This window comes from Rhinatrema bivittatum, chromosome 7, assembly GCF_901001135.1.
Source record: "Rhinatrema bivittatum chromosome 7, aRhiBiv1.1, whole genome shotgun sequence".
NCBI lineage: Eukaryota > Metazoa > Chordata > Amphibia > Gymnophiona > Rhinatrematidae > Rhinatrema > Rhinatrema bivittatum.
In genome coordinates this window covers 104,928,965-105,050,860 of record NC_042621.1, presented here as the reverse complement: position 1 = coordinate 105,050,860, position 121,896 = coordinate 104,928,965, and the positions used below count along the sequence as shown (strand labels likewise).

At 44.5% G+C, this 121,896-nt stretch overlaps 1 protein-coding gene across 2 annotated transcripts; it reads left to right on the top strand.

Moving 5' to 3' along the window:
- Positions 1 to 15,816: 15,816 nt before the first annotated feature.
- On the top strand, positions 15,817 to 101,055 carry LCAT (lecithin-cholesterol acyltransferase). Of its 2 annotated transcripts, none has more exons than XM_029608864.1 (6): positions 15,817 to 16,114; positions 55,463 to 55,619; positions 73,557 to 73,672; positions 79,880 to 79,975; positions 93,745 to 93,969; positions 98,858 to 101,055. In XM_029608864.1, exons 1-6 carry the CDS (start codon positions 15,970 to 15,972, stop codon positions 99,400 to 99,402), a joined length of 1,284 nt encoding a protein of 427 aa, XP_029464724.1. In that variant the 5' UTR covers positions 15,817 to 15,969; the 3' UTR covers positions 99,403 to 101,055. The 2 variants fall into 2 exon arrangements, with proteins under 2 accessions (XP_029464724.1, XP_029464725.1); XM_029608865.1 differs by lacking the exon at positions 15,817 to 16,114 and adding an exon at positions 16,382 to 16,483.
- Positions 101,056 to 121,896: the final 20,841 nt, after the last annotated feature.

Below are 121,896 nucleotides of genomic sequence, written 5' to 3'. Positions count from 1 at the left end.
CTGAGCCTTCTGTCCTGTTGGGCCCTGGAGTGGCCAACAGGAGGGATTCGTCCCACGGGCTCTTGAGCTTTTGCCAGCCGAGGGGGCTTCGGATGTGAGTATCCCAGCATCGGAGTTCCTGCTCGCCTGGACCTTTCCTGTGTCTCGCTTCAGCCCTTGTCCTGATGTCTCCGTCTTGCTTCAGCCTGCTTCTGCCCCGTCTGATGTCTTCAGTTTAAGGACTCTGTCTGCCCTTGCCTCTGTCCGGCCTGCTGCCCATTGCCGTTCCCTGCGGCGGGTCCGAAAGGGCCGGGAACAGTCGGAGGACCGTTCACTAGTCAACTTCCCCGTGTTGGCTACCATGGGCATGCAGGTCCGGCTGAGGGCCGGACTCCCTGTTTCTGTTCCTGCCTGCCTGGCTCACCATGCCTGCTCAGCTCACCTCCCACGGTGTGGCCTTGGGCTCCTCCTGGGGCCCTGCCGTGGCCCATGGGCTCACCACCCGCCCGAGACGCCCGCGCGCGCTCATAACAGCAGGGTACACATGCAACCACCCATTATTCCAAACGATAGTGGAACTTTGGGTTAAACAGATGAACCAGGGCAGAAATATCCACAAGCACTTTGTGATGTATAATGTTGCACAGTGGAACCCGCTGGTATGCTCAGGAGGAAAAAATCCTACCAGATGGGTCTGTTATCCACAAGACTCATCTATAATATTATTTAGCCTGCTGAGTGTCCTGTTCTATAAGGACTAAATGTTGTGGCTAGAGTTTGACATTGTTTTGTATTATTTGTTTTGCTATGATTCTTTGTGTTTTCTTGCAGGTCCTACTAATGAGGGGACCTGGAAATCTTGCAGTTATCCTATTCTAAGGGACATACTTGAACCTTCTTTCAGTTCATGACTGGACCTGAAAGGACTCATTTGCCATTGAACTGGGACACAGTTTGACTGTGGTTACTGGATGATACATATTTCCATATACCTGACACCAATTCTCTTCCATAACAGTAATCTTGAATTATTTTGTGATTATACTATTCTGATTTGAGTTATTTTTATGGTGAATCAATTTTTTAAATTGATTATGCTATGTATCATAATGTATGTATTATGTTTTGTTTATTGAAACAAATTATAGAAAAACCCTTTTATGAAAATTAATAAAAAAAACTTACAAAAAGGGTTTCCAACTTTTTATGGTTGTATGTCACTTTTTGGCACACACTAATATTTCTTTTATTTCAGGTGTATGGATTCCTAGGATGTGACTATATTAACCATGAATTCATGTTTATTTACAGATGGGATTGACTGTATGTTTTTGCTGATATGGACCATTTTGAATTTATATAGGAGTTGGATTTGGGAACTGGCATGATAAGAAATAGCTTACATATAATATGATAATGTTCTCAAGGATACATCCTTGCAAATGTGGGACAGAGGGAATATTGGTCATTTGAAAGAATATTTATGTATTTATTTATTTATAACTTTTCTATACCGAAGTTCAAATAACAGAGTTAATTATCACTCCGGTTTACATTGCAACCATAAAACAGTGACAAAGTTGTCTTACATAGAACAGGGGGAGAGAAAAACTTGAATATAAGGGTATCCTATTGGAAATGCCAACTAATATCTCTTTGGTGGGAAAAATACAGGAATATAGTGAATGATTGTGAGTAGTATGTTTAACTTCTAATACAGAACTTGTCCTGCTCTCCAATTTGGAAAGGTAAGGCAACTTCCCCTTCCTCTTCTCAGAGAACAGGCCAGAAAACAAGCTGCTTCTCCCTTTTAAAATAACCCCTCCTTTTCCTCCCAATGAATCCTCTTAATGACTCTGGTTGAGCATGTATATATTTTTAGGAATATCCCCCAGTGTTGGTTGCATCGGACTACACACTACTTAAGGGGCCCATGGTGGGAAAAGGCCCTGATGATGTCATGGCCTCAGCCCTATATAGGGCTTCACTGGACATACTCCCTTTGCCTCAGCAATAGGTCACCTATATTCCTGTATTGTGAGTTGCTACATTGTCCTGCCTCCAAGCCCAGCCTTCCTTGTTTCTCCACCTTAGCCTTATCCAGCCCTGGCATTCCTTCCTGCCCTACAGTGTCAGTCCTCCTCCTCGCTTCCTATGCCTGCCTTTGGTATGACTTCTGGATTCAAACCTAGCCTGGATCTTGATGCTTCTTTCCTGCCGCCTGCCACTGACCCTAGACTGGACACTGACCATTCTTGCCTGCCACTGACCTTAGCCTGACTCTGAACCTACATGCCCATTGCTTCCTAAGAGACTCTCACCTAAGACCTGCCGGCCCCCGGAACCTGAGGGCTCAACCCAAAGAGAAAGCGGTTGATATAGGTGAAGCTCCAGATTCATCCCCTCCTTAGCTCCGCAGGCTGTCGGTAAGGACCTACGGAGTCCTCCCCTTAGGTTGAGCCAACTTTCTCACGGCAACAAGGGTCCATGCATCTTACAATTATAAGCATTAATTACAGTTGTAACCCCCTTTTGGGTTGGTGTCCTAAATACAAGGGTACACAGTTGTCCCGGAGTCACAAAGTCCCTCCTCCTTCTCTCTTTCTCCTTTCTCTCAGTCCACAGATGCCAGGTTTCTTTCCAGCAGGGAGGATAATTAGGCTTCTGGGGCCCAAGGGACACAGGGGTGGCACAACTTATAGTTTTGCAGTTTTACTCACTATTGTGATGTCCTTTCTTTAGGGCACCTTAATGAAGATGTTGGATACTCTGGAGTGTTCTAAAACAAAATTTACTGTATCCCTAAATACCTCGAGTCTAATTAACAACAAAAGTCTCCAGTCGATCTATTCACAAAAATAAACAGCCCAGTTGTGTTTCTTCTTTCAATCCCACTCAGTTATGTTAGTGTCAAGCACAAGGCAAAAACCCAATACCCTTTACTGGTAGGAAATGTGTTCTCAGTGGGAACTTGGATCTCCTTATCTCTCTCTATGTCTCTTAGATGTTAGCTCTGGACCTCTGGTGATAGAAGTCCCAAAAGATGTCCATAATTCCAAAACCTCTTCTGCTTCTTAGTGGGCAGGGGACTGGTGGTAGAAAATCCCTCCCAAAATAACAGGAATCAAAATTCTCAACACTCAAAACTGCTTCTCTTTTCTTCTTAGTCTGGTCACTAATGTTCCTCCTTAGCTGACTGCCAGGGACTTACTAGCACCTTATTTTAACCTCCCACAGGCAGGGGTAATAATTCTCCTGGGCAGGACCAGCATACCTGGGAACTCTCTGGATTTGACCTGGAGACTCCAGCATTCTAATAGAATTGCTGGGTCTCAGGACCAACACCTATACATAGAAACATAGAAATAACGGCAGAAGAAGACCAAACGGCCCATCCAGTCTGCCCAGCAAGCTTCGCACTTTTTTTTTTTCCTCATACTTATCTGTTACTCTTGGCTCTTAGTAACCCTTTGGTTCTATTTCCCTTCCACCCCCACCATTAATGCAAAGAGCAGTGTTGGAGCTGCATCTAAGTGAAATATCTAGCTTAATTAGTTAGGGGTAGTAACAGCCGCAATAAGCAAGCTACACCCATGCTTATTTGTTTACCCAGACTATGTGATTCAGTCCTTGTTGGTTGTTGTCTGTATATAGATCCACTATTCTTCATTCCCCCTGCCGTTGAAGCAGAGAGCTATGCTGGTTATGCATTGAAAGTGAAGTATCAGGCTTATTTGGTTTGGGGTAGTAACCGCCGTAATAAGCAAGCTATTCCCAGCTTTTTGTGAATGCAAATCTTTTTCCACATTTCCTCTTGCCGTTGAAGCTTAGAGCAATGTTGGAGTCGCATTAACAGTGTGTATGTTTATTGAATAAGGGTATTATCTCCAGGTAGTAGCCGTCATTCCCGCGAGCCATCTCCGGATGCCCTGCTGCTGCTGCGCTAGTGGTACAGCTAGACTAGAAGGCGTCTGATTGGCCAACCAAGGTCAATTGAATGCCTCCTTCCTTTTCCCTGCCCTGTGACCAATTGAAGGCCACCTTTCTTCTTCCTATGCCTACAGACCAATGATCTACCTCCTCCCTTTTTCCTGACTGTGCTGGCAGGAAGAAGGGAGGAGGCCTCCAATTGGCCTGTGGGAAGAAGGAATCCTCCCATCAGTCCCAGGAGGAGGTTGATGCTACTGGCGAGTTTGGGGTGGGAAAAGGTAGTGAGTGTGGGTGGGGGTATGTGTGCATATGTTAAGGGGCATGTATGTGTGTATGTGAGGGAGGGCATGTGTGTATATGTGTATACATATATATATGTGAGGGTGTGTGTGTGTGTGTGTGTGTGTATGTATATAAAAATGGGGAGGAAGTATATCAGGGGGAGGGGAAAGAGCATGTCTGCAAGAGAAAGAAGTGAAAATGTGAATGAGCATGGGTGTAAGGGTGAGTGGGCATATGTGTGTGTGGAAGAGGAAGAAAAGTGAATGAGTGAGCATGTGTGTGAGAGTGTATGTGGGAAAATGAGAGAAGTAAAAGTGTGAGCAAGCATGTGAGAATGTGTCAGAGAATGAGGAATGAGAGTTAGCATTCAAGAATGAGCGTGTGTGTGTGTGTGAGTGTGTGAAAGTGATCGTGAACATGTGTGTTAATGTGTGTGTGCATGAGAGTAAGTTTGTGCATAACCAGTCCCTCATCCCTCGCCCCCTCTCCCCTGCATTTATGGTAATCTCAGGGTGACTAGAAATCAAAAGTTCCCAGATATGAGGACCAGGGCTCCGAAAAGAAAACAACTGCCTCCCCCCCCCCCCCCCCAAAAAAAACCCAGCTCTTTCAAAAATCTCTTCTTCCATTCTCACAAGACCTTCTCTTCTGGACCTGGGAAGTACAGGCAAGGAATACCACTCTTCCCCTGGATCAGGCTGTTGGGCCTAAATTGGAAAACCACTTCACACTCCACTACTTCCCAAACTCTAACTAAAAAAACAAATACCACACTGCTCCTCGTGCATGGCCTGCTTTTATACAGGCATCCTCACAGGGATAGTCTAACAACGCCTACCCCCTACCTAAATCCTAACCCACTGCCTGAATTAGGGACCAACCGGCGATCCGGGGAGTCTCTCTCTATACAGTAACCCTAATTCAGGGCACACAAACATACACAAATAATAGCTGGAAAAAGACATTAAGTTGGATATTTCATGGTGAGTCCACACCAAGGTGCACTTCTCAATGTCACTGCGTTCAGCACAGATAAATTACTACATACCAAATATATATATATATATATATATATATATATATATATATATATTATATTACTTCCTCCTGGGTGAAGGGAAGTACACAATTTCTTCAAAATGCAACAAAGAAAGTTCTGATCACTATCAGGTTGGCCTCGCAATGCCTCACTGCAAAATACACATTTCTATAAATACAATAAAGTATGATCAGCTGCCTCCTCTGCGTGGATAGGAGATGTGCTGAAACATCCTGCTAATTACAGAGGTGCGTCAGTTCACTTTGACCCACACCCAAACTGCACACATCGCATCAATTTCACTTGCACCATTCCTAAGATAAGGGCATCTGCAACAAATTCCTCCTCCGGTAAAACTCCTATGCAAGTCCCTGGGTGGTCGCCACGTTACGCTGCTTCCATTAATTTGGAACAAATGTCTGGTTGACACTTTTCATTCCCACAAGGCTCCCACAAGGCTCCCACAAGGCCTTTCTGAATTAGAAAGTATTTAGCTCTCAGTAGCTTCCTTGGGTAGGAAACTGCTTTTTCTCTCTGGTCATTCGCCTGGGTGATGAAACCTCTCTGAAACTCTATCCTGTAAAATCAGATAAATATTAGTTGCTGGATTCCATTGATGTGTGGGAATCAGTAACCTGTACTGAATAATTAACTTGAAATGGTAGGGCTCCATTTATGGAGCAGGGCTCTTAACCTGCAAAGAAATGATGCAATATACCATCAAGGTGTCATTCTTCTAACAGTAGCTTAATGAAATGAAAGGTTAGTATAATATGAAAGAAAATGAATGTAAAGTTAATTTGGAACATTTTGGAGTCCCTATTCAGCAAGGAACTTATTTTCTAAAGCATTTGCATGCTGGGTTTTACATATGTAAATGCACTTTACCTGTTTAAGTGGGCTTTTGAAAATTGCTACAATATATGCCATTGCATTGTCCATAGGATTTACCTGTGTTAAATGCACTTAACACAGATAAAGGGCTTTTGAAAACTGCTACAATAGTATTTTATGTTTACATGCATAACTACTCTGAAAATACACCTGTTAACAAGCGGACAAGTTATCTGAATAAAATTAACCCAATAATTTGTCACAGATATTCAGTAATCAGAAAGAAATTTTGCACCTAATTGCACACACACAAAAATGTTTTATATATTTTTATTTTATTTTAAGGAGGAAAAGACTTCAGATGTCAAATATTGGTGAAAAATCACTTAGGGGGTCATTTTGTAACGCTTATCGTGTGCAATAAGCCGCTATCATACGCGAAAAGTCCCTTTTCCATGCGATAGCTTGCTAGGGGCAGAGTCGGGGCAGTGAGGGGAGGAGTCAGGTGGCGAGGATGCAGATTCCATGATGTCTTCGCTGGTGGCGATAAGGTAAGCCATGTTATCATCGCCAGTAGCAAGCCCAATAGCGCCACCTTTCACAGTGGCGCTATTGGGTGCGAAAGCCGGCAGCGAAAACACCGCGATGGTGCAATGGCTGCCGGCCTTCACAGACTCGTCCTCTGTTTTCGCTGGATTCACCAATTCTGCGATAGAATGGTGAATCCATGCCTTAATTTGGCAAAGAATATTTAACAACTGGATATAAACTGTAGTAGTAATATGACAATCTTATTTATAATGAACCACTTTTGTTTGAAATGCCAAAAAACGTACACTTATTGCAACAACAACCCTCATACGGGAGCCCAGTCTTCACACATGAGACGGGGGTGTTTTTTCATTCACTTGAATAAATATGGGATTTGTAACCCATTATAAAGTGAATGGCTCACCATATATATCATATAATCATCGGGTTTGTTGCGATAGCTTACAGCAGATGTTGTTCAAAAACAAATGTGAACCTTGGCGGTTTTTTTCTTTTTTTTTGTCCAAAAATTAATGCTTTTTTTATGTCCACACAATCTGTTCACTGTAAAGTATATCCACAGATAAAGAAAGACAAAAAACACTTATCGTGATGTTGAGTCACAAAGGCACTTCAACTTCATGTGCCCTTTCCAAAACGCCCAAATGTGTACCGCAGTTTCAGCCTTGAACTGCTTTCTCCAAAGCAATAAGTGTTTTTTTGTCTTTCTTTATCTGTGGATATACTTTACAGTGAACAGATTGTGTGGACATAAAAAAAGCATTAATTTTTGGACAAAAAAAAGAAAAAACCGCCAAGGTTCACATTTGTTTTTGAACAACTTCTGCTGTAAGCTATCGCAACAAACCCGATGATTATATGATATATATGATGAGCCATTCACTTTATAATGGGTTACAAATCCCATATTTATTCAAGTGAATGAAAAAACACCCCCGTCTCATGTGTGAAGACTGGGCTCCCGTATGAGGGTTGTTGTTGCAATAAGTGTACGTTTTTTGGCATTTCAAACAAACGTGGTTCATTATAAATAATATTAATTTGGCAAAGGGCAAAATCATTGGTCAAAAACCTCCTCTTTTTTTTGTGATGCTGTGCCTATCCTACTTAGTTCAATAAATGGCTTCTTTTATTATCCATATGATTGTTTTTAAATTTTAAACATTATTGATGAAATGTGGAAGCAGTGCAATACAAATTTTCAAACGGAGCCTTCAACTCAACTTTTAAAGCAAAATTACTTAGCTTATTCACAGTTGATTAGCTCCCACTATAAAAAATAAATTCTGAAAACCATTGAATTTTTCAATGTTTAAAAAATTCTCCAATCTGGCCAGTGTTTCACCATTAACGGCTGCTTCAGGGAGTATAGTTTATAACCCACAGCTTCCAAAGACTTCCTAAAAAGAGAACATTCTCAAATGTACAAAGAGAAACCAAATTTAAAACCAATTGAATTCTTTCAAATTCACCATAGTTGCAATGCTTAAGCTTTCAGCAAAACAAAACTCATCCGTGGCAATCTCCTACCAACTTAAGACAAAAAATGGCCTGCAGTTACTTTTGAATCAAAAATGATCCAATCGTACTCTAACTTTTCTGTACCCAGTTGGTTAACTTCTCTGTCCATCATTGCAACTAGCAATAAAATACAAAGTCTCTCTATTGGATCATCTACATGTCATTCAAGGAAATGACCTATCAGAATCCACATTTTGAATCCTTTCAGTTCTCATCAAATGAAATGTCTCCACTCAATGTTCCTATAAGGAACTGAGTTATCATCAAATGAAATGTCCCCACTCAATGTTCGTATTAAGACCCGATGGTTCTGTACTGTCTAACTCAAAAATCCAGCGTTGCTCTTGTTGGATGAGACGTTTGTTTCTATCTCCTTCGTGTGGATGGCTCTCAATCATTTCAATAGCAAAAAATCTTAATTCATCAAATGTATGACTCTCATTGACACATTGAGTGACCATCGGTGCCTCCATTCTCTGTCTCTTGAAACAGCTATGATGCTCCAAAATTCTCGTTCTAAAACTTCTAGCTGTTTTCCCCACATAGATCTTCATGCACGGACAAAATACCACATAAGCCACATCAGAAGCACAAATCATAAACTGCTTGAGCACTTAGGGGTAGATTTTAAAAGGAGGGCGCACACATGTACGCTGGATTTTATAACTTGCACACGCAAGTTATAAAATCAGGAGTTGGCACGCGCAAGGGGGTGCACAATTGTGCATCTTGCTTGTGCCGAGCCGCGTTGTCTTCCCCCGTTCCCTCCGAGGCCGCTCCGAAATCGGAGCGGCCTCAGAGGGAACTTTCCTACTCCCCCACTCCACCTTCCCTTCCCTTCCCTCCCCCGCTCTTCCCCCCCCTACCTTTTCCTTTGCTTTTTTTTTATTTCACAATTTACTTCAGCCATGGGGCTGAAGTAAGTTGCGGCACCAGTCAACTGCCGGCGCGCGATCCCTGGCACAGCGGCAAATATGGCCGCTGTGCCAGGAGCCCGACCACGCCCCCGCCCTGCCTCCGGACTGCCCCGCCCTTTTTTGCAAGCCCCAGGACTTACACGCGTCCCGGGGCTTTACGCGCGTCATCGGGCCTTTTGAAAATAGGCCCGGCATGCGAAACCTTTTTAAAATCTGGCCCAGAGCTTCTATTTGTCGTTGGATGAAAAAATTGTATAATATTCATGGCTACAGGGCATGCTTGACAGTGAGCACATTTATGATGCCGTTTTACGCCAACATGTTTCTTTTGGAGTTCTGGCCAATAACATGCTGGACAAATCAATTCCTTTAAATTCTTACCTCTCGTATAAGCAAACCTAATTCCCATGTTTGCAGCTTGTGTAGACTAAGCAGATTTCAATGTTTCTTTAATATTTCCCATACTGCTCCTGATCCAGAATACTATCTCAAAACACATTAATACATTTTCTTTTTAACATTTTGTTTCTTGGCTGATCCATCTAACAAGCATTCTCTTGGGTAATACAATGCCCGTTTGTATGCTCGCTGAACAATATTTAATGGATATCTTTGTTCTAAAAAGTTGGTACTCAATTTTTGATTGCTTTTTGAAATCCTTTATAGATGTACATATACGCTTTACCTGAAGAAATTGCGAGAATGGCAGATTCTCTCTTAATACTTGAGGGTGAAAGCTCTGATATTGTAAATATGTATTATGGTCCATGGTTTTTAAACATTTTTTTTAACAGGTGGTACTCAGCTCTCCATCAACTTCCACGCAGACTAATACGCCACGATATGAAATCTCTGTTGCACTAAAATTCATGGTAAATTGAATATTATCATCACAGCTATTGAGCAAGTTTCTGTTTATCCTTTCCAGATCATAAACATGTCATTAATATATCTCACCCAAAGCTGAATCCTTTTCACAAATGGAGATGCATCAATCCAAGTTTTGTCAAAAACAGACATGTATAGATTTGCTATAGAAGCTGCCATTGAACAATCCATTGCAGAACCTTTTTTTGTAAATATATTTGTCTCTGAAACATTAAAAAAATTCTCTTTAGTTTCAAAATAAATGAAGTTGGTACTGCATGCAGTCGACAGCGCTGTTGCAAAAAAGACCCTATCACTGTCATTCTGTGGAATGCTCGTGTATAATGCACAAACATCTAATGTAACCAAGATGATATCAAATGGATTAATCTTAATGTTGCGCCCGTCGGTCGCAGACGGCTGCAACCTTTGCTGCTCACCTCTCTTTACCCTGCTACAGTGATTCTCAAGGCCATGGCGGCCTTATCCTGCAAACGCCGCCTTCCTCGGTATCCCCGGGACGGAGTGGGCGATCCCGTCCGCCATCTTGAGTTGGGGATTAATTAGGGCACGAGCGCCAGGCCCTCTCATCTACATCATGGCGGGAACCTTGGGGGCGTCCCCTCCGCATGACGTCACCCACCAGAAGTATTTAACCCAGCCAGCCTATGCTTCCTAACAGTTAGCAAGGACTTCCATTCAGAGACGCTTTGCTTCACTACTTGAACTGCTTCCTGAACTTAGAACGCCTTAGGTACCCGCTCCTCGGGGGCCTTGTTACATTCTGGCTATCCGCTCCTCGGAGGGCCTTCCTGCCTGGAGATTCCTGTCATCCTTATTCAGGACACCGCTAGTTCAACCTTGTGAGTACTACTATTGCTTCAACCATCTAGCTGACGGAACCGCCGGTGTACCCCATGCCTTGGGCCACTACCGTGCTCATCCCAGCTACCCTTCTACACTCCGGAGTAAGTACCATCATCTACTTCGCTCTGCTGACCTTCTGCACCTCTCTGAACTATTTCACGCTGATCATTGGCATATCCCGCACTGCGGGCCACTACCGGATCCATCCTGAGGGGTACCATCTAGAGAGGAGTTCCCTGGCATACCCCACTCTGCGGGCCACTACCAGGGATATCTACATTGAGCTGCCTTACTACTCTGGACTATGTCTTCTCTCCATGCTGTGGATATTTCCCATGATTCCAGTACAATAAAGTCTCTCTCATCTGTGTCCGTCTCTGCTGAGGCCACGCCCATCATAGTGAGTCCCCACAGGGCTCCTCCCTGTGGGTGGAGTCAGCTCTCACTACGATCCAGGGTCCACAACCACACCAGATTATAACACTTAATAGTACTTAATAAATTAAAAAATTGTGTGGTATCCTTAATATAAGTAAGCATTTGTTGTACAAAAGGTTTGAAAAAGTATCAACATTAGCGGAAACTATCGGTCTTCCTGGCAGGATACACAAAGTTTTATGGATTTTGGGTAATAAATGTATGGTTGCCACTCAAGGATATTGCACATTCAAAAAAATGTATATTCCTTTATAGTCAAAAAAACAACTTCCATGGCTGATTTAGTTGTTCTTTTAATAAGAGACTGTAATCTTTTAGTTGGATCCAATTTCAATGGTTGATAATAATATGAATCGGACAATTGCCTCAAAACTTCATTTACATAATCTTGGCTATTTATGATGACAACTCCTCCCCCCTTATCCGCTGCTTTGATCACGATCGTAGACTCAGACTGTAATTTCTTGATTGCTGCATATTCCTCTTTAGATAAATTGTGTAATTGATAACTTCTTTTACTTTCCATGGTTACAATATCTCTCATAGCTGATTCCTTGAAAGTGTATAAAATTGGATCAAGAGGACCTGGTGGAATCCATGTGGACTTACGCTTAACAACAGAAAGATCAACATCCACTGTATTAGAATTCTTATCAAATGAATTTTTAAATCTTTATTTAGTATTTTACAAACCAAAATAGTTTATAACAGAAATCTCAGATCTATCACATAGTATTACTACATAAGAGAAATAACTATGTAACACAAAGATATCTTATGCGATAATTCTTAATAAAAGACAGTCAATGATTCGAATTCAGGCTTTGAAAAAAGGGAGTAATAATTATACACCAATACTATTTAAGACTTTAAGATGACGGCATGGAGAAACACCTGTATATTTTATTATGTTACTGGGGTTGACATGGATTGTTTTTTTAATTCTATAAACCCTGCCAGTTGTTCTGGAGTAAAAAATATATTGCATTCATCCCTTTTTTTAATCATGCATTTACAAGGAAAATGCAGTTGAAAATTATAACCTAATGCAATTGCTTCTTGACGGAGATTCAAGAAAGCTTTCTTAACATTTGAATCCTGGTATCTAACAGGATATTTCCTAAAGTAAATCTTCATAACTTTATTTACTTCAAAATTTGTAAGCAGAGAAACTAATAATGTACCCTTGTCAATTACCACTAATTCGGAATTTTCTAAAAAATTAGTCAAATCCCCTTGAAAAGCAACATTAGATTCTCTGTTTCTGGAAAGTTGTAAAAAATAACATGAGTTTACTGCAGGCATATCAGAATCAGAAAAACCCAATATTTCCACATGAACTTTTTAAGTGTAGTATATGGAGATTCCCCTACTGTACGAGGAAAATTTAATAATCGTAGATTCAAACTCTTTGAATTATTTTCGAGAGTCTTCATACGCTTTTCCAACCTCAAACGGTCTTTGGCTACTACAGCTTTAAAGTCTTTTCTTCCTTTTTTTCCAGTAGGGTAATCCTGCTATTTGTCTCAGTTAGTTTCCCTTCTAAGACATTTAAATCACAATGATGTTTTAAACTGGCCTGGTTTAATTCATGGCAGGCAATTTTCATTTCAAATCTGAATCCCACAACCAAGTCCCAGAGTCCATCTAGGGTCACCTCCGGGTCTGCCGCTTTCACTGCTCTCTCCCAAACCTGCTCCAACAGCTGCTGGGAGATCCACAGTGTTGCCTTCGTTTAGATGTTCCAGCCGCTGTAGCTCTCCCGGGTCCCACACTGCTCTCACCGCGGGCTCCATCTCGGGGCTCGATGGCATTGACATCTTTGGCGTCTCCGAGCCGGTACCCCCTTCGGGACCGTGGGTGACCCCAGAAACCAGATCATTTCCTGGGTCAACTTTCATGTCTCCTCCCTCACCTCTCTGCTCCGGTTGCCACCTCAGGTCAGGACTCAGCAATACCTCCTCCAAGGGCACCAGAGACTCTCCCTTGCCTCTCCACCCAACGGGATCCTCGGTTCCTGGAGAAACTGGTGTTGTCAAGTAGCGGAATATTTCTTGTTGTATAGGTGAGGGTATTGGCTCCAGCAGATATACGCTCACCTTTCCTTTGCATTTAGGTGGCATATTAAAAGTTTTCCAAGAAATACAAGAAGATTCTCACCGCGATCTTCTCAGCGTCTACCTCATGTTGCCATCTTTACCGGAAGCCCGTCCTGCCCCCCAAATGAATTTTTAATTGCAAATTCCTAATAACCTTTCTATATCAATTCTAATCTGAAAAGAATCATATGGACATGATTTAACAAAGGAAAGACCCCTCTCAAGGACCGATAATTCTATTGTTGTTAAGGATCTACTGGATAAACTGAAGACCAAAGATTGTTTACATGAATCTACAGTTGTTTTCTTTATAAATTCATGACTACTGGTTCCGGAATTGCTGTGAACATGTATTTGGTCTTGGCCAATTCCCTTTTCTATTGTATCCTGAATCTTTGTCTTTCTCCCTGAATCATCGCTTCCAGTGGAGTCATCTGAAAAACAACTATTCATTTACAATTACATGGTTCGACTCTAATTGAATATTGCAAGTGTGAGCACATTTCCAGAGGCTTGAAGATTTAAAAAAGCCAAAATTATTTTCTGAAGATAAATTGTTTGTAGAATGGTGGAACCGATTATTAAATAAATGTTCTTTACAGCTCATGGTATTAATTATTGAAAAAACAAAGAGGTGGGCAATGCTGTTAAACAAGAATTGGATACTAAATTACAAGAAATACAGACGTCAGTTTCCATGGAAGTATTTGATACACATTTTTCAGATCTTAAAGAGAGCATTGAAAATTTTAGAAATGATTTAAAGAAATATAAAACTAACATTTATGAAGGACACTGGAGATTATCAACAAGGGTATGTATACCCATGGATGTCATCTAATAAGAAAGAGAAGGAAATGACATTTGCTTTTCCAGATGACTCCTCTGGAAGTGATGATTCGGATGGACCTTCATATTCTAATTCTTTTTTGAGTTCAGATCAACAACAGCAGGGGAAGAAAGACAAAGATTCAGGATACAATAGAAAAGGGAGTTGGCCAAGACCAACTACATGTTCTCTGCGATTCCGAAACCAATAGTCATGAATTTATAAAGAAAACAACTGTACAATTTTTGCATCCAACGACAAATAAAAGCTATGTGCTCAGTTTACGAGAATAAGCTAAGTAATTTTGCTTTAAAAGTTGAGTTGAAGGCTCCGTTTGAATAATTGTTTTGCACTGCTTCCCATATTTCATCAAAAGTATTTAAAATTTAAAAATGTAAAAACTCATATGGATAATAAAGTTGGACCATAGCACCTCATTCACCCAACCCCTCCCAAAAGAATCTGTATATGTTGTGGGTACCCTCCCCCCGCCATCTCCTGATTTCAAAAACCAAGGCAGACTCTGAGCCTCCTCCTAATCTCAACCACAATCTCAGTGCCCACCTGCAACCCTAACCCCACCCTCCCACGTCACCCAAAACATTGAAGGCTGCCAGGAGCATTGCTTTAAGTCAAACCACTTAAAAAAAAACCCCAAAACATATAACCTAACACACTAAAATAAAGCTATGGTGAAAAGCTTTTCTTGGTGTGGCTTTTTATCTATGTACACAAAAGATATGAAGACAATGTGATTAAAAATGCTGATGGCTCTATGAGTTTGTGTGGCTGTCAGGACCTGTTGTGTTGCTGTCATTGCAGTTGCTCTTTGCCGCCCCTCAGAAGCTTGCACCCTATGCATTCACCTATTCTGCCTAATGGTTAAGCCAGCCCTGTAGACATCTAATTGTATATTAGGTGCCTTCAGGGCTGGCTATGCTTTACCAAATGCATGCTAAAATATTTTTAGCCTGAGTCTTAGTCCATGGATCCCCTAATGACTTTTCAGGGTTTTTTGATGGCGACTTTCTACTTTGTGGATTTGGCAACACTTCACTATCTGTGTCAGTGACTTATCTGTAGGCTTTTAGCCTCTAAATATACTTTTTTCCCCCTGAACTTTCTGCCCCTGCTTTCTCATTCTGGCTGATGACGCCACACTTCAGGGAGATGCAAAACAGTTCAGTCTGAACTTGAATCAGGTGAGCTCCAGTTTATGAAAAAAACAAGGATTTTTTCTGAGATGTGAGGAAAAGAATTCATTTTATTTTATGTCATGGATCTCAGAGAAATCCGTAGAAATCTATAATGGGTCTGTGGAAATCTGGCAGCCTATCCACTTGCAAATTTCTGCACAATCTGCTGCAAATTTTGCCAAAAACAGATCCATTTTTTAAAAGGATTTGCTATTGCTACCAAATTTGTCCATCTCACTGGTTCAGTGACTTATTTCCCAAAGATCTTGTAAGAATTCTGCACATCCTTAGTCTCCATCTCTAACTCCCTGTCCTCCTCCTCTCTCTCTCTCAGTCTCCAGCCTGTCTCCCCCACTCTTTTATCTTTCTTTCTGCATGCCAATTGCTCCCTCTCTCTCTCTCTCTCTCCACATCTCTCCCTCTCTCTCCCTCTCTCCCTTTCTTTGCCTCTGTCCTTGTCCCCTTCTCCCTCCTTCAGTCTTTCTGCAGCTCTCTCTCCCTCCCTCTCTCCCTCTTATCTCAGCCCTGGCCCCTTTGTGCTCAGATAAAAACCTGTTTGCTCAGAGGAGCCTGCCAGTCAGTGAGAGAGACAGCCCCGAAAAGCCTGGATGCTGACAGCATGGCTCGGCTCCTCTCCCTGCAGCTGGTTTTGGTGCTGCTCCTCATCCATCCTGCCCTGCAGTTCTGGCTCCTGAATGTGCTCTTCCCTCCGAATGCGACCCCCGAAGCAGCCCTGTCCAACAACACCCCTCCTGTGGTGCTCGGTAAGATCTGACTGACCCTGTAACATCTCTGCCTTTGCACTGCTCGGGGCTCTCTTACAGAAGAGAGAATGCGCAAAAGTTATAATTCTTACAGGTTGCTCTGTGCAGAGCCTGCCCCTCAGCTGACTTCATTACGCCCAGGTGACATCATGGCTCTGTCAGCGCAGCACAGTGATTTCATTCTCTCGTGTGTAATAACTCTGTGTGCCCCTGTGAAAGCCTGTGAGATCACATGTGCTGGCTCACATCCCATGTAACTCCATGGTATTTTGTACGATGGCATCAGTGACTTGGTTACATGTCCTGGGTAATCTCGTGGTGCTCTGCGTACTGGCATTAGTGATTCGATTGTATTCCGTGTCGCTACATGTGAGTTCTGACATCTGTTTGTTGTTTAGCTTTTATCTGGCTTGTGACTTCCCAGCAATCCTACTTCAACCTGCTCCCTGTCTAATCCTGTGGTGCTCTGCGCACTGGCATTATTTATTTATTTGATTTATTTATTTGATTTATTTATTTGTGGCTTTTTTATACCAATAACCGTTTACCCATTGCATCAGATTACATGGAACAGTAGGAAAAGAACAATTACCTCGAACAGAGAGTAACATGGTATAAGATATCTAAAAAATGATTAACAAGGGGGAATAACTATGGGAGGTAGTAATACGAATATTAATATTAAGTATAACAATAGTGTAATCCTGTGGTGCGCTGCGTACTAACGTTAGTGATTGGATTGTATTCCGTGTCGTTACATGTGAATTCCGACATCTGTTCGTTGTTTAGCTTTTATCCGGCTTGTGACTTCCCAGCAATCCTAGTTCAGCCTGCCCCCCTCCCTCTCTGGACTGGTTGCTGCCTGTGTCTTGTTATCTCCTTCCTGATGCAGTGCTGTGTATTTAAGTGGTGGAAGGGGGGGGGGGGAGCATTCGTGGAAAATTGGGGGTGGGGGAAGGGGGATGTTTGTGGGGACTTATTTATTGGTGAGTAGATACACACATTTCATAATGCTACCCTTGCTTCCTGTGACCTTGACTCTGGCTCTCTTGCCCTTGCACAACATTTTTGCTCTGCCTTTGCTGTTTCTGAAGATGTGGTCAGGCTTACAGTACCAACCCCATGTCATGTAAAGAGCCCTAAGGGCATGCTGCAAGGTATCGGATGATACTCCACGGGGGTGCACAGTGACCCCTATGTTGTTATCCTCCGAGGGAACTATTTCTTCCCCATGCGCCCATAGTAACATAATAAATGACGGCAGAGAAAGACCAGTTTGATCCATCCGGTCTGCCCAGGCTAGATTCCCTTTCTTTGGTTCCCTATCATTTTACGTAGATAAGCAATGTTTAAACCAACACCGCCTCCCCTCCCTGTCTTTTACTTAGAAAAAAAATGTATTGAAAGTGTCAGAAACCCTCTCTCTCTCTCTCTCTCCAGGGCAATTGCTGGATAAAATGGTGCCCCGGGTGAGGACTGCTTCTGGAAACCCCCCCTTCCCTTCCCTCTGGTGTTTGTGTGCTTGCAGGGTCACAGAGGGACTCAGAAGGGCGTTCTGACGCTCCCTTTGATTTGCTGCCCAGGGCCGTTGCCCTTCTTTCCCACCCCTCGCAATGGCCCTTGTATTTGTCCCAAGCATTTCCAAATTCTGTTTAGAGTGCGGGTCTTCGCCTTCTCTGTCAGTAGCCTCTCTCCGGCACCGTCGTCACTATTTCTGAGTTTTTGCACGACCCAGTATTTAATCCAAACAGCCAGGCCCTCAGCCTTACTGCCCAGTCTTGTAACAATCTACCTAAGCCACCAAAATGTGTGAGGCTGCTGTCCAGAAAGCATCCATCTTCTCCATGCTCAGGTACTGGGACCTGGGACATTTTACATATCCATAAGTGATCTGGAAAAGGGAATGTTGGCTGAAGAGACCAAATTTGCAGACGATGCAAAACGACTCATGGTTGATAAAACAGCAGTGGATTGTGAGGAACTGCAGAAGGATCTTGTGAGACCAAGGAGGCTGGGCATCTGAATAGAAGATTAAAACTCACGTTGAAAAGTGCCCAACAATTACAGGTACACAATGCTGGGTTCTGTACTGGGAGTCACCACCCAGGCAAAGGACCATGCAGTTCTTGTGGGGGAATACATTGAAATCCTCCGCTCAGCATGTGACAACAGTCATAGAAGCAACCAGAATGTTAGGAATGATCCGAAAAGGAATGGAGAATGAAACAGAAAATATCTAATTGCCTCTGCATCGAGCCATGGTGTACCCTGCACCTTGAGTATTGCGTGCCATTCCTGTCATCCTATTTCAAGAAAGACATAGCAGAACTAGAAAAGGTGCAGCGATGGGCAATAAAAATAATAAGAGGAATGGAGCATCTCTCCTAGGATGGGAGGCTACGCAGGTTAGGGCTCTTCAAGTTGGAAAAGGGATGGCTGAGAGGGGACACGATAAAGTTTATAAAATCATGAAGTACGTGGAACAGATAAAGGACGGTTATTTACCCTTTCAAATAATAGTAAAACAAGGCGATACTCCATGAAACTTAAACAACCAGCAGATTTAAAGCACATTGTAGAAAGCACTCTTTCACTCAGCGCATGATTAAACTGTGGAACCTGTTGCCAGAGGACGTGGTCAAGGCAACTAGCAGAGCAGGGTTTAAAAGAGGTTTGAGCAAATTCCTGGAAGAAAAATCCATAAAGCATTATTAGCCAGGCTGACTAAAGAAAGCTATTGCTATTCCAGGGAGCAAGTAACAGGAAGTAGTCTACTTCATGGGATCTGCTGGGTCCTTGCCACCCAGACTAGCCACTATCAGAGACAAAATGCTGGGCTTCAATGAACCTTGGTCTGATCCAGCCTGGCATTTCTTATGATCTTATTGATTTTTGGTTTTAAATTCACCAAATACCCGACTGAGTTCTGTCAATCGGGTCATGAAGGCAACCAAGTCAGCCTTGATAAACCCCTCACCTAACATCATTAATGCCTCGGTTAGAGAAGGAGGAGGTTTTTCCTTCCTCACTTCAGAAACTAGTGGTGTACCCAGTTCTAAAATGCCAAGCTCGGAGATTTTGTTCCCAGTAAATGACTTGCCTTTTCTCAGGAAACTCATTCAGCAGCAACTCAGCTGCTGGAGACAGGGGGCACATTCCCTTGACAACTTCATTCTTGGTCATAAATGGGGAGTGGCTGCAGGGCCCTGGCCAGTAGTCTCTGTCTCCAACAAGCTGGGGACAAGTGCAAACGGATTTCCTCCCAGAGTCAGGGCGTGGGCCCCAGTCCGGTAGAGTGCTTGAGCTCCAGGGCAACGGTTCTTAGGAGCTGCCTTTCCCATGTGGCGCTGTCTTCCAGTTACTGATCTGGCAGAGGGCTCTAGGTGCACATCCCTGTTTCCCTAGGGACTGAGGATCTCCCTGGAAAAACTCCCACTCCCTATGGAGTAGAGGATCCAAGAAGACCCGGCCCTCTTAAAGGGGGATCTCAGCTCGCAAATGTTTTGGCGACAACACCAGGGAGTCCATGGGAGACCTCAGGCAGGCTGCAGGCAGGCCCCCAGAAAGCCCTGGTCGCATAGCAGAGGTTTTCTCCCCAGCGTTTCATTTTTCAAAACAAAACAAAAAAAAAGAAAACCACTGAAATTTTGTTGGTTTTTCTTTCATTCCGTTTTAAAACATAATGGAACAAAATAGGAAATGTCATTGATATTTTCCATTTTGTTTTAGACGCATGCACATCCCTATTGCCCTCCCTATCTCATAGAAACAGATTATATGAAGCCAGGACAATTCCACAAGACCTCTCTCATCTCCCCAATTTCCTTCCCTGTTGCAATACTCCAGATCCTACTTGATCTCCAGCTTTACCCTCACTTGGATCCTCTGTGCTTATCACAAGCTTTATTCAATTCTGGAACTGTTTTTGTCTCCATCATGTTTGTTCCATACATCTATCACTCTTTCTAGGAAGGTATATTTCCTTATGCTACTTCTGAGTCTGTTTTCAGTCCCATAACCATGGTCCCCCTTGTTCTAGAACCTCCTGTTCACTAAAAAAAACAAAAAACAAAAAAAAAATATCCAAAAACAAAAACTTAGCTTTTAAGCATTAGTGAAATATTTAAATGTCTCTATTAAATTTCTCTTCTCAACCACTTTTAAAAAAATCCTCCACCTTGTTAGGGGTGCCTCCCCCTGAATAGAGGGTTACGTAGGAGAAGCGCTGGGGCCATTCATGAGGAGAGCATGTTGTCTGTGAGCGTGGCGTAGGGCCTATGAAAAAAAAAAACCCTTTCATTTTTTATGATTTTTTTTTTTTATTTCTGTCTTGTTATGTTTTGTGAGCCAATGTTTTATGTTTTATGTCGTAAAATTAAAATTATGTACTATGTAGCCATGTAAACCGCTTAGGAATTATGATAAGTGGTCTATACATTTTTAAATAAATAAATACCACACCGAGCCATCCTCCGGTGTCAAGACTGCTCCGCAGCCTAGCTTGGGATCCTCTAAGCATACGATCTGAGCCATGTCAGTGAACTGGAACTGTGCACTTCGGTGTCCTAGGGATGAAAGGGGGATGGGAGGAGCAGAGAGTGACAGCTAAAGAGCCCATGAGTTGTCAAATGTTGAAGAACAGACTGTCCTTCATTTCTAACCTTTTTGAGCGGCCATGGGAGGACATGCCAAGATATATCAAACCTTGAAGCTTAAAGGATTTTAAAAAATGTTTTCATTGCATTTTTCTCCCCATACAGATAAAGAGTCCAAGGCAGAGGAATAAAAAAAATTCCAGTGCGCTAGGATAGTGTCCTCTAGGAAGGAATGGCGTGGGCTGAACTTAGTGTTGGGAACTGTGTAGCGTACGTATGTGGGTATTAGACTGCGGGGGGGAGGGCGTTCTCCTTCTCCCATTTGCAAGGTCTTTGGTTATGGACTTTGTCTAAAAGTTGTGCAAATTCTGCCTTTCTTTGATTTGCAGTTTAGCTGTTAAAGAAGGAAAATCAATAAACCCCACAGTGAAAAAGCTAGAAAGAGAGGAGTTTCCCCTTTAATGTTTGAAATGCTAGATTATGGACAGCTTATATTGGTCAAGCAAGAGGGTAAAGTGATGGTCTCTTGAGAAATTGATAATAAGATAAACCTGTAAGATTCAGGATATTGCAAAAATAGTTTGAAACAAATCAACTTGATTCTGAAACTATAGATCCGCTCCTCCCCAACAGGCACGTGGTGGTGGTGGTGGTGGTGGAGTAGCGGCAGTGGAGGAGGAAGAGAGGCTCCAAGGGAAGAGTGTAATTATGAATGGGTGCATGTGTGTGAGAGAGAATGAATGGGTGCCTGCTTGGGGGTCCGTGTATGTGTCTCTGTGTGTGTGAGAGAGAATGAAGGGGGCCCTTCCTGGGGTCTGTGTGTGAAAGATAATGAATGGGTGCCTGCTTAGGGGTCCGTGTATGTGTGGGGGGGTGTGAGGGAGAATGAATGGGGCCCTTCCTGGGGTCTGTGTGTGAAAGATAATGAATGAGTGCCTGCTTGGGGGTCCGTGTGAGAGAAAGAATGGGTGCCTGGCTGGGGTCTGTGTGTGAAAGATAATGAATGAGTGCCTGCTTGGGGGTCCGTGTGAGAGAAAGAATGGGGCCCTTCCTGGGGTCTGTGTGTGAAAGATAATGAATGAGTGCCTGCTTGGGGGTCCATGTGAGAGAATGAATGGGGCCCTTCCTGGGGTCTGTGTGTGAAAGATAATGAATGGGTGCCTGCTTGGGGGTCCGTGAATGTGTCTCTGTGTATGTGAGAGAGAATGAATGGGTGCCTGGCTGGGGTCTGTGCGTGAGAATGAATGGGGCCCTTGCTGGGGTCTGTGTGTGGGTGTGAGAATGAATGGGAGCATGACTGGGGAGGGGGATTGAGGGAACCAGTGAAGGGCGTGTATATGGATGTGTATGTGAGAGAGTGAGTCGGAATCAGTGTATGTGTATGTGTCAGGGAGCCAGTGAAAATGACTGCATATGTGTGTGGGTGGGGGTGGGTGAGAGAGCATTGTGTGTATGGGAGAGAGCATGTGTGTGTGTGTGTGTGTGTGTGTGTGTGTGTGTGTGGATGAGAGAGAACATGCGTGTGTCTGTGTGAGCGTATGAATATGGGTGGGTGAGAGACAGCATGTGTATGTATGTGTGGGTGAGAGAAAGAGAGCACATGTGTGTGCAGCAACCCAATCTTCCTCTTTCTCTGCTAATCCGTGACAATCTCAGGGCTTCTGGAAATCAAAAATTCCCAGGTATGGAAAGTGGGGAATTTTAAAAAATATTTACCAGTTTTAATTATTGGGTATCATTTGATGTGTCTGTTTTGAGAGATTTTATGGGTGTTTGGAACATTTTTATTTGTTTTTAATTATTTGATGTTATTCTGTTTGTTAATTGTATTGAATTACTCTTTTTATTGGTATTGTTGCTGGTTTGGTCCTCTTATTATGGGGTACACGTGCCACAGTAACTGCCCCCCCCCCCCCCGCTCCGTCAAGGAATTCTAAGGGGGACCCGCTCCCGGCTATGATAAAGCCATTTAAAAACAGTTTGCCCACCCCTGCCATACAGTACCAGAGCCGAGGGGGGCAGCACAAGAACCTCTGGAGAAGATTTAGCTGTCCTGGGAAAAGACTTCTCTTGCTCTATCATCTACTTTCTATGCTACCTTTAGAAGTTGTTCAGTTTAGTACCTGGCCATCTGCAATAGGCATACAGAGTTTTTCTATCAGAGGGCCTGATTTACTAAGGCTTTTCTCCCATTCTGGGTCTATGGGAAAACTACTTGGTAAATGAGGCCCAGACTTACGATAACTTCCCACTGTTGCTAAACCTTTTTCCAGCTTGTAGGATAACTTTTGGCATTTTGGGGATACTTTACCCCCCCCCACCCCCAGCTTTTGGGGAGTGCTCAGGGGGTATAGATATGCTGTTTGAGCATGCTCGGGGGGGATCCCCTCTGGAGAGGAGGGAGTTTTCGGCGGACCTCACGGTTTACCAGTGGAAGATGCTTGAGGCTTTTGAGAGATTCTGAGATTTGGGGGCATTTTTGACCAGGGTCTAACAGAAGGTCCATTTCAGCCCTTTCTGAAAGAGGTGGCTTTCTCTACGGTTTCGACCTGTGATCAGTTAATAGTGGGGCAGAGATTTCTGGACAGAAGAGTTTTGTATCCGGTGGTTTTTGACCAGTTGCCAACAGTGAGGTCATTAACCCCTTGCTGGAGGGAATTTTTTTTTCCAGTCAGTTTGCCCCTGCAACCAGTAAATCTGTGGGGACAGAGGAGAGCTGGGTTTTGAGGAGCTGACCTTGCACTTTTTGAAGGACGGAAATGTTTTTCCCATCTGGTTTATGGTAGTGAAAGAGGAGAAGGAGTAATGGATACGGATTCAGCAAGAGAACAAGGAGCTAGATGAGCTTGCACACTGGATAAAGAGACTGTGGCTTATGTAATCAGGATTTTTATTTTACTGTTCTTGATTTTTGCAATATTAGCATGGATTTTCTGGTTTTGTTTTTTTTAAGTTAAAGTACATTCTCTTTCTGTTGAACACTGCTACTGGCTCCCTGCTGTGGTTTCTGGGGTCTTTCCAACACACTGAACTCTTCTACCATGAGCACCCACTGGTCGGTGATCGAGACGTGAGTGAGACTGAGTGACCGTATTGTTGATTCCCATCACCTCACTGAGGGCCCCGAAGGTTTACACCTCCTTTCTGCAGGTGAACCCCGGCGTCCCAGAAGTTTACGTGCGAGGAAGAGAGATCCAGAACGTTGATAGATTCCAGGAAACTGTGTGGCACCCTCCCTTATTCAGGCTACCCAGCGAAGGGAGGGTCACACATGAATGTGTGTGTTGTGGGAGAGGAGGAGACAACAGCATTAATATGTGCGAGGAGGAGAGAAAGGCAGGAATGTGTTGGGGGGAAGGAGTGTATGTGTGGGGGGGGGGGCATAGTGGGGAGAGAGAAAGGCACGAGTTTTTGAGAAGAGGGATCCCGCACAATCTGATGTGCCCTGGTACAATTCCTCCCGGTGCATCATGGTCCCGACTCTCGATCTGTGAGTTCAAGGATGGACCTTGCTGGTGTTATCTCTGCTTCCTGTAGTTTTTATTTTACTGCCATCTTCATGGCTGTGCTTTGTTTTGTTTTCTGGCTTTTCTTTTTCTTTTAACCATTTTGGAGGAAGTCCTGAGGAAGAGTGGGAGTGGGGGGAAGGCACGGGAGAGAAAGGATTGGGGATTAGGAGCACGCACCCTCGTGCACTGTAAACATAAGGAATACCTTTGGAAACCGTGTGCCCTGCATGGAGTGCTGCGTGCACCTGTGAAACCTTCAGAGAGAAGGGGCTTGCACTGCACTCTCGAGGGCTCTCATCTGTGATGGCCCTTCTTCTAGCCTTTGTAGAAATGTCTCTGGGCATTCTTCTGCCTGTGTATACGACACGTGTCTCTGCAGCTGAATGACTCTGCATATTGTGCGGTCTCTGCATTTATTCAGTTTGGACGTCGTCTTCCCCGGTTTAAAATTTATAACAGTGTGGTATCCCTCTAGATGCAGCTTTGTCATATGTAAAGTGAGACTTTGTTTTGTTGCTGGTTTTAGACCTTTGTTTGCAGAAATCAGTACCAAAGCCAGGCATTCACAAGCAGTGTGTTACAATGTCTTAGGTTTCCCGAGGTGCATAGCCTGAGACTCTGAACTGGAGCTTCTTAACAATCAGAGCCCGAGACACAGCTTCCTGAGATCCTCAGCTTCAACCTGACAGAGGCATTGCTGGGTACCTATAAGACTCAAAGCTCGGGCCCCCTTCCTAATATTTTGATAATCAAACTCAACAATCACAATTATCCCCCACACCCCAGAAAAATCCAGTAAAACCTCAGGAGACTAGTGTAATCGAGATCCTGCTGGCCTTATGGAAGCAATTTTATAACAACACGCATAAGTCACCTGATACTTTTGTGCACAAATTGCACCAATTTTCAAAGCGGAGTTACGCACGTAAGTCCACTTTGAAAGTTTTCTGGGTAAAGTTACCCACACACCCCTGCTATTTGGTGTGCACAGTTTTGCTGAGAGAATTCACGTGCATATATTTTTTGCATCACAAAGTGTGTGCGGAACTTGACGCCGGCCCCTAGAACACCTGTCACCTATGCACATAATTTTGCATGCATATTGATCACACTGTTTTCTAAAAGGATCATTTCTGTGGATAAAAGCACTACTTTGAGAACTACCCTTCTGATATGCACCAAGCACACAGATAAACACACTGCAAGAAGCCAAAAGAAATGCACCATACTGGTTAATTCTTACACAATCAGTCGTGTGCTGTCATTTTCTTATCAGGGTCTCTCATCAGCTCTGTTCTACTTGGTGAAGATACTCCTTGTTTCCACAAAGCTATTTAACCTTCTGCCACATTGCTGACAGGAACATCAAGTGTTGGACCGGCTCCATTTTGGCTTTTGAAAAAACAAAGGACAGAGATTGCATTACATGCTAATATTGACATTTTTCAGAGGAGTTTCAATTGTGGTCAGGGCTTTGTACTGGTCCTACTCGATATCTCCACAGCTTTTGATACAGTAAACCATCAGAAACTATTGTATAGGCTGCAGGACTGTGGGAAACCTCTACTCAAATGGTTTGACTAATGGTAACTCTATGAGTTCTATCGGGTCTGATAATTCTTTTGTGTAAGTATCCCCCAACGCTTGGCCCTATCAACTGCGCTATTCAACATCTACATGGCTCCTCTTTGCAAATTTTTGGGTGGACTCTGTGTGGGGTTATCACAGGCTGGGCCTGGGGGGGGGGGGAGGTGAGGGGGTAGCTTTTTTGATCGCCTCAGCACACCGGGCCAATGATTTCAATGTGTCATAGTGGATAATACATTGAAATTGTCGGCCCAGTGTGCTGTGGCAATCAAAGAAAAGCAAACAGAATGTTAGGAATTATTAGGAAGAGAATGGAAAATAAAACGGAGGATGTCATAATGCCTCTATATCGCTCCATGGTGAGACTGGACCTTGAATACTGTGTACAATTCTGGTCACCGCATCTCAAAAAAGATATAGTTGCACTGGAGAAGGTACAGAGAAGGGCAACCAAAATGATAAAGGGGATGGAACAGCTCCCCTATAAGGAAAGGCTAAAGAGGTTAAGGCTGTTCAGCTTGGAGAAGAGACGGCTGAGGGGGGATATGATAGAGGTCTTTAAGATCATGAGAGGATTAAAAGGGTAGAGGTGAATCAGTTATTTACTCTTTCAGATAATAGAAGGACTAGGGGGTACTCCATGAAGTTAGATTATTCTTTTGCACTCAACACATAATTAAGCTCTGGAATTTGTTGCCAGAGGATGTGGTTAGTGCAGTTAGTGTAGCTGGGTTTAAAAAAGGTTTGGATAAGTTTTTAGAGGAGAAGTCCATTAACTGCTATTAATCAAGTTTACTTAGGGAATAGCCACTGCTATTAATTGCATCAGTAGCATGGGATCTACTTAGTGTTTGGTTACTTGCCAGGTATTTGTAGCCTGGTTTGGCCTTTGTTGGAAACAGGATGCTGGGCTTGATGGACCCAGCATGGCAATTTTTTTCTTTTCTTTTATTATCTATTTATGCATTTTTACAAACATAATTATCAAGTAACATTACTTGAGCGGAAATACAGGTGATACAGTTATACATTTCACAATACTTAAGCACAATCAAGAAAAGAAACATTTTTATGTGACACACCTGTTTTACAAGCCCCCAAAATTGAGAATCCAAGATTACACAATTTAAGGAAATCACAAATCCAAAGAAATGTAGCTATAGGACAGCTTAGTTATTGGAGATCTATTCCATTTTATGAGCGCTTCATTCAGGGCCTGGTGAAGAGCTGAACTGCGGTCTATCCCTGCTAACCAAAACCTCTGTTAGCTAAGATGGCTGAAAAAAAACATATGATTATGTTTTATTAGGCATTTACACGGAAATTTTAATATGAAAAACATTCCCAATTGGACCACTTTGGGTTTAAGCAATAGAAATTGTCTCCTGCGTTTTTTGGACTGCCTAGACAAGTCCGGAAACATTTGAATTTTACAATTCAAAAACAACTCTGAACGATTTGAGAAATACTTTTTGAACACCCAGTCTTTATCAGACTCTAATAGGAAAATCTCGATCAATGTTGATGGTCTCGCCAGATTACTATCAGATCCTTCCAACACTGCAGAAATATCAGTGTTTGGTGTTTCTACTGGCTGTAGTTCCTGCATGGCATCGTTATTATCTGCCCTCGTGACTTTCTTCATTGATGGAAGATAGTAAATCTTAGAAACTACTGCCAATGTTGACTCGGGAATTTTCAAAACTTCCAAAAGATTTCGCCGCCACAACTCACTCGGTGAGGTCATTGGGAGCTCTGGGAAATTAATACATCAAAGGTTTTTTACCCTTGAAAGATTTTCCATGTTCTCAATTTTAAACTGTAATGACTGATTTTCTTTAATGAGCACTTGTAAATCTGTGACTTTCCCCATTTCCAGTTTTACAGCTTCCAAGTCTCTCTTCACATGACCAGCTTCTTCTTCTATATTATCCACTCTGACTTTCATTTCTTTTACAGATTTCAAAAAGCGAACCAACTTGCATTTCCATATTTTCATTTACATCATTTATTGCTTCCCATATGGTTTCCAAAGGAAAAGTTTGCGGTCTTTACCAGAGTTTTAAATTGGAGAGGAAACGTTACAGTCAAGCTCTCTCCTGGTCCTGAAGCCGCCGCTCTCATGGCTGTCTCGCCTGCGTTCAGTATGTTGGCTTGTACCGAGGGGTTTTACTGCAGGCCAGCGTGCCTCGGTAGGGTTTCCACCTGACTGCCTTCTCCCAGCAGTCCCTGTCCCCCTCGCTCCCGCTGCAGCCTCTCAGCTGGATTCACTGGCGGTGATCCCTCTCCGGGGGATAAGGATGTCATTAGTTCTAGAGCAGAGGTAGGCCCTTCTTCCCTCCACCTTCCGCTCAGCGAGCTCTCGCCCCCATTATCCGTCCTACGACGGACATGGGCATCCATCGGGCCCACTATCGGAGGAACCGGTATGAACTCCGAGGCCAGGCGCTCCTTGGCCCTCCTTTTGCGGGCAGAATGCGGCATTAAAGTCGTTAGATATTACCGAGGAAAGAGGAGCGCTTGTGTCCGTCACGCCGCCGGCGCCATCTTGGAATCCTCGGGATGGCAATTTCTTATGTTCTTATCTATATGGCTCCTCTCTGCAAAACTTTGGGTGGGCTCTGTGTGGGATATCACAGGCTGCGACTGGGGGGGGGGGGGAGGTGAGGGGGTGACTGCCTTGGGTGTCAATCCCAAGGGGGTGTCTTCAGCAAGGCTGCTTTTTCCTATGGGCATAAGCACACAAGGCTCTGTCCCAATGACTCTATTGGCCAGTGCCCAAAGTCTCAGGCAGTACAGAGCAGCCCTCTGCTTCCTACTCCAGCCCCTTCCTTCTCAGGCAGCATGCAAGGAACTGGATGGGGTAGATGTGGCCTAGAGTAGACAGAGCACAGTGCAAAGCAAAAAGAATCCTCCTTAATCCAGCCCCTTCTTCTCTCTTGACACCCCCCCCCCCCATATGCAGGAAACTGAAAGGGGAGGGGGAACTGGAGAGGACAGGAGAAAAAAAATAATTCAGTTTTTATCTGCATGATTCCATTTCTACTTTGTGATCCCTTATTCAGTATTTGGTGAGGGTCTGTCTGTGTGACGGAGGTGAAGTATTCTGCTAGCATGTAGGTTCTGTGTAGGGATTTGCTGTAATCCAGCTTGTTCTGTTTTCCCATTAGAAGGTGCATTGGTGTTTTAGGCCCAGGTGGAATATTTGCAGTGTTGCCTTTTCATGCAGGGTGTTGCTGTTTGAGTTCTGGGATTTAATGCTGTGTGGTATAGCAGGTTTACCGTATAGGTTCTGAGTGAATTTTTTCAGGGTTTGTGTGTTACTTCACAAAGTGCCCGGTAATTCGAGGGACTTTGTGTCACCATAACTGAAGTGACAACATAATTTGAATGTTCTTCCTATGCTGAGTTGTAAAGGGAAAAAATTCCAGTTCTGTCCAGCCAGCCATTTCAGCAATTATCTTCAATGTAGTATGACTGCGTGTCCATGTCCCACATAGAAATTTGAGATTGGCTAACAAAGCCCTCCTAACCATCCCTTCTGTTAGGACAGCTAGACTAACCCAAGTTAGAGAACGGGCATTGTCCTTAGCAGGACCTATTCTATGGAACACCATGCCCGTAGAGATTAGACTATAGAGAGATTTCAAACTTTTTAAAAAGGGTTTAAAGACTTGGCTTTTTAAACAAGCATTTTACAAAGAGAACGGAGAATAGAACAGAAAGGTTAAAACAGGCAGTAGAACATCAGCACAAAGCACTTAGCTCAAATGAGCAGAGTTTATTATGTTACTCTAACGCTAACATAAGAGAAACTATACAGTTCCAAGAGAGCTATACATGCAAATAAAACTGATAAGAACATAAGAAAATGCCATACTGGGTCAGACCAAGGGTTCATCAAGCCCAGCATCCTGTTTCCAACAGTGGCCAATCCAGGTCATAAGAACCTGGCAAGAACCCAGAAACTAAGTCTATTCCATGTAACCATTGCTAATGGCAGTGGCTATTCTCTAGGTGAACTTAAAAGCAGGTAATGGACTTCTCCTCCAAGAACTTATCCAATCCTTTTTTAAACACAGCTATACTAACTGCATTAACCACATTCTCTGGCAACAAATTCCAGAGTTTAATTGTGCGTTGAGTAAAAAAGAACTTTCTCCGATTAGTTTTAAATGTGCCCCATGCTAACTTCATACATGTATAAAAGGTCAAGATTTGTTACATTCATCAAATAGCCTTATTATGAAACTATGTAACCGAACCTTAATGGCACGCTTATAAAACGTATTAACATATTCAAGTCCCGACATTACTATTTCTGCATTTTTGTAAACCGTTGTGATGGTATATAAACGAACGACGGTATAGAAAAGATTTTAAATAAAAACAAATAAATAAATAAATAGATGGTAAATTTAGGTATTTCTTGGGATCTTTTTTTTTTTTTTTCCAGTTTATCTCCAAAAATCACAGAACACATACTCATACACTATAAAATTATTTCTGAAACATATATTTTACAAAACGCAGTTTAATATTTAAAAGTATGATGATTTTACAGGATTGTTCTAGGAAGGGTTGTGGTGGGGACATAATGATAGTTGAGTTTAATTAGAAAACTCGGGGGGAGCCTATGAGCCTGAAAATTTATTGAGGAGGGTGTGCAAGGTTGAAGGGCCGAGGGAAGTGGTTCTGGGGGACCCCCAGCCACTCGGGTTTTCAGGATAACTGCAATAAATAAGCTTGTGTAGGAGAAAGCTAGGGCTGCCTCATGGCTCACTGGCCCTGTGCTGCTTCCAAATTTCTTCAGCTATTGCCGCTGCCACTGCGGAAAGATCTACGGCACTGCATCCCGAGGAGCACAGGAGAGAGGAGAGACGGAAAGAGGGAGAGGAAGGGGGGTGGGGGTGGGGGGAAGGGAGCCAATGAAAGGACTGCTGCTCTGCAGTAGATTAGGGAGCAGCTGCTGGGAAGAGTGGTGGAGAAGGGTCAGCAGGGAGTGGAGAAAGAGGAAGATCTAGGGCAAGTGGTAGGGGGGGTGCAGGGCAAGGTGTTTGGGAGGAAGAGTGGGACTCAGGGCAAGTGGTAGGGGGGATGAAATAGGAAGATTCAGGGTACAGAGTGCAATGGGGAGATAGGGGGATACAGGAGAAGGAGGCAGAGGCAGATTGGCCTATCACAGCTTTGGGCATGCCCCGGTGGGCCGATATGGCCAATCACCTGGGTTGGGGGTTGGTCACAGAGGCCCATGCTCGTGGGGCCACGGCGACCAACACCAGCCCTGTAGTAGCAGTTTCGGAGAGCTAGAACCTCCCCCGAGGCTCTCCGTGGTCTGCTTCCTAATTTTCAGGGTGGAGGCGGAAGCAGCATGGGACCTATTTTTTTACTCTCCTCCCCAACTGGCGGTGTAGCAGCATGCTCCCTGCTCGCCTCAGGCACCCCTCCCCCTGTAGCACCTCGGTGGTAGGAAGCTCTCTCGTGGCTTCTCCACACATCTCTGCTGTTATCTCTTCCTCTACCGGCAGAAGGCAGCCAGCAGATGTCCCGTGCCACTGCCTCACTGCTGTCTGCAAGCCTCCCACTGCTGTCTGCCACAGGCACCTCCCTTGCGCTCAGCCACAGCAAAATATAACCCTAACACATACACACACACACACACACACCAGTATTGCGGCCTTTCAGTCCTCCTTTTCCTACACCATGGGGCACTTCCAGGATTATCAAACAGACAGCCCAGCCTGGAACCCTCCCCTAACCAGGATAAGTAAAAGCATTTTCTTTTTAATTCAAAGGCTGGGGGGTGAAAAATGAGTGAGTGTGTGTGAGCAAGCATGCACATGTGTGAGTGAGCAAGCATGAGTGTGAGCATCCGAGTTCATATGAGCAAAGAGTGCCTGTGTGGGAGAGTGCGACCAAGGTGCATATGCGGGAGCATGAAAGAGCCATGTGTGAGAGCGTGAATGTGTGGGAGCTTGTGAGTGTGCACGTGAGAGAACATGCATGTGCGCATGAGTGTGTGAGAGAGCGTATCAGAGAGCGTGCATGTCTGGGAGCATGTCAGAGAGTGCATTATGGAAGCATGGGAATGAGCAAGCAGGAGAACATGTGTCTGGGACCATGCATGTGAGAAAGTGTGTATGTCAGAGATAGTATGTGTGCGAGATCATGTGAGCAAGCATGCATGAATGTGACTCTGAAAGACCATGTGTGCATATGTGAGTGTATGTGTCAGTGAGTGTGAGTGAGCACATGAGAGAGAGACGTGAAAGTTTATGCATCTTCTCCCTCTTTCAGCCCCTTACTGATCCACAACAATCTCTCGGTGACTAGAATAAAAAACTCCCAGGTATTGAGAGCTGGGGATTTTGTTGTATCTTTATTAGTTTTAATTATTGTTTGATGTTGTAAAATATGGTGATGTTTCTGTTTTTTTCCATTGCATTGCATACAGAATCTGGCTTGTGGTTTCCAGTTCAGTTTTTCTCTGCACATTTCTTTTTATACTTTATGGTCACTTTAGTCAGTATTTAGTGAGGGTCTGTCTGTATTTTGCATGTGTGACTGAGGTGAGGTATTCTGCTAGCATGTGGCTTCCATGTAGGATCTATAGCAGCCTGACTTGTTCTGTTTTCCTAGTAGAAGGTGTATTGGTGTTTTAGGGTTTGGTATAATATTTTCAGTGTTGCATTTTCAAAGGTAGGGTTGTCACTGTTTAAGTGCTGACAGTTGGTGCTGTTTTGATGAGGGATTTTTATTATATTGTAATTGTAATTCAGTTTACTCTTGGCTTTCTGAGGGTCAAGCCCATTACCAACACGCAATATAATATGCCTAATGCCGTATGGATTCCAAGTATCTTTTTTGTTTTTTTTTTTGCAGGGTTTTCTGGTTGGCAACACAGCAGTGCATGTAAATATAATATATATGTTGTGATATTTTTACCTTGAAGAACTGTACTTTGACTGTCCTTTTCCATATAAAATCTGATATTATAAATTCATGATTTTTAATTGTGTGTGTTAGGAGCAAGGCAGGGGAGGGAGGGGACAAGGTTGTAAGGTTCGACTAGGTCACCTAATATCCTTGTACCAGCGCTGACTGCACTGGCTCCATGTGGGACCGCGGGATTCCATCTGGAGCTGTGCCACTTTGGGTCAGTGGCTCTCCCCATTCTTGGCCAGGGCTCAATTTTTCTTTTTCTTACAGCCCTGGAGGAACAGTGTGGATTAGTTCTAGCTCCCCTGGAGTAGGTAAGCAGAAGAGAGCGTGGGGAGCGATAAAAGCACAGACTCTATGAGGCACACAGCCAACGGGATAGTGCCCTGGAGTGATGGTGGTGGTAGGGCATGGAGACGTGGGCTACAGCCAAAGAAAGGGAGGGGGTGAGCCAGGAGAATATGCCTGTGCAGGGTTGGGGAGCTTCTGTCGGAGGTGGCTGGGCTGCGCTCTGGTTGTGGAACCTGCGAGCCTCCTGGAGAGTGGTGGGGTCAAGAAGGGCGGAAATGGAAAAGGGAGGGGACAGCTGCAGACTGGGGAAGGGCTTGCAGCAAGGAAAAAAACCTTTACATACTGGCATGGCAGTGCTCACTAATGAGCAGCAGCATAACAGGGGAATGTGCCTGTCAGAGACAGCCCCCCTGCACACACACACACTTTGTGACTGTGAGAGTGTGTGTGTGTGTGTGTGTCTCTCTCTGACACAGAGAAACACTCTCTCTCTCTTCCTCTCGCTCTGTAACACAAAGTCACACCCACACACTAAGAGCAAAAATGTGTGTGCGTGTTTGTGTGTCTTTGGGTCACAGAGAGAGAGATAGACTCATACACACACTCTCAGATACAGACAAAGTGGGTGTTTGTGTCTGAGAGAGACTGTGTGTGTGTTTGTGTGTGTGTGTGTGTGTGTGTGACTGACACTGGCTGGCAGTGTGGTTATCTCAGTTGCCAAATGGATCAAAAGCTGATTGATTGGCAAGAGACTTTAACACCAGACCAGGAATCCAGGATCTCTCTCTCTCTCTCTCTCTATAGAGATATTTATGTACATGAGAGATGTAACCCAAACTTGCGGGGGGGGCCCAGTTAATGGAATGGGTGGAAGAGGGACTGCAGCTCGGTTTGCTTATCCCTGGTCTAAGCTGTGTTCTAATACTTAGTTATTTAGGAAATTGATGTTGGAGACTTTTTTAACTCAAGTCATCCAAGCTCCAGGTCACATGATGTACCCCTCAAAGGTTAGAATAGTTGGGCCTGGTTTTGGGAGCTGTTGAAGCATGCACTGCAGGAAAAGTGCACAAGAGACTCAGACGGATACCCCAATGGACTGGTCTTGAAAAAAATCCCCCCCCCCCCCCCCCGGCTGATATTTTCTTAAAATCTGCCCCTGGAAGGTGGGGAGAGGAGGAGTAAGGGACTGCTGGGCATAGGTTGTGGGATGCTGGGTAGGAGGGGAGAGAGAGAGATAGAGAGGAGCGCTTTGCTGAAGTTGCCCCCTCTATAAGGACAGCTGTGTCTTTGCTGCTAAGGGAGAAAGCGCTGTCAGAGCAGACACTGGTAGGTGAACGGTGGGGGGGGGGGGGGATGGGGCGTAATTCTAAATATGTGCCCCCAGGGGCAGAAAAAGCCGGTCCCAGTTCTGGGATGTCATGGGTGTAACCCGGGCACTTCTCGGGTTACCAGGGAGCCCTGGGTGTTTGGTAGTGACAGCGTCAGCCAGTCGGAGGAGGATGGAGGATTTGGGGGGGGGGTCCGTGCAGACGCAGCCCCTCCTTCTGCGGGGGTTGCCATGGCCATGTAACCGGGCTGCCCTTGCCTCAGCTCGGGAGGCAGGCCTTCGGGTTTGCTACTGAGTACAGAATTTTGTTATTTTACAGGCCCAGCCGGTGTCAGCCAGGCAAGCCCTGCTTGGTGGTCCAGGCCAGGGTCAGGAGGGGCTCCTTTCCAGTACACGACCAGTCTGGTTGGGTTATTCCCCCCCCCCCCCACCCGGGTCACTTTTTGGAACTTTTACTCTTTAAGTACTGGGGCCTCTCTGGAGCCTGTTCAGAGCCTGGCGCAGGGGATGGGGAACCCTGGGTTTGGGCCTGGGCAGGGTTTGAGCCTCGGTGAGGGAGGGGGGCGTAAGTGACCTGCTGGGAACCACCCCAGAGGCTTTCTGAGTTTTGTAAACCTAAATTTCAAGATCCAGGTTGGACGTTCTGACTGCCCTTCCGTCCTGCTCCCGGGGTTCCTCCCTATCGGAGATCCAAAAGAAAGACAAGAACAAGGACTGCAACAGTAACCGAGATTAATCCAACAAACTGTGAGTAAAGGCAAAGCCTGCCATGCAAGAAGTCACCCAACCGGGGCTTCCAAACCCTGGGGAGAGAGAGAGGAGTTTATCTCTCTGGGCAGAGACTGCAACAAAATATCCTTTGCCAGTTGGAGGGGGTGGTCCTGTCCATGAAAAGGACCTCCTGCCCACCTGGGGATCCTATTTTTCCAAGCCCTGGAGGGTAGGAATTCCCCTGGCTGGCGTTTGACCTTCCTGCATAGATTGAATAGGACATTGTGATAAGAGGACTCATTGTGCCGCTGTGAATTAAGATTGTGCCAGTTTTCATTCATTTGGACACTAACCCAGGGACTCCAGTCTTTCTTTGGCACACCCAGCCCGCTGTGGGACAGACAGACATTGGTTGCTCCAGGGAAAAAATAAAAGGAGACACGGAAGCCACCCTTAGCACTTGGGGCCTTGGTCGTCACCTCCCCCACAACTCAACCAAGGATCCAGGCCCTGGAAGGAAGAGTCAGTGTTCAAGCGAGCCTGGGAGGGTTCCTGTCCCCACGAGAACAGCAAATATTTTTATGGCCTCATCGGGGAGCAGTCCGCACCCGGAGTTGGGGGTTACATCTGTATGCAGCCGATATACAGATTTTGTTCCTGTCTCATCGTCTTGGGCCACTACTTTTTAGCTGGTTTCCTTATGTTTGTCAGCAGTAAAAAGGTGGCTAGGACACACAGTGGTCTAACTTTGAATCTGAGTAAAACTGAGGTAATGATTCTGCAGAGGTCAAGTAGAACCAGTAATCCTGTGTCTAAGACCCCTTTCTCTTGTAAGTTTGAAGACTCTGCTATTTCAGTTGTTGCACAGGTCAAAAGTCTAGGAGTTTGCATGAATAATGAGTTAATATCCAGGCTTAACAAAAAGGGCACCTATTACGCCAGTGCTACAGGAACTACGTTGGCTCCAAGTGAGTACTAGGGCTGCTTGCCTGGTTCATAAGATGGGTAGCGCCTCAGAGGCCCTTCCAAGGATGAATTCCATGTTGCACATTCCTAATCCTTCAGGGGCTCTGAGGTCCTCCCAGAGAGGACTCCTGGAGGCTCCATCACTGCACGTTTATGTGAGACTCGGGGAAGGTGCTTTTCAGTGGCCGCCCTTGACCTGTGGAACTCTTTACCGGAAGCTGTGTGTTTAACAAAATGCACAGAGTCTTTTAGGAAGATGCGAAAGACTTTCCTTTTCCTACTGGCATTTACTGAGGCTGTCTGAGTGACTGGGAGTTTATGGAGCTTAGTGTGAATTCTGATTGCTTATCTTTGTTTTGTTTTGTTTTTTTTTATTTTACTTTACAACTGTCTGTCTGATTTTACTATGAACATTTTTCTTTGTAAGCCGTTCAGAGCCATGGTTATTGGGTGGCACAGAAATATTATAAATGCATAAATAAAATTTAAAAAATCTCTCCAGAGGACAACTAATAAATGATAGGACTTCTGGTTATGGGCTGCTAAAGGCAGGTCACACGCTTGTGGATCTCCCTCCCTTTGACTCATTTATCTTGTCAAGGTGACTATTTCATCAATATTGTGCACCGATTCCTGATATCCAAAGACATGAGAAAGATCCCTTCCCATATTTTGGGCAGATCAGCCTTCCTGTTCCAAGTGTTCTCCCCGCTGACGGAGACCAGAGAAAGTAGGTCTGTCAGAGGAACACCTGACTAATAAAGAGCAGTTAGTTGGACAAGATCCCTTTTCTATGGATGGGGGCTGAAATGATCTAGAACATAGTAAATTGCACGGCTGCTAAAATTACTTCTAGCCTTGATAATGAAGCTCGAATCAGTGTTCGGTGGGGGTAGGGGTGGATTTTGGGGGATGGGAGGGGACCAGCTTGGCTTGCTACAACGTATACTTAGGGATGTTTGTTTTCAGTTTTTACTTTATTTTTCCTGAAAATTTCAATGTTTAACAAAAAAAAACCAAAAGAAAAATCAGTGATAAAATGACTATTCTACTGATTTTTTACCTGTGTTATTCTAAAATCATTTTTTCATTGAATATCAGGCTCCATGAGACTAATTCAGAATCAATGTGTGTGTGAAAAGAAAGTGAACCTCTAATTTTGAAGCACAATTACGATTAAATTTTAAAATGCCGGGGTGTGTAAAAACCTGGAGATATGAGCGTGGCCGGGCCACGCACGAGCCGCGGGAATTTTTTTTTAAAGGCCATGTGCGTATCTCGTGCTATGCGCTGAAGAACGGCTCGATTCAAAAGGTGCGGGGCGAGGGTGGGCCATGAGTGGGCTGGGACAGCATCAGCTGAAGCGCGCACCGGCAGCCGGCCGGCCTGTGCAACTTACTGCCACTTGGGAGAGCAGGTAAGTATAAAACCAACAACAACAAAAAAGCTAGCTAGAGGGCTTTTAGGGGTCAGGGCGGAGAGTGGAAAAGGGAGGCAGGGTAAGTTGGGGGTTAAGGAAGTTCCCTCCCAGTCCGTTTCTTTATTGGAGCGGACTGGGAGGGAACCGGGGAAGGCCCTATCGCAATGCCGTGCACTTCTAAGAAAATATGCACGGGCATGTTATAAAATCGGCGAGTCCGTGTGCGCGAGCAGGGAACCACACGCACGTGGCCACCTGCGCGCTGGTTTAAAAATCTACCTTATAGTTGGCTAATTAGAATTGGGTACTTAAATAATTGAGTAACAAGTAAATCACCCTGCAGTATAAATCTGCATGGCTGAGTTTGGTCATCCTGTGCTATATAAATGTCCAATAGGTTTTCAGTTTGGTCTTTGCCATAAAAGTTAGTGGGAATTCTTCATATCATAGTCAAAAGAAATTTCAGAGGACTTACAAAGAGTAGTTGATGCCCATCTGTCTGGAGAGGGTTACAAGACCATTTCTAAACATTTGTGATTCCATCCAGCCATTGTCAGATAGTCTACAAAAAAAAAAAAAAACTACAGTGACTCTACCCAGGAGCAGTTTTCCCACCAAGATCACTCTAAAAGCAAATTAGAAAATCATCCATGAAGCCACAAAGAACCCCACACCAACATCTAAAGGCCTGCAGGCTTCTCACAGCTGATATGAGGCATCATGCACCAAACATCAGGAAAGAAATGAACGGGAATGGTGCTCATGAGAGGATAGCTAGGAAGAAACCATTGCTCTCGAAAAGGGACATTGCTGCCTGCCTCCGGTCCGCCAACGAGCATCTGGATGACCCATAAGACTTCTGCAGTAGTGTTCACTGGACACACGAGTCAAAAACTGAACTTTTCAGTCACAATAACAAACATTTTGTTTGGCAAGAAGGAAACACTGCTTTTCGGAATAAGAACCTTGTCCTGACTGTAAAAGCACGGCTGTGGAGGTATCATGGTGTGAAGCTGATCTGCTGTATCAGAACCTGGATGTCTTGCCTTCACTGTCAGAACCAGGAATTCTGCTTTGTATCGGAACATTTTACAGGCGAATGCTAGGCCATCCGTGAGCGAGCTGAAGCTGAGCTGAAAGTGGGTCATGCAGAAAGACAAATATATCTACTGCAGAATGGCTGAAAAAGAAGAGATTTCGTGTTTTGGATTGGCCAAGTCAAAATCCCAGTCTGAACCCCATTGAAATATTGTGACAAGGCCTGAAACGAGGTGTGGATGCAAGGAAATCCTCAAATATCAGCGCTGAAACAGTTCTTGCTATAAATTATAAGCAAATGCTATGCCTAGGGGATGCTGGAAGAAAGGAAGCAAGGCCTTGCTGGGGAAAAAGTGGGCGGAGCCAAGTCGGGCTGCTGCTGCTGGTTTACTAAATCTTCTCTTTTGTGAGTGAATGGCTGATGCCAATGGTGATGCCAGAGGTGGGCTGAGGTGAAGATTTCTGAAATGGGCCAAACCTTTTCAAGGGCGATGTGAGACATTGATAACAGTGACTGGAAACATTTAGCTGAAGTTTTTGCTGCTCAAGTTAGTGCCATCAGTTTCTAAATGAAGGGTTCATGTGCTTTTTTTTATATAAAGATACTTGCTGTTGAATTCTTTTGAGGAATATATAATCAAAATATATTCTTTTGGTCTCAGTTATTTATTCAGTGAGGTTATTTTTCTCTGTGATCAGGGTTTAGATTCAGATCTAATCATGTTTTCAGTATAAATTGTGCAACGTTACGGACCACCCTAGGAGATTCACATACTTTCTCTCAGCCCTGTGGGAACATTTGCCAAAATCCACCTGCAGCTTCTAGCAGGGAGAACACTTTGACTCCTGACAGTCGTCATACGGTATCTTTTAATATAGGAAGGGCATACTTTTCTCTTTCTATGCCTTCACTGAGTATTTTTCAAATCTACACAGAGTCAGATTTGGCTGCTCTTCTTCAGAACCGGTACCACTGGAGCACACTAGGCAGTAGGTTCTGTCATTTTCTCAATATTTCTATTTTGTTCCATTCCTTCAATCCCTCCTGCATCTTTGGGAGCACCAGAATTCGGACTCCTTATGTTGTAACTAAGTCAAGGAACATACCTGGACTTTCTGAAACTCAGCATTCAGTTTTGTTAAAGCTATGAAGCAGACCAATCTACAGACCATTGCGGCTTGCATTTCAGAAATCTTCACCTCAGCCCACTTCTGGCATCGTCATTGGCATCAGCCGTTCACTCACAAAAGAGAAGATTTAGTAAACCAGCAGCAGCAGCAGCATCACGACTTGACTCCGCCCGCTTTTTCCCCAGCAAGGCCTTGCTTCCTTTCTTCCAGCATCCCCTAGGCATAGCATTTGCTTATAATTTATAGCAAGAGGAGGAAATGGAGAGCAGCCTTTGGCCATGGGAAGAGGAGATGGAGAGGAAAGTCGGGTGAGGAGGAAGAGATGGAAAGAAACTTGAGGGGGAGATGAGAGATGGAGGGGAGGGGGGGCACGGAGAAGAAGCTAGGAGGGAGGAGATGTGGAGAAAAGGAGAAAAGGAGGGGGTGGGGGTGGGGGGAGATGGAGAGGAGCCTGGAAGAAGCAGAAAGGAGGAGAGTCAGTGTGAAGGGAGGGGGAAGAAAGAGCAGAAGGGAAGATGAGAATGAGAATAATCATGCACCGCACCATGTGCACACCTCTTTTATAAGTGCTGTAGCCACACATGGATATCAAATGTCTTTTTATGTGCTCGGCTAGATTCCAAAATAGGACAATTGTGCACCCCGTTCTTGCCGAAGCAGGATAAAAAGACAATTTCATTAAAAATATTTTGAATAAAGCAGGAAACCCGGTGGGTCCATATTCAGCAGCATTTAGCCGGATACCTTATGAGTTATGATTATTATTTAATATTTCCACCATTTATTTGGCTGAAGTTTAGCCGGATAACATAGGGGTGTTCTGAAACGGAGTTAAATTAGTTGGATAGTTTATCCGGCTAATTCTGGTTTTGCCGCAGAGTAGTCCTAAAGTTAAAGTTAGCTAGCTAAGTTTATCTGCAAGCCAGCCAATGGCTGAATATTAACCTCTTGGTCACTCCAGGTCACAATAAGCTCTGTTCTTGGTTTGAATCACTTGGATCCAAGGTTGTCTGGCTTAGACCTCACTAACACATTTTCTAGAACTGATAAAAAACTCACTTTCACTGTTTGAAAGTTCTGACCTTTTTCTATCTTTGGAAATGCTGGTTATGCCCTAAACCCTCGCTGAAAAGCGCAGTTACCGTTGCTATGTGATTGGTCAGAGCGCTAAATGGCGAGATGCAGGAGAGGTCATAGGCAGCTAGCATGCAAATATTATTCTTACTCTGTGACAAATGGAGCACATGCTGGGAACAGGGACTGATAACGATCTTCCATAAGGTTTCCTCCTCGCCTCACGCCAACCAGTGCAGAACAGGGGAGGTGGCTGAAAGCCCATCCGGCCTTCAGCTCAGTGATAACCTTTTGGGCTTGCTTTGGAAATGTGCCTACACGTACGTAGATAATTATTAATGGCCAGTTTGGTGCACTTGTTCAAGGCACAAAAACAGCTGAATTTGTTGGACAGAACGACCCATTCTCTAGGCTGCTTTCTGTCTTTTGAAGAGTGGAGGTAAGGGAAGTGAATATAGGAGGGAGAGGGTAACAGAATATTTCTAAATTCAGGAGAAACCATAAATTACTGCATATGTGACCTCCGATTCAGAAATCGAGAGTTCTCAATCCTTACAATATCTACTCGATCAAGATCTGCGTAAAACTGAGGGCCAGAGGTGCTAAGCCTTTTTCTGTAGACACGGGGAGGGCAATAATAAGTCTCTCCGTAGAGCTTGCAGTTGTGCCCGTGAGACTGCAAGCTCATTTTCAAAGGGAAACTCCTTGTGGTGTTTCTCTTTGAGAATCCGTCTGACGTGCACAATGCAGGTACAAAGATATGGACTGGAGTTTTAAAAAAAGGCAATCTTCATGCATTATTTCTCTCCCCCAACTTGTCCCTTTATTTGTGCAGGTAAAAGTTTGTGCACTGTGAGGCGGGGTGGAGCAGGGGGAAACCTCAGTATAAAAGGAAAAAAAAAAAAAAAGGAGTTGAGTCTTCTACTGCATGTCCACTGCTCTCCATAGTGAGAGGATTTACAGTTAGAAAATTACCATGGGAGAGGAAAGCTATTTGCTTTCCAGTTGCCTCAGCGTACAGGGATATGGGGATAGTCCGGAGGAAAGCTAGACAGAATAAGAGGGAGTGGAACTGTGTGTCATTATGCACCAAGATACAAATGGTCTTGCAATAAGGGGATTAGCGCCTCCGCAACACGCGTCCAACGTGGAGAGAAACTAATAGCGCTCATCACGTGCAAATGCATGTGAATGAGGCTATTAGCTGTTCGCTCCCAATGCAAACAAAAAAAATGTGCATCTAAGACGCACATGTTTGTGCTCAGAAAGGTTTATTCATTATTTATTCATTTTCTGTACATCCTGCTACTTAATATCATTGTGATATTAAGTAGGAGGAACACAACTTAAAAAAACTAAAAAAAAAAAAAAGCGCCAGTAGTCGGGTGCAGGAAACAGACGCTCAGTTGACACGCATCCGTTTCTTGAACCCCTGGCTGTGCGCCGTTTAGGAAAATGGTCATCAATAAATTCGGCCGACGCTCACGGGTTCCCTTTCTCAAGGAGGCATTCGCTAGGGGCTCCCAAGCGACGCCAGCGCCTCCTTGATAATGCGACCCCTAATTTAAATATTGCATGGCGCCCCCAGGAGGGGTGCCTGGGGGGGGGGGGCGCATTAGGAAAACGGGCGCTGAGTGTTCAGCACCCGCTTTCAACGCATATTTAGTGCATCGGCCCCTAAAAGCAGTTGAAGAAGGAATTTTAGACGGTGAAACCTCTGACCTTCTCAGAAGTACATCCTTGCAGGGGAATAGAAGGAATTGTCCTCACACAGGACTTCAGTTCATGGGTGAAAGACTGGTGCAGGGTAGAAGGTTTTGAGCATATTGGTGAATGAGAGTTTACTTGACAGATTAAGAATCTAGACAGAACAACGTAAGAGGTGCTCCGTTAGATCAGACACATGGCCCATTGAGCCCAGAATCCTGTCCCTGACTGCAGGGATGGATTTACGTTTTTGTCACCCCTAAGGCACTGTTGGTAGTGTCACCCCACCCCCACCCAGGGAGGACATTACCAATGAAATTAACACTGACCAACTCAAAACAGAAATAAAGAATTGCTGTCTCTCAACCTTTTTTTTTTAATTATTTCATGGCACACTTTCAAGTTTGCTCAAACCTTGTGGTACACCAAATCAAATTTTGCACGTCCTATTAGGAAAATAAAATAAGCCAAGCTGCTCTAGACCCCTATACAAAAACTATTAGCTAACAGAATACCTCACTGTGGTCATACATGCAGAACACAGACAGACCCTATCAAATACAGAATAAAGACACCATAAAGTATAAATAGAAGTGTGCAGACAAAAACTGAATCAGAAAATGCAAGAAACCTGACTCTGTATATAGTGCACATACAATGGAAAAACAGAGACAATATTAATATAAAAAAATACAAAACATCAAACAACATAGTAAAACTATACTAATACAAATATTTCAAAACAGCTGACAATTGAACCAATAATTAAAAACTCATAAAAATGTTTAACAATTTCACAAACACCAATAACATATTTCAAAATAGCAAACATATCAAGTAATGCCCAATAATTAAAATTAATAAAGATTAAAAATTCTCCACTCTTCATACCTGGAACTTTAGATTACAGCCTGAATGTAAATTCTCCTTCACTCTCTCATACAGACGCTCACTCAGGGCATGTTAAGCTTCAGGGTGCCTGCCTACCTGTAGGGATAGTCAAACCTCACCATTTCCTACAGTCTGCATGAGGCACCTCCCTTCACCCCGTCTGCAACTGGGGTGCGTGCAAGCTGAATGCGAGTTCCCACAAGAAGAGGATGATTCACTGACACACCCCTCCCACACACACACACACTCACACACACACACACTGAATTTCACACAAACACATGATGACTCACACACAAGCCCACTCTCACACAAACATGTAAGAGAGTCCCTTTCACATACTCTGAACTCCCATCTCACCTTCACGTCCCCCTTTCCTCTCGCTCACTCCCCTTCCTTCCCCTCATTCATACTGCCTTTCCTTCCCTTATATATCCATCCCTCTGACACTCACCCTTTCCCTCACTTCTACTCCCTTCCCTCTCATACCCCTCTTCCCACTTACTCAATTTCCTTCCCCCTCACATTTGACTTACCCTAATCCAGTGGCATAGCCAGAACAGATTTTTTGGGTGGGCACAAGGTTAACATGGGTAGGCTGTAGGCATGCAGGTCTGAGACCTACTAGTTGTATTCTTATAGATAAATAATGCCATATACTGCACCCTACAATGGCTTTCTAAGTAGTTTGTAACAGCCATTATGCATCATGCATGAAAATTTAAAACGTTACCTCAATTATTTCAAGCACTTACCAGCATTAAAAATCCCTTATTAATCTGTATTAATTTATTTTATATTTATTGCACTAGTATATCATACAAAAAGCAAAGATTACAATCAGTTCCAATAATCATGTAATAAAACAAAAATCAATGTATTCTATCATGAACCCTCTTTGCAGAAAGCCAGAAATCATCATAACTACAATAAAATAGAATTAATCATCAGAACAGGTGCAGAGCAGAGCTAGGACAATTCACATTATAACCAACATGAAAAAAAAATTCAAATTCTGGTGTCATCTCAGCAAAAAATATCCCTCCACTGCTAAACATTTTGTGAAGAAACAAAGTCCTGCAAAAAGAGAAACATCTAGAATCTTCCCATTCATACAGACCCAGCACTGACTCTCAGGAATCAAATAACAGTAACCTTATAAAAAAACAACAATGCAAATACTACACCAGTCCCTAGAATATTAATACATCACCTTCTGGAGTAACAGAACAAAGTGGACTACTATAGAGAAACAAAATGCTAGCAGAAATACTGCACTTCAGTCACATACCGGCAAAACCTAATATAGAAATAAGAGACTACAAATTAGAAAGAGAAACATGCAGACAAAATCAAAATAACCTGAGAAACTAGACTCTGAACAGTGGAATACTGAAGAAAGTACAAAATACAAAAATATAAGAAATGCACATTCCCAAAGATGGCATATTCCAATTGCTAAAATCTAAAAAAAAAATGTTTTTTTACTTTTGTTGTCTGATCTTTATATATTTCTAATCAGTTGGTCCCAGTCTCTTATCCTACTTTCCCCCTTGTTGGTCATTTCCTAATTCCTTTTTAGGGACTCTCTTCTTGTTCTGTTTCTTCTGCTACTGTTTCTTCTTCCCTTCCTCCCTCACACACACATACACACAAACACATAGGCTCAGGCTTTCTTTCACAGACTCCCTCACACACACAAGGCTCTCACACTCATATGCTCTTCCACCAAGCTCTCACTCTCACATTCTCTTTACACACACACAAAATCTCTCACTCTAATAGGCTCTACCATACACACTCACACACAAGCTCTCACTTTCACGTGCTCTGTACCACAGACACAAGCTCTCACTAACATATACTCTCCGCCACACACAAGTTCGTCTCACTCTCACATTCTCATACACACACACACACATAAGTTCTCACTAACATGCTCTATCATACACACACACATACACACACACATACACACACACTTTCACTGTCACATACTCTACAACAAACAAGCTCTTACTCTCTCAACTCCCCCCCCCCCCCCCGGGCTCCTATTCTCACACACACAGATGCACACCCAGGTTCCCATTCTTATACACACACACACACACACACACACACACACACCGGCTGCCATTCTTACCCACAGACGGATGCACACTCAGGCTCCCATTCTCACCCACACACATTAGGGCTCCCATTCTCACCCACATACACACACCCAGGCTCCCATTCTCACCCACCCACATATGCACACAAACATACATAGGCTCCCATCCTCACCCACATACACACATTCAGGCTCCCATTCTTACCCACACACACACACAGGGCCTTTTCACTAGGCAGAACAAAATTCCTACTTCCACTAACGCAGGGATGGGATCCCATGATGGCCTTGCTGCTCTGGCCCTCTTCTTCAATGTTGCAGGGATGGGATCCCACGATAGCCTTGCTGCTCCAGCTCTCTTCTTTGCTGTTGCAGGGATGGGATTCCATTAAAGCACTACAGCTCTGGCTCTCTTCTTTGCTGTTGCGGGGATGGGATCCTGTGATGGCCTTGCTGCTCCAGCCCTCCTCTTCGTCATCGTGGGGATGGGATTGCATGAAAGCATTGCAGCTCCGGCCCTCTTCTTTGCTATCACGGGGTTGGGATATCACAATGGTCATGCAGCTCCTTCCCTCTTCTTCGCCATCACGGGGATGGGATCCTGTGATGGCCTTGCTGCTCCGGCCCTCTTCTTCTCCATCACGGGGATGGGATCCTGTGATGGCCTTGCTGCTCCGGCCCTCTTCTTCTCCATCGCGGGGATGGGATCCTGATGGCCTTGCTGCTCAGGCCCTCTTCTTCGCCATCGCAGGGATGGGATCCCTCGAGGGTACTGCAGCTCTGGTCCTCTTCTTTGTTGTCGTGGGGATGGGACACTGTGATGGCCTTGCTGCTCCGGCCCTCTTGTTCTCCATCACGGGGATGGGATCCTGTGATGGCCTTGCTGCTCCAGCCCTCTTCTTCGCCATCACAGGGATGGGATCCTGATGGCCTTGCTGCTCCGGCCCTCTTCTTCTCCTTCGCAGGGATGGGATGCTGTGATGGCCTTGCTGCTCCGGCTCTCTTCTTCTCCATCGCGGGGATGGGATCCTGTGATGGCCCTGCTGCTCCAGGCCTCTCCTTCACCATCACGGGGATGGGATCCTGTGATGGCCTTGCAGCTCCAGCCCTCTTCTTCGCCATCACGGGGATGGGATCCTGTGATGGCCTTGCTGCTCCGGCCATCTTCTTCTCCATCACAGGGATGGGATCCTGTGATGGCCTTGCTGCTCCGGCCCTCTTCTTCGCCATCGCAGGGATGGGATCCTGTGACGGTACTGCAGCTCTGTTCCTCTTCTTTGCTGTCGCGGGGATGGGATCCTGTGATGGCCTTGCTGCTCCGGCCCTCTTCTTCGCCATCGCGGGGATGGGATCCTGTGATGGCCTTGCTGCTCTGACCCTCTTCTTCTCCATCGCAGGGATGGGATCCTGTGATGGCCTTGCTGCTCCGGCCCTCTTCTTCGCCATCGCAGGGATGGGATCCTGTGTCAGCCTTGCTGCTCCGGCCATCTTCTTCTCCATCACAGGGATGGGATCCTGTGATGGCCTTGCTGCTCTGGTCCTCTTCTTCGCTGTCTTGGGGTTGGGATCCCACAACTGCATTGCTGCTTCTGCCTTCTTCCGTTGTCAGACAGCCCTGGTTGGGTGGGCCTGAGTCCAAAGTGGGTGGGCCATGGCCCACCAGTGACAATGCCATTGATACAGCAGCTGCTGCTGAAATGGGCCTGGGAGAAGACCACCCCAGTAGAGAGACTAAATAGTTCTGATGAACAGTTTCAGTTGTGGAAAGTATACAGGACTATGATTGATGTTTTGGAATTAATCAGTAAATTTAATTTGAACACCCAGTCTGTGTCCAGGCTGTCTGTGGCTGTAGAAAATACAATAGCAATACTATTGACTGGGTGAATATCACATCAGCACATGCTAGAGAGGTAAAGATCCTAAATTAAATAAATGACTGCTTGGAGCACCTGTTACAAAAATCAAAAAGAGGGAAAACTACTTTAGACCTAATCTTAAGTGGAAAACAGTTTTCGGTGCAAAAAGTAAAAGTGTTGGAGCCATGTGGCATTATGATCACAACAGGAGGGAGGGCACCAAAGAAATCTACTGCGACAGCATTTTATTTTCAAAAGGATGACTATGATAAAATGAGGAAAATGGTTAGGGAAAAACTGAAAGGAGTAGCTGCAGACATTAAGAGTTTACATCAGGCATGGACATTGTTTAAAAATACCATCTTGGAAGACCAGACCAGATGTATTCCACAAATTAGAAAAGGTGGAAGGAAGGCTAAACAACTACTGGCATGGTTAAAAGGTGAGGTGAGAGAGGCTATAACAACTAAAAGAACATCTTTGAAGAAATAGAAAAGGGATCCAAAGAAGAAAAACAAGAAACAGCATAAGCACTGGCGAGTTAAATGTAAGGAAGGCAAAAAGATAATTTGAAAAGAAAAGAAGTTTGCTGTGGAAACAAAACTCATAATAAAATCTTTTTCGGATACATTTGAAGTAAAAAAACTTGCAAGTTAGTTGGACCATTAGATGATCAAGAGATAAAAGAGACACTTAGAGATGACAAGGCCATAGCAGAGAGACTAAGAGCCAGATTTTCTAACCTACGTGCGGGCGTAGATTTGTGCGTGCAACCCGGCACACAAAAATCTATGCCCGATTTTATAACATAAGCGCGCATGTTATAAAATCCGGGGTCGACGCGCGCAAGTGGGTGCACACTTATGCACCTTGTGTGTGCCGAGCCCTAGGGGAGCCCCTATGTCAGGGGAGCCCTAGGGGAGCCCCGATGGCTTTCCCCGTTCCCTCCGAGGCTGCTCCGCTCTGTTTGGAGCGGCCTTGGAAGGAGCTTCCCTTTCACTCTCCCGCACCTTCCCCTATCTAACCCACCCCCCAACCCTATCTAAATCCCCCCTCTACCTTTATTATTTAAGTTGCGCCTGCCTCTGGCCAGGCTTAGGTTGTGCACGCTGGCCGAGTGCCGGCGAGTGATTCCCTGACCTATCAGGCCTTTGGAGGCCTTTGGCCACACCCCTGCCCCACCTCGGACTGCCCACGCCGCACCCCTTTTTTCAAGCCCAGGACATACGTGTGTCCCGGGGCTTGCGCTCGTCGCTGAGCCTATGCAAAATAGGCTCATCACGCGCAGGAGCGGGTTTTCAGGGCTACGTGTAATATACACGCATAACCCTTCAAAAATCCGCCCCAAATGAATTATTTGCTTAAGTGTTCAGTGAGGAAGATTTAAGGCAGTACCAATGCCAAAAGTGATATTTAAAGGTGATGATTCAGAGGAACTAAAACATCTCAGTGCACCTGGAAAATGTACTAGGGCAAATTGACAAACTAAAGAGTAGCAAATCACCTGGACCAGATGGTATATATTTCAGAGTGCTGAAAGAACTGAAAAATGAAATTGCAGAACTGCTTTTGTAATTTCTAAACTATCATTAAAATTGTCTTTCTACCTGAAGTATGGAGAGTTAACAATGTGATGCCAATTTTTAAAAAGGGAACCAGGGGTGAGTCAGGAAACTACAGACTAGTAAGTCTGATGTCTGTGCCAGGCAAAATTGTAGAAAGTATTGTAAAGAACAAAATACTGAACATATAGATAGGTATAGTTTAATGGAACAAAGCCAAGGAAAGTCTAGCCTTACCAATATGCTACAATTTTGTGAAGGTGTAAATAAATATGTAGATAAAGGTGATCCAGTTGAAACAGTGTATCTGAATTTCCAGAAACCATTTGACAAAGTCCCTCACGAGTGATTTCTTAGGAAATTAAAAAGTCATGGGAGAGGGGGACAGTGTCCTATTATGGATTGGATACTGGTTAAAAGATAGAAAACAGAGTACGTCTAAAAGGTAAATTTTCTCAGTGGAGAAAGTGAATAGTGGAATGCTCCAGGGATCTGTTCAGGGACCACTACTTTTTAATATATTTATAAATGATTTGGAAATGAGTTGATCAAATTTGTCAATGATACAAAATTGTTCAAAGTTAAATCACAAGAGGATTGTGAGAAATTAAAAAGGACCTTGTGACTGGGCATGTAAGTGGAAAATGAAATTTAATGTGGACAAGTGCAAAAGTGATGAACTTAGGAAAGAGTAACCCAAATTATAGCCACACAGGGCAAGGCTCCACACTTGGAGTTATCATTCAGGAAAAGGTCTATAAAATAATGAATGGGGTAGAACGAGAAAATGAGAATCGGTTGTTTACTCTTTCAAAAAGTATAAAGACTAGGGGACACACAATGAAATTACTAATTTGTAATTGTAAAACTAATAAGAGAAAATATATACATATAATTTTTTTTACTGAGTACATAATTAAGCTCTGGAATTTGTTACCAGAGGATGTGGTGAAAGCTGTTGGTGTAGCTGCATTTAAAAAAGGTTTAAACAAGTTCCTGGAGGAAAGGTCCATAAACCATTATTAAGGAGGAGTTGCAGAAATCTAACTATCCTTTGGGATCCTGCAAGGTACTTGTACCTGGATTGGCCACTATTGGAAACAGGACACTGGGCTTGATGGACCTTTGGTCTGACCCACTTTGGAAATCTTATGTTCTAATTCCCCCATACTAGCTTACCCGAAGAGCAGGAGCCGGTAAAATAATGGCTGCTGATCCTGGACTCACAGACTGACTCCAAGTCTTCGCTGCAGAAAACTGCCAGGCTGGGATGGGGGAGGGGGAGGAGAGGTCAACAGAGGATTTCTTCAGCGGGGTCTGAAATGCAATACCCCAAAATCACTGCTAGGCCTTTTTTTTTTTTTAGAATCCCCTCTAAATGTTCTTACTAAATCCCCTCTGAATCTGGGAGGCTTTATTTGGTAGGCTCATTCTCTTGCACTAGTAACCAGGTGGCCCGGTCCTTGCCGCCTCGGCTCCACTGAAATCCTACTGCACCAGCAGTGAGACCTCCCTTCTGCAGGAGGCAGAGGATAGGATACTGGTTTCTGCCTGTACTACACAAGTGACGATGACATCACAGGAGAAAGCTGTGTACTCTGCCTCCATTTGCTGGGTAGGGGGACGTAACCCACCTGATTGGATTCATCTGAGCTGGTGTAGCAGGATGAAATGGAAACGTGAAATAATTAGAAACAAAATTATAGGAGGAGGAAGCGCTTGAAGTAGGTAACTCAAACAAGAGTGAATAAAACCACGGGGACCAGCGGGTGTTCACCCCTGGAGATTTAAGGAGCTCAAGAATGTGTTGCTTGGGCCCCTCCCAGCTCTCTTCAAATTGTCCTTGTAGATGGGGAGGCTCTGATGGCTTGGAAGACAGTGGATAGATATAGATAATAGGGATGTGAATCGTGTCCTCGATCGTCTTACCGATCGATTTCGGCTGGGAGGGGGAGGGAATCGTATTGTTGCCGTTTGGGGGGGTAAAATATCGTGAAAAATCGTGAAAAATCTAAAAATCTAAAAATCGCAAAACCGGCACATTAAAACCCCCTAAAACCCACCCCGACCCTTTAAATTAAATCCCCCACCCTACCGAAACCCCCCCAAATGAGTTAAATAACCTGCGGGTCCAGCGGCGGTCCGGAACGGCAGCGGTCCGGAACGGGCTCCTGCTCCTGAATCTTGTTGTCTTCAGCCGGTGCCATTTTCCAAAATGGCGCCGAAAAATGGCGGCGGCCATAGACGAACACGATTGGACGGCAGGAGGTCCTTCCGGACCCCTGCTGGACTTTTGGCAAGTCTCGTGGGGGTCAGGAGGCCCCCCACAAGCTGGCCAAAAGTTCCTGGAGGTCCAGCGGGGGTCAGGGAGCGATTTCCCGCCGCGAATCGTTTTCGTACGGAAAATGGCGCCGGCAGGAGATCGACTGCAGGAGGTCGTTCAGCGAGGCGCCGGAACCCTCGCTGAACGACCTCCTGCAGTCGATCTCCTGCCGGCGCCATTTTCCGTACGAAAACGATTCGCGGCGGGAAATCGCTCCCTGACCCCCGCTGGACCTCCAGGAACTTTTGGCCAGCTTGTGGGGGGCCTCCTGACCCCCACGAGACTTGCCAAAAGTCCAGTGGGGGTCCGGAAGGACCTCCTGCCGTCCAATCGTGTTCGTCTATGGCCGCCGCCATTTTTCGGCGCCATTTTGGAAAATGGCGCCGGCTGAAGACAACAAGATTCAGGAGCAGGAGCCCGTTCCGGACCGCTGCCGTTCCGGACCGCCGCTGGACCCGCAGGTTATTTAACTCATTTGGGGGGGGTTCGGGAGGGTGGGGGATTTAATTTAAAGGGTCGGGGGTGGGTTTTAGGGGGTTTTAGTGTGCCGGCTCACGATTCTAACGATTTATAACGATAAATCGTTAGAATCTCTATTGTATTGTGTTCCATAACAGTTTAAGACGATATTAAAATTATCGGACGATAATTTTAATCGTCCTAAAACGATTCACATCCCTAATAGATAACATAGTCCTGCTGCACAAAAGTGGGGACAAGGAGGAAGCAGACAACTGTAGGGAAGGAGGGGGAAAAATCATCAGGACTGCAGCACTGGTTGCGGTTGAGCTGGAAGAAAAAGGAAAAAGAAGGAACTATCAGGCCAGAAAAAGAAAAGAACTGGAAACTTCCAAAGAGATCTAGGAATAATTGTGTCAAATGACCTCAAGGGACTCAGTGTAACATGATTCATTTTGCAGGGCTGCTAGCTAAAGATTTTTTTTTTTTTTGAGGACTGTTGTTCCATTTTTTAATTGCAATTATAAAACAAATTTCCTAAAAAACTTTATTCAAGAAAAGCACCACAAAACGTTCGCATATGATTGAATAGTCTGAGTGGCCCGTGCAATGCAGGGCACACTGACAGGCTTGCTGATGTGGAAGTAGTTGTACTAAACAGTACACATGCAAGGCAGTTTAAGTAAAACTTTGATATAATGTTTCCCTGTGTGTTGGAAATCTCTGGAAAAGCCATGACAGACTTCGAGCATGCTTGGTACAGATACAGAGGACATTGAGCAAGGTTAGGAGGTTGTAGTATTGCACATTACCCACTCTTCATTTTCTAAACAGCAGCTGGAAGGGGAGAGATAATAAGAAAATGCGGCATGGATAAAGAAAGCACAAGCTAACGGCACTGCAGGCCACAGGGTAGCCAGCGGGAGCCAGTAGGCCACAACTCCCCAAAAACCATTCAGATCAATGCCAGCAGATTAGTGGTGGCCAGGTACTGTCCAGCAAGGTCACATACATCAGCAGATGTTAGACTAACAGTTTTCCTAGATTTGCTATTTGTTTAGGTTATTACAAAGCTTGGTGATAGGACATGGAGAGCTGGAAGGCCTAGGAGTTGCTCATCTGCTCTGGATGGTAGAGGATAAAGAAGAACACAAAAACTGACTTAGATAAGGAATGATTTTCTACAGTTGGCAGCTATGATTTATTTAATTAATTAATTAATTTATTTATTTATTTATTTAAAAATCGCTATGCCACACTATCCTAAATGGTCCTAAATGGTTCCCATTTAAAAATGGCTATGCCACAGCGGAAGCCTTATTGTGGAGAGCTGTCCGGGAGGAGTGAGGGCAAAAAGACAGAGCTGGTGAGCTTGAAAATCTCCTTCCCGCCCCCTGACGTCATTCGAAATCGACAGGCTGTGCTATTTAAAGACCTGCACAGCGGCGTTACCTCGGAAGCCTTATTGTGGAGAGCTGTCTGGGAGGAGTGAGGGCAAAAAGACCGAGAGCTGGTGAGCTTGAAAATCTCCTTCCCGCCCCCTGACGTCATTCGAAATCAACGGGCTGTGCTATTTAAAGACCTGCACAGTGGTGTGTAGCTGCTGGCGTGTGGCCAAAGCCGCGCACCAAAGGGGCGCACCCCTGGGAAAGATTTTGAAGAGAGAAATTCTATCATTTTCCTATGGGGAAGAAACGGAAGATGAAAGTGGCGACATCTACACCAATAGGAAAGGAAATAAAGGGCCCGATGGACATACACTTGACACAAAGGGTGACTCAGACCTCGGGGGAGGTTATACAAGACATTTCATTTTCGTCAGGGGCTAGTGCTAGTCTTGCCCAGGGCCAAATATCCACCCAATCTCCTGTAAGTGTAGGGGTAAGTGATTTAAATACCCCTAATGCAAAGGAGAAGATAAAAGCTAAAGATTTCTTTTCCATTGTAAAATGTATTAGAAATTAATAAAGGATACATTGAAAAAAGGTTCCCAAAACACATTCATAAAATCATAAAATACGCAGATTGACATCAAATACAAACAGATTAAATCCCCAGCTCACACCACCAAAGAATTTGGATTACAAAATTCCATTGAATGCTTGCTCACTAAATGAATAATTTTAAAAGGAATGCGCGTGCGCCCATAAACTCGTGTATTGGCACGTAAGCGGAAATACACTGCAATTTATATCATGCACGCAAATATGAGTGTATCATTTAAAATCCCCGCTACGCGTGTGTGTGTGCGGAAGCTTAAGAGGCGACTCAAGTAAAATATCCCGTGTGTATTTCTGCTAGGGCTTTAGCGGCTTTCTTTTGCGTGTATGCATGCGGATTTTAAAACATGTTCGTGCGAGGGAAAAACCAATTTTTCAAAATAGTCCACCAGTTTGTCCAGTTGATATTGAGGTCTTCAAGACCCCTCTCTTCTTCATCCTGCATGCCCCCCACTTTACCCCCAAACCTTCACACTGTGCTGAAAGCCCTAAAACACAAGATCTCTAGACTTGCTCCTCATCAGGACCTGCAGTAAAGATGCGCGGATAACACGCAGACGTGCGCCATGGTCAGCTTTTTTAAAAATCGGAGTTATGCGCATAAGTCAGCCCCACCCCAGAACACCCATGCCATGCCCCTTTTCCACCCCTTATACTTGACAGTTGCATGGGTATGAACGCACGTACTTTGCAGCTTCTTATCATTCGCGTTGCTTGTGCGTGGCCCACATACCCGCGTATGTGACTATTTTTGCATGAGCAACACTTTTAAAATCTACCTCAAAGGTAGGTTTTTAAAGCTTTTAAATATTTGTTTTCATACAAGTTTCCCTTTGAGGTATATCAGGAAGCTTGCTCCACAATATCGGATCAGCCACTGCAAATGATCTCTCTCAGGATTCTGCTAGCAGCTATGCACATACAGATGGAAACTCAAGGGTATACATAAGAAATGTCCATAAACTTCTTGAATGTCTATATAAGTTAAGGATAGAACTAATGCATTCCAGTGCTTTGCTGTTTAGAGCCTTGTGGGCAAAGATCAGCAATTTAGATTTGATTCTCCATTCCATGCCTTAAGAATTGGAGTAATGTGATCATAACAGGTTGCTCATAACAGGAGGCCCAAATAAATTATGTTGTAGTAGTCTAGACTTGAAAGCACTAAAGTCTAAAGAATAGTCTGAAAATCACACTGCTCAAGAAAGGCGTTTGATCTTTTGAAGCATTTGGAATTTGAAATATGCACTACGCACCACTTATTTTACTTGGGGATGAAGCAAAAAGCTAGAATAACACATTTTGCACCTTTACAGGACTTTTTACTACCCAATTCTCAAAGGGAAACTTTGATAACTGATGTATAGTCTGTAGGTAAAAAGCATCTGTAGGCTTTACACTTCTGCATGTAGTTTGAGAGATGTCTTCTTGATTAATATAACCGACTCTATAATATTTTTTAGGCTTTCAGCTCCAGCAGTTAGTTGGAGCATTAATTGTTTTGGTTTCTGTCTATTTGTCAGGGCTAGATTTAAAATTTTGGCACCCATAAACAGAATGCCATGGTGGTGCTCTTTTGAAGCTTTGCCGACACATGGCCCTAAAGCAAACAGAAAGTTGCCTATTTTGCCCATGCCTAATGTCAGTGCCTTCTGATTATAGGACCTGAAGTTTTAAAGTCTAGGTGAATACCTGTCTGTAAATTCAGTGCACCACATTACTACAGATTGATTAGTTGGATGCAGAATGTTTGATGACAGCTCTTTAATTTCTCTCTCTCTCTTTCTCTATCCCCATTCCTGTTCTCCCTCTGTATCTCCTTCCTTTTCTCTCTCTTTACAACGTGCAGTGCCAGGATGTCTTGGAAACCAACTAGAGGCCAAACTGGACAAGGAGGATGTAGTGAATTGGATGTGCTATCGGAAGACGGATGACTTCTTCACCATATGGTTGAACCTTAACATGTTTCTACCACTAGGGGTTGACTGCTGGATTGATAATATCAGGTAAATCTATATCACCATTTGCTGAGAATCCCTCATCAGTTTAAAAATCCTATGTATATGAATAGGATGTAGTGAAGGACTGGGAATACAAGATGTGGAGATTTCCTCACAAAGATGCCTTGTTAAAGATCAGGATTGAGGTGCATGAGAAAAGTTAAGGGTGGGTCTTAGTACTAGAACAGCAAAAATGTTTCTAAGAGCTTGAGTGGGTGTAACCATGAGCTCAGACACAGATGGAAATGGGTGGTACATGAGCCAGGAGGAATATCTTGTCCTGTGATCTGCTACATCTGATGGCCCTGAGAGGTTGAATGTTGTCAAATGATTTTTGGAGAAAGAAGAGGCTAGTATATGAAAAGACCCTGAAAACCTCTTAATTCTCTTTATACTTTCTTGGTGAAATAAGTTGATATAAAGGTAGATCTATTATTTGTTTAGTTATTTATTTGTTTTTATATACCGACATTTGATCTGAAATTACCTGAAAACTCCCAATACCCAGAAAAAAATCACAGTCCCCGGACTGTGTTACATCATTCTGAAAAACTACTATTCTATTTAAACTTGGGGGGTGGGGGAAGGTTTTGATGAATGAAAGCAGATGAATTTGGGCTGATACTACAAACAAATAAATGAAGACTGTGAGGAAAATCAAACTGTGAGAAGCTCACTGATCTTGAATAAAAAGGAAGTTGAGAGGAGCAGGTATGAAGCTATACAGAGTATGGAAGGCAATGAGCACAAATGCTCATAGTCTAAGGCTCTAAGCAATGAAGTTCCTGATCTGCATTGTTGCCATCATATGACTCAATGAGTCCCATGAATGGGATGCAGCCATACCAGGCTATAAGCTGTTAGGAAGGATAGGGATGGCAGAAAAGGGGATAGAGTGGCTCTTTATGTCAAAAATAATATGAAAGTTACTGAAATGCAGGAAGCATGGAGAAAGGAGGAAGCATTGTGGTCAGGGCCGGCGGAACCACTAGGCGAGCTAGGCCTGTGCCTAGGGCGCCGAGACTTAGGGGGCGCCGCGGCAGGCAGCAGAATTTTGAAAGGGCAAAAAGTGCCCTTTCAAAATTCTGCCAGCCTTCGACTCGCCTAGATGGAGACCAAGTGTCAAGATTTAGGGGGCGCCGCGGCAGGCAGCCAGCTCCCGACTCGCCCTGCCGCCCCGCCAGTGTCACCCTCCCGACCCCCCCCCCCCCCCAGTGGTCCAGCGGAGGTCCCGGGAGCGGCTTCCACTAAGCAAAATGGCGCTGGTTACCTTCAGCCCCTATCATGTGACAGGGGTCAACCAATGGCACCGGTAGCCCCTGTCACATGGTAGGGACTGAAGGCCACCGGCGCCATTTTGCTTAGTGGCAGCCGAGGCCCCGGGAGTGGCAGATTGCTCCCGGGACCTCCGCTGGACCACTAGGGGGTTGCCGGGAGGGTGGCACTGGCGGGGAGGCATGGCGAGTCTGGAGCTGGCTGCCTGCCTGCCGCGGCACCCCCTAAGTCTCGGCGCCGATCTTCTTTCTGTGAGTGTGTGTGTATGTGAGAAAGGAATCTGCCAGTTTAAAAAAATGAACTATGATAATACATATAGCTGAACTTTTGAAAAGTTGGATGAAAGATAAAATTACTAAATTTTAAGCACCCCTCTTCTGGAAAATAAAATTTAACTTAAAGTGGGTAGAGACAAATACTAAAGCAAAAAAAATTAAAGTATTTAAAATCTTCATCTCAGCAAAATCACAAATTTAAGATACTGATGCCAGGTGGAGTTTGGGGTTTTTTTTTTTAAAGCATAATTTAAGCATGAAGACTAGAATAGAACCTGAAATGGTTTTGCTTTTTTTTATTTTTTTAAGCCTTTAGAAAATGTATATTTTTAAATGACTAAGACTGGAATCTTCCCATTTAAAAGGGAAGCCGACTAAGGATGTCTTTCTGTTCCATATCTCCCACATGAATAATCATACGACTGATAGTTTGAAGAAAGACACTTGCTTTATTGCCTGGAAGCGTAAAACAAGAGAAGCTGTACTGTGTGGGTGGCTGTCCCTTGGGAGGACAGAACCTGAAGGAAGGGTGTCATTTCGCCTTTTGATAGGAATGTGGTTTTCTTAATTAACGGTTGGGAGCATCACTTTCACTTTTAGTAAAAGTGAAAAATGCTGCAAGTCTGAAAGCAAGGTGCTTCTGTGAGAGTGTAATATGTATGTGAGACAGGGAGGGTGCTTCTGTATGTGTGTGGTGTATATGTGAGGCAGGGAGGATGCTTGTTGTGTCAATGTGTGTGCGCAAGAGAGATGGAGCATGTTTTTGGCTGGCTTGTGGCTATGAGAGAGGGCATGTGTGTGATTGAGCCTGTTTGTAAGTGAGATAGAGCATGTGTGTGATTGAAAGCCTGTGTGTAAGTAAGAGAGAGCGAGAGCATGTGTGATTGAGAGAGACTGGCCAGAGAGGTGATGTGTGTATGTGTGAGAACGGCTGATCAGGGAGATGACTGGTGTGTGTGTGTGTGTGTGTGTGTGAGAGAGAGACTAGTTGGGGAGAGATTGGTGTGTGAGAGACAGAAACTGGTCCTGAGGGTGCGACTGGTATGTGTGTGAGAGAGAGAAGAGACTGGTTGTGGTCCCTAAGGAAGAGATCTGTGAAGACAGCTTCAGCAGCTACTGCTGCTTCTGGTATGGCCTGCAAGGGAAAGGAGTAGGAGAACTGCTGGAGAGGGTAAGTAAAGGTGGCTTTTTAAATTCATTTTTCTTGATTGACTACCATTTTAATTATTGGGTAGTATGTGATGTGTCTGCTGTTTGAAATATTTTATTGGTGTTTGGTAAAGCTTTCAAAATTTGCATATTCTATTCATCAGCTGTTTTGAAATTATTTTATTTGTATGATTTTATAATTATGATTAATGATTTATATATCTTTATTTTATTGATTTGTTTCATGACATTTTTGTTTTTCCATTGTTACACTGTATAGAGTCTGGCGTGATGCGTTTTACAGTTCAGTTTTTGTCTGCACATTTCTATTTATACTTTATGTGGCTTTATTCTGTATTTGGTGAGGGTTTATGTTCTGCATGCAAAGACTGAGATGAAGCATTCTTTTAGCATGTGGTTTCTCTGTAGGGATCTGTAGTAGCTTGGCCTGTTCTGTTTTCCTGATAGGAGGTATATTGATATTTTAGATTCTGGTGTTAGATTTTTGGTATTCTTTTTCATAGGTAGGGTTGTTATTCTTTGAGTGTTGGCAGATAGTACTGTGTTGATACGGGAGGACCATGCCGAAATATATCATAATAGGTATGATGCCATATAAATTCCAAGATGCAAAGTTTTCTTGTTGGCATCACAACAGTGCATGAAATTATCACAACAAATTGTATATTAATTTTACCTCAGAATGTCATTTTTCATGTAAAATATGTTATAAATGCATAATTTAAAATTGTGTATGGGGAGGGGACGCCAGACTGTAAGGTTTGCCTAGGGTGCCAAATACCCTTGCACTGGCCCTGATTGTGGTCTGTATTGGAAAGGGGTGATGGCTCATCCATTTATACCAGGATGGTCTACAGACCTTAAACTCGGGTGGCGAAAAGGCTGAAGACATCCAAAAGGTGAGAAAGAAGGGGGAGCTAGTGTTGATAGGAGATTTTAACCTGATAGATGTGAATAGGAGTATCCCATTGGTTGACCCAGATTTAGGCATAGGTAACATAGCCCAGTGTATCCAGTGCCAAATATTCATAGAAGCCAATATTCAACAAGAGCTTGGCCAACTTGATAAAAGACTTTGAAAATTGACTGAGCTAACAGGATACATTTTCCCACCTTAATTTCATTAGGTAGCTAAATTTATCTGATCAAATTCAGAGTAGGCCTGGGAGCAGGGTTAGGTAAGGGGAAGAGATTTAGGTGGCTAGCACTAATTTTCAGTGCTAGTTGTCTAACTTGGCTGGCCAAATCTTGGTGATGCAATAGCAGGCGTAAATCTGGCTGGCAAGAATTTCCCTCTCCCACTAACGGTAAAAGTCAGAGCCAGGGAGGAGGCACAAAAGAGCTTCTGCTTGATCCCCCTCCCTCCCTATACTGATTAAAAATAGAAAACATTCTCCCAACATGAGACTAAATGCGCAATCGAATCTTTTTGGGTAGAAATCCCTTGTGTGTTGGGGAAGAGTATAGTGATAGGAGTATACTACCATCTACCTGGCCAAAATGGTGAGACGGACAGTGAAATGCCAAGAGAAACCAGGAAAGCTAGCCAAACTGGTAGTGCAGTAATAATGAGAGATTTCAATTACCCCAGTATTGTCTGGGAAAGTGAAATATCAGGGCATCCTAGAGAGATAAAGTTCCTGGATGGAATAAATGACAGTGTTATAGAGCAATTGGTTCAGGAACCAACGAAAGAGGGAGCAATTTTAGATGTAATCTCAGTGGAGTGCAGGATTTGGTGAGAGGTAATGGTGGTGGGGCTGCTTGGCAATAGTGATCATAATATGATCAAATTTGAATTAATGACTGGGTGGGGGACAGTAAGTAAATCCACGGCTCTAGCGCTAAACTTTCAAAAGGGAAACTTTGATAAAATGAGAAAAATAGAAAAAAACTGAAAGGTGCTGCTACAAAAGTAAAGTGTGTAACAGGCGTGGACATTGTTAAATACATCCTAGAAGCACAGTCCGGATGTGTTCCACACATTAAGAAAGGTGGAAGGAAGGCAAAATGATTACCAGCATGGCTAAAATGTGAAGTGAAAAAGGCTATTTTAGCCAAAAGATCTTCATTCAAAAATTGGAAGAAGGATCCATCAGAAGAAAATAGGATAAAGCATAAGTATTGGCAAGTTAAATGTAAGACATTGATAAGACAGGCTAAGAGAGAACTTGAAAAGAAGTTGGCCATAGAGGCAAAAACTCAAAATAAAAACTTTTAAAAATATAGCCAAAGCAGAAAGCCTGCGAGGAAGTCGGTTGGAGCATTGGATGATCAAGGGGCTAAAGGGGCACCTAGAAAAGATAAGGCCACCGTGGAAAGATTAAACGATTTCTTTGCTTTGGTGTTTACTGAAGAGGATGTTGGAAAGATACCCGTTCTGGAGAAGGTTTTCATGGTGAACCAGGAAGATTTGGTAGGCCTGATTGACAAACAAGAGTAGTAAATTACTTGGACCTGATGGTATATACTCCAGAGTTCTGAAAGAACTAAAAAATGAAATTTCAGACCTATCACAATTCATTTGTAACCTATCATTAAAATCATCCAATGTACCTGAAGATTGGAAGATGGCCATTGTAACCCCTATATTTAAAAAGGGATCCAGGGGTGATCCAGGAAACTATATACCGATGAAACTGACTTCAGTGCTGGGAAAAATTGTGGAAACTGTTATAAAGAATAAAATCACAAAACATTTAGATAGACATTGTTTGATGGGACACAGCCAACATGGATTTATCCAAGGGAAGCTTTGCCTTACAAATCTACATTATTTTTGAAAGGGTGAATAAACATGTGGACAAAGGTAAACCAGTAGATGTTGTGTATTTGGATTTTCAGAAGGCATTCAACAAAGTCTCGCATGAGAGGCTTCTAAGAAAACTAAAAAGTCATGGGATAGGAGGTGATGTCCTTTTGTGGATTGCAAGCTGGTTAAAAGACAGGAAACAGAGAGTAAGATTAAATGATCAGTTTTCACAGTGGAAAAAGGTAAACAGTGGAGTGCCTCAGGGATCTGTATTTGGACCGGTACTTTTTAATATATTTATAAATGATCTGTAAAGAGGTGATCAAATTTGTGGATGACACAAAATTATGTAGAATAGTTAAATCTCAAGCGGATTGTGATTAATTGAGTGACAACCACGGACTGTGACGTGCAAGCCCTTTAAACAGGGCTTTTTTCACTGGTACATCCCTCTTCTGCTCCTCCGGCTCACCTGCTAGGTTCACGCGGTCGGCACTGCCCTCTCAGGGCAAGAGCCCCTCTCATCGCAGCCAGCCTCCTCGTCCTGCCTGCCTGTCCAGGAAACCACGTGGTGGCCTTAACCGCACCATCCCGGATCGCTGCCGGCCTATCGGAGGCCAGAGCAGCAGTGACGACCATGGACTGCGACGTGCAAGCCCTTTAAACAGGGCCCCCTGCCTCTACGGCATCACACGCCAGGTGTCGCGCGCACTAAGGAGTGCGACCAAGGAGCCTGCCCCTTGGTGCACCCCTTAGTGCTCCCCCTTTGTGCTCCCCCCTCCCATCGATCGCACCATTTTGCTCTGTCTATGCTGCTTCCATTCCATCAAAAAAGCCCTCCTAGCCATTCAGCTCCCACACAGAGCTACGCTCTCTCCCCCCACGGGGGTTGGTATGCGTTCAACTTCTCTGTACTCAGCTCATAACGCCACCTGTTCAACATTAGATCCCAATTCTGCACCTAATCCTGCTAAGCCTTATTACTAATATTGCATAGTTTAATATTTATCAGCAGCTATACCTGGTACCTTCGCTTGGCAACATTGCTTTCAAATGCCTATTTACTGTTCTGCTATGTCTTATTGCTAGTATTGCCTAGATTAACTTTTATCAGCTGCTCTACCCGGTACTTTTGCTCTGTAATATAGCTGTTATACCTGGTACTTTCGAATGACAACATTGCCCTCATATGCCTATTTACTGTTCTGTTCCAAACCCACGAACCAACTTCATTGCCGCTGTTCACCCATCCCTCCTCTTCCCCCGCCACCCCCTTTCTCCCGATTCCCTTATGCTCCCTTCAGTTTTCTCCCCGGAGGTCTCTCCCACCATGCCCCCAAACTCCAACCCCACTCCCACTTCCTTCCCCATACCATGTATACACACCTTCATACCCAGACCACCACCTTTTCATCCTGTTATCCCACAGACACAGCGCAAATCCCTCCTCCCCATCCTTATCTCCCCTTTAACTCAACTCCTTGGCCTCACCAGTTTAACCCTCATACTATTCAATGCTCACTCCATTACCAAAAAAACCCACATTCTAGATGAACTCCTCCACGATCACAATCCTGAAATCTGTGCTGTTACGGAGACCTGGCTCAAGGACTCCGACACTGTCATCCTGAACCAGCTCCCTACAGCCTCCCATGATATTTTCTCCATCCCCAGACCAAAAAAGAAAGGAGGTGGCATCCTCCTTATCTCTAAAAAAAACCCTCAAAACTCAGGCCCATGAACATCAACCCCCCACCTAAATTGGAAGTCGGTCTATTTAAATCTACCAACCTCCAAATATGCCTCATCTATGCCCCCCCTCCCCCCCTGGTCTCCTGGAACAAAACCCCTCCCCTCTCATCGAACTCATTTCCAATAATATAAACAACGAAAAACCCGCCATATTACTGGGAGACTTCAACATTCATGTAGACTCCACCCCCCTCTCACCGTCCTGTGAAACCTTCCTCACGGCCCTGCAGGCCCTAGGCTTCACCCAAACCATTTCAGCCCCCACACACAAAGCGGGGCATACACTGGACCTCATATTCACCAACTCCTGTATCCAGTCCCCATCGCCCCCCACCTGTACCCCTGTACCATGGTCCGACCACGCACTTATTGAGACCCGTTTCACCCTTAGTGCCACTAACCCCTGCAACCACTCACAAAATAACTCCTTCTCCTACCGTAAAGCCTGCAACACTGAGGAACTCACCTCCGCTGTCTCTGAATCCATGAACAACCTTGACTGCTGCTTTCCAGACACAGCGCTCAGCTCTTGGGTCAGCATCACTCGAGACTAGCTGATAAGATATGCCCCATCATCACCCGTAAGCAACGCACCTCCCCCTCCAACAACAAACCATGGTACACAACGGAACTACACCAGATGAAGCACAGCCTCAGACACAAAGAATGAGCTTGGCGTAAAGATTCTACCCCACAGCATTCCACTTCCTACAAATCATACCTACATACCTACAGCCTTGCCATTCAGAATGCCAAACGAGACTACTACGCCTCCAAAATCCATCAGTACACCTTCAACCCTAAAGCCCTTTTCTCCTATGTCGCAGCCCTCACCAACCCCTCCACACCCATCATCGCTGAGTAAGAAACCAGCACGAAATGCGAAGAACTCGCTTCTTTCTTCCACAACAAAAAAGCTAACATACTCCTCAGGTTTCCCCTGCTGCTACCCACATGCCCCTCTCTCCCAAGCCCAACCACAACCCCCCTCCATGAAAAACTCTCTCGATATCATCGACCTCACATCAAAGGAAATTGAGGCAATTCTCAAAAAATCCAAGCCTGCATCCCACCCATCTGACACTTTACCCACGAAAACGCTCCTCTCTATCCCTACTACGATTGCTCAACCCCTGGCAGATATTATTAATTGCTCACTGTCCACTGGCGCAATCCCGGATCCCCTCAAACACGCTGTAGTCAAACCCCTCCTAAAGAAGCCCTCTCTTGACCCCAAAGACCCCTCCAACTATCGTCCTATCTCCAATCTCCCCCTTATAGCACAAATCATGGAGAAGGTAGTAAACACCCAGCTCATGGAGTATCTCGACGACAATAAAATACTTCATTCCTCTCAGTTTGGCTTTCGCAAAAATCTAAGCACTGAGACCCTCCTCCTATCCCTCACGGATTTCCTCCTCACTGGCCTTGACCAAGGTCAAAATTTCCTCATTGCTTTCCTTGACATTTCAGCGGCCTTCGATACGATAAGCCATGACCTCCTCACCTCCTGCCTTATCAACATCGGTGTCTCCGGTACTGCCCTCATGTGGTTCAGATCCTACTTCACTAACAGACGGTTCTCCGTAAAACTTGGCCCCTCTGAATCTTTCCTCTTCACCCTATCGCAAGGAGTACCCCAAGGCTCCTCCCTCTCCTCCACCCTTTTTAACATATACCTCCTCCCCCTCTGTCAACATCTATCTGATCTCGGACTTAGATTCTACATCTATGCAGATAATGTCCAAATCATCATCCCTATCCGTGAATCTCTATCTGCCACCCTTTCCTTCTGGGAGAAATGCCTTGCCTCTATTAACACTCTGCTCACCTCCCTCCAACTCGCCCTTAATTCTACTAAAACTGAGCTCCTCCTCATCCATAACCAACAGACCCTTACGCTGACCACTCAACGACCCCTCGCCCACCCCCCTCAGCCCACAACCCTCTGTATGAAACCTAGGCGTCCTTATTAACCCTCATCTGAACCTCAAGAGCCACATAAACTCTGTCATAAAAGGAGGTTTTTACAAGCTTATAGTCATAAAAAAGCTCAAGCCCCTACTCCACATGTATGATCTCAAAACTGTTATCCAAGCTACCCTAACATCTAAGTTAGATTACTGCAACTCATTGTACCTTGGCCTCCCCTTCTCCACCATCAGACCCCTCCAGATACTTCAAAATGCGACAGCAAGGATAATCAGTAACGCACGCAAATCAGACCATATAACCCCCATCCTCAAAGACCTACACTGGCTTCCCATCTCCTCCCGTATCCTGTTCAAGACTCTCACCATCATACATAAAGCTATCTACACTCATAACTCCCCATGGCTCAATGAACCACTTCTACGGCTCAATCTACCCGCCCCAACAGAACAAACCTCAAATGCACCCTACAAGTCCCTTCACTTAAGAAAGCCCACCTCTCAACAACAAGGACCCGTGCCCTATCCATTGCCGGCCCCACTCTTTGGAATTCTCTTCCTCCCGACCTCCGTCTGGAGTAATGCCCTTTTAAATTCCGTAAACTGATAAAAACCTGGCTTTTCCACCAGGCTTTTCCGGATTAACATCTTTGTCACCTCCTTCCCTGCCCTCCTCTAGCCTACATAATCTAATAATTTCTTTAACCCTGCTAAACCTTTTGTAATCATTGTAAAACAACCCTGTAGATAATGCAATCTTAACCAATGTACTGGTATATATTAAGCAGCACCTTATTCCCGGTAAATTTTTGTTAGACCTTCTATTCACGAGGAGGTATACATTAATCCATCTCGTTTCTCATAAGAGGTCTTATTACTTTAATTTTCAATCTCATCTCTTTTTGCTTTTTCGAATATATCTATAAAAACAGTCCCGACAAAAATTCATGGGGAAACTCCCAACTGGTAATTCCAAACAATGATATTTATACTTATCCACAATGAGGAATTTTATCCTTATCTCGATGAATAGGTCCCAAACATCCCGACATGGCCATGTTTCGGACCGCAGTCCTGCTTCAGGGGAAACGCTGGAGAATAGAATCCAATTCAACGAACAATATCATCAATTGACGCGGTGTAATACGTGCATATCCTTTTCTGGACCAGAAAAGGATATGCACGTATTATTTTAACACCCGGTCCTGTGTCCATCTCATCTGTCCAAATCTCTGCAGCACCACAGCACATCTACTGATCTACAGATACACGTTGGAAGATTCACAGCTCTGCCCAGGCCCTAAGCATCAGCTTCCCCCCACAGAAAGGACTCACTCCCTGGGCTGTGGCAAAGAGGAGGGAACAATCAACAAGGGTTACAATTTAATGTCTTTGTACTTTATCAAAAGCCTTTTCGGCATCTAAACTAATTATTATACCAACTTTATTTTGATGAGATTTATCCCATAGGATAATGCACCAACTTTCTAACATTATTCACCCCATGTTTATCCTTTTACTGGATGGCCGGCGCCATTTGGCGCCGGCCATCCAGTGCTCCCTCCATGTGACAGGGGCCGGCCAATGGCACGGATACCCTGTCACATGGTAAGGGCAAAGGCCATCAGCGCCATTTTTATTAGTGGCAGCCGACGGCCCGATAGCGGGAGATCGCTCCCGGGACCCCCACTGGAACACAAGGTACCTGTAAAATGTTTTTGGGAGGGTCGGGAGGGTGGGGGAAGCTAAGGGATTAGTTTTAAAGGTTGGGGTGGGTTTTTTGTTTATCGGCTCGGGCGCAGCCGATAAACAAAACCGCGATCGGGCCGGACGAAAAAAAAACCCCACGATGTGAATCAGAACCTGAGTCTGAACCGATTCCGGTTCCGATTCACATCTCTAATCAGCAGTGAGGATGCAGTTTTTCCATTCCTTGGCCTTATCATGAATTTTATTTATGAAGAGGTTCCTCTCTGTGCACTCCCTGCCAGAGGGTTGTCCTGTATTTAGCTGCAGTGAGATATATTTTTGCCGGATTCTCTTTGGGGCAAAAGGGCTCTCAATCCAGGGGACTGAAGACCTGTGAGCCCACGCTACACCCTAGGTGAGACAAGCACAAGTGACAGATCCTTCTGCATGAGATTTTTGATGGCCACGATGTATCCTGACTTTTGTTTTTTAGGAGGGTCGGCTGCTTAAACCTTGCACCCTTTGGAGAAGGCTCCCCCCTGGACACAAAGGACCAGGGCTAATGACCTTTGAGCCTTAATCTACTCCCTGGATAGGGCAAGCACCAGTGATAGTAAAGCAACAGTAACAGACAGATTTTTCAGAGAGCAAGTATTCACATATCCTTTGTGGTCAGATGTTTTTATTCCCTCCTCTGCCATGGTTCCAGGGCTAGGATAGCCTGGTTCCCACATTCTAAAGGTTTTCCCTGCAAGAGAAGTCACCAGTACCAACACTGAGGAGAAGGACCAAGATTCTGGAGTTTCCCACTCTGATCTCCACCCCATGGGATTAGGACAGGCAGGACAATCGTGAATAAACTGGACAAGGGTTGGACTTTTCCCTTGTCTGAGGGGCCTCTTCCATTAGCATTCCCATTTGGCTTGCTGGGAAAGCTTTGTACACTTTAAAATCACCATGGAAAGCTTTGCCCAGATACCGGAAATTTAAAGGACCCCTACCCAGAAAAGGAAAAACATCTTTGAAATTCAATCAGCTGTAAAGTCACTTTTATGAACAATGGACTTTAATTTAATTGTTAAAGAATCAGTAAGCATTTAACACCCAGTGACTTGTCCTGGTTTGTCCCAGCATCTCACACCCTGGGGTGTGGCAGCTAACACAACACAGGGAGAAACACACCTCGTCTGGGCAATAAGTGAGAGGTTACCCCCACAAAAAGAATCCACCTTTGGGACAGAGAGTCGTGTATGGGAGGAGTGCTATCTGGATGCATGCCCCAAAGAGCAGAAATAAATTTGTGTGACTTTGGGACTTAAAACCTCCAGAGCAAGCATTACATGGGATGTTTTACAACATAAGATATTCATACAAGTTATAAAAAATAAGAATTTGTAGTGTTTGTGTTGCAAAAAAGAATATCGAAATCCTCCTTGGAAAACACTCACGACCGCTTGTATAAAATATGTGTAAACCTCTTTTCACCAAGGGGTCACCTTCCCAGGCTCAGGAAGCATTTTAGTTACTATCTTGAGGTGGGGGAATAAATCTCTAGGGCCGTGAGCTGAGGGCAGGATAACCTGCAGGGCCAGAACCAGGCTGAGAACACTCTGCACAAACAAACCACTCTCCAGACTCGAGTTGTGCTCCAAAATATAAATAGTTTACTGAAGAATCTTCTGAATCAAACATAGTGACAGTTCAGGTAGATGGAGAAAATAAACAATTACAGTTCCAGAAAATCTTTAACTCTTCTCCTTACAGCTCCTTTACTTAAGGAACAGTTTCTTCTTATAGCAACACAGAGTCTCTGGTTTCTTTGTTTCTTTTCTCTCTCAGTCGTTTACACAAACCAACCCGATCCCTTCTTTTTCGGTGGACAAGCGGGACATCAGTCACAGATGGGATATGTCATCCGTTGACGTCGAGTTGGGCCTGATCAATAGCTGAAACTTCTAGAATCATCCCGCACCTGTGTAGTAGGTCTAATGTCTTTAGACGCTGCATACTTCTCCTTCCTCAGTCTCGTTTGTCCACTTATGCGAACAGTTGGGTCTGTTCATCTCCCATATTCTACAATGTCTAAGGCAAGGTCCCGTCTCTGTCCTCAATGCAATAAGAAAATGTTGTTGATGGATCTCCACGATATATGTCTTCTTTACTTGGGAACTCATCATGATTCTTCTAACTGCAAGGTGTGTAGCCACATGTCTCCAAGAGCATGTTGCTACAGGGACCAGAAGGTCAAGTATGAATCTTTGCATGCCAAGTCTTTGAAGCAAACGCTGAATTCTTCTGCATGCCTCTTGAGCAGTCGCAACTCCTCCAGTTCTCTCTCCCATAGTGGACCTCACCCGTAGTCCTCGCAAGTCCTATCATCCCCCGCATAGTCAGCCTCTCACTACCAAGAGCAATCATGGCTCTTTTCTAGCATCTTTCCATGTTCCATAAGCCTCCATGTCTGCCCATGCCTCCATGTCTTCCTCTGGGCACAGGGACTATGTGTCATCTAGGGCCCATATGAGCTCAAACAACAGAGCTCATATGTCCAATGTGCCTTCGAATGGTAATTGAACAAAGGCCTCTGAGCCTCTTAAGGCACTGAAGGACACTGAATACTCAGGCACACACATACCAGGCGTGGAAGGAACCCATGCCATCTAAGGCCCTGAAGACTTCAGCACTACCCAAGGCGTTGGATGCATCAGCATCACCCAAGGCACTCAAAGTCGCCTTGCTGTCAAAAACACTGAAAAACAAAGCACTGTCTCAGGCGCCTTCAGGCTCCGCACCCTCCAAGACACAGAAGAGCACTCATCGTCCAAGCCGCCTAAGGCATCTGCGCTTTCAATGGCACCAAAGCATATGGTGCCGACGAAGGCACAGAAAACGTTAGCACATCAGAGACTGAACTGGTCACAGCACTGAGAAGGGCGCCAATAGAGGTGGCACCATCACATTTCACTAGGTTCTTCCAAGCATCTGTTTCTTCTACACCTGTTGAAGTCTGGGTGAAGATGGTGCATGATGCAACTGAGACTTCACCTCCCAATTTGCCTCATGAACCACCGGGGGTTCCGGCCTATGTTTCCTTTGCAACTCTTCCTCGAATCGGCACCCGACTGGTTTGCTCCTTTGGATCATTTGTCCAACTAGTCTCATTCTCATATAGGGACTGCTCTGGGAAGAAAAGTCAAAAAAGGATCAGGCTTCCTCAGTTCTGCATCCCAGTGGGGAGGGGTGAATCAGAAAAACTTTCCCACCCAGACAATGTCCAAAAAATACTTTTAAAGGTAAAACTGGATCCATCCTCAGCCATCATTGTCTCTCTCTCTCAACCTCCAGAGAAATCCAGGAAACCTCTAGATTTGTGTTTTTTGTGCGGTTGCCATCTATGGTTCAGCCCCTTATTTTGGCTGGCCCATTTAGATGGCTCCCGTGTTTTATTCTTTAATTTTATTAATAGACAATTTTCTTTTTTTATCTTCTTTTTGTTTTTATAAAAAGAGTTGTTTGTGCATTAACTCCCCCGGTGTGCGGTGCGATCCCTCGTGAAGTTTTGTCTTTCGTTAAACAATTGACTTATCTCAGAGCTGTTCAATTGCCGCCGCTATTTCATGGGACCACCTCCGCTTGCCCAACACAGGCCATGTTTCGGCAGTTGTCTGCCTGTTTCAGGGGCCACGGGAAGGGATTTCTAGTCACGTGTCTTCCGTCACAATGCACTTACATCCTTTTAGAAAGTAAAACAACCTGTTAAATCTTATTCCTTATGTTTAAAAATGTACCACTATCCGAGCTTAAAGTACTTACTGGTTTTTCTTTTTGACTCATCACCGTGAGCGGCGCCTTCATGTTTGTATCCGGCGTCTCTCTCTATCCTGCCATTTATATAATGTCTCTAAACCACTTAATGGACCAATCACCTTGTCTCCCTTGGGTCACCTTGTCTCCCTTAGGTCTCCTTGTCTCCCTTGGGTCACCTTGTCTCCCTTGCCCTCCGGTCATTCAACCTGGTACATTTTTAAACATAAGGAATAAGATTTAACAGGTTGTTTTACTTTCTAAAAGGATGTAAGTGCATTGTGACGGAAGACACGCGACTAGAAATCCCTTCCCGTGGCCCCTGAAGCAGGCAGACAACTGCCGAAACATGGCCAGTGTCGGGCAAGCGGAGGTGGTCCCATGAAATAGCGGCGGCAATTGAACAGCTCTAAGATAAGTCAATTGTTTAACGAAAGACAAAAATTCATGAGGGATCGCACCGCACACCGGGGGAGTTAATGCACAAATAACTCATTTTATAAAAACAAATAGAAGGCAACCGCACAAAAACCACAAATCTAGAGGTTTCCTGGATTTCTCTGGAGGTTGTAGAATTATAGCGGGGCTTGCCTCACCTAGGGTTTAGAATAGGCTCACAGGTCTTCAGTTCTCTGGATGAGAGCCCTTTTGCCCCAAAAGGGAATCCAACGTAAAATCTCTCTCTCTCACTGTAATTAATATGAGAAAGACCCTTCAGCAAGAAGTGCTCAATGAGGTATCACTTCAAACTGAAGGTGCAGAGCGAGGCTGGGAAGCCTCACTCTGCACCTCACCAGAGAGTACAACCAAAACGTCCTCACTGTTCGGAAGCTCTCTAAAACTAATTACACTGAGCTATAAAATAGCTGGGCATCCAACCACAGCCCTCTAGATGGGAGGAGCTGAGAGGGATGGAAGTCTCATGATATTAACATTCATGCACTGCCTCCATAACATGCAAATTTTCTCTCATGCATAGTCATTGTGGATATCCTGAAAACCCGACTGGCTGGTGGGCCCCCAGGACAGGGTTGGGGACAACTGCTATACATCTAGTGGCCAACCTGGAGGGGGTGCCACATTTATTTGATAAATTTGTGCAGGGAAGATGATTGGGGTGTTTTGGTGGTTGGGTATGCACCTGGGAGGATAAGGATCTACACAGAAGGAATGATTTACATTTATCCAAGAATAGTCATCATTGAACATTGTTTCAAGCCCTACTTAGACTAACATTTAAATTAAGCACGGGGGAGCTAAAAACTACTCTTCCTCATAAGCATAAACAGTTGGGATGAACAGGGTGAGCTCTGATGGGATGAAAGCTCCAGATCAACCTGGCAATAAACTATGGAGACAGCTGATGAAATGGTTAAAGGAAAAACAAGAAGGCACTAAAATGAAATAAAGAGAAAGGGTGGCAGAGCATCCTAGTGGAGAGTCATGCATCAAACTGCTCAAAGCCATGTTAACAAAATCACAGACCTGAAAGCCAGCATGGCGGAGAAAGACTTGGATGTGGTTGCAATCCCAGACTTCTGGTATAACGAAATCAGGACTGGGCTGTGAACAGCCTGATAATATTGTCTCTTCAGAAGAGGAAGAGTAGGGAGAAAGGGGGGTAGAAGAAGAGGCGTAACTCCTATATTAGAGACACAATAGTAGCCACTAATATACAGAAAAAGCAGGGAAAACATAAATTTCAGTGGGTTTCCCCGGAAAAACCTAAGATGTCTGGGCACATGTGAGTATTATACAGACTTCTGGCACAGGGACAAGTGTTGGATTCATATATAGAGGGTCATTTTCATACATCTTGCATACCTGCAAAGTCTGTGTCTCCTCTTTATCTGCAGATTTTGCAACAATTTTCAAAATCGGCGCAGAGTTTTACTTTGAAAATTTCCTTAAAACGTAGTCACATGAACTTGCACCTCCTTTTTTGTGTGGGTACATTTTTCCTTGCTTAAAACAATGCGCATTGTTTCAATCTCTGCCCCTGGGAAGGCCCTGCCTCAAATGCGGGCAAAGGTAGGACCCGTGGAATTGGCTTTGAAAACTGCCGGAAATGTAAGTGTCAATTTAATTTGTTTGTTACATAAATTTAGTAGGGATGTGCATTCGTTTTGAACTTATAGGTAAAACGCAACTTATTTTTGTTTTTTAACTTAAAAAAGTGATGAGGCGAAAACGATCGGATTTCCAACGTATTCAACATAGCTATGTTGAATACGTTGGAAATCGCGATTGTTGATCCTAAATAAAAATTTAAACCCCTCACCCTCCTTAATCCCCCCCCAAGACTTATCAAAACTCCCTGGTGGTCGAGCGGGAAGTCAGGACGCCATTTCTGAACTCCTTTGCGAGGAGCACGTGACGTCGGCGTCACGTCGGAGTGACGCGGACGTCACGTGATTCCCCGCGGGTTCGCTCCGGGACCCTCGTTGGATCCAAAAGGAACTTTTGGCCAGCTTGGGAGGGGCCTCCTGACCCCCCCAAGCTGGCCAAAAGTTCCTTTTGGGTCCAACGAGGGTCCCGGAGCGAACCCGCGGGGAATCACGTGACGTCCGCGTCACTCCGACGTGACGCCGACGTCACGTGCTCCTCGCAAAGGAGTTCAGAAATGGCGTCCTGACTTCCCGCTCGACCACCAGGGAGTTTTGGTAAGTCTTGGGGGGGGATTAAGGAGGGTGAGGGGTTTAAATTTTTATTTAGGGAACCGGTGCACGTATGGACATATACTCAACTTATGGAATTCTCCATATGTCCATATTGACCGAAATTGACCCCCCCCTTTCGACTTATGGACTTATGAACATAAACTTTTGGTCTGCACATCCCTAAAATTTAGAATATGTTTAAGTAGTGAAACAGCAGGAGGTGTTGCAGGTTATTTTTGGGGTGCGTTGGCAGAGCTGTGTGTAGGGAATATACTAGTGGAGTAGCAGACAGTAGATGAGCATCTGAGATACCAGGCTGGTGACCAACTTGGGCCCAAAAGGCAGAATTCATTCCAGGTGGGGAACAGATCATCTTTCTTCCTATAAGAAGTATATGACCAGATTTAAGGAGTTTGCTATTGAATTTTTGTACCCATTTACCTTCAGTAGCCCACTCTAAAATCTTGAACCGGATAGTGGAATAGATTCTAGTTCTGTACATTGCAATGTTACCCTGGGTAGAAGGGCAAACTATTAAGTTGAAAACAAATATTAGACGTGGACTGCACTTAAGATAAGGTGTGCAACTGGTAGATTCAGAGAGTAAGAGACATCACCTGCTGTCTGCTTTGCAGAGTGGTGTACAACAGAACGACAAGGAGAACGTCCAACGCCCCTGGGGTGGATATCAGAGTTCCAGGCTTCGGAAAGACCTTTTCTGTGGAATATCTGGACAAAGGAAAACTAGCAGGTAATCACAACCAATGGAATGCTGAACACAAATTCCAAACACACCCAAAACGTGCACCTCAAGCCACAAGTTTGATCTCAGCTACACATTTATTGGAGAAGGACGCACAGTAAACACATGTAATCCCCTCTTTGGGGACCTCTTGGAAAGCAGGGGCTCACTGTTGTTCTTGGGGCCACTTCTGCTCCCCACACTCTATGTCTGCTTATGGTTCACACCAACATAGTTCACAGCAGGCCCCAGTGTGCCGGGGTTCATTCAGACAGGGAGAAGGATATTCCTCCGGGGCCCTGGGCTGACAGGGATGGGCACCAATGCACAGTCTCTCAGTTTGTCTTTTGCTTGCTCTCTCATCTGTAAGCACTGTTCTGGTGTCCTCTGATGCTCACCGAAGATGATGGACACTCTGGTGGGGGGTTCAACAAAAATTTACTGCAGCAAAAGTTTTTCAGATAATATTGTCACAAAAATAAACAGTCCAAAAGTGCTTTTATCTCAGTTCTATCAGCTGAGTCAGTGTCCCTTGGATGGCAAGCACTAGGGGAACATCCAGCACTCTTGGGGGATAAAGAGTGGGCTCCTAGTGGGACTGGGATCTCCTCTCTCTTTCTCTGAAGTCCTAAAACTGTTCAAAATCCAAAAATCTCTCCTCCTTCTCTGTGGGCAGGAACTAGTGGCAAAAGAGCTCCTCCCAGAAACAAGATCAAAACACTTTGCAAATATATTACTTTCTTCTTCTCTGGTGTTCACTGTCCCTCCTTAGCTGAGCAGAAAGAATCCAGCACCTTATCCTGACCTCCCAAGGCACGGGTGACAATCCTTCTCAGGCAGGAATAGGAAACCAAAATAAACCAAAATGCTCAGGAAGACACAAAATTCCTCTCCCACCCTTCCAAGATAATCTCTTCTAGACTATGGAGTACTGGCCAGGGCAGAGTCTCTTCCCCTAGCTTGAGGCTAGAGCCTTAGTGTTGGAAATCTCTATTGCCACTTTCTTTTTCTTCCAAAATCTTCTAAAAAAAAAAAAAAAAGCCACTTCCCCTGCATCAGGCTGTGAGGCCCAATGTTGGGGAGAACTCCAAAACTACAACTCAAAGCCGCACAAAGCTCACACTGCTCCTCATGCATATCCTGCTTTTATAGTGCACTGGTTATCAGTCCTGACAAACCTTGCTGGAGGTGCAGGGATGGTCTACAAGTTACAAAATCCTAGCCTAGAGCTTAAGCTAGGGACCAAACCTAGGGATCTCTATTCACCTGTATCCCCTCCCCAATGTGCCTGTCATGCATGGGTGGGACCATAAAAGACTTTGTAGTCAAGCTAGCCTGGTGAGGTTCCAGCCCTGATGAGTCGAGACAGTCTCTTATTTCCAGGGCCTGGATTCTTTGTCGAGTGGGGGAGAAGATTACTTCCAAGGCACTGAATGCTAAAGGTGACCTTTGATATCTCTGTCCTCCTCCCTGGGAGGGGGAGGGGAGGGTCTGTATGTACCAAATGTTCTGAAGGTGCCAAATAAAACGAGTGGAGTCACTGGATTAGTGTCCAAAAATAAAGTCCTTACTTTTGAAACCACTGTTGGATTACGACCCAGTTAACTTAAACTGCAGCACCACAGAATTCTCAGATTTTGTCTGTGCAGAAATATCTTAATCCAGGCAAGGGAACTTCTACCCTCCACGATGTGGACGCAGATTTCCCAGATGGGCAAGGAATCCCTTAGCTGGGCGGGAAATCCCTTCCAAGCTGATAAAAATGTGACTGTCCAGCCTCTGCACTCTTTCTCCCCAGGGGTGAAGTCTCCTGTGTGTAGTGTCCTCAGTGACCTTAATTAATTTGTTACTCACAGTTCGCAGTTTTCCTAGACTCTCTTGGCGCTTGGATTCCTTGCGGGAGGAATCCCATGGGAACAGCGGCAGCAATGTTCTTCGGACAGGCAGGAAGTGGGGCAGCTAAACACTTCCTCCTAGATCTTTTTAAAGCAAGTTCTTCTTCCCAAAAAATAAGGTCAACACTGGACTGTCCTGGTGCCGGGTCACCACCTCCTCCACCCCTCGTCCAGGTTAAAAGAGGGGAAGGTCCTCCCTGACCTGTGCAGCCCCCCAAAAAAACAGGAGTTCCTCGTTCTCCTGAGTCCAGGTGGTGCACGGGGTCTCACCAGGCTTCCTACAAAGTAAAGTTGTTTTTTTTAACCCAAGATATTCCCTGGATGCACACTTAAGCCACCAGGGAGTGGATAGGAAAGGCGTGGATCCCTGACAGGACTCTTAGACTATCAGCAGGGTTTGCTGAGGTTTTCAGAGCAGGACCGAGATGCCAAAGCAAGGCAAAAGCACCTTTGCACCTCCACTAACTCCAAAATACAGCTCGCACTGCCCCCAGAGCTCTAGCCAGAGCGCAGCTATAAGACCTTCCCCGGGAGGACAGCCACTCCGGCGCCCTCAGAGGGAGGGGCTGCATTTGAATGGCACCTCCCCTTATAGACTAATCTTCACTTATCAATCTGGTACAGTAGAGACCAGGCCTTTACTGGTAGCAAGATCGTAGGGGACCCACTGCTACACATAGAATTGTCCCCAACTCTGAACAACATTTGTATGAAATCACTTCTTCCAGGGGTTATGTGAAAAAGAGCAGTCGCAGAGGTTTTACATGAAAGTGCCATTGCGCTACATGGGCTAAAAAAATGTATCCTAAAGTCAATCCATGCTATTGTCAACTATTACTAGCAAAAACCTTGTAGTTATACAATAGATACGCAACAAATATTTTTGATTAATCAAAACATTCCTTCCTCAACAGGTTAAGTGCACTTTTTCCTCTTAATACCATCAATTAATGATCTAATTACAAAGTCAATATTCAAAAGGGTTTGTCCAGGCAAGTTTTCCAGTTACCCGGATGAGGCCCCAAGTTTTAAAATTGTACCCAGATGAAGAGAAGTGGCTAGGAGTTATCCGGCGCCAGTCAGGTCTGATCACGGCAAACATTGTCCTGGCTAACTTGAGCAGACATATTCAGTTACTTTTATGGTTAAGTGCCGCTGAATATCAAACTAAAGTCACCCAAGCAAACTTAGTCGCGTAACTTCACTGTTCGCTGGCCCCTTGAATATGGGCCTCTTTCTGGTTTATTTATGGACCCCAATTGTAGAACACTTTACATTGCTGTAGAGAAATGTATGAGCGCCAGACTGAAGCATGGAACATGTAAATCTTATCAAAGGGATAGTAACTTTCAAAGCGGCGTCTATGCGCACAATGACGCGTGTGCGTCGGCGCGCACCCCAGGGACGCGGCAATTTTATAACGTCAGCGCACATACACGCCCACATTTTGTAAAATAGCCCAGGCATGTGCACGTGTGCCCAATTTTGTGTGTGCCCAGCCACGCATATCGGGTTTCAGCCGGGTAAGTCAGGAAATTTTATAATGGGCATGCATCCACGCCATGACCAGTATCACCAGCTCATCCACCAGTTCCCCCAGTGTAGGGCTAGCTCCTCCAAACCCCCCTGGTTTAATAGCCTACACTTCACCCCAGGTACCCCAGACCCTTTAAACCCCTCAGGGCTGGCTAATTTTTTTTTAAACTTAAACCTCCTCCATAGCAGAAGTAACCTTACACGGCACGAGACCTGGGCACACGCCCAAGTGCGTAAGTGCTTGTGCGCGCATCTCTTGACCCCACCCTGGAACACTGCTTGCCTGACCAAACCACGCCCCTTTTGAAACCCCTTTTCGCATGTAGGCGGCTTTTAATATATGGAGGGCACGCATTTCCCAATTTCGGTGTGTGCTAGGCTTTTAAAATTCTATAAGTGAGCAGTTTTACTAAAAAAAAAAAAAAAGTGTGTTAATGTTACAATGTAACTGAAAAATTGGCCAAAAACAAAGTAAACATGGTGGCCATAAACTGTCAGATTGAAGTTTGTCAGTGAGAGAACAATGCACATGTATTTAGTGAGTGTAACCTAGTGATTAGTGGTATACCCCAAGAACACCCCTAAGGTCAGACCTCTTGTGGTTAGGACCAGGTTATGTAGGACCAGCTTTTTCTGTGCCCAGGACAGACGTGGACCACCCCATCGTACCATATGCAGTTTTAGGTTTTTCCTTTTTAGGCATTCTTCACAGTGAAGTACTGTAGGAATACCTTAGGCACATGATACGGCCCAACTTATTTCTAAGTCTTTTTTAGGGTACGGGGACTGGAGATTTGAGTCTTAAGACCCCAAGGTTTTTTTCTACTACCTTTGTTAAATTTTTGAGCATTAAGAAAACATGGATTTAGCTTACACACCTCTCTGCATTGAGAGGTAAAAGTGAATGCAAAACTGTGTCAAAGGCCTTACTGAAATCCAAGTACATTAAATCTCACACTCTCTTCTGATCCAACTCTCTGGTCATTCAGTCAAAGAAATTGATTGATATGTCTGAGAAGACCTACCTCTGGTAAAACCATGCCGCCTTGGATCTTGTAATCCTTTGGGGTTCCGGCAACTGCACTATTCTCGGTTTTAGCAGTAATTCCATTAATGTACTTACTACAGAGGTCAGACTGACCAACCTATAGTTCCATTAAGGACTTTTTTTCCCCACTGCACAGAGATAATAGCTTTCTGTGAGACAACTCAGTCTGAAGTAGGCATTTAAACTATAAGAGCCTGGAGGTCCACAATTTTCTTCTCAAAATAGTATGCCAAATCATTACACTGTACCACTGAAGAACCCTGGAGTCCCTTAAATGGAAAAGGCCCTTATTAAAAGAACCTAAATGTGGGGGTAGGGTGGCGAAGGGAGAGGAGAGGAGATAGGATAGAGACATTCAAATCCTCCATGGTATAAATAATGCAGAAGAAGCAAACATGGGTCAGTGGAAAAGAAAGTTCTAGAACAAGAGGTCATGATAAGAGGCTCCAATGAGGTAGAATCAAGAGTAGCATTAGCAAATGTTACTTCACAGAAAGGGTGGTGGATGCCTGGAGCAACTTCCCAATAGATAAGGTGGAGGAAAAAACAGTAACAGAATTCAAAAAAAGCACAGGATAAACACAAAGAATCCTTAATTGCAAGGAAGAGAAGGGGAATGCTGATATCACCTGAGCTTGGTGTCTACAGCATTGTAAAGAGAAGTAAATTGTCCAGATTAGATGGGGCCATCTTGTCCTCATCGGCTGTCATATTCTAAATTTATGTGTTTCTATGATATCGCTGTGCCTGAAACTCACTAAGGAGACAGTTAGTATTTAAGCTATGGGGTAAGAGAGAGAAGTTAAAGGGTGGTGGGCGGGTGGTCCAAAGAAGCACTGAGCTTGTAGGCAATTGGGGGAGAGGGAGGGCCCAAGTAGTGGGGGATGGAGAAGGAGATGGGGTAAGCAAGGTTCAGAGAAACAGAAGCAAGGGGTGATGGGTGGGGTTAACCCAAGGACTGGTCGTGGCAGGCAGTTGAAGAGTGAAGGGATGACTAAAGGAGTCTTAATGCTGTGTATATCTAGTAGTGGGATAGAAATGATAAGTAGTAGTAATAGTAATAGTTGTACAGTGACCCAGCAGAACCAAATTTCCTAGTCTGGATTAAGAAGGTAGTCCAAGCCTGCCACAATATTTGTTGACACTTTCCCCAATGCAACTCTGCTCAGTATTCACCTAACCATGTCAACCTTTTTGAAAAGTTTCTCAGAGTTCCACTTGTATAAATGAGATACTTATTCAAAAGACCTTATTGTTCGTGGTAAAATGGTTAAATTATTTAGACCATGAGAAGATAAAGGTGGAAGACAGGTTGGACAAAGAGAAAGGGACAAACAAGAGTGTCAGAAGAAGAGTGAAAAATGAGATGAAGACAGAGAACTGGGAAAAGTTTGAAAAAGAAAGGAATAAGGAGACAGATAGAACTCAGAGAGAAAGAGGATGAGTCAAACCAAAGCCATTAATCAAAGGACTTGACTTACTTTTCCCCCATTCTGAGTGTAAGGGAAAACAGGTTAGTAAATTAAACCCCAAGATTGGGAAATGTTATTTTTTATTTTGTTGAGAATCTCCTGCTGTCTTTTTTTTGGCGCAAATTAATTTCACCCAGCTTGAGTTTAGCCCTTCGAATCAAGCCAAATTCCTCACTTTGGGACCGCTTTACCTCAGCTGGAGTGTTGATTGTGCAATTAAGGTTGCCAGTCATCCCCACTGATCTCTGGTTGTGTCTTTTCGAAGGTTATCTGCACACACTGGTACAGCATTTGGTGAACAATGGGTACGTGAGAGATGAGACAGTCCGTGCTGCTCCTTACGACTGGAGGATCACTCCCAGTGAGTATTGATATCTTCTCCTCAACCTCAGCATGCCCAAAGGAACGCTCACTTTTTAATGTGCTATTTTTGCCTACTGCTTTGAGGAGGGCATTTTTCAGTCAGGCTTATTTATCTAGGTTAATGGTTATTTACCCTTACAGATAGCTCTGAAAATTGTCCTCCCAGGGAAAGATAACATGACCATCAAGGTAACATATCTGGATAGGTAGAGCAAAATCATTGGTGTACCGTTTGGAGCCTGTGTAATAAAACTCATGGTAAAATAAAATGCTACTATGCAAGTCAGTAAAAATTTAACACAGATGTTAAAGTGCACTTTAGTGGGCTGTAAAATAAGCTTTAGCAAATGGCCACATTAGCACTTTGCCTAGTGACATAAAAACATCCTTAAAAAAAGTGTTGCCATGGTATTTGGCATAGTTCTGTTAATTAACTTGGTTGTAGCCATATTAATTACCATGGTCACTGTAAACATGGTGTACGTATGACACTAATTATTGTGGTGATGCTAATTGGAGTATGCTCAGTTCCCTTTCTCTCTTGGTGCCTCCTCCTTCCCTGCAAAAGTATATAAAAGTCATCCTGGTGCATGCTGCTACTGCTGCTGGTTGGTGCTGAGAGGAGAAGCAGGAGAGCTACTAGAACCCAAGAAAGGAGGTAAACTACAGACAGAGATTAAACAATGGGTTCAAACAAAGCATATTTTGTGAGCAATCAGAAGAGAAGGAGGAGCTGGAGGTTCCACAGGAGGTGGCACAGGAGGAACAAAGCCGTGAAGAGGATGAGGGGGAGGCATCAGAGTTGGTGACTGCAGAAAGTGCTACAGAGGTTGCTGGAAAACTGCACCAAAGTATATTGCATGTCATGCAACCTGGGAACAAGATGATTCTCGAGCTAGGTATGTAACACTCAGTGGTGCTTTTTGCCGAAGACTGAACCAGAAAAGGCCAAGCAACCAAGGTGAATATGGCAATAAATCACCACAGATGTCACCAGCCTTGGAGATAACCATCAGAGCATCCCAATCATCAAGATATCAAAAGGTCCATCTATAAAAATTCTGCTACGATCCATGCCTTTTGCAGAAATATGGCAGATAGCTGCATTTGACCACTTTGCCTGACACCACTGGAGCAGCGCCTTACCAAGGACTAGACCCATGTCATGGGCGGCTTTGGCAAATCCACATAGACAGCATCAACATTATTAGGGGCAAGCTGGTGAGTTATCTGCATGACAAATAATTAATTAGGAACACATAGCAAGAGTCATCTGACATTTATCATTGTGTTATCTTAGAGAACATGATTTGTCTATTGAAGTTGAGGATACAGAACTTTTGGACTGGTTTGAGGGGCCTAGTAGTTGATAGAGCTGGGGGCAACCCACAGCCTTGATATCTGTGGAGGGATGGGAACTTTCTGGTGCACTCACTTATTTGAAGACTGGGGAGTTGGAGCATGGAGCGTTACTATAAATGAGCCAGACTTTTCTGAGGCAGGGTAAAAATATGCATGAATTTCAACAAGATTTCTACTCTTCTATGATTTTCTTCCCAGGTTCAGTGGTTTTGTTGCAATCTCCCCAAATTGAGACACACAGAGGACTTGTGCCTTTTAACTCATAGCTGCAAAAGAGCAACATCCATCTGACCTAGGAGGAGATGTTGTGATGCTGGAGCTTGTACTACAGTGGCCAGAAGACTGATCCATACTATCAAATGACACCTAAACCAAGGACGTCTGCAGGGAGGAGAACACATCTTATCACAGGGTTCTTTTTCCTGCCCCAGTAGAGGCATCCCTGTCACACCTGGCAAGTGCTTGCAGGTCAGACCCTGGAGGACACTGTCTTTTTAGACCTGGAAGCAGTATAAAATTAAAAAAAGATAAAGCTGTGCCTGTTGGATCCATAAAAGCTCTGAAGATACGAACACTGTAATTGCTAAAGGCTTTAGAAAACGAAGGGGATCATTTATCAAAGTGCTATATGGCGTTTTCACATGCGAAAAGCACCTTTAACGCATGCAAAAACCACCATAACACATGGTGTGATGCAAATTAGGAAAACGGGAGTAGTTTGGGGCAGGATTTCTGGCCATGTGAGCTGGCTTGTAATGCCATATCACATAGCTTTAACTACACTTTTTTCATTTGGGGGGAGGGAGGGAGAGAGAGAGAGAGAGAGAGAGAGAGAGACAAGCTATAAGGCCCTCATATTAGTTAGGTATTTATACCTCTATATGAGGCCCATCTAGCTATTCAAGGTGAGGTTTAGGTATTAGTGTAGGGGTTAGGGGCCACTTTGACATTCGGAGTGCGACGTACGAACAGAACAGTGCACGCTTGTGAAGATTTGATGACCTTTGGAGTGAGAAAACTCACCCAAGAATGAGATTTGTGCAATATTTGTTATGAACTCTGCCCGCGGGTTCCCCCGGGAGCAGGCTCCTCACCTTGTTGCTGTTTTGCTGCTGCCTGATGCGGCCGGACGCCGCCGAAGTCGGGCCTTCCTTACGGCCGGAGTCGCGGACTTGCTTTCCTTTCGCAGCCCGGAGGCCGCCCACCTTGCTCTGCCTTGCCGCGGCCAGAGCCGCGGACTTTACCGCCTTCCATCCTGGCAGGAGGACGCCACCGACGTCGGGCTTTCTGTGCGGCTGGAGCCGCGGACTTTGTCTTCTCTCTTGGCCTGGAGGCCACCCATTGTGCTTTCTTCACCGCAGCCGGAGCCGCAGACTTCTCTGCCTTCCAACGCAGCACGGAGCCGCCGCTGACGTCTTCATCATCTTCGCGGCTGGAGGCTGCAATCCCCGAGCTGCTCTGGTGGCTGGAGCCACCCTCAGGGCCTCCTGCAATGGCAGGAGCTGCTGCAGTCGTCGGGGCCTGTCTCTAGGCCCAGTCCTGCTTCTTACGTCAACGTCGGTGCAGGACCGCTGTCACGGTCCTGCACAGTTCCTGCTTCCTACTCCTAGGCGCATGGCCGCGCCTCTCTACAAGATTTAGAGGGCCCACGGCTGGATATGCCCTGGGCCCCACCTTGAGACTGTTTCCTGTGTCAGCCCTATAAAAGGGCTGTTCCTGCATTTCTTCTGGGCCTTGCATCGGAGTTACTTCAGTCCTGGAGGCTCCTGCCTGCCAGCGCTTCGTCAGGTCCTTGGTGTTCTTCGTGGAGCTCCTTATCTCGTTTCGTCTGCTTCTTGCCATGTCTTCGTTGCCTGACGTCCTCGTCCAGGTTTCCTGTTGTCTCGCTTCCTGGTGTTCCAGCCCTCCTTGGTGTTTTGCTTCTGTGCTCTTGAGCCTTCTGTTCTGCCGGCCATGGATCTCCAGGTGACACGTCTTGTCTGTGGAGATGCCGGCAGTGGACTTGTGTCCTGTGCTCCTGAGCCGTCCTGTCCTGCCAGCCTATGTGGTGCTCCGGATGACACCGGCTCTGTCATTGAAGTCCCGCCTCGGCTGGATTCCTTCCTGCGCTTGTCCTGCTCTCCACGTGGTCCATGACCAGCCTCCTTGGGCTGTGTAGGACGCACAGTGGGACAGGGTGGTCCATGACCAGCCCATTGGGTCCGCCCGTGAAGGTGGGCTGAGTAGGGCGCCATGAGAGACAGTGCCAATGTCTACCTTCCCAGCTTCTCGTCTCGTCTGGACTTCATCAAGTTCCTCATCTCGTCTGTGATGCCGTCGCATCAGCCTTGGTGTCATGTCTTCGCATCAGCCCTCATCTGTGTTGCCGTTGCATCAGCCCTCGTCTGTGATGCCATCGCATCAGCCTTGGTGTGATGTCTTCGCATCAGCTCTCATCTGTGATATCTTTGCCCTAGTCATAGTCTCATGTCTTCATGTCAAGGCCTCTGTCTGCCCTCATCCTCAGGCCGGCCTGCTGCTCCATGCAGATTCTAAGCAGCAGGTCCGAAAGGGCTTGGAACGGTCGGAGAACTGCTCACCTTCCAACATCATCTTGTTGGCCTTGGGAGCTTGCAGGCCTGGCAGAGGGTAAGACTGTGTCTCGCCATGCCAGGACACGTCACCAACCCTCGGTTCGGTCCTGGATCCGTCTGGGGTCAGACTGAGGCCCAAGGGCACACGAAAAACCTGCAAGTAACAATATTCTCTCATCCTAGCTTGATGTTACCCAGGTAGAGAGTCATTCAAGTTAGGTTGAGAGAACATTGCACAAATCTCATCTTTGGGTGAGTTTTCTCACTCCGAAGGTCATCAAATCTTCACAAGAGTGCATTGTTCTGTTCGTACGTTGCACTCTGAATGTCAAAATGGCCCCTAACCCCTACACTAATACCTAAACCTCACCTCGAGTTACTAGGTGGGCCTCCCATAGGGATATAAATACCTATCTAGGGAGCAGGCATTATGGTTAGGCTCTCTCTCTCTCTCCATGGCTAAGCTAGGGCTGCCCTAACACCTTACCACCCCATAACACAAGCTACTCAGCATTAAGCTCATGCAATAGGACTTTGCAAACTGGTAAACCTAACTACTACTCTTTTTCAGATTTGCATCACACCATACGATATGGTGCTATCGCATGCGTTAACGAGGCTTTTCAACATTACGATAAGCCCTTAACGCATATAAAAACACCTTAGCGCATTTTGATAAATGACCCCCTTTGTTTCCTGGTTTCTACTGTGCCACTTTGGATCGGCTTTCGTGTTGTTTCCTAGGACCATTGCTAAAGGCTTTGACAGGCCTTCAAGTATCAGTGGACAGACATACTGCTGCAATGGTGGACGTCAGGTGACTCAAGACATTACTGGCTCTCCCATCGAGCAAATTGAGTTGCTCTCATTTCACCTCAAATCCATTCATGCCATGCAAGAGCACATATGACAAAGGACTATGAATCAGAAGTGGAGGGGTGGACATGATGGCCTTCTCCTCCTCCTTCCTGGTTCTACCTATATGCCTTAAGTCTGGAACTTTCTACTCCACAACTGCAACATTTTCAGGAATACAATGTCACCTCTTGACTGTTGTGCCTCAACACATATCTTGTAGACTAGTGTTTCTCAACCACTGATCCTTGGCAGCATTTCTGCTGGTCTGAAGTGCAACGGTGATTGTAGGAAGATGTGAAGAAGGAAGTCCTACTCTGTAGCTGCACTACAGAGTAGGACTTCCTAAATCTTCCCATAGCTCAGCCCTATGGACCTTTTTTTTTCCATTGGACGTCGGGGGCGGCTTCTGGGCGGTGGAGGAAAAACAGATGTGCCCCAGGCCGAAGGGAACCAGGCAAGGCCCCGATTTCTGCGACCTCTGGCCGTGAAGGTAAGCGCCTCCCGTAGCTTCTGCCAGGGGAGGAGCGCAACAAGGATTAAATGGTCTGTTTTCACAGTGGGAAAATGGTAAACAGTAGAGTGCCTCAGGGATCTGTATTTGGACCGGTGTTTTTTAATATATTTATAAATGATCTGGAAAGGGGTATGACGAATGATGTGAATAAATTTGCGGATGACACAAAATTATGCAGAGTGGTTAAATCTCAAGTTGATTGTTATAAATTGCAGGAGGATTTGTGAGACTGGAAGACTGGGCTTCCAAAGGGCAGATGAAATTTAATGTGGACAAGTGCAAGGTGATGCATATACGGAAAAATAACCCTTCTTGTAGTTACACAACATTTGGTTCTTTCCTAGGAGTTACCACCCAGTAAAGAGATCTAGGCATCATAGTGGATAAATCATTGAAATTGTCAGCTGAGTGCTGAGGCGGTCAAAAAAGTAAACAGCATGATAGGAATTATTAGGAAGAGAATGGTGAATAAAGCGATAGATGTCATAATGCCTCTATATTGCTCCATGATGAGACTGCACCTTGAATACTGTGTGTAATTCTGGTAACGCATCTCAAAAACGATATTGTTGCACTGGAGAACGTGCAAAGAAGGGCGAACAAAATAAGCAGCATGGAACAACTCCCATATGAGGAAAGTCTAAAGAATTTAGGGCTGTTCAATTTGGAGAAGAGATGACTGAGGGGGATATGATAAGAACATAAGAACATAAGAAAATGCCATACTGGTCAGACCAAGGGTCCATCAAGCCCAGCATCCTGTTTCCAACAGTGGCCAATCCAGGCCATAAGAACCTGGCAATTACCCAAAAACTAAGTCTATTCCATGTTACCATTGCTAATGGCAGTGGCTATTCTCTACGTGAACTTAATAGCAGGTAATGGACTTCTCCCTCCAAGAACTTATCCAATCCTTTTTTAAAAAACAGCTATACTAACTGCACTAACCACATCCTCTGGCAACAAATTCCAGAGTTTAATTGTGCGTTGAGTAAAAAAGAACTTTCTCTGATTAGTTTTAAATGTGCCCATGCTAACTTCATGGAGTGCCCCCTAGTCTTTCTACTATCTGAAAGAGTAAATAACCGATTCACATCTACCCGTTCTAGACCTCTCATGATTTTAAACACCTCTATCATATCCCCCCTCAGTCGTCTCTTCTCCAAGCTGAAAAGTCCTAACCTCTTTAGTCTTTCCTCATAGGGGAGCTGTTCCATTCTCCTTATCATTTTGGTAGCCCTTCTCTGTACCTTCTCCATCGCAATTATATCTTTTTTGAGATGCGGCGACCAGAATTGTAGACAGTATTCAAGGTGCGGTCTCACCATGGAGCGATACAGAGGCATTATGACATTTTCCGTTTTATTCACCATTCCCTTTCTAATAATTCCCAACATTCTGTTTGCTTTTTTGACTGCCGCAGCACACTGTACCGACGATTTCAATGTGTTATCCACTATGACACCTAGATCTCTTTCTTGGGTTATAGCACCTAATATGGAACCCAACATTATGTAATTATAGCATGGGTTATTTTTCCCTATATGCATCACCTTGCACTTATCCACATTAAATTTCATCTGCCATTTGGATGCCCAATTTTCCAGTCTCACAAGGTCTTCCTGCAATTTATCACAATCTGCTTGTGATTTAACTACTCTGAACAATTTTGTGTCATCTGCAAATTTGATTATCTCACTCGTCGTATTTCTTTCCAGATCATTTACAAATATATTGAAAAGTAAGGGTCCCCAATACAGATCCCTGAGGCACTCCACTGTCCACTCCCTTCCACTGAGAAAATTGCCCATTTAATCCTACTCTCTGTTTCCTGTCTTTTAGCCAGTTTGCAATCCACGAAAGGACATCACCACCTATCCCATGACTTTCTACTTTTCCTAGAAGCCTCTCATGAGGAACTTTGTCAAACACCTTCTGAAAATCCAAGTATACTATATCTACCGGTTCACCTTTATCCACATGTTTATTAACTCCTTCAAAAAGTGAAGCAGATTTGTGAGGCAAGACTTGCCTGGGTAAAGCCATGCTGACTTTGTTCCATTAAACCATGTCTTTCTATATGTTCTGTGATTTTGATGTTTAGAACACTTTCCACTATTTTTCCTGGCACTGAAGTCAGGCTAACCGGTCTGTAGTTTCCCGGATTGCCCCTGGAGCCCTTTTTAAATATTGGGGTTACATTTGCTATCCTCCAGTCTTCAGGTACAATGGATGATTTTAATGATAAGTTTAATGATAAGTTACAAATTTTTACTAATTGGTCTACAAATTCATAAAAGGACTTGAACAGGTTAATATAAATTGGTTATTTACTCTCTCAAATAATAAAAGAACTAGGGGGCATGCCATGAAATTAGCAAGTAGCTCACTTAAATCGAAGAAAATTCTTTTTCACTCACTGCATAGTTAAGGTCTGGAATTCAAGCTCTGGTTATGGCAGTTTGTGTAAATGGATTTAAAAAAGCTTTAGATAAGTTCCTAGAGGAAAAATCCATAAACTGTTATTAATAAGCAATAGTAGCTTGAGATCTATTTAATGTTTGGGTACTTGCCAGGTACTTGTGACTTGGATTGGTCACTGATGGAAACGGGATGCTGGGATTGATGAGCCCTTGGTCTTACCAAGTATGGCATATTTTATATTTTATATTCTTATGAAATAATTCATCCAAAAACACTGGGATGCATATAACTTACATGCATATATGCATGCATTTATAAAATAGCCTGGCCGGGTACCCACGCGTGCCAAATTTTAAGTGGGCATGCATAAGTGCATGCAAATGCCACTGCTACTGGATAAATCAGGGGATTTTAAAAGGGACGTGTGACGGTGCCATTTCCAGTTTTACTAGTTCATCCCCAGTTTGCCCAGTTAAGAGTTATGTCTTCCAAACCCCCATGGTTTAATAGCCTTCACTTTCCCAAGTTATCCCCGACCCTTAAAACCATACCAATCTGCCTATTTATCTTTATTTTATGACTTACGCAGCATCCATAGCAGAAGTAAAGTTACGTGGCAGGGGGCATTGGCACGTGCCAGAGCATGTAAGTATTTACGGGCACATTTCAGCCTTATGCTCTGAAACACAAGATCTGCACGCTGTGGCTTTTACGCACATATTTGGGCGGCTTTTAAAATTCACTCGTGTGCAAGCCACACATATTTGCGCATCCCCTAATGAATGCATGCATCGGGCTTTTAAAATTCACTTGAAAGAAAATGTGATCGGCAGCGATCCAAGATGGCTGCATGCTATGGGATGCTGCTCCTTCAACTCCCCTCTTGCCCTTTGAATATTTGCCTTTTAAAAAAACAATTCTTCTTCATTTTTTACTATGTTCAAGAGGAAGGGCAAGGTCAAAACATACCCAGAGATCTCTGAAGGTTCGTCTGTGACCGGCCCGATGGATAAACATATATTTTGGAGCCAAGATCTTCCTTCTAGCTCTGTAGAAGTGTCTTTGAGCGTCCTATTGAGCAGTGATCTGTCACCGACTGCCCCAGTCTCTGAGTCATCCTTAACTCTGTAGCTGCGTCAAACTCCCCCTCAACCTGGTCCCCTGAATTCAGTGCTGACGGGATGATTTTGTCTGCATCGCACTTAGATGCCATAATGAAGCCAATTGTCTTGGTGTCAGGAGGTGCCTGAATGGCAGAATCAAGTCACAGGACAGAGGGCTTGAGTATGTTGGGAACTGAATTCCTGCCACTTCATCGGATGGAACTATTTTCAAAGAGGTTCTGTTAACTCCTATGTTTAAGCCTCCTAGCATTAATTTGGACATAATTTGGGAAGCTATAGCTAAACTTTCAATCAGGTTTCTCAGTCTGCGTTACAGCAATGTGAGTTAGCTAATTTGTTTCAAACTTCTCATTCCCAAATGATTGAAATTTCAACACGAGCGGCTTCTTGTGAGATCAAGGAATTAACTCTGCAGAAATCTGTTGAAACGATCTTGGTTGGGCCTTTATATTTGCAGAATAAGTTGGAAAACCTTGAAAATGTTGTATGTCATCAGAACATAAGGATTATTAATTTTCCTAAGAAAAAAATTACTCCAGTAGAGATGCTACATAGATTTTTTTTTTGAAAACTTATCAGTTCAGGAAAGTTTGCTTCCTCCTATCTCCAAAGCTTATGTTCCTATGAATGTGAAGGATCGACAAGTGAGAGATGTTCCTGCAGATGCTGGCTTAGATTGATCTCATCTATCTTCTTTTCTTGAGCGTTTGTCGGACAAAGAAGTTGTTTCTTCTAACTTACTTGTTACTTTTGCATTAGATTTGGATTGTGATTTTATTTTGAAATTGTTTTTTTTGTAATCGTGATGCTCCTTTTTTAGGATTTAAGATCCACAGGTTTCCAGATGTGCCTAAAGTAACTCAGACTAAAAGGAAACGATTTTTGTTGATGTGTCCTGCTGTTTTCAATTTGGGGGCTTTGTTTTGGTTATATTTTCCATGTAAATATGTTGTTCAATTTCAGGGCATTAAACGTGTCTTCTTTGATCCTTCCCAGTTAAATGTTTTTCTTAATGATAAATCCAGACAGGACCCAGCTCCCTTAATGCCAAGCCAGTAATTTTCGTGACGTGCGGCGCAAATGTATTTTGAAGATTCTTTTCCTTAGTATTTGATGGGTCTTTTTTCTTCTTTTCTTATATTTCTTCTCCTATTTTTATTGGATCTCCTCCTTTTCTGTGGTCTGACATTGTTTCTTCTTTTTTGTAATTAACTATCTCTAATGTACCATTTCTTGTCAAGTTGTATTAACTTGTTAACATTCTAAAATTAATAAATAAAGAGTTACAAAAAAGAAAAAAGAAAATGTGATCTATATTTCCTTAGAACATTATTGTACATAGTGTATATAATTCTTTGTCCTTGTAGCAAGATTTATATAGGGAAAAACAAACGCTCATTGAGAATAAGACTTATAGAACGTAAAAGCTGTTTGAAGAGAAAAATGATTGGATGCATCTTTAGTATCGCATTGAATTCAAGAGAATCACAATTTTGAAAATCTTTAATGTTTTGTCAATGATCATATACCAGCACACCCTAGAGGAGGCAATCGGGAGCACATATTTAAAACTGAACGGAGGTGGATATATGTACTTAATTCAGTTAAACGATATGGTTTAAATGTCAGTGTAGAATAGTCTTGCCTTATTTAAAGAATATTTTTTTCAGCTGATGAATCTGCTAGTGACAATTTATAGTGTCAGCTATTTTACTGAGCAAAGCATTTTTTTATGTTTTCCTATACAATAATGCATTAAAAAACATTTTCTGAGAGTGTTTTATGGGGTTGGTTAGTGAATGCATCTACATAACTTTTTTTTTATATATATTCAGAGGAGGAAAGATTTCCATTCATTTAACCAGAAAGGATTATTTTGTTCTGAGAGGTTGAAATTGTGTCAGTTTAGTTGCCAAGATTTTGTCAGATGTTGGAGTGTAACTAAGTTTCACAGATGTAACATGATTGGTTAAACCAGAGGAGGATAAGGTTTGAAACCTTGAAAAAGCACCAAGATGTGCCATTTGGCTTCAGGAAGGAAGGCTTGACTTTCCACCCTGCAAATCACTTTACTGGAACAGTGAAAAGACTTTTGTAGGTAGGAAGTATCTTTGTTTTGAGAAAAGACAATATTTCTAAATGCTGGACTGTTTGTTTTTTTTTCAATTTAGATAAGCCCTGATGCAGTAACCAAGAGAAACGCTGGCCACGTTGGCATTTTTTCCAAACAGAATGAATTGTTTAAAATGCAATCTGAAACAAGACAAATACAAGTCAAGCTTTTTTGCATAGTTCTTTTAAGCAACCTGCTTGAGATATGATCTTGAACAAGTTACTCGGTGGTTTTTGAAGGAATATTCCTTAAAATATAAATCATTTGCTACATTTTTTAAATAAGAATTGGCACCAAAGAGCACTAAAAAACAGCACAAGCAGTTAAATTTGAATGAAAGTATTAAAAAGAAAACTGGAGGTGTATTGATCAACGTATGATTAGAAAACTGAGCCTTTTAGGTTGTTATACCTGTAAACTCAGTTCTGAGGTATTTTTCCCCCTGACATTTCAATATTGAATTGGCTTTGAATTCATTCTATTTTTAAAAAAAAAGAGAGAGGAAATATCCAGTGGGCTGCTTTTGTTGTGTTATTGAAGCTACACTTTCCCTATATAACAGGTGATTGACAAGCCTGAGAAGCCATCAATTATCTTTGATTGATCAACATTATTTCCCTGGACTGTTTTGTTAACATCCTGCACACATGCTACAATCTCTGAGATATTGCCTGAGTCACTCGTTATATTTTTACCAGAACCCTTTTGTATTACACTACTGTTTTATAAAGTAAACTTTTCTGCTGATCTCCTGTGTCTGTGTTGTTTTCTGCTTCCCCACACGACGGACATACTATCAGTGTACTTGGGCCATTACAAATGGTGCTTGGCCAGACCAACTACGGCAAAGCTAGCGATGCTGACGCCAATCAAGTCATTAATGTGGGAGCTGGCACTTTAGACAATACTGCTAAAACACTGTGCCCTCTGTATCGTAAGGTGTCCGACAATGCATGAACGCCAGCTGTCATATTATCTAACCCTTTTGCTTAAAAAGACTCATTTATTGGTGTGAATAATGAGGATTTGTGTAGCTCTGACGGAGATGTCACAGAGCAGACCCCCAAGAACAGCAGAGGAGGTTCTAGAAGTGTCTGGCGATGAAAGGAAACCCCCCCCAGAACAAGCAAAGTAAGAGTCGGGAGAGCTACAGAACCCAAATGGACAGGGATTGGGTGTCAGAAGGGAGTTCTGGGGGGGTGGGACCTTAGGGAGTTGGGTGGGCCAAGCTCCCTCCCACCTTAGTGCAGGTGGGACAGATAAAGGCAGGAAGGACGTGTGGTTCTCCCCTTTAGAGTGACCACAAAGAGGAAGGTAGCTCAGAAGCAGAGGCGCTGAGCAAGGTGGCTCCCTTCCAAAGGTAAGGGGCTTCTCCGGAGCCATTGCTCTCTGAAACAAGGGAGAGCGTAGGACTGTCGGGGAGGTGCAGGAAATCTTTCGCAGCAGTGAGCAAGGAAACTCAGAGGAAGCATACTGCCTAATTATCCTGTGAGCGGGTGGTGGCAGTCCACCCCCCCAGCACACAACTGTGCTGGGGGAAAGGAGAAGAAGGCCCAGTGAGCTGAGCTTGGGAAATGGCAGTAATGTCTTGGGGGGTCTGGAGAAATAAAACCCCTATTGAACTATGCGTTACAGCAGCTGTGTTGAGGAAAGGAGAGCAAGGCCCTTTAGGAACTGGACCCAAAGCCTCATTTAATGTTTGGGACCCTGGAGGAATAACCCCCCCCCCCCCCTTTCCGAACCGTACTTTGCAGCAGTCGTGCTGCGGGAAAGGACGGCAGGGCCCTATGAATTGAGGCGTGAACCTTGAGTGTTGCTGAGACTGTGGAAAGCTATAACCCGTGCCGTTGAACCGTATCTGGGAGCAGTGGTCCTTGTGAGCATTTTGGGGGGGGGGGGGGGGGGGCTCTGGTGGTGCAACAGAGTAGGATTTATGGACCTGCACTCCAGGAGTGCGGTTGAGTGCCCTGGGATACTGAAGTGCGAATCTGCCCTGGGAAGCCCAGCTGGGGAGTGAGCCAAGGTACAAAGAAACAGAACCTTATAGTAACGAATGTCCAAAAGTATATATGTTGGTGTCCTTTTGCTTTACAAAGAGAAGTGCAGGAAGATGTGTTATGCCTCAAGAATCTGTGGGTAAATATGTACAGTGTGATCTCATGCACATCACCTCATCTTTAAGCCACAGTGCTTGCTGGCAGCTGAGCCCTTGAAACAATATGCATAGTAATAAGTTAACACCTGGTCCAAGGCAGGTGTTGAGTTGTCAGCGTTATTGAGCGCACGCACTGTAAACAGCACATGAATGAAAGTATCCACACTATTTTCTGTGCACTCATTAAAGCCTCATTTGCTTTTGAAATCCCTTCATTTACCTACACAGACACACATTTTATGCTGCTCCTGATAGTCATTTACTTTATTTGTATGATAACATCTTTTTAATCTGTTTTTAACGTGTACGATAAGGCTTTTTTTGCATAGCAAGTTGTTTGTAGCATATGCATAAAAAGGCTTAACGTGTACACTAGCCTTTATTGCATAGGCCCCAAAAATGTGTTGAAGATCTAAGTTCCACATTTCAAGTGCACAAACTTATTCCTAAAAAAGCATAGATTTATTCAGAAATGCACTGTTTTTAAGCTGATCATCTCCATTCTTCTTTCACTCACTCTTCCTTTCTCTGTATCTCTCATTTATTCTTACTTTGCCCATGTATCTTTTGCAATCCCTCTTCCTGGCTGCCTCGCTCTCTCTCTTTGCCTTGCTCTCTCCCTCCTCTCTCTTTGGTTTCATTAGATGAGCAGAAGGAATACTTTCACCAGCTGAAGGACCTGATTGAGGAGATGAAGGAGACGTACCAGAGACCCGTGTTCCTGATCGGGCACAGCCTGGGGAATTTGTACCTCTTGTACTTCCTGATCAATCAGTCTCAGGAGTGGAAGGACGCACACATCAAGGGCTTCGTTTCCCTGGGGGCTCCCTGGGGCGGTGCCATTAAGCCTCTGCTGGTGTTGATGTCAGGTGAGATGCTCTCTTGAAACGCGCAGTAAGAATGGCTCAGGACAGTTGGGGGTAAGCCCTGTGTGACCTGTACTCTGGAGTCTGAGTTGACATAAGTTTGAATCCCAAATCCGATTTTTCTCCTTGGGCTGGCCCAGGAGAGATATTAATATGTGCTTATTGCCTTTGGGCTCTTTAAATGTATTGCCGACCAGCACTAGAACAGCCTTCAGTGAAATCATGTGGGGCCTTTGCTGTAACCATCCTGAAGGCAGAAAGGGGATTAGAGGAGGAAAGAAGGAAACGTGGAAGTATTACGGATTCAGACGTGATTCACCGTGCGCTCTTCACAAAGGAGCCAAGCGGCGGGCAACCGTGAAAGCCATTCACCTAAGTGAATACTGATTTACCAGGGCAAATTGGCCTGTCTGAGAATCGCCCTCCTTGGAACGGTCGAAAAGCACGTGCGGCGTCCACAGCATGAGCACTTTCAGCTGCATGGAAACGAGACGTTCCTTTGGGCATGTTTGGGATGGGAAAGCGAAACAGCGCGTGCACATGGCATTTTCAAAGGTTTGCACGCCATTTTACATCCCCCCCCTCTACCGCCCGCATCAACAGCAGGTGCGATGTATGCAGGCGCTTGTCACGTGTGTATTTTATGCTTGCCGGTTTTTAAAGAGAATTTACACATCTAGGATCCGTTTGAACATTAGATACAAAGTAGACGTGGTAAACGTTCCTTCGTACCTTGCAACTTCATGGCCTACTCTATAATCTATATAGACTGAATTCCTCAGGACTGCGGTAGTGTAGTGCGATATAGTTTTGGGGACTTGGCTGCAGAGGATCTGGGTTGGATTCCTGGATCAGTCAGGGCTGGAGATCCTGTGGGAGCAGGGAGTCTTAGTTACTGCCCATCAGTAGTACCTACTGGATAGAGAAATGGGTCGTTCCAGATTCCTGGCTAATGTTCATCGTTGCACTTGGGGGTTACAAGATATTTTTGCACCCAGGGTTCCAAGGTTTGACCCCCGGCCCCCCCCCCCCCCCTTCTCCTGCAGGCATCTGTAGTCCTCTTCTCTACTATTGCTGCTGCCTTCCCTCACAAAATAGCAGGAGAAGATGTTGGGGGCTGGACCTAAACCCAGCAGCTGTAGCAGTCCGTAGGCACGTGATCTGAACCAGTGCATGCCCACAGGCCTCACCCTCTCTCCCTCACCACGGGCTTCCCTCTCTTGCTTTAAGAATCCTTGGGTGAGGGAAGGCTGCAGCAGGAGTAAGGAGAGAGTTGGATCTCTATGCAGGGCTGGTTTAAAATTTCAGCGCGCATAGGCAGGACCGTAGGGAGAGGTCAGGTTTCCCCCCCCCCCCCCCCCCCCAGCAGCTTGGAGTGAAGGGATTTCAGCACCGGAGATTGTTAAGCAGGGGAGGGTTGTTTGGCCAGAGTGCTATGGTGGTGCCTTTTTTGAAGGGGCAGTGGCCTATGACCCTAAAGTAAGTGGGAAAAGGCTCCATTCAGGCCTGGAGATTTGGCGCCTTCAAAATTGGGCACCCTGGCAGTTGCCTAGGCCTAAATCCGGTCCTATCTCTGTGCCCCCTTCTGGCCTGTCACTGGGGCAGCGGCCCAGCTTTCCCTGCCCTTGTTATGTCACTAGAGGGGGAGATATAAAATAGGCTGGACAGCTGCCCAAGAAGACTCACCGTACAGTAGCTCACTAGAGGCTGGCTGTGATTGAACTGGCAGCCCAGAGCATCAGGAGAAAACTGTCGAGTCAAAAGTCCAGTCATAAGAAATGTATATTTTTGTTGGATTCAGTAACTATTGACAGAGACCGAGTTATAGTGTAGATATGGTACTGGAACTGAGGTCAGAGGGCAAGGCCGGCAGCAGTACCAGCTTTCCCATACACGCTGCTTTATCACAGAACAAAGGGCACACGGGCAGCAGATGGGCCAGCTTGCTTCGCAGAACAGGCACAGCAGGGGCAGCAGTCATGCCAGCATCTCGGCATGTTTCTCGCACAAGACGAACAGGGGCAGTGTAGACTTCCTCCTCTACTCCCTCAGTAATGCATCCAAGACCAGTACTTTTCCAACTTGAGAGGTGAATCATAGCTTGGCACAATACAGTTGGTTTGATGTATCTTTTCTTGCAGTACATTTTTATTGCAATTTTTAACAATGCTAATTTTTAGCATTTGTTGGGGAGGTAGGGATGGATCCTAAAAACAATACAGAGGAGTTGGGGAGGCACAACCTAAAACGTTTCAGAAACACCGCCCTGGACCAAGCCTTCTAGGATTGAGAGGATAGCTCAGAGCAATTTTCAATAGCCCAGGTATTGTGCAGGCCACTTTAGTGCTGTACATTGCACCAGCTCTTCCATTTCAGGGCCTGTTTACTGATGTGTGGAGAGCATTAACATGTGTCAACGTAGGTTATCATGTGTTATTAGTGAACAGGCCCCCTTGAGAAATTGGAACTGCAGTAAGTGCATGCCATCACATGCCGTACAGACAGAGTACGCCAGATAAAATTGTCCATGGGCATTTCACCTGCCATTTGTGCATGTTGCTGAGCGGGGGCAAAACTGCATGCATCCTTTTGGAAATCCCATGTTTGCTCACTGTTGTCCTCAATTACCTAAATGCCCACAGGAATGCCTTCAATAAATGCTGCTAAAAGTCCACACAATATGGCAGCCATGCATGCTATTAGCTGCAATTTTCAGTCAGGCTATTTTACCTGAGTGCCTTTGAAAATTATCCTCCAAGTGTCCATTCATTGATCTTTCTGTTTTGACTGTTAAATAGGATTCTGTCACAGTGGAAAGACTGAAGGAATTCTTTGCTTCAGTATTTACTGAGGAGGATGTTGGGGAGATAACTCATGGTGATGATTCAGAGGAACTGAAACCTCTGTGAACCTGGAAGATGTAATAGGGTAAACTGATAAATTAAAGAGTAGCAAAGCACCTGGACTAGATTTACATCCCAGAGTTCTGAAAGAACTCAACAACGAAATTGCTGACCTATTAGTAACTTGTAATCTATCATTAAAACAGTCTATTGTACCTGAAAATTGGAGGATAGCCATGTAACCCCAATCTTTAAAAAGGGCTCCAGGGGTGATCTGGGAAACTATAGACTGGTGAGCCTGACTTCAGGGCTGGGAAAATGGTAGAAACTATTCTAAAGAATAAAATTATAAAACATATAGATAGATATGGTTTAATAGATAGGACAGTCAACATGAGTATATCCAAGGGAAGTCTTGAGTCACCAATCTGGATAATGGTGAGCTGATGGATATAGTGTATCTAGATTTTCAAAAGGTGTTTGACAAAGTCCCTCATGAGAGATTCCATAGGAAATTAAAAAGTCATGGGATAGAAGGCAATGTCCTATTGTGGATTTTGAACTGAGTAAAAGTTAGGAAACAGGGAGTCAGACTGAATTGCCATTTTTTTTAATGTTGGAAGATAAATATTGGAGTGCCCCAGGGATCTGTTCTGGGACCAGTGCTTTTTTTTAACCTATTTATAAATGATCTGGAAAAGGGAATAATGAGTGCGTGATCAGTTTTGCCATGGGCATAAAATTATTCCAAGCTGGTAAATCACAAGTGAATTGAGAGGACCTTGTGAGATTGGGAGACTGGGCATCCAAATGGCAGCTGAAATCTAATGTGGACAAATGCAAAGCGATGCACATAGGGAAAAATAATCTATATTGTAGTTACACTATGCTAGATTTCATATTACCCAGGAAAGGGATCTAGGTGTCAGGTTGGACAATACATTGAAATCCTCTTCTTAGCGTGCGACTGTGGTAAAAAAAAAAAAAAAAAAAGAATGTTAGGAATTATTAGAAAAGGAATGGAAAATAAAATGGAGAATATTGTAATGCCTCTGTATCCCTCCATGGTGCGACCACACCTGGAGTACCGTGTACAGTTTTGGTTGCTGCATCTCAAAAAAGATATAGCAAAATTAGAAAAGGTAGAGAAGAATGGCCAAAGAATCTTAAGAGATTAGGCCTTTTCGGCTTGGAGAAGAAACGTGGAGTTGAGATATGATAGAGGTTTATAAAATCATGAGAGGAAAAGAATGGGTAAATGCAAATCAGTTATTCTTAAAAATAAATAAATAAATAAAAACACTAGGGGACACTTCATCAAATTACCGAGCAGCACATTTAAAACAAATTGTAGAAAATATATTTTTACTCAGTGCACAATTAAGCTTTGGGATTCATTGTTGAAGGATAAAGGTACAGGAAGTTAGCATAGTTGGGTTTATAAAAGGTTTGGACAAGTTCCTGGAAGAAAAGTCCATAAGCCATTATTCACCACGTAGATTTAGGGAAAGCCACTGGTTATCCCCTGGCATAAGCGGCATGGAATCTACGATTTGGGATCCTGCCAGGTACTTGTGACCTGGATTGGCCTCTGTTGGAAACAGGATACCGGCCTTGTTGAATCCTGGCTGTACTTGGTTATGGTGCCGTGAACCTTCATTTGCAATTTTCGGGGGGGGGGGGGGGGGTCCCTTTATTTTATACCCTTCCGCCTAACCCAGCCATTGCAGTGATTGTCTTTGGCTAGGGGCCACAGCCTGTGGCTCCCTCTGCAACCCAGTAAACATGCAACCTAAGTCTGGCCAGCAGGTGTAACCATTAAATAAATGGTGGTAGAGACTTCCCCACCGGGGTCTGAACATTGCCTTCCCCCACAATCCCCAGTCCCAGTTAGCCTGGGCCCCAGAAAGTGAAACCATGCCTTTTGCACGTCCGTGTGCAGCAGTGCTGATGAGCCACAGGGCTGACCCATGTTAGCGCCTGCCTAAGGGAAATTAGACTGATATCATCTACTAAATAAATAAACAAAATGCTTCTTTATCTTCCAGGTGATAACCAGGGCATCCCAATGGTTTCCAATATCAAGATCCGGGAGGAACAGCGGATGACCACCAGCAACTCCTGGATGGTCCCTACTAACCTGACCTGGCCTGAATCCCATGTCTTTATTTCTTCACCATCCTACAATTACACCTACCGTGACTATCAGAAGTTTTTCAAAGACATCAATTTTGAGGAAGGCTGGTACATGTGGGAAGACACCAAGGATCTCCTGGAGGGGCTGCCCCCTCCTGGCGTGGAGATGTACTGCATTTATGGCACTGGATTTCCAACACCCGAGACATACATATACGATGATGCGTTCCCGCACGGAGACCCAATAGACATCGTCTACGCGGACGGGGACGACACGGTGCACACCCGCAGTGCGGAGCTCTGCAAGCGCTGGCACAAGCAGCAGAAGGAAAGGGTTCACATCATCGAGCTGGAGAACACAGAGCACCTGAACATGGTGTTCAGTAACATCACACTGAGCTACATCAACGAAATACTGCTGGGGAGCTATGGAGCTGGAGATTTCATGGGCTACTAAATACCGAGGGGGGGGGGCCAGAGAGATGGAGGAAAAAACAGGCAGGCCAGGAGCAGGGGGCGGGTCCAAGACTCGGGTCTAACTGATGGTATAGTGCAGCCTTCTATTAGGAATCCCGTACAAGGAGTTAGCCAGTTATGGTGCAGGCTCTGATAAAATGCACTCTCTCGGCCTTTGAAGAAATACCAACTCCTGCACTGAGCACTCTCCTTATATTCCCAGCCGAGCCATTAGCTTATGCCATTATTACGTTAGTAAACGGGGCTCTGGATAAAATCTTCAGCCCCTGAATTAAATGAGTTGGTCACATAGTTGTAGATTTCTTTTGATCTCTTGTGCCTTTTTCCTAACGAGTTCATAGATCAGAGGTTTCACCTCTTGTACAAGAGAGCCATCCAGGGATAACTTTGGAACTGCCCGCATAATTTCAGGATCACCCGCAGACTTCTCGTTGGCATGCAAAGGGATAGTACACGGCCGTTCTTTCCCTTTGAAAAGTATCTCACCAAAACCTCCCACGCATATTCTCACCTGCTATTTTGTGTGAATAGTTCCCCCCCCCCCTAGGAAAAATAGGTACATATTTTTGGAAATGCAAAAGTAGGCACCCAAGCCCAAGCCCCTTGCCAGCCGTGGGAAGGTCTCTACTCACTGCAAGAAACAGTAGGCACATGCAGGCCCTATGCACAGGCTCTTACCTGCATATTGGACGGGCAGTTTTCAAAAAGCCCATTTCCATGGGTAAAGTACTGTTTTACCCGCGGAAGTAACTTTGAAAATGACCCTCCTTATGTAGTTTGGGATGAAAGTAATCCTTAACAAGGTTTTGCAGTCTGCTTTCTCCATAACTTAAATCAATAAGACACATTCCTCATAGCCTCCACTAAAGCTAGGGACAAGAATTGTTCTGCTGAGTCGGTGGTTTGCGGCTTATCTTATTCTGTGCACCACCACAGCGGTGCACAAAGTCTAAGAATCACTGTAAAACGCCACCTTCACCCCAGATTTTAAGCACTTTATTTCAGTTATAAAAACTAAGAGGTCTAAAAGAGCCACACAGTGTGTTCCTAGAAGTTCCATCTTGCTTCTGAGTTGCAGGTTGGATGTCACAAAGCTAAAATGGAGAACTCACTATAAAAAAAAAAAAGACTCAAAAGCATGCAGTTCATACAGTTTGGCCATGATTATTGAATTAAATTGGCTTAGTCAGTCCTGGTTTACTCCCATTCTGTATATGAATTTGTCATTTTCAACTTCTATAAAAATAAAAAAACAAAGCCACAAATCCTTAGATACAGTGAGACAGAACCAGAGCTGGTTCAGCCTGCTCTGGGTCATCACTGATGTTACCTTCTTGCAGTGCAAATGGCTAGGGCTGCTTTTGCCCCAGGAGCAAAAGGGGCAACTTGCCCAGGCCTTGCATAACAGGGAGCCCACTGCATGAACCCACAGGGTGGTGGGTTCATGCAATGGGCATGGCTGCTGGCTGGTGCCCAGTCTCAGGCAGCAGAGAACAGCCTCTGCCTCCTGCTCCAGCATCTTCCCTTCCAGATAGCCTGCAGGGAACAGGATGAGAGAGCTGGAACAGACATAGCACAAAGTACAGCAAAGCAGAGCCCTATGCTCCCTAATCCAGCTCCCAGACAAAAAACTGAACTGGAAACTGCAACAAGCCAAATTCTATATGCACTGCAGCAATGTGAAAAACAGAAACATTACCATTCCTCATAAAACAAAATTAGTAAATCATACCAATAACAAGAATTCAAAATAATTCTAGTTCTGTGATACAATACAGCAGGACCTTGCAAGACTGGAAGATTGGGCATCCAGATGGCAGATGAAATTTAATGTGGACAAGTGCAAGGTGTTGCATATAGGGAAAAATAACCCATGCTATAGTTACACAATGTTGGGTTCTATATTAGGAGCTACCACCCAGGAAAGAGATCTAGGCATCATAGTGGATAATACTTTAAAATCGTTTGGCTCAGTGTGCTGCAGCAGTCAAAAAAGCAAACAGAATGTTAGGAATTATTAGGAAGGGAATGGTTAATAAAACGGAAAATGTCATAATGCCTTTATATCGCTCCATGGTGAGACCACACCTTAAATACTGTGTACAATTCTGGTCGCCACATCTCAAAAAAGATATAGTTGCAATGGAGAAGGTACAGAGAAGGGCAACCAAAATGATAAAGGGGATGGAACAGCTCCCCTATGAGGAAAGGCTGAAGAGGTTAGGGCTGTTCAATTTGGAGAAGTGACGGCTGAGGGGGGATATGATAGAGGTCTTTAAGATCATGAGAGGTCTTGAACGAGTAGATGTGACTCGGTTATTTACACTTTCGAATAATAGAAGGACTAGGGGGCACTCTATGAAGTTATCAAGTAGCACATTTAAGACTAATCGGAGAAATTTCTTTTTCACTCAACGCACAATAAAGCTCTGGAATTTGTTGCCAGAGGATGTGGTTAGTGCAGTTAGTGTAGCTGGGTTCAAAAAAGGTTTGGATAAATTCTTGGAGGAGAAGTCCATTAACTGCTATTAATCAAGTTTACTTAGGGAATTGCCACTGCTATTAATTGCATCAGTAGCATGGGATCTTCTTAGTGTATGGATAATTGCCAGGTTCTTGTGGCCTGGTTTGGCCTCTGTTGGAAACAGGATGCTGGGCTTGATGGACCCTTGGTCTGACCCAGCATGGCAAATTCGTATGTTCTTATGTTCTTAATTAATGAATAGAATAACATTCAATAATTAAAAACCTCATATAAAATCTTCTAAACATCAATACAATATTTCAAAACAGATATTTCAAACAACACCCAACAATTAAAATAAAGATTTTTAAAAATTCCCCATTATCATACCTTGGAACTTTTGATTTCCAGATGCCCTGAAATAGTTATGGATTAGCAGGCAGAGAGTAACTGGGGTAGTTGCGCACACACATGCTTTCTCACTCTCACACACACAAGCACACATGCTCTCCTACACAGATGCACACATGCTCTCTCTCACTCACTTCCTCCTTGACTTAGCAGGCAGCAGCAGTCTCATTCTTCAGCCCCCGTGGCCAAGGGAGCGAGTTCTGGCCACAGGGCATTGGACTACTACTTCCAGCAGTATGTGCTCCTCCTCCTCCTCAACAGCGTGGCCCTGCCACAATCGACGGTGTGGTAAGCGTGCCCTTAGTAAGTGGCAAAGCTGCATGGCCCCACCAGAATCAGCAGCACTGCCAGCAGGGCCGCGCAGCTTTTCCACATACTAAGGCTGTGCAAACCACGCTGTCTATTTCGACAGGGCCATGCTGCTTTTTAGGGATGTGAATCGTTTTTTGACGATTTAAAAAAATCATCAGATATTTTTTAAATCGTCAAAAATCGTTGAGTCGCGATACAATAGAAATTCCCCCGATTTATCGCGAAAAATCGTAAATCGGGGGAGGGGGAGGGCAGGAAAGCCGGCACACCAAAACAACCCCTAAACCCACCCCGACCCTATAAAACTAATCCCTTACCTTCCCCCACCCTCCCGAACCCCCCCAAAACTTTTACGAGTACCTGGTAGTCCAGTGGGGGCGCGGGGACCGATCTCCTGCTCTCGGGCCATCGGCGCCATTTTGGCTGCCACTCAAAAATGGCGCCGATGGCCCGATTAAAAAAAAAAAACCCACCCGACCCTTTAAAAATGACCCCTTAGCTTCCCCCACCCTCCCGAGCCCCCCAAAACATTTTAAAATTACCTGGTGGTCTAGTGGTGGTCCCGGGAGCGATCTCCCGTTCTCGGGCCGTCGGCTGCCACTCATAAAGATGGCGCCGATGGCCCTTTGCCCTTACCATGTGACAGGGTATCCGTGCCATTGGCCGGCCCCTGTCACATGGTAGGAGCACTGGGTGGCCGGCGACCGGGACCACCACTAGACCACCAGGTAATTTTAAAATGTTTTGGGGGGCTCGGGAGGGTGGGGGAAGCTAAGGGGTCACTTTTAAAGGGTCGGGTGGGTTGTTTTTTTTTAATCGGGCCATGAGTGGCAGCCAAAATGGCGCCGATGGCCCGAGAGCAGAAGATCGGTCCCCGCGCCCCCACTGCTCCACCAGGTACTCGTAAAAAGTTTTGGGGGGGTTCGGGAGGGTGGGGGAAGGTAAGGGGTCAATTTTAAAGGGTCGGGACTCACTAAAAAAAAATTTTACGATGTGAATCGGAACCGATTCTGATTCACATCACCACCGATCAGATTTTTTTCTCCCTCTAGCCGAACCCGATCGTTAAGACGATCGGGCACACGATTCACATCCCTATTGCTTTCCCTTTTGCTGAGGACCTTGCGGCCGCACTGCTCTCCTTGGTACATGTCAGCAGTAGTGGCGCCTTTTTGCAGCTAACACTCTGCCAACTCCTACCTTCCTGTCATTCAGGGATAAGAGGGGTGGGAGATGAGCCTGGAACAGACACTGCAGGGCAAAGAATGGCCCCTTTGCTCCCTGATTTAGCCCTTCCTTTTGTTGCCCCCCCCTTCTCTCAGTTGGCAAGAAGGGAGAAGTGAAGTTGGAGTAGAGAGCAGAGTAATGAAGAATTCTGGTTTTGTCTGCATGTTTCTATTTGCACTCTGTGGTCCCTAATTCTGTATTTGATGAGGGTCTGTGTTCTGTATGTGTGACCAAGGTGAGGTATTTTGCTAGCATGTAGTTTCTGTGAAAGGATATGTAGCAGTCCAGCTTGTTCTGTTTTCTCAGCAGGAGGTGTATTGGTGTATACAGCGCTGCCTTTTCATATAGGGCTGTTGCTGTTTGAGTTCTGGGAGTTAGTACTGTTTTGGTGTGACAGGTATGCTATATGATGAGTGACATTTGTGCAGGGTATAATGGCTGGAACTGGAGGGTGTTTTTGTGACCGTTACTGAAGTGACAACTGACTGTGAATTTTTTTTTTCTATGGTGAATAGTAAGGAGAAACATCCTTGTTCAGCCTAGTCGTTCATTTCAGAGATTACCTGCAACCAATACAGAATGGATGTCTTAAGTTATAAAGTCAGGTATCCACTGATTTTTTTTTTTTTTTTTTGCAGCTTACCCCCAAATATCACAGATGACACATTCACCAGTCACTGTGACATGATTTCTGTACCATAGTGTGTGTGTATCTATATATAATATTTAAAAGTTTGATATCCAATTATGCATTTTTACAGGATTGTTCTGGAAGGGGTGGTGGTGGGGTGGGGGTCATAATTGTTGAGCTTAGTTATCAGTATCTCAAGGGGGGCAGGAGAAAGCTATGGGCCTGATAGTTAATGGGAGGGAGGGTTATAGCTGAAGGTTCACATAGGGCAGTCCTGGGAGACCCCAGCCAGTCAGATTTTCAGGATATACACAATGAATATGTGCATGAGATAAATGTGCATGCACTGGAAGCAGTGCATGCAAACCTGTCTTACACACACTTATCATGTATATCTAGAAAACCTGACTGACTGGGGTTCGTCTGGACAGGTTTGGGAACCACTAACCTAAGGTGCCTAATAGTCTTGTACCAGCTCTGCTCATAGTGCAAGACCCTGAAAGGAAAAAGAAAGCTCATGCCACACTGGAAGAAGGTAGAGATATGTTCGGGTTGGCCTGCACGTGCTGGAAGGAGAAGGTGGATATGTGTGGCTGCTTTTGTGTCCGTTAGCACTTAGGGGGTTATTTACTAAACTCCATTAAGCATTTACCACATGGTAAATACAATAACACCCAGTATTTTAAATACTACATGTTATCTCTCCCCAGGTACTGCGAGTACAGTAATGAGCCAATTGTCAGGCTAACTGGCTCAATACTAGGCTAGTAAACTATGTAAATCAAATAATGTGGTTTGCCTCAAAATTTCCAAACTGCACTGTTTGATTTAAAGTTATCTACAACCAGTGCCCGTGCAAGGGTCTGCAGCCACCCTAGGTGGTGAAGACGTGACGAAATCACATGTTCTCTCTCTTTCTCTCTCCTCCCGTACCAACCCTGCAGATCGCGAACCTCCAAAGCTCTGTTCACACACCGCGATCTCCCTCAGCTCCTTACCTTTCCACCCTGGCTCACTGCTTTCAAAAATGCCGCCCTCACGTCCCACGACAGCGCCTCTCCCACTTACGGCACCCACCTAGACCTCCTACGCTCCCACCAGTGCTGGCTACAGCTCTTGAGTGCTGGGTGGCCGATAACCTTCATTTGCACCCTCACATGGTGGGGGTAAAGGAAGAAGGTGAACCAGCTGGTTCCATTTTAAAAAATGGCTGAAGCCCTTGGGGGGGGGCACTCCAGGTTTCCACTGGACTACCAGGTCTATTGAGCTAAAAGCCAGGGGGTCCTAGGGGAGTGGTAGCCCAGGGTCTGGGGACGGTTTTTGTCCAAAAGGGAGAGGTTTGGGGGCAAGGGGCCGGGGACCTTCTAATTTTTATTTTTTATTTTTTTACTTTGGCTATCTCAAGGGGTAGCGGGGTCGAAGTGGGGGTTGAACAGGAGGGTTTGGGCACTCTTGAAGGGAAGGGGTAATTTGGCCTGATTGAGCCCCTTAAATCACAGTGACCCCCACAGCTGGGGTCTGCCCTCACAAGACTCTTTAGTGGCTCTGATTAGCTGTGGTATTTCCCCTCCCCCCCCCCTCAGCTTAGTATATATTCCCCTTAGATTGTAAGCCCTCTGGGATAGGGAACCACTTACTGTATCTGATTGTAACTTTCCTCAGATATGGATTTGGGAAGGCAAGTAATTAAATGTATAATCTAGATCCACACATGGAAAAAATAAAATGTGGTACTCTCCATAAACATTTGCTGAGGACCCATGAAATGGTTAAGACAGCCCTGTAAACAGCCATGTAACAAAAACGTAAGCAGACTATTTAGAACGGCAAGTATTATAATAATGCTTTTGGGGGGTATACTGTCATCAAAATTAATTGCAAGGGAAAGACTGTGCACAAGTTCTATGTCCATACAAATGCTGATATTTGTGTGTGTTGCATGGAAGGCTGGGCATATAGGTTTTGGCTCGTCAGTTTCCTCCTGCTCCTTTGCACTTCCAGTTCAATTGGAACCCACCTTTATTAGGCCACGGTTGCCACGAGACCTCGTGTGTGCTTTCTCCCCCTCCCCCACCCCATGGTAGAACTCTCTGCCTAGCGTGGTCTAATGCAGTGGCAGTCCTTGGGCAGGGGTCACAGACTGTGGTCCCTCTGGAACTCAGTATGCGGGTGCTTTAAGTTCAGATGGTAGACTAGAATCACCACTGAGCAATGGCTGCGAGCCACTCCCTCCAGGGGCTGTGTATGTGGTATACGCAACACGTTCGGCTCTGGGCAGCCCATAGAATACAATCTAGGCCTTAGAATGAAATCCAGGTTTTCTGCATAGCTGTGCTATGCAGTGCCTCTGAGCCTCATGACAGCTCTTCACCGCATGCAAGGCCAAATATCTGGAGATATTTGACCAGCTCTTTTTTTTATACTATAGAAAAGATATTCAAACTGGCATGGGGGATATTTGCCTTTGTTGCATGGAGATTTTCTCCTGCCCATGAATTTTTTTTTTTAAACATCTATCTAAAATTTGAAGAATAGTGGCTTCTATAACTATAATTTCCCATACTGTACTTTTTTTTAGAAAGCCTGAAAATAAATAGCATAGATTTACATCTGCTCCTTAGAAAAGAATTGCAGGAAATGTCTTTCAAATTTTTCATTTTGAAAAGCTAAAGAGACAGATATCCAGCAGTGTGCTAACATTGACCATTAATGGCTCATGTTAATAGCATGCAAATGAACTTTGCATTAATTTGCTAGTGTTAAAGTTATGAGCTAATTGGTAACTAGTTGCTTTGCATCTCATTTCCTCTGCATAGATTTTGCATTAAAGCTCTCCTGATCTACAGTAGAGATGTGCATTCATTGGTCCATTTGTTTCATTTGTATTGGCAGAGCATGTGTATCTTGGTAACGGAAGATGGCGTGCAAAACTAATGGTATGCGTGCATGTAGGTGGCTGCCTATATGCATGCATACCATCAGTTTTGTATGCCTACCTTCCGTTCACAAGATACGCATGCACCACCGATACAAATGAAACGAATGGACCAACGAATGCACATCTACAGTAACTGGTCTATGCTAAAAATGCTATTAACTTGTACAATTTCTGACAAATGAAATTTTGTGAGTTGCCATTTTATTGTGTGCTATCACTTCCAAGAGCATTAGTGTACTTTAGGACATTGGCCTCTTGCACTGAGATTTACCTAACATTGCTTATTAACTGTGAAAAGTATACTAGAATATGGTGAAATAAAATAGTGAGTGATAAAGAAAATGCAAAGTTGGTTTGATGCCTTTGAAAGTTGAATTGTGTATATATGGAAGTGATTCTTAGTTTGAAAAGTTTTAATCTAAAGAAGAATTACCTGACATACAGCAATGAGTCATCTCAGAGAAAAAGGCTAGAAACATGGCTGCAACTGTAGAGGCTTTTATTTGCCCTATCAGCAAACAATGAGAGTCCTGTTCTCCTCTGGAGGAAAGGGTGAAAAAAGAATAATTCCATGACTTGGACATTTTACTTTTTGGGGTTTTTGTTTTGCTTTGGTGTGGATGAGTGGTATGAATGGGGAAAGATGCAAGTGTCAAGGATGAGAGAAATTGAGTAGGCCCTGAATTTGTCTATGGGCATAATAAGAAAAAGAGATACCTACGGTGAAAAGCTAAATGTAAGGATCTGCAAAACAAAAATCAGAAAGATTATTAGGTACAACTGTTTGCATTATTGTATAAATACTTTTAGTGCTATCTGGTGGGTGCTTAGCTGGAGTGCATTCACTAGAATTGCTAATATTTATAAGATTGATCCATAAGATCTCATTAAAACATGAAGGATGATTTATTTGAAATATTTTTTCATTAAATGCTCCTGTCAAAAGGAAAAAAAAGTAATCACGAGGTTTAAACAAGTTGGAAAGGTCATATACGTAGGAGGTGTACAGAAGAAACTGGTGTTCTTTCACTCCTGTGATCTTGGTGGAAAGGTTGGCAGTGGTCCCTTCCTTTTCTGACCCCCAGTCGCACCTTTTGAATTGACCCTGGGCTCTGGCTGCTGTTAATCACTCTTCCCTGCCACAGCGCCCTCTAGTGTGCCTCTCCCCAGGCTGCACGATGTTTGTTAATGGTTCCTATTGAAGGAGAGAGAGCCGGCACTATGCACCTTGGAATGAAGACATCGCTTCCAAAGCAGAAGAATGAAACACAGGACCCTGTCGGGCTTTCTTGTCCATCGAAAAAGAGGGAAGCATTCCTTTACCGATTTTGAAAGTGGATTACAAGTTTAAAAAAAATTGTAAATATTTGCAGATCTATATCCAAACATGGGAATGTGGTTATTTTGGGGACTATGATTAGAAGTGGACAATGGTTAGATAAATATGCTATGTTCCTTTTTCCACTTTTTTTTTTTTAAGAGTGTAAGTCAAATTTTTGAGTGTATGAATCAGTCGTAAATAATGTTGTGGGTTTCACAGTATAGTGGAGATGGTTGGTTATTAGATCGTAACTCTACCAAGTGCATTCATAGTACCCAATATACCCAAGACCTTCTTCCTTACCAATTTCATATATATAAAATGTTGAACTTAGGTGTATGATTCTGAAATATCTGACTGTTTGTATATGACAGCATTTGAGAAAAATGTATATAATGCCCATTAGCACTGGCTGCACTATGATTTTCAAGGGTTTTTTGTTTTTTTTTTTTTTAAGTTTTTCAGTTATCACATTTTTTGTGATTGTTGTTTTCTTTTGTCTGATCTCAAGCTTGGGTTTATTAACATATAGAGCTATTTGTTGAGTGTAATGTCAGCGTCATGCAGAGTCTCACAGTCTGATACTGTAGCAGTTTTAGATAATGGCAATGAAAAGAGAGACCACAGACATCAAACAGGAAATCTTCTGACAGTAGCTTATGAATGTAACTACTCCCCCCCCTTTCAGCGGGGGTCACCTCCAGCGCCTGCACGGCCGATGAGTCAGCCTTTTCCAGTCCCAGAACAGATTCAAAACGGTAAGAGTTCAGTCCAGCGGGGACCAGCAAAGGTGGGAGGCACAAGGTAAGACTTTACTCAAAACAAAATTGGGTCCACACCCAATATTTGATCCAAAGCAAAACTTAAATGTATTGCAAGATCCAAAAATTCTCAAATTCCAGTAAAAAGAAAACATAGCAAAAATTCAGCAAACAGTCCAATCAGGAAAAATAAAACTTGCGGCCTCTAAACAGCCAGAGCTCTTTAGAATTCTTTTCTGATCAATTCTCTTCCTCTCTCTTTTTTTGCTAACCCCAGGGTTTGGGCCTAAACCACCCAGATCCTTGGCTATCTTGAGGCACCTTCAGCTGTAGGTGTCCCCAGAATGGCCTGGCACCCCTTCCATCTTGGAGTCCAGGTCCTTCTGGCTGGCTCTGAGTTACTGCTGGCAGAAAGCGCGCCTCCAGCATCCAGTCCTGCTCCTTTGCAGGACGCAGCCATTTTATTATATATGCGCGTGTATGTGCACGTGGTATAAAATAGGCTGAACGCACATGCATGTGCGCACAATTTTATATGGCTGCATATACACGTGCACGCAAATGCAGCCTCCACCACGCAAGTGGGGGAATTTTATAAGGGACGTGCACTGATGCCATTACCAGTTTTCCCCAGATCGATCCCAGTTTGCCCAGTAAAGGGACAGGGCTTCCAAACCCCACGAGGATATTAGCCTCCCTTTCTCCCTGTTAGCCCCAACCTTTAAAACCCCACTGACTAGCCTAGGTTTTTTGTTTTATTACTTACCTGCCTTCCATAGCAGTAGTAATGTTATGCACTTGTGCACATAAATACTTACACGTACGTTTCATGTTAAAGTCCCGGAGTGTCTGCCCCTTTTTTGGGCTCCCTCACTGTTAGATTTATTAAAGTGTGGCACCCCCATTTTTCTCTTCCAGCCACGACGCAGAAGGACCGAGACCCGGGAGGAGAGAATCACAGCTGAAGCTGATTCTTGTGTGAGCGGGCAACGGTGAGGTTTAAAGCCCCATTTCTCCGCTGCAGCTCAAGCACTGAGGCAAACATAGAGACTGGGAGCTGTGAGAGGAGGATCACTGCAGATGACTGGAGGGAAAATAATCTTCCAGAGCAAGGACAGGGTGGCAATAGCTAACACGGGATGCAAGTGATCTTTGCAGACCTCTGGGAGAGGAGTACTTTTATGGCCATATGAAATCAGTGGGAGGATCAGAAGCATAACCCTGCTAGGAAGGGGAATGTCCAACTCACAGCTTATCCCAATGATTTCTTGGAAGCACAGAGCATCCAGTCATACTGCTGTTCTAGGACACCGCCACTCGATGCAGGCTATCCCAGTGCTTCTTTGTGATTCTTCTGTCTACAAGGATCCTCTGTATTTATCCCATGATTTCTATAATTCTATTTGCAATTTATTTCCATCCTCTCCTCCTGGGGGGGCATTCCAGGCGCCTATCATGCTTTCTGTGAAAAGAAATATTTCCTGATGTTCCTGAATCTATCTGTTCCCTGGGAACTTCATATCACAAGCCCAAGTTCTACAACGTCCTTTCCTCTGAAGAAGGAAACAGAGGATAACATAATGCCTTCATATTGCTCCATGGTGCGACCTCATCTCGTGCAGTTCTGGTCACCGCATCTCAAAAAAGATATAGCAGAATTAGAAAAGGTACAGAGAAGGGCGACCAAGATGATAAAGCGGATGGAACGATTCCCCTATGAAGAAAGGCTAAAGAGGTTAGAACTCTTCAGCTTGGAGAAGAGACGGCTGAGGGGAGATTATGATAGTGGTTTTAAAAATCATGACTAGAATGGAACAAGTAAACATTAATCAATTGTTTACTCTTTCGAAAACTACAAAGACAAGGGACACACAATGAAGTTAATGGGTAATACATTTAAAACTAATAAGAGAAAATATTGTTTTAGTCAACACATAATTAAGCTCTTGAATTCATTGCCAGAGGATGTGGTGAAAGCTATTAGTATAGCTGCATTTAAAAAAAGATTTGGACAAGTTCCTGGAGGAAAAGACCAATAACCACTATTAAGGTAGAGTTGCAGAAATCCACTGCTTATTCTTGGCATAAGCAGCTTGGAATCTATCTACCCCTTGGGATCCTGCCATGTATTTGTGACTTGGATTGGCTGCTGTTGGAGACAGGATGGGCTTGATGGACCTTTGCTCTGACCCAGTATGGCAAGTCTTATGCTCTTACGTAAGATTTGCTTTTTGTGCATTATTAATACCATTTAAACATTTAAATGCTTTTATCATAGTCCCTCTATCTCGCCTCTTCTCTAGGGTTTACATATTTAGGTCCTAACGTCCCCTCTCATACACCCTTTGGCACAGCCCTTGCACAATTTTGGTTGCCTTTCTCTGGACAGGAGGGTGGGGCTAGGGATCTCCTGGCCAGGCAAAGGATCTCAGGGCTTTCCCCTCAGTCATTTTCTTTGATGTTCTGAGAAAGGCTATGGCTGGCCGCAGGCTCACTCTTTTTGAAAAGAAGGTGCATTGGGAGGTTTGGGGGGGGGGGGGAGGGGATGGGGAACACGTTTTGATTTTTTAAAAATGTAAACTGTCCCCTGGCTTTTTAAAACTTGTTCTTACTGTAAAGAGAAGTTAGCTGGTTAATGTCAGATTTTCAGCACTAAATGGCTAAGTTTAGCTGGAGAACCCCAGCTGCACCTATGTAGCCGGTCAAAGTTTGACTGGCTGAATATTCAGCTGAAAACCTGGTTGGATAAATTCAGCTGACTATTCGGGTGAAGATAACTAGCTAATTATTTTGAATACTCAGTATTATTACCCTCTCTATTCTCATTTTGTTTTTAATAAATTCCTGTAGCTAGATTAGTGTTGTGAATTCTTGTAGGCTTCTTCCACCACAACTGATAGAGGTTTATAAAATCACGAGTGGGAAGGATCAGGTAAACAGGGAATGGTTATTTACGCTTTCAAACAATATTAAGACTCAGGGAGACTCCATGAAACTAAAAAGTAGCAAAATTTTAAAACAAACTGAGGGTTGATTTTTTTTTTTTTTTCTACTCGATGCACAATCAAGCTGTGGAATTTGTTGCCGGAGGATTTGGGTCAAGGCATCTAGGATGGCAGGGCTCAAAAAAAGGGGTCTGGGAAAAGTTCCAGGAGGAAAAGTCTATAAACAATTAGTAGCCAGCCGGACTTGGGGAAAGCCATGGCTTATGCCCTGGGAGTGCATAACAAGGAATTCGATCTGCTCCTTGCCATCTGCCAGATACTTCTAATGGACACTGTTAGAGAGAGGATGCTGGGCTCGATGGACCTTTGGTCTGTCTCAACCTGGCACATCTTATGCTCATCTTATGTTCTTATTTTAAATCTAAGTACATAAGAGTGCTGCAGTGCTGTTAGTTATCAGAACCCTTATGCATGCATCACACACATCATTAATAAATGCAACACAGTGAGCTTGGAGAAGGAAATTTAAAAATAAATTTAAGAAGAGAGTGTGGACTAGAGATAATAGAAGACACATACCCTTTAGTCTAAAAAACGTGTGAAACTATAAGAATTTGTTTAAAAAAGAAAGGAGACCTAGGAATAAATCTAAATGAGGATGCAATAGAGCCACATAAGAGGCAACCTGATAATTTACAGAAGCTAGTGCTGCTTCTTTAAATGCACGGTTAAAAAATAAAAGCTTGTTAAACAATAACATTTTTATTCTTAGAAGTAAAACCCATTGTACTTTTGTTCCAGACTTCTTTACAAACACAGTAAGGGTTGAAAGGATTTTGATGTTTATTCTACAATTAGTGCACTTGCCATGGTGCATCTGAATCATGTGGTTACTTAGAAAAACACAACACAGCCCATGAAAGCTGCAGCGTCGCAGCTTACTCTTTGGGAACCAGTCCTTCAAACCTGTCCTCCTCCACCATGTTTTCCTGCCAAACAGATCATGACACTGCTGAAGTCATCGACCACAGGCATAGCAAAAGAAAAGAGATTTATATGTTCTGAAGAGAAACAAGAGCATCAGTAATGGGGAGTCTCTTTCATCTCAGCTGCCCTGATGTGCCGAACGCCTAAGCTTACCATGCTGGTCGGTGTAACCATCAGTCGGAAGCAGTGTGTTTTGAGTGTCGCAGTAGACTTGCTCAGAAGTTGAGCTCAGCATTTGTCGAGGATGAAGATGGGAAATCTGAAAGTTTGGATGTGACAGCACACATGCCCCACTGGACTAGTGTAACCCCATCCTAGGGCATATAAAATGATGGGAGGGCTTTCCCTACTGGAGCAAGGGTCCAATTTATGGGTCATGCAGCTGGCAAAGTGGACCCAAAAGGAGACTGCAGGGGTAGCTCACAATCTCTGGACTGGTCCGGAAGAATCACCACCATCCTCCCCTCCAAGAACCTTGGCACCTATAACTATCCCTCAATGCTGGAACCAATAAAGAATTAAGTAGTGTCATTCCACATCTCTTAATTTTATTTCTGATCATAATCCAGCCACTATGTATGGGAATAGAATAGGGTAGGTAGATAAATACTGAATACTCAGAATCCATGAGATATAACAGAGTAAACCTTTCCCCCACAGTATACCATTTGGTACTCCATTGGATAAAAGTAGCAATATCTCAGCCTTCACGTGAACATTGATTAGCTCCCCCAATTCCCCATACCAATAATTTACAGGAATATAAGGATTACATCCCTTATTATTACAGGTCTCCTATTCTCACTCCATAAGGTATTTTTTCTTCCACATCACAACCCTCTCCAAACTCATGGGACAGGTACCACCTCCCTTCAAATACAAGATTCACATCTATGAGGAACACGAATATTTTAGTCTTCGGATCTTCTCACAACTCCCAGGCCATCCGATCTTCCACTCAGGTTTGTCCACTTCTCCCATCAAGCAAGGCGCATATCTCTCTGGTGTCCTCCACATCATGGACCGTTCCTCAGATCAGAACAAACCCTTTCTCCTTCCTCCCCTGGCCATTTCCTCTAAGGGAGGAAGTGGCAGTACCCCTTCTCCACCCTGAACTCCTGGACATTTCCTTAGGGTGGGGAGGAAACCTCTCTTTCATTCCACGGCCTCAGTCCTCTTCACCAGAGAGGAAAAGCCCCTGCAGGGCCCCACTCCATACTGGGATGGTCCCTGGACCCTCTTTCTCAGGCTCCAACCTAGGAAAGGGCAAACTCCCACTAGATCCTCCCAGTTTTATGCCTCCTGCGGACACGGTTTCCAACAATCACCTCTCAATGACCCCACACACTTAAGGGGACCATCGCCCCCGTCCTTATTCACAAAATTGAGACACCTTCCCCACAACAAATGTCATCCTGTGGTCATTCCGTGGTATTACACACTCAAACAGATTTAGATTAGCTTTCACCTATGATAATCTTGGGGTCTCCCCCACCCACAATATCTTGTGCGACTAGAACAGAAAAGTGAGCAGTAACGTGGGGGGTCTCCCCTCACTAAGGATGCATCTTTTTGTTCATGAGGGCCAAAAACATGGCTTGCTTATGAATATTCATTCATGTATTTGCAAGTAATTGAGCTAAGATAATGTTTTCCAGAGCTATCCTATTAATTCCACAGCCAGTCGGGTTTTCCAGATATCCACAATCAATATGCATGAGAGATATGAGCCTACATTGGAGTCCCAGAATATGCAAAATGTATCTCATGCATAGTCATTATGGGTGTCCTGAAACCCCAGCTGGCTATGGCATCATGAGCACAGGTTTGGGAGTCCCTGCTCTAAAATCCTGGCTACATTACAGATTATGGTTCTCCTGAAATCCCACATCTCTATACGCAGCACTTGAGGACCAGAGTTGGCGCTCCCTGTTCTGAACTATGAAATTCGCCATGTCAAGAAACACATTTGCATATGGCACTTCTAATCACAGCCATAGATGCCAATTTGGGCACTTTTGCTATAGGTTCCCCATCAGAGGTAAAGCCTATTCACTCTGTGTAATGGAGAAAGGAACAGAAAAAATGCCATTGCAATCAATCACTCTAAACCATGGTGAAATACCTCATTAGGATTACAAAATACACTGCAGATCAGGGGGGTCGGCAATGCCTTTTGGCAGTGTGCCACCACACTGGCAATACCTTTTTAAGAAATATTTGTGTGCCAGACAAACAGGAGGGTGCCGCCTCCTCTGCTACTTTTTCCGCACCACCCTGTAGCCTGGCATGATGCGCCAGCTGCTCGATGATGTTGGCATCGTGAGCACTTTCAAGCATGTGAATGGCTGGCTGTGCTGATCTTGTGCATTGCAAAATTAGCGCAGCAGGCCCACAATTTTTTAAAAATGCTCACTGCATCATCCTTGCAGAATAGTTGAGCAGCAAGCCAGGGGGGATGTGTTGGTGTGCCGCCAAGTAGCAAGCATGCTATGGGTTGCTAACCTCTGGTATAGACAGACATGAAAAATTGCAAAACAGCTACAGTTCGTTCCTTTTTGCTGAGCTACACTAAACATATATTAGCGTATTTTTCACAGAATGTTCCTGAAAGATAATACATTTTGGTTTTGTGGATTAGGCTGCTGCTGCTGTTTTCTGCTTTTTAGAAACAGGAAGAGATAATGAGCGAGTGAACTTCTCTGTCTTAGTGACACTGTCATGTTGGCTTCTGGTTCTTCTTGCTGATTGTTGTACTTCTTAAGTTGTAATTCTTAAAATGGAAAATTGTAAGAATGCCTGTAATCACTTATATGAGAGGTCCAGGGACAGATTAGCGTATCAGCGCTTTGGGCATGCCCTGCTGGGTCAGTCAAATTGGTCACATGATGAAAGGCAGCAGCATGACCTCTGCATTTGCTACTTGTTTTGCTGTGTCACTCGCTTTGGTTAACAGAGCGAAGGGTTCAGAGGAGCCAGCGGCGGAACCCATCCTGCTGGCGGGTGAAGAAGAGGCTGTGGGCCGCTGGAGTTGCTGAAGAGGGAGAAGAAAGGATGCGGGCTACTGTCGGAGCCCAGGCTGGAAGGGCTAAAGAAAGAGAAGAGAGAGACTGGTTGCAGGCCACCAGTGAAGTCAAGGCTGGGAATGGTTGAAGAATGAACAGAGGCACAATTGTGTGTGTGAGAGAGCGAGAGAGCGTGAGAGACAATGTCTGCTTGTGTGTTTGTGAGAGAGCAAGAGAGGAGGAGCATGCTTTGTGTATATGTGTGTGTGTGTGTGTGAGTGTGTGAGAGAGGAAGCATGCTTATGTGTTTGTATGTGAGAGAGAGGGAGTGTGCTTGTGTGTGAGAGAGAGAAAGAGACAGAAAGTGTGCGTGTGTGAATGAGGAAGCATGCTTATGTGTTTGTATGTGAGAGAGAGGGAGTGTGCTTGTGTGTGAGAGAGAGAAAGAGACAGAAAGTGTGCGTGTGTGAGTGAGGAAGCATACTTATGTGTTTGTATGTGAGAGAGAGGGTGTGTGCTTGTGTGAGAGAGAGAAAGAGACAGAAAGTGTGCGTGTTGGGGGGGGGGGGAGGGGGACTGCAGCTCAGTTTGCTCACCCATGGCCTATGATATGCTCTACTTAGTGTTTTTGGGAAAAACATGAAATTTATGTTGGAAATTCTTTTTTTAATCTTAATTCTGCCAGGCTCCAGATCACATGATACACCTCTTAATTGATTAGCTCATTGTGCTTTAGGGAGCTGTGGAAGCATGTGCTCCCTAGAAAGCCCATGAGTGAATCAGATATACCCTATGGACCAGTTTTGAAAAAAATACCCCAAGCTGATATTTGCTTGCAATCTGCCCCGGGAAGGTCTGGTAAATACATTTGTATCTTCAGTCATACTTAAGAGTTGTTTAGAAATTGACATCCCTGTAACACAATGTAGCTCCATCCAGGGGTGTGGCCTGTGTAGTGATGGATTTCCCCTCTGTGAATAGACTTCATAGGGGAACTGTTCCTTTGAACCAACGAACAAACTGAAATAAAACACTGCTTTTATTATTGCAGGAAGTGAACCAGGATTGAATTAGAAGATGTGCAAAAGGTTAAACACATAGACAAGTGCAAACATCCAAAATCAGTGTACACAGCTCTAGAATAATATTCTGAACTTAAAATAATCAACCATGTATATTGCATATCTTTGTATTTACTAGCACTGAGGCCTGGTGTACCTTTAAATGATCAGTAAGCTCACTATATGCCTGGAGGATATATAATACACTAAATCCCTGGGCCCACTTTTACAATTGTCCCCCTGCCCTCCACAGATGTGCCCTGCAGTGCTTAATGCTCCATAACCCTAATCTGTAATCTGTAAACACCTGTATTTATTATAAGAATTTGTATTTACTATTTATATTTATTATTTAGCTATTAACATTGTTCTGTTACCACTTGGTACTATTTCTCTCCTTTACCTCAAACTCTTAGTTCCTACTAAGTTAGCCATGTTATTTATACCCAATCGTTGGATGTAATTGTATATTTGTTTAATTGTTCAATCTGTTTGATGTAATTTTCTGTTCCTTGTTCTGTGTAAACCGAAGTGGTATGCACAAGTGCATGAACTCCGGTATATAAAAGCCTTTAAATAAATAAATAAATAAATAAATAAATAAATAACCCACAGGAGTTAGCAGCCACCTACAAGGCCTTTTGACTTTCCGAGGGTGATAGAGAATCAGGGCTGGTGCTTCCACTAGGCACTCTAGGCGGTCGCCTAGAGTGCCAAGATTTGGGGGGAGGCAAAATCCCACCTGTGTGAGGTCTAGAGGGGGTGCTGTACCAGAGCCAAAACTGCCAAAGAAGGAAGGGCAGTCTGGCGCCTCTGCCGTGGGCAGGAGGAAGCACTGTGCTGGAGCTGCTGCCAATAGATACGTTGGGTGTGTGTGTGTGTGTGTGTTTGTGTGAATAACCAAAGGTTCACCTAGGGCACCAAATAAAATTGCACCGGCTCTGCAGACAATATTGAAGCACAATGCTGGTTCAACAAAGATGAGCAAAAGATGATGCCCCCTTCCATCCCTAGGATATAGTAACTGGGCTGTGGAGTCAAAGGTTAATGTTCAAACTGTTTATTAACAATCACATACGACACAATAGGGATGTGAATCGTTTTAGGACGATTAAAATTATCGTCCGATAATTTTAATATCGTCTTAAACCGTTATGGAACACAATACAATACAGATTCTAACGATTTATCGTTATAAATCGTTAGAATCGTGAGCCGGCACACTAAAACCCCCTAAAACCCACCCCCGACCCTTTAAATTAAATCCCCCACCCTCCCGAACCCCCCCCCAAATAACTTAAATAACCTGCGGGTCCAGCGGCGGTCCGGAACGGCAGCGGTCCGGAAAGGGCTCCTGCTCTGAATCTTGTCGTCTTCAGCCGGCGCCATTTTCCAAAATGGCGCCGAAAATGGCGGCGGCCATAGACGAAAAAGATTGGACGGCAGGAGGTCCTTCCGGACCCCCGCTGGACTTTTGGCAAGTCTCGTGGGGGTCAGGAGGCCCCCCACAAGCTGGCCAAAAGTTCCTGGAGGTCCAGCGGGGGTCAGGGAGCGATTTCCCGCCGCGAATCGTTTTCGTACGGAAAATGGCGCCGGCAGGAGATCGACTGCAGGAGGTCGTTCAGCGAGGGTTCCGGCGCCTCGCTGAACGACCTCCTGCAGTCGATCTCCTGCCGGCGCCATTTTCCGTACGAAAACGATTCGCGGCGGGAAATCGCTCCCTGACCCCCGCTGGACCTCCAGGAACTTTTGGCCAGCTTGTGGGGGGCCTCCTGACCCCCACGAGACTTGCCAAAAGTCCAGCGGGGGTCCGGAAGGACCTCCTGCCGTCCAATCTTTTTCGTCTATGGCTGCCGCCATTTTTCGGCGCCATTTTGGAAAATGGCGCCGGCTGAAGACGACAAGATTCAGAGCAGGAGCCCGTTCCGGACCGCTGCCGTTCCGGACCGCCGCTGGACCCGCAGGTTATTTAAGTTATTTGGTGGGGGATTTAATTTAAAGGGTCGGGGGTGGGTTTTAGGGGGTTTTAATGTGCCGGTTTTTTCGATTTTTCGATTTTTAACGATTTTTAACGATTTTTCACGATATTTTACCCCCCCAAACGGCAACAATACGATTCCCTCCCCCTCCCAGCCGAAATCGATCGTTAAGACGATCGAGGACACGATTCACATCCCTACGACACAATACGTGTAGACTTTCAAAGTGCAGGTTTTCTTATGTACCCCAAAGGTATCTGCACAGCATACAACACATTTTTTCCAGTTTTTTTTTTATCCCTTCCACTCCCTCCCCCCATCTCCCTTTTCTGAAACCTATGAGTCAAACCAGCTGGAAATCACATTTCCCATAGAACGCATTCCCAAACTGAAGAACATATTAGTTTTCATGTAGGCTAAACACAGGTCAAATTTTTCTACGATACTTCTCATCCATCCTCAGATTGATCTGAGGGGGGATCCAAGATGGCTGACGCATAAGGAGCAAGAGCGAGACTCTCTTCCTACTTGATTGCTTCTATACCATTTTCCTCATTTTTTCCCCCCGTATAATACCACACACTAAGCGAAAAGCTAAACTTCGTGAAAATGTACCTGCTTTGGGGACAATGGACGACAGCCAAAGGAAGATAGATAACTTTCTCTCCTCCACACCGATTTTGCTGGGAGCGAGGGCCGCTTCGAGGGTTGACGAGGAGCGAATGCCACTCTCGTTGGCCGATGAAATCTCGCTGAGCCCAGTGCTGGAGACACCGTCCCCGCCCCACGGTCTGACCCCAGTGAGTTCTTTGTCAGCTTCAGCCTCCCCAGTGGTAAATAGGGGAGACTCGATAATACTGGGAGAGGAGGTGAAGGACCCGGGACCTGCTACTGATGCCATAGGAACGGTCGGGGATACCTTAATAAGATTTTCCATGGAGGTTTCTTCTTCAAATTTTCCTTTGGGAACCACCTTGGCTATGGCACCAGATTTAGCACGGGACTTTAATATCCTATCAAGTGAAGGTGGTGCTGCATCGGCAGGGCTGGTGCAAGGGTATTAGGCATCCTAGGCAAACCTTACAGCCTGGCGCCCCCTCCCCCCACCTCCCCATACACAATTCTATGCATTTATAACAACAGATTTGACATGAGAAAGGACCAGACTCAGATATCCCGCCCGGTCCTCCTTAAGCTTGGGCTTCCCAAGATATCCTAGGAAGCGGGAGGAGTCCAAACTCTGAGCATAAAACCTGAGGGCCTAGATAGATTAGACGGGCCCCAGGAAGCTGATGGAGTCCCAGCCTACTGACTGAGGACTTATCTGTAAGGTTAGTAAACTGCTTGTACTTAAAGCTTAGGGACTGCCTAAGTTCACGAGTCTGTTCTATTGTCTGCTGCCACTTGTGTGTCTTTAAGATCACTGTAAATAAAGAGCACTTTAAGCACAGCCAGAGCTACTGTGTGCTTTCCTCTGGCTGTAACCACGCCACTGACCGCTCGACTGCCACAAGTACTGTACAAAAACAAAAAATGGATAGAATCCAAATACCACAGTAAATACAACCTGTCCACACGAGGCATTTCATCTTCGAGACCACTCACTAGCAGAAGTATCTTTGGAGTTGGACCCTTCCTGGGCTTTCTCTTCTTCATACCCATGGTAGAGATTTTCTTCTTCAGTGGGAAAATGGAAATTCCTCCTGAGAAACTTCAGATAAATCTTTGCTGATAATTTGTTAAACAGCAACTCTGCAAACTTTCTCCTTGAATGATATTCCACCCTCTGAATCCCAAAAGAAAACAAAAAACATGTTAGACACTTAAGGCACTTTTTAAATAAAATCAAGGAGCATGGGACTAACTTCTTTCATCCTTTGGTTCTATCATGCTTGCAAGTCCTCATGAACCCAAGATGCTTCCAAATGCTGTTGGCTGAAGTGATAGAAGACTTGAATATAGAACACAAGCCAAAGTGGGCTCATGAGTTTTGGTAAATCACTCCTTGGGAAGACACTTCCCAATGGGGAGCATTAGAGAACATGCTACACTCCTACTCTTTCTGACCTGGAACATACAACATCTGGGAAATCTATGAAGCATATAGCAGGAAACACTTTGGTTATACCCTTACATATATAATTTGACTTGCAAGTCACCCAAAAGTTTTCAACATGTACAAATTGTTTTAAATGAATGGGCATTCTAAAACGAATGGGACCCTGTTTGTTTCATTTATGGGTCCCCAAAATGAATGGGGGAGACCCATGAATAAAACAAATCCTGTTTGTTCCATTTGTTTTCATCCCCATTCTAGGACTGATACCGGAGCCCAAAGCCAAGTCCTGATCACTGAAGCCCAAGCCTAGGCCCAGATCCGATGTCAGCGCCCAACAGAGGCTCAGTCCTGGTAATCCTTCTTTCTGCTTTTC

Excerpts from the sequence above, each read along its gene's own strand:
- LCAT (XM_029608864.1), top strand. The coding sequence starts at position 15,970 with ATGGCTCGGCTCCTCTCCCTGCAGCTGGTTTTGGTGCTGCTCCTCATC. Across the intron at positions 73,673-79,879 it reads GGACAAAGGAAAACTAGCAG|GTTATCTGCACACACTGGTA; the intron begins GTAATCACAACC and ends GTCTTTTCGAAG. Across the intron at positions 93,970-98,857 it reads TCTGCTGGTGTTGATGTCAG|GTGATAACCAGGGCATCCCA; the intron begins GTGAGATGCTCT and ends TTTATCTTCCAG.